Raw genomic sequence first — 144,179 nt, forward strand, 5'->3', positions numbered from 1 at the left:
CTTGTCCTAGGATGGGTGTGTTGACCCAGTCGAAGTGGTGCCCTTCCTTATCTGTACATTCGACTAACTAGAAGCTTGGCATTCCAACCAGAACTTTACCGATAAACACATTGAGTTAGACCCCACCTACGACCCCCTGAGAAAAAGACAGGAAATGACATCACCAACCCAAAGAAACCCAAACATATAAATAGAAAACAGGAATTTTCAGCAGTGCACTCTCTCCATGGCCACAACAACTTTTTTTAAATAATGAGATCAAAACTGTACACTATAAGGGTATTTATATTTATTACTTTCTGGAAATGTAGATCTCTCCAAATGCACATTTAAAAACCTATTGTGTATATGAAGCGGGATTATAATATTAAAAAAACATGAGCTTCCAAATCGATCTTTCCCCATACAACCATAGAATAACACACTACAGAACGGCATCATTCAACCCATCAGGTTTGCACTAATTGACCCTGTGGAATTTTTGTCGTACATGTTTAATAGATTTAAGTGCAGTGGCCCTTTAAATATATTTGACCAACTGTGCATGAGTGATAACTGAGAGGAGCTGAAAATGTGTTGCTGGAAAAGTGCAGGAGGTCAGGCAGCATCCAAGGAACAGGAGAATCGACGTTTTGGGCATCAGCCCTTCTTCAAGATTCCTAAAGAAGGGCTGATGCCCGAAACGTCGATTCTCCTGCTCCTTGGATGCTGCCTGACCTGCTGCGCTTTTCCAGCAACACATTTTCAGCTCTGATCTCCAGCATCTGCAGTCCTCACTTTCTCCTCCTTGATAACTGAGAGGAGCCAACTTGTGCACAGTCTGCACAGGAATGTTTGATTTTGTGGTTTGTTTTGCTTATGGCTGCATGGCTTAGAGGAAATGTTCTTGATCTCCAGTTTCTTCAAAGAGCAGCTGACCTTTAATTGCCCACATCTATGTAACTTCTTCTTCAATTATTTGCCCCATTCACTTTTGAAAGCTTTCGTTCATTCCATTTCCATCATCCTGGCACACAGTACATTTCAGGATCAAACCATTTGTTAAAGAAAGAATGATTTTGTAATAGTCTCTGGCTCATTTGGAAACATACCTTAAATCTATGCTCTCTGGTTATTGATATTTCAGACAATGTAATGAGTTATTTTTCCCAAAACATTTATGATCTTAAAAGAAACTATATGAAATCTCCTCTTGGCCTTATTTGGTCTCAGGAGATGATGTCTACAGTCTCTGTACATAACTGTAATTCCTCATTCCTGGAAAATCTGATAAATCTCTTCTAGACCCTCTCCAAATTTTGCACATCTTTTCTAAACTATGGTGCCTAGAATTGGATATGACATTTAAGCTTATGCCAAATTAATGTATGACATAGGTTTGTCATAACTTCCTGATTTTTCTGTCCAATGTCTCTATTTATAACAAACTGGGTCACTTCTGCTTTATTAGCTGCTTGCTAACCAGACCTGTCCCTATGTGTACAACAACTGCCCCCCCACCCCACCTTTATTTGGCTCTTCGTTTGTGTAGATGATTTGACATTTAACTCATATTCATCCTAAGATTGCACATATCTGTGTTGATGTTTGAAAATTGTGGTGCCAGAATTTGGCATATCTGCATAAACACTTGGACTATCTAGTTCCAACACATTAACACTGCCAAATCCAATCCTGTCCCTGCTCATCTGTTGCATCAGAGGAAACAAAGACAATGTATATTGTCGGTTACCCACCCAATTTCTTCACTCAGTAAATTTGAGGCCACTGAAAACTCTTTTGTTAATGTTCAGTCTTGCACAAAACCCCAATTACCCTCATGCTAACTGCCATATATTGACCCTGCTTAAGTAACAATTGAATTTTAGCACTCTCTTCCAGGTTTTCAGATCATTCCATCGCCTTGCCTCTTGCTAGCTATGTAATTTCCTTTCTACCCACATCTCTTCAAGATTAGATTACTTACAGTGTGGAAACAGGCCCTTTGGCCCAACAAGTCCACACCAACCCACCGAAGAGCAACCCACCCAGACCCAATCCCCTACATTTACCCCTTTGCCTAAGATTACAGGAAATTTAGCATGGCCAATTTACCTGAACTGCACATCTTTGGACTGTGGGAGGAAACCCATGCAGACATGGGGAGAATGTGCAAACTCCACAACAGGCGTTGCCCAAGGCAGGAATTGAATCAGGGTCTCTGGCGCTGTGAGGCAGCAGTGCTAACCACTGTGCTGCCCTTTTTTTTGCAGGAGGGAAGATACCTTAGACAGATTGAAGCAGAAGAGAGATGATTATATAAAATTATGAGAAACATAGACAGGATAGATGGAAAGAAATTCTTCCCCTTGGTGCAGGGATCAATGACCAGGGGCCATCAATCCAAATGAAGCGCCAGGATATTTAGAGGGTTTGAGAAGAAAATAATGTTTACTTAGAGGGTAGTGGGAATCTGGAACTCAATTCCTGTAAGGGTAGTAGGGATAGAAATCCTCTGAACACATAAAAATTATTTAGATGATGTGCACTTGTGATGCTAAGGTTGGATCATTGTTTTTAACCAGTGCAGACTTGATGGACGAAAGGACCATTTTCTGGGCTGTAAACCTCTATGGCTCAATCTTCACTTCTCTAATTCTGACCTCAAGCCCTTATGATTATAATTGCTCAACCATTGTATGGCCATACCATAAACTATGGGAGCTCTAAGTTCCAGAATTCCTTCCCTAAACCTTTCTACCAGTAACTTTTTTGGGGGCCAGTTAACTCAGTTGGTTGCGATTCAGAGTGACGTCAACAGTGTGCATTCAACTCATTCTGACATGTTGCACATTTCAGGTCACGCCGAATTGAACCTGAAGCTAGGGTTCTGAGATCTTCAGGCAAAATGACACCCCTGATGTCAGAAAGTAGAAGCTCCAGCATCTTAGTGAACGCAATATAATAGTGAAACAAGCAACTATGATGTGAGAAATACGATTTTACACAGCCAATAAGTATGGTTTGGAATCCACTGTGGTAGACATGGATTCAATTGATACATTCAAAAGGGTATTGGATGATTATTTGAATAGCCAACTATATGAGAAAAGGGAGGAGTGTCACTTGGTCATAATGCTCATTAGATAGTCTGTGCAGACACAATGGGCCAAATGGTCTTCTGTGCCATAACACTTCTGTGATCTTATGAAATTCGAACAGTTTACGGATATATAGGAATAATCAAATCCATCAATGAATGAGGGGAAAACAGGTGATTTTGCCATCGCTATTAATTTCTGTTCCTTTCATTTGATTTTTTAAAATCAAGAGACATGCATAAGTCTGTAAGACTGTACCATTTTTGCTCCTCACTTGATGAACAGTGCAGTATTCCTTCTGCAAATATATGATCGATACTATTGTGTCCTCTCAAATATTATGAGGAAGAAAACACCAAGAGACTTGCGGTTTCATCTCAATGTGGAAACTACCATTGATGTACTGGCAAAGGTACCAACTTTAAACAATTCAAGTATAGAAGTCTTAAAACTGTGGCACTGACTCATCGGTATGCGGGAATCACCAACAATTTTGCAATGTTTGCACAAATTAATCTGGTCAATGTGGAACTTCATTAACATTTTCATTTCTACCATTTTCATGTTTAAAGTTGCTTTTATGTTGCCTATACTACAACAGTAATGGCAAAATGATCAGAAAAAATAACTCTTCGTTGTTGATAATTGAGAAATACATGTTGGTCGAAGTAACAAGGGAAACTCTCTACTTTTCTTCAAACAATGGTACTTATATAATCATATGAGAATACAGATGGCATATTTGTTCAATTCCTCATTTTAAAATCAACACGATGCAGCAAGGAGTTGGGGAAGGTAATGGCCAGTGGTTTATTGCTGAACTGTTAATCCAGAGACCCATAAAACACTGTGGGAACCTGGGCTTGAATCCCACCATGACAGATGGTGGAATGTGAATTCAATTTTTAAAAGTTCTGGAAATCAAAGTCTAATGGCGACGATGAATCCATTGTTGAATGTTGGAAAGACACATTCGGGAAAGAAACTGCCATCCTTACGTGGTGTGACTGCAGACCCACAACCCAAAGTGGTTGACTTTTAAACTGCCCTCTCTGCCATTAGGGATGGGTGATCATTGGTGGCCTAGCCAGCAAAGCCCTCATCCCGTGATTGAATAAAAGTAAAGATACCCGATTTCTATTTCAATTTTATGTAATGTCAATCTTACAGTTTCCCAAATCAAGAGGAGATTAGCACAAAAGACTTGAATTGTATTAGTCTCTGGTATCTTTGTGTAAGGCAGATGATACAGTTCAAAAGTTAAATTCACATCAGCATAAAGTTTAACAACTTTTAATAGGAAGTCACATTATAATTACAATACATTTCATTATATTTAGCCAATATCTTTTCAGACATGTAAATACCTTTGCAGATGTACGAGCTGCTAGGAATTGAGAATGATGTTGAGGGAGGTGAGAGTGGAGGGAAATGTATATAGTGGTCAGCACTGCAAAGCAGAGAGAATAGTCAAAGTGTCAATGAAAGGTCCTTAGATTTTCTATCCTTCTGGGCACAGATACTAACCTTTGGAGTATGCAGCAGAGATGTAGCTGTGCAAACAGCAGTGTTGCCAGTGTCAGTACCGATTGAAATTGTTGTATTATTAGTTCAATCTGTAATATCTGCATCCTTTTTTGTTGCAAGCTTTGGTTTTATTCTAAGTTTTCTCTTGTTTTTGCTTTCAGATGGCAGCTGAATGCCATTTTGCCATTCACACCTCTTAGAGATACATATCCTTTCTGTTGTTTTCCTCCATTTGACTTGGCTAAAATGATGAGATTTCTAATTTTTCCCATTTCTAATTAAGATCATTTTCAACTGTTACTTCTGCTTTGCTCCATCGGCTTCTGTCTGATTTGACAGTAACAGCAATTAATTTTTTTATTGCAAATAGTTCCCTCTTCTTAAATGAATTACCACCTTTTAATATCACTGTCATTCCCCTGAAGAAACAATCTCCATCTCCCCTTTCCCTGCAAACTACCAACCACCAACCCAATTCTAATGTCCCTTTCTCTACAAAGACCTCAAACATATTGCCACTGCTGCAACTTATATCTATATTTCTATCAATTCTTTATTTGCATCTCTTCAGATGATTGTGCCACAGCACCAATACAGCCCAACTAAAGTTGTGACTCTTTCTCTGACTATGGCCATGGTTTATTTTACCTCCTTGAACTTTCTTCAGCATTTGACATGGTTGATCATAGCATATTTTTGCTATGTCTCTCTATTACCATCCAACACAATGGGACACATCTTCCTATCCTCATAACCAGGGTGTCTCTTCTAAATCCCTCTCTTTCCATTCTTCCTGAATAACCTATGAAGTTTCCAAAGGAGATTCATTAAATTTTCCCCTTCATAACCTATAGTTGCTTTGTAATATTGTTCACAGTCAAAGGGTTAGCTTCCATATGTATGATGCTACCCAGCTTTTATTTTTCCATTATCTTCCTTAACTACTGTATTGACTATTCAAATTGTTTGACCTCTCTAATCATAAATTAAACATTAGAAGGTTGCCCTTGGCGCTTCACAAACATTATCTGTCACAAAGCTGGTCCTTTTTTTTCCCAAAAAGCTGTTCCTTTTCTCAAGGATACTGTGTCCTTGATTTTTTTTCAGAGAGGTCATAAACAGTTCCTAGCTCCAAGGTGAAGAGTTTGGTACAGAGATGAAAAAGAATGTTGACATGTCTTTTGTTTATATATAAATAGATGAGACTTCAGGCCAAAGTACTTTAGAAGTGACCTGTATAATGAAAGGGGAGTGGTCAGCTCTCTAGCTGATACTGCTCCTCAGATGCTGCCTGAACTGCTGTGCTTTTCCAGCACCACTAATCCAGAATCTGGTTTCCAGCATCTGCAGTCCTTGTTTTCTACAATTGCTAAATGAAGGTGGTGTGAGGCTCCAAGTGTTTTCAAATAAACCTGTTTGTCAATAATCTAGTGTTGTGAGATTTTTGACCTTAAATAAAAACCAAAGAACTGCAGATGTAGGAAATCAAACAAAAACAGAAATTGCTGGAAAGGTTCAACATCTGTGGAGAGAAATCAGAGTTAATGTTTTGGGTCCAGTGAACTTTCCCCAGAGCAATCTGTAGTTGCTTCCTGCTTCCAGTAGGTTTATACTTTTCCTACTTTTGCAGAGTAGTCATTTCAGGTGACCATCGCCTACAGTTTTCAGAGCATTTCTGAAATTCACTACCAGCACCGAGTCCTGGTCAAATGCTTCTTCTCTTTTCTTCCATGCTTCAATAAATTACCTGGCATCCTCAGATGACTGTGATTGTGTTTCTTTGACTAGAGGCTGTCTCCCTCCCACATCCAGATGTGATAACCTGCAAAGACAACACAGCTTCTTCTCTTGCTGACCATGTAAAACTGAAGTTTGCCTGATATTCGTTCGTTTGGAAGACAGTCTGTAAATGAATTTCAAACATGGCTTCCTCTGCACTGTTGGGCATTACAACATGAAACACATTATTTTTATCTGGATACAAAGCTACTGATCAGTCATTCTCAACCCCAATGCTTTCATTTCAGAAATAAATGAACAGTATACACCACAATTGTTTACAATTGATACTTTCAACACCATTCAAGAAACTTCAGAGATTCAAAATCTTATGATGATTTGTCAGCAATGTCACCATCGGCTCTCATATTGTTTTGCACCATTAGCCCAGTTCTATACCTGGGTGTGTTGTCAAATGACCATTTTACTTTAAGTTATAGACACTGTGCTGAAATATCATCTTTATAATGGTAACAAAAACTGTGTAACACAACATTTTAATCACAATACCCAGTGTAATGAAAAAATTGCTTGTTCATGCAGTTCCTGCAAAAGACTAACCTTGGATTCTGTTGCTCATTATAAGTCTTCCATATCTTAAAAAAAAACTAGAACTTTTAAGCAACTTGCCATTCATAAGACTTATGATTTAATTAAAGAGAACTGATCAGTGACAAGAAATCAAAGAATGCTTCCATGCTACAATTTACATTTACAATTGCTAACTAGAAGCATATTCTAAGTGGAAATTAATTTCATCACTTTCCTTCCTATTAATTAAGCAACGTAATCTGGCATCATTTAAAATTATGGTTTCAGTTACTTAATATTGGGAAGCAACAAAAAGTGCAAAATGCAAATTAAGGATTTTTTAAAAGCATAATTTACTGCCATTTTGCTAACATTACTAAGATTTTGCTGTGATATGGAAAATATCCAAACAGAATTCCTTGCTGAAGTTTCACTGGAGACAAACAGAAAAACCGTGAAAGTTTTTTTTGGAGGAAGTAAAAAAAATTGTGAAAAGCCACTAACACTTACATAAACAGGTGCCACTGAATAGTGATAAGGAACACGAAACTTGGCTTTTCCTTGTAGATCACATGTAAGCCAAACTGCTATGCTTTACGACCACCAGGATTAAAAATAACACACTTATCATGGACCAGAGATGAACTCTGGCTACATTATTTTAAGATATACTGGAACCTCATAAGGTATTGGGTGAACTATCAAGGGACTAAGCTTGATATTTTTGACAATTTTTAGATGGATAATGAAATTGTTGGTAGGTTATAAAAGGAAAGTGCTACATTTGTAATATTTGCTTTCAGTAGAAGAGATATTGTGTTTTGTAATTTGAGTGCAATGGATTCATCTGTGGAATGGAATGGCTAAGAGTTTGACCAGTGTAGACCATTCTAACAAATAGCTTGGTTCCAAGAAAGCAAATAAATATTAATTCTCTGTTTGACAAATTGAGACTCGTGGGGTGTCACAGGATTCAGGCCTCAGGCCCCAACTATTTTACAATCTACATTAATGACTTGGATGCAGGGATAGTCAAATGTGCAGATGACACTAAAATAGGTGGGAAAATAAATTGCAATGAAGAAAGATGATTGTTATAAACAGATATTAGGTGGTGAGTAGGCCAAAATTCAGCAGATGGAGCTCAATGTGAACAAGTGCAAGGTAACCCATTTTTGGTCATAAACATAAAAAGGCAACTTATTAACTGAATGGGTAGAAACTTCAAAATGCTTCATTATGGAGGTATCTGAATTGCAGAAAGCAGTTTGCAGGTGCAGAAGGTACTGAGAGCACAAATTGAATTTTGACACATTGTCAAAGAAATGGAGTATAAAAGCAGGAATGTGTTGTTGCAATTGTGATATCACTAATGCATTGATCATCAGCAGAACTGAATACAGTTTTGGTTCCTTGTTTGAGTAAGAATGCAATTGTACTGGAGGCTTTTTAGAGAGGGCTCATTAGATTAATTCCAGAGTTCCATCGCTTATAAGGAAAGATTGAGCAGTTTAGATCTAAATTCGAGTGGAGAGAGATGAGAGGAGATTCAGTTGAGATAAATAAGATGATAAAGGAGATTGGCAAAGTAGATTCAGAGCAGATGTTTCCTCTTGTGGGGTAATCTACAACTACAGGTCACACTTTTAGGTTAAAGGGCTGCAGATTTACAACAGAGACAAAGAAGAATTACTTCTCTCGAAGTGCTGTGTTTCTGTAGAATTCACTACCCCAGAGTGCAGTGGATGCTGGGAGACTAAATTTAAGTTGGAGATAACAGATTTTTAATTAGTAATGTTATAAAGGTCGGCAGGAAGGTGGCATTGAGACCATAATGAGTTCAGTTATATTGCATTAAATGGCGGAGCAGGGTCCAGGGTGAACTGCCTACTCTAACTTCTGGTTTGAATGGTATGTTCCGAGTTCCAAAATATTTCAAGTGCCAGTTTTCAGACAAGTTGACTCAATCTGCATAATATTCTGAAATGTCTGAGCATACTGGATACAGCAAAGTCTATGATTCTAACAAACTCCTGGTTACAATACTGAAGATTTAGGCTCTAAAATTTCATAGGCATGTCCTGTCCGAAGAAGGCAGGACAAATTCAATATGATCAATTGCTGTCCCTTCAGTCTTGTCTCAATCATTACCAAAGTGCTGGAAGGTGTCGCTAACATAGCTGTGAGGTGGCAGTTACTTACAAACTCACTGTTAACTCCATTTGAGTTCAGCCAGGGCCACTTCTCCAGAGATGATTACAGCTTTGGTCCAAGCATGAACAATCGAGTCAAACTCAAATTCAACGTGCGCAACAATAGTTTGACATGAAAGCAGTATGTTACTGAATGTAGCATCAATGAGCCCTTTTTAAACTGACATCAGCTAGTGTCAGGAGGCAAATACAAAAAAGTTAACTTTAGAAGAAATGAACAAATTGAAACCCTCACTCATGACAGGTTTAGAGAACATTAACAACGAAATAATGCCACAAAATAATAGCAATTATGAATCACATACATGCCCTTTCACAAATGGAGGGAACATTAAAATCTGAACAGGCTATAGGCTAAGCACCCATCATCTTTGAGGAAATCATTATTTCTGTGCTATGTCCAACAGGCGAGGGGGTAGTATTGTCTCTGATCTTTCAATTTTGTATAGTTCAGAAGTTTGGAAGACCAAGATAAAGATTTATGAAAAATTATAATCCTTGTCTGAACCTTCAATTGACTGGGACATAAGACAGGACAACTTGGGGGCATTGGATGGAGGTGAAGAAAGACAGGGAGCAATCATCTCCACATGCAGATCTACAATCAATCCTATAACAAACAGCCAATTGTAAGTTTTGGTAAAATTGTAAAAGGGATTTTTACAGTTAGAATAAACTGACAAATTTATAAGAGTGAGTCAGATCCTGTTCTTGTAATTCCAGAATCGAACAACTATTGTAAGTAGGAAAGGAATGGAATATCTTAGAGAGGGTGACTCACTACTAACTGCAGTCACATACAACATAACTATCTTCTTTTCTGATTAAAGGAGGTCAATCTTCTCAGCCCCAAGGCCTTACTGCAGGAGTTCTTCAGGTAGTGTCCAAGGCTTGACTATCTTAAGCTGCTTCATAAGTTACCTTCTCTCCATCATAAAGTCAAAAGTGAGTTGTTTGTTGATGGTTGTACAGTGTTCAGTACCACTCAGTATTTCAGATAATGAAGCATTCTGCATCCAAATGTAGCAAGGCCAGTTAAACATTCACATCACTGAATCCCCCACCATCAATATCGCGAGCACTTACAACTGAATAGAAATCTAACTGCATCAGCTTTACCGTGGCTACAAGAATACATCCGAACTTGGGAGTTCTGTGGCAAGTGACTGAACTTCTGCATTTCAAAGCTTTTTCACCAGACCTAAAGAATAAGTCAGGAGTGTTATGATGTGCCTGGATAGCTGCAGGACCAACATTACTTAAGAAACTCAACACAAACCAAGACAAAGCAACCTGCTTAGTAGCACCTCATCCAGCACCTTAAAAATTCAATTCTCCAACCAATTAGAATGGGTATGCAGAATGTGTACTATCAAGATGCAATACAACAACTAACCGAGACTTCTTTGATATTAACTGTCAAATCTGCAATGCCTATCACATAGAAGAACAAGACTAGCAGGCTCAAGGAAATAACATGATCCTTAAGTTTACTTCCAAATCACAAACCATCCTGACGTAGAAATACACAATTTTTTTTTCATTGGCACTAGATGAAAATACTGACAATAGCAATTCATCTAACAGTACTGCAGGACTACTTTCAACACCTTTACAGGCCACATACTTCTCATTTTTTGGAGACTATAAACTGAAGTTTAAATTGGACTGCAATAACGGAAATCAACTCGGAGAAAGTGAGGACGGCAGATGCTGGAGATCAGAGTTAAGAGTGTGGTATTGGAAAAGCACATCAGGTCAGGCAGCAGCTGAGGAGCAGAAGAATCGACGTTTTGGGCATTAGCCCTTCATCAGGAATGAGCTTGACTTGCTGTGCTTTTCCAGCACCACACTGTCAACTGCTATAACTGAAATGCCAAGGAAGTATAGAAAAGAAAATAAAGTGTTGCATATTGTTGACCTGTGCAAAACAATGTTGCTTTTTGGAGTGAGATTGAGAGACTGAACAGCATCAGGAAACTTTCAAATTAAATAAATACTGCCAGACAACAACCCTCTGGTTGGTTGAGCTGCAGTGTTTAAAAAAAAACCCTTAAGTGCAAGAGCAGCAGAATGGAAGAAACATCCAGAGCCAGATGTTCTGGTTCTTTATGTACTATTCACATCCAGGGACATGATTACTGGTGCACGCTTCCAAGTCGTGAATGCACATGAATTGCAATGTTTGAAAAATGGGCAATTTGGATAGGGAGTAAAAGCTGGTCTTGTCAATTATACTTACAACCAGAACTTTATAAAGAAAGCCTGCTCTTATGCATCTTCTCTGTGATCACTTGATGACAATACTTCTCCCCAATAGTGAAAAGGTGCTTAATTTCGAAGGAACTTCTATAAGATAACAAAAATTACAAAAGACAAGAAATATTTTTAAAAATCATTTGTGTCAGAGTCTACTTTTTCAATATGGAGATCTGACCTAACAGAGTATTATAATAATTACTATTACTTCTTCCTTGCTGAGCCAGTTATAATTCCCATATAAGCAGAAGTCACTTCTCCTGAGAGGTTTGATTATGTTTAATTATAATTGCATAACACTGAAAGAGTTATACGGTTGGTTCTGCTATAATGTGGTAGTTCCATTCTTGTACAACCCCGTGTTGTCAGAAAATAGCAGCACCATTCACACCAACGGGGCCGGGATCACACTATAACCAATACACCCTTTAAAAGTTCACGCTATAGAAATAGTGTCCCCAGTTCATCAATCATGTTATCGTGAATTTGCATTAACAAAATGTGCATTATAGCAGAATGACCTATGCTTTTTACCCTTGTGCTAATTGTAGAGAACCTCATGTATAAATAAGTAACAAAAAAAAAGGAACAATCCGATTAATGATTATCGGTTTTGATGACTCAATATGTTCATTGCAAACCAAAGTAAGATGATGGGAAATAATTTGAAATGCAAATTTCCACTCAACGTGTTGGCTCTGTTTTAACTAGAAATTGAACCTGAACAGTTAAGTTCACTGCATTTGTTTGTTGAGGGCAAGCATGTAAATTCTTGAAAAAGTCAATAATTCAAAGGAATTTGCATCCAACCAAATCATCAGGAGCAACAAACACAACAGTGCTTAGTGTTACATTACTAAGGGAGGAAAGTTATGCTGGGTCTGACTGAAATAGTCTGGTTGCCTCAGCATGTTACTCTCCTTTCAACTCAATCCATCTAAGATAAATAAAGCCATGATGTGGAGGTGCCGGTGTTGGACTGGAGTGGACCAAGTTAAACCTGGTGCTGTGTGATTTTAACGAAGACAAATAAAGTCAGAAGTCACATGACACCAGGTTATTGCCCAACAGGTTTATTTATTTTCATCAGGCGAAGGAGCAGTGTTCCAAAAGCCTGCAATTTCAAATAAACCTGTTGGATAACAGCTGCTGTCACGTGACTTCTGATTTTGTCTACCCCAGTCCAACTTACACTGCACATTAAGACAAATAACACACACCGTATTTAAAACATATGCTTTAGATGAAATTAAAGCATAATTGCTTTAATTGTGGGCGGCACGGTGGCACAGTGGTTAGCACTGCTGCCTCACAGCGCCAGAGACCCGGGTTCAATTCCTGCCTCAGGCGACTGACTGTGTGGAATTTGCACGTTCTCCCCGTGTCTGCGTGGGTTTCCTCCCATACTCCAAAGATGTGCAGGTAAGGTGAATTGGCCATGCTAAATTGCCCGTAGTGTTAGGCAAGGGGTAAATGTAGGGGTATGGGTGGGTTGCGCTTCAGCGGGTCGGTGTGGACTTGTTGGGCCGAAGGGCCTGTTTCCACACTGTACTGTAATGTAATGTAATCTAATCTAAAAACTTCAAGGCTGTGTACAAAGACTTGCAAAAGAAATAGGTATCCAGCCAGAGGATAGGTGGTCAAAACTTCAGTCAAATAACTAGGATATAAGTACAGCTTGTTTAAAAAAAAAAGGAAAAGGATAAAAAGTGACTTGCAAAGAAAGTTCCACAGCACTGAGCTTCGGTAGCTGGATGCATCACAATTAATGGAAGGAAAGGCACAAATCCAATCAACAAAGCAGAGATACTTTGGAAGGTTTGGAGGGGGAGGCAGATGCAGGGCTAAGAATATTGTTGAGCTAGGAGAGGTTATAGGGAATGAAAAGGTAGATCCATGAGAAGGTTTGGTGGGGCAAAGAAGAAATTTAAACAAATGAATGAGAATTTAAAATTTGAAGCATTAAGAGATCTCAAGCCAGTGTAGTCAGCAAAGACATAGGTGATACATCATAGAGGAGAGAAATAGGCCCTTCAGCCCACTATATCTATGTCGATGTAAAGAGACCAAACTACACCTGCACTTGTTCTGTAGCCTACTGTGTCCTGGCATTTTAAGTGCTTGCCCTGATGCTTCTTAAATGTTGCGCGAGTACTTGCCTTCACCTCCTTTCAGACAACACCTTCCACCTTCCTGTCTGGGTGAAAATAAATTTCTGCAGAACCCTTTTAAGCAACTTACTCCTTACCTTACACTTGTGCTCCCTGTCATAGGGAAAGGATTCTCACGATTTACCCTGTCTATGCCTTGCATAATTTTGTGTAGAAGCCTTGACACATCATTTGACTGAACAGCAAATTCTGAAAAACTGAGGTTTACAATGGATGCCTGACAAAAGGATGGTCAAGGAATTGTTGAAATAATTGAAGCGAAAACAAAGTTCCAGAGTAACTTAGCAGGTCTGGCAGAAGTGAAGGAAAGGGTTAACATTTCAAGTCCAACATAATTTCTGTTCAGAATGGAAAAGATTTGAAGTCATCAAAACTGCAGATGACAAAGACAAGGGTGAGGATTCCAGCAGCAAGCAGTTTGAGGTGGGGCTGGCCAAGTTCTATGAAGTAGAATTACCTTGTCTTTGTGCTGGAGAAGATGCAAAGGCAGACATTCACCTCAAGGTTACACATTTGATCTATATTGAGATTCCAGTCGATGGCAAACGTAAGAAATTTATGAAAGGAACCGAAGACCATCAGGGTCAAGAACTAGAAGACACAGAGTTAAGGCGAATGATAAAGAAAAAGAGCACATAAGGAAAAAGTTTCTCACAGATATCAGTTAGGATCCGGAATGCAAATGCTTGTGCACAGGAGTGGTGAGCACCAATAACTTCTGTTGCGCTGCGAGACAAAGACCTTTCTTTTACCTTTAACTTTAAAGATAATTATCAAAGCTACCCATTAAATTCTATCAGATCCTGGACATCTACATTCCTTATACCCTGGAGAGTAAGAAAAAAATGCACAAATACATTTTGGGTTACTTCAAATAAAATTCCATATCCCAAATATTCTTGTGCATAATGAAGTGTGTGAATTATAAGGAAATCAAAAGAAAAGCCTCATTACATTGTAAGTGGACAAGATTTAAACTCTGCTTTCCAATTACTGAAGCAAAAATTTTATTTCAGAAGGAAAAACATTTTAATATTTTGCATATCAAATGGAATGTATTTCAACATAAATCAGAGCTTCTTCAAGGCCAAAAGTTTTAATACATTTTTTATTTGAAATAAGGAAATAGAATAATAGACCACCAAAATTAGTTCACAATGACTTTTTTTTTGGATTAGTACTTCCAAAATAAAGGAAAAATAGTACAGCAAAATAAAATCTACATTTTACAAATATTTATTAAAGTGATTCGACATTAACCTCAACCCTTGTTCTGACCCCATGCTGGAAAGAAAGTGCCTTTTGCAGGGACCTATTGCAAACATTAAACTGCTGCAACCAAACGTACTTGAACAGTTACAGATGCAAAATATATATCTCCAAGATTTATCATTTACAAAGTCAGCAAAACAAAGAAACACACCAGATAAAAGTGCACACTGCATTACTGGCTGCTTGCACCTGGTTCTGTGGTTCACAGGCTGATGGGGTATGTTGTATAAAAATGAACATTTCCAGTTTTTTCCCCAAACTCCCATTGTATACATCAGCATCGTTCTGTTGCAACCTTACAAGCCACAGGAAATTCCATTGCTTTCTAGAACAATTAATAGCACTGCCCCTCCAGCCACTCAGCATACAACCTAGAACCTTTCCTGGTAAAGAACCTTTTCATCATTTGAGAATGCCATGACAACATTATTCTCATTTGAAGCTAGAATTTATACCACAGTTAGCTGTAATATATTATCTTGCATTCTGACTTAAGTAAGTCCACTGCTTACTTCTCTCAAGTCTAAAACTAACTCAAAAATACTCACCCATTTTTGAATTTTCTTCCGCCTTTGCGGACTGGATCATGAGTATTGTTTGACAGGTTGTTGCATTTTGTTAATTGGCTATTATTCATGAAAGATCTGTAGTAGGACATGTTTGGAGAACAAGTTCAATTTTATCCACATTCTGCATTGATAAAAGTACATTTCAAAAAGGATTGCTCGATGGGAATCAGGTGTCAGAACCCTGGCTGTTTTTTAACCTCACGAGTCTATGGGTGTGCTGTTTAATGTCTTGCTCATTTCATTGCCTCAGCCATGACTAGCTTACTAATCAAAGCCAGCACCCACCTCTCCTTTTGCTAGTCTGCACTACTCTCCAGCTAACTCAGTGAACTTCTTAATTTTTATTTAGAAATAAAAGATAGAAGGCTTAGAGAGAGCTTTTCTAAAACTGTAACAATAGTTTGTACTTCCACTAAAATTATCAATGGGTACAATAAATATGTGCACTAAAATATTTTACTAATGCACAAAACAAGCAGGCAATACAAATGCTGAGGAAGTAGTACTGCAGTATTATAGTGGTTTACAAACACAAATTCTGACTATAAGATATCACAGTTATTGAGCATTGTGAGTTTGAGACTATTTTCAGGTGACATATTCCCAAGACGTCGGAGATCCATTGAATCAGTTGATCGACAATTCAGCATCTCTGATAAAACAGGAGATTTAATGTTCAGTCTGAGATCTGAAAGAAATGCTTTATGTGATATCCTTTTGCCTTGGTGGCCTGTGAATGTTCCTAATCACACATTTGACCATCCATTCAATTCCATCATTTACACCTTGTCTGGAAGAAGACCGAAATTTGTTTTAGAATAGCATAATCTGAAAATTATCGAATATTCAATCAAGAAAGAACTCAAGAATCAAGACAATAAGGTTGAGAAACTTCTATGTGTAATTAAGTAATTTAAAAACATTACCATCTAATTTAAGGTTTCAAGTACTTGCTATTTTTGGGCACAGGTAAATGGAGGAGAAAAATATACAGTGGATACTTATTTTACCATTAAGTGTCAGATAAACTCAACGTCTGGTCAGTTCTTACTAGGACACTACAACATTAGCATGCTGTAGCAACTGAGAAGCAATAATTACTTTTGTTTTGGCTTGGACCAATAACACAAATGCACAACTATCATGCGCCCCCATCTTAACCTGAATAAATTGGATCAAAGACAAAGGACATACCAAATACAAATTACTCTCTCTTATCCCAGCCACCAGAGAATTATACCACCTGGAAATGAGTAACATGTTGTCCCAAAGCAACTACACATGGGAAGGTAATTTGATTTATCTCAATTTAGACATTTAGAGAGCCCCTTTGCAGTATCCAATTACTTTGTAAATAATTTGAAGGCTATTGTCTGACCTACTCTATCTGGAACTCTATTCTGTGCACTTATCACTCTATTATAAGAACTTTCTCATACCAGTCCCAAACTTATTTTTTCCATCTGCGTTCTCCTCTACACAAGCTTTACAATTCAGTTCAAAGCAACTTGTTGGATTAATCTAATGAGCACCATTTACTATTTATAAAGTTAGCACACCAGGATGAGAAGTGCAACTATTTGGATTTTTGTCAAAAAATCTATTCATTTTGTGATTTGTTGGTTTGGCTGAATCTATTGCCAAGAGTTTATAGACCAAATGCGAAATCAAGCAGGATCTTTCCTCCAGTTATGTACATTGACTGCTGTTTACTAGATTAATTAAAAGTAGTTCTCAAACTTGCTCCTCATTTCAGAATACTCCATAGGACTAATAAAACTGTTTGCCATCCTTTGTTAAAAGCATATTAGCTGTGTCCAAGCTACATGCACTTCTACAGTATTCACTGAATTAAGATGACCATATTCCCAATCAAGTGCATCTTCTCATGTCTGAAATAATATGAGGAGACTTTTATGGAAAATAAAGAACATGAAAGCATGGAAAGGGTTAAAGCATGAAGACCACTGGCAATCTGGAAGGCAGGATGGGATATGAATAGTGGAATGCTCTTACACCAATTAGCAGAGTAAGATTAAGGCTGAAAGGTCACTATGAGATAACACAAGTAATAAAGCAAGTTTTGTGTTAAGTGTTATTATGACAGGATTGATTAGATTAGATTAGATTACTTACAGTGTGGAAACAGGCCCTTCGGCCCAACAAGTCCACACCGCCCCGCCGAAGCGCAACCCACCCATACCCCTACCTTTACCCCTGACCTAACACTACGGGCAATTTAGCATGGCCAATTCACCTGACCTGCACATCTTTGGACTGTGGGAGGAAACCGGAGCACCCGGAGGAAACCCACGCAGACACGGGGAGAACGTGCAAACTCCACACAGTTAGTCGCCTGAGGCGGGAATTGAACCCGGATCTCTGGCGCTGTGAGGCAGCAGTGCTAACCACTGTGCCACCGTGCCGCCCACAATTACTTGGGACATGACAATTACTTGGGACCATAATTACTTGGGACATGACATTATAATATCTAATTAATTGTTAGTAGTCAGCTTGAGACAGGAGACTATTGTAATAGACGGAATAGCTAAATATCTATCATGACAGGGTTAGTCTGGAATAGAAGATCACTGTAGCAGAATTAGCAATAAATATTTAACCGTGACATTAGAATAACATGAAGTAGAATGTACAACTAAAGAGATAATGGGAACTAACATCACTGGTTAATTATGTAGCTAGAGTGAGGTACTTTGATTAATATAGTTGGACATGCTGATAAACTAACAGAAACATGATTTTAAAAAAAAGTATAAAAATCCACGGAGCCTGAGGTTCGGGGGCATTCGAGAATTTGTTTTCTCAGTGTCGTGGTTTTTTGTTTGCAAATAAAAGACCTACTTTTTGAAGAACTCTCTGCATCCTCTGGTGGTTCTATATTTTCTCCACAACAATTTCAGATTCTTTCTTTTATACAATATTACTAATAAAGTTGATAGATGTTCTCCATACCCAGTTAAACAATAATTTGCTGTGTTCTCCCTCTCTGAACCCCTGCTTCCCCTAACCAATTTATCCAACAGAAATCTGCTATGAAGGAAGAGAATCATTACTTACCCAGTAAGCGCTGAGCATGGCTGGACCAAACAGTCTCTCTTTCCTATTTTTGGAGCGCAATCACTAAAAGCTGTTTTAATGTCTCCCACTGAAAGGCAGGTCTATCAGTCATAAGGAAAGAATGAAGCATTAATGTTGGGGTTAATGGGCCCAAACAACCATAAAGTGGAAAAAAAAAAGAGATCATGCCAAATCTCAGAAAGAAATCAATGCATTATCAACATTACCATTAATCCCTCCACCAAAAAAAAATCTCCTTTACAGTTCCCAAGAACAGCAAAGAGGTCAGTTAGCTCAGTTGGCTGGATGGAAGTGCAGAGTGACGCCAACAGCATGGGTTCAATTCCTTTGTCAGTTGAAGTTATCATGAAGGAATTTCCTTCTCAACTTGCCCTTGCCCAAAGCATGGTGACCCTCACTTAAACCATCACTAGTTGAATCTCTGGAATGAGAAAGCAGCCCTATGGTCTGGGTAAGACCATAGTGACTTTACCTTTTGCCCAAAAAAAGTCAGCCTTGGACAGTACTCACACCAGAAGACAAAAGCTCTTGCTTTAACCCCTTCTACTTAATTTAACTGTGACTCTAATTGCCATTCTGGATAATCAAACTTTTTCCCAAGAACTCTTGTACATCTGAATTTAAATTTTCTCAGCTTCAAATAACCACATCAGGGCTTTGTTCAAAACTTCTGGTTTGAGACCATCACTGAACTCCTTAGTCAAAGGTAATCTATTGTTTTATCTTCTTCCTTTCTCAGAAGTAACGTTGTTGTATCTATCTTCATTCAGAACTTCTGCAGAACCTCCCCAATTTAGAAACAGAAACCCTTATTCTCAAACTACAGTGCTGTCCTTCTAAAATGGAGTTTGTTTATCATGTGTGGTTGTAAAACTCTAACAAATAAAAATCCATTAATCTTGAAGTTAACTCACTTTAGCTGTTTTTTTAAAAAAAAAATCAGCATGGCTACAGAAATACCCAAAGTTAATTATTAAACTCTTCAGACGAACAGAAAAACTTATGTCAGAATTTCAGAATTCAAAAGTTTACAGTTAAATGATATACAGGAGACATGCACCCAAAAGGAAGTAATGTTTAAGGAATGCCTTACAGGAAGAAAGTAAGGCAGGGAGGTGCAGAGGTGTGGGAGGATGTGTTAGAGTTATATGTAGGGCCTAAGGAAGGCACGGTCAACAATGGATAAGTGATTCAAATCAATGTTGAAGAAAAGGGTAGAATTACAGGTATGCAAATGTGAATTCAGACACAGACAGCAGCATTTTGGATGACTTAAATGTATTGGTAAAGCTGTATGGATTGTATTGGTAAAGTCACGTTCACAGCTAACAAAAGCAAGAATAAGAGATTCTGCAGATGAGATGAAAAGAGGTAGAGTTAAATGATGTTATAGGAAGTGATCTTAGTGATTTCATGGTCGAGGTCAGAAGTTCATCTGATGGAGCAAAAATGCAAAATAATGCCTTTTCAATATCTAATAAGATTTAGTAATATTTAATTAAGAGTCTGTGTTTATGCATTACAGTCGAGACAGGTGGCTACAGTCTAAAGAGAAGAACAGTAAAACGGTCAGTGTTTCTGTTTCTGATTATTATCCAACAATAATCAATTAGATAGTAATGTGCAAACAGAAGACAAAACAGGTTTTTCTGTCCCTAATGATTCAACATAAAAAGTAAAGTTACCAATACTCAGACCACCATACAGACTACTCTCAGAGAGAGGCGATTGTGGTGGTTTAACCGGAGAATCTCCATGCTGCAGGCGAGTGGACAGGTTGAGGAGAATCCTTCATAACCTCAGGAATTAAACCTATCCTATTGGCAACATTGTATTTCTAACCAACAGTCCAGGCAACTGAGCTAATGCATCCCCTAATGATTTAACAGCCTACTGAGTTTTTGTCAAGATCACAGTTGAAGAATGGCTACTTGGGTAATAGAGCCTTCAGTGCCCTTGGAACAGTACTTCAGCAAAATGAAGTACCTTGATGAAACAAAAGTTGTCATTCTTCATTTTGTCTCCAGTTAAGTCAGCTTCCTTTCACGAAGTAGCTTGTTTCACATGAATAGATAATGGAGGTCTTGGTACCCATGTGCCGACTGTAACTTTAGGACAGAATGACTCTCTGGGATATGCAGCATGGCAATTTCAACTGATATGTATTGTGACTATTAAGTGTAAAGTGCTGTGCTAATCTGAAGTTATATCCATGGTTAAAAAAAAAAATTAAGTGCTATTTACACAGGCTCTTCTAAATGGATTTTTGATCTCTCTCGGAATCGTGGAATATATGAAGCTGGCAGAAAATGGAGTTGAAGTAGAAGAACAGGCACAAAGTGGGTCTACTCCAAGTCCTTTTGCTTATATTCCTCAGAGATCACTGAGAACATAGGTCAGCTATGTTGCATGTTTTAAGATGAACTTTCTGATTAAAGAAAATTTAATTTCATAAAAAATTAATAAGGGAAAAAAGGGACAAACATGACAAAACTAAAAGTACCTCTATATCCTGTTTGTTAGCCAATACCAACAATGGAACCCCTTCAAGCACTTCAGTGGTGATCATTTTTTCTGAGGAGATAAATGGTTTAAGAATGTGATTAAACACCTCAGGCATATTGGTATTTTCTCAAGAATAAACTGGTATTTATACCAAACCTCAACATGAACTAAGGATATTTCAATTATTTCAAATCATTACTGAAACAATAGGAAAAATGATCACAAACCTCCAAAGGAAGGAATTCCTATACATGTGCAGCATTTCCTTGAGCCAGCAGTGAACAGGGAGGTACAACGTATTATCACATAAAGCTATCAATCCAAACACATCAGCTAGAATTCAACCAAAAATGGCAGGATGGAAAAAAATTCCCTTGATGTGTTGCAAACACTTGACAAGATTTATTATAATCAACAGCTTTGCTAGAAAAGCCATATCACACAGATGCTGAGGTTATGGCAGTGTGAGGATTAGGATTAGAATTGGGTTGATTGTCATATGTACACACATGAGTGCAGTGAGATGTTTACCAAGTTGTTACATATGACACCACCTTAGGTACAAAATTACCTAGGTACAGGATCTTGGAAATAAATTAGAACAATAAAGAAATAAAAAGTTCAGCATTATAGTCTTCCAAGCATACCGTGCTGGGCCTCAATTATGCTTGATCTGGTCCATTCTTCTCTTAACCTAAATGCTTAATATTGACACATAGTTCAAAAAGGGATATGTATTCACTCTCAAGCATTGATCTTTCTCACCTTGATAAGTACACAAAAGTATTCTGACCCAAAAATCAAACACAGCAAGTCAGATGGGAGCCAAAATCCCAAATGAGTGACTTTCAAAGAATGTTACACATTACACTCATTCTCAATATGGGCAGAATGCTTATAAACATACACATCATTCGCTCATGAAATAATATAGATGTTCTCTTTGCATAATACATACCAAAAGCTATTTTTGACTCAGACAATCTCTCTTCATCAGTGGAATCAATTACATATATTACTCCATGGGATTCTGCATAATACTAAAATGAAAAAAAAAGTTCATAAACTGTGACAGCATACAAATAGAACATAATTGGCTTTGCAGTCTCTATAACAAATCTTCTGCAGTATCGTTGAACAAAGTTGTATACTGGCAATGTATAATTTCTTGCCAAGGACACATCTTTAGAATGTTTGTATAAATCAACTCCTGTTTTAGAATACAGACTATTTGAGTGTTAGTCATATTTTCAGGCTAATACGCTGTGTGAAAAAATGCTATGCTTGTGTATAACTCAATGCATTTAATCAATAATTAATCATTTTGGCTACAAATGATGTTGTTAATTTTAATCTGATTTTTACATAAACCAAGTAGTACAGAATTTTGATACTTAAGATACTGTTACTTGAAATAAGTCAGAACTAAACTGATGGACTGTTCCAGTTTGATTCCTGGGATTAGAATAGTGAGAAGGTTATTTTGACTAGCACAGATTTGTTGATCCAGAGTGCCTTCTTTCGTACTGCAGACCACCTTTATGATTCCATGGCAGGACTGATGTATGAAGAAAGACTGGATCAGTTATGTTATGAAGATGTGGGTGTACTACATCTTTAACAGCTAGCAGTGACAGCACCAAGTGTTCTCAATAAGATACAATGTAACATGTGCTCCAGCTACTGGGGCAGCTAGTTTCCTGGAAACGACAAAACAGATTTGAATTAGGCCAATCAGTTTGAATTATACCCAGAGAAATACTAAATTCCAATCAAGTTTGAATTGAGTAGACAGACGATCTTAAAAGCCAATGACACAATCCGATGCTTTAGGGTATAGGACTGGGGAAAATTGAACAATTGGGAGGAGAACTGCCAACACACCAACAGCCATAGATTGCTCATCAGAACTCTGAGAGGTACATGTCCAGAGAAGGAGTTTGCACAGAGAAAAACCTCAACACTGACCTGGAGAGCCAATCTACTGACGAAGATAAAGAGAAGATTCAACTGTTGAATGGTTTTAAAATTTCAATTTTTCTGTCGGTTTTAATTGGGAGTTTTATCGGACTAGTATTATAGAAGGGAAGGTAAAAGATAGGTTAGAGGAACTAACAAATAGTTGTTAGTTAATTATTCTCTGTTTCACTTTAAGAAATAAAGTTGTTAATTTTTACTTTAAATAGCTGTTGGCCACTTGAATTAGATTAGATTAGATTACTTACAGTGTGGAAACAGGCCCTTTGGCCCAACAAGTCCACGCCGACCTGCCGAAACGCAACCCACCCAGACCCATTCCCCTACATTTATCCCTTCACCTAACACTACGGGCAATTTAGCATGGCCAATTCACCTAACTTGCACATTTTTGGACTGTGGGAGGAAACCGGACCACCCGGAGGAAACCCACACAGTCAGTCACCTGAGGCGGGAATTGAACCCGGGTCTCTGGCGCTGTGAGGCAGCAGTGCTAACCACTGTGCCACCGTGCCACCCAATTGTTACAGATTGCTGCACGGGATAAATCTTTTCTGTCTTGCTGGTTTTAAATTAAGCAGAAGGGTTTACCCTGTGTCATAACAGTTAGGACTATATTCAGTGAAGTTTAGAAGAATTAGAAGAGATCTCATATAAACCAAAAAAAATCTAGCAGAACTAGACAAGGTAAACACAAAGAATACTCCAATGACTGGCAAGTCCAGAACCAGACACTACAGACTAAAGATACAATGGTTAGAGACGAAAACACGGCAGATGCTAGAATCCAAGGTAATCAAACAGAACACAGCAAACCAGACAGCATCAGGAGGTGGAGGTCAATGCTTTTGGTGCTAAAACGTGGACTTCACCACCTGATGCTGCTTGGCTTGCTGTATTCTTCAAGTCTCTGGCTTGTCTACTAAGTATTCCCTGGCAGAGAACAGTTAGGACTAAAAGGAGGAGCAAGTTCTTCACCAGACTGGGGAACCTGTGGAATTCTCTGCCTCAGAAAAGCTTAAGGCCAAAACATTGAATGTTTCCAACAAGTAGCTGGATTTCATTCTTGGGCTAAAGGTTTCAAAGGTTATGAAGTGAAAGCAGGCACAGGGTACTGAGCTGGATAATCATCCATGATCATATTGAATGGCAGAGCAGGCTTGCAGGGACAAATGGCCTACTCCTGCTCCTATTTTCTATGTTTCTATGGAAGTGGCAACAAGTGTGGAGTTTAAGAATTTTTCACTGGATGCTTATATAAGTTAAAATATAGACAAATACTTCAAATAGTAAAATTTACTCAAATTACACTTCTTTAAGAAATCTTCCTCACTTTCCCTGCCATCTGTGTGACTGGACCACAAATAGTCCTTGAGGACATAGGCAATTCCTCCTCCATCAGTGGAGACATTGGGTGCTTTCAGGTAAGTAAGGAATAGGATCAATAGTGAGTAAAATGAATAGGTAAGTCAGACTGTCACAAAAGAAATGCGATAGACAGATCTGATAAAAACGGGCTTCCATTTTTACCTGAACTCCTCATCAAGTATAGAGTTATGAAAACAATATGTACTGATCAATCCCAAGCCATCCTTTTTCCATTTGGTCATTAAGGATATCTTCTCCATTCTTCACAACATTGCTTAGCTCCTTAATCTTCTCAGCTCCCCAACAACTACTGAGAGATTAATCTATACAATCCTCAGATACTCGAGACGTCCATGCTGAAATGCAGCTGGGCCTGGATAGTATTCAGTCTTGTATTACAAGTGGCGAGTAATATTCATGCTACACAAGTGATGGGCCATTGCCATATCCAACACAAAAGAATCTAACCATCGATGATATGACAATTGACACTCAATTGCATTATCATTCAATCCCCCACTATCAACATCCTGGGGATACAGTGACCAGAACTGACCCAGACTAACCATATAAATATTGTGGCTGCAAGAATGGGTCAGACGCTAGGAATTCTGCAGCATGCAAATCACCTTCTGCCTCCCCAAAGCCTCTCTACCACTTATGAATCACAAGTCAGGAGTGTAATGGAATATTCACCAGTTGCCTGGATAAGTATAGCACCAACACTCAAGATGCTTGGTACCATCCAGAACATATCAGCCTGCTCAATTTATAACCACGTCCACAAACATTTGCTCCTTCATAAACCATCGCACATTAGCAGCAGTGTTTCATTTGGAAGGTGCACTGCAAAAGTTCATCAAATTTTTTAGACAGCATCGTCTAAACCAATATGCACTTCCATCTAGAAGGACAAGGGCAGCAGATACATGGAAACACCACTATATGCAAGCTCCCCTCCAGCCTACTTATCATTCTGAATTGGACAAATATCAACATGCCTTTAATGTTGCTGCATCAAAACACAAACTGTGTTTCACCTTCTCAAGGGCAACTAGGGATGGGTAATAAATATTTGTTCTGCCAGTGACATCACAAGTCATGAATTAATTTTTTAAACTCCGCTGTGAATTAAAACTATATCACCATTCCTTTACTATCACTGGATCAAAATCAGAGAAGTCTGTTTCTAACCACACAGTGAGTGCACACCTGCACCAGAAACATTGTAATAGTTCAAGAAGTTGTTTTATCATGACCATCTCTCAAAGGCAATTAGAAATGTCCTCTTGTCGCTTAAATCCCATCAAAGAATTTAAAAATGGGTTATAATTTTGAACCATTACTTGTCAACATTCAAAATTCACCTCAGACAATAGAACTGCCATTGCCACAAGTACCGAGGCAATTGAAGACTGCCCCATACCTCTTTCCCAGAAGAATTATAGATGAATAATAAATGCAGTAAAACATGTCACATACATCCAATGGAAGAAGAAACAAATACCCAAAGTCTTTCTGAACAAGGCACTCTGGTTCCACACTCCCTATTCCCAGCAAAACCCCACATTTCACAGAATCTATGCAGAAGCGGCCCTTCAGCTCAGAGTCTGCACCAAAACTTGACCTTCAACATGATTCCATTTACCAGCACTTAGCCAATAGCCTTGAAGGTTATGATGTGTCAAGTGCTCGCCTGGGTAATCTTTAAAGGATGTGTGGCAAATTTCAATTATCCTTTACTTTAACCCACTTGGGAAAGTATGTTGATTCTCAAGCTTCATCATGCTCTGATTCACCATAAATATTTAAAGATTAAACTGAAATATGCGAAATCCAAAATTTCCTGTCTGATGCAAATCAAGGCCAACAGGAAACATTGCAAATGTTCTTGTATTTACCAAGAACTACTGTTTATTAAAGATAAGTAAGTTCTAGCTACACATAAAACAAAACTATGAATAATCCTACTGGAATATTAACCCCATTTTTAAAATCCCTACAAACAAACAGAAAAACAAAGAAACACTGATGTTATGTCTGGAGGGGAAAAAATAAACATTGGAGAAAGGCTGCCTAGATGTTTCTCATGTTTCCCATGACCTTACATTCTCTAAATTCTTTAACTTCTTCATAGGATACATGGGCTAGCTGGTACATTAATTGTAAAGTCTCTCAGTAACTGGTTAAAAGGGACAGCTTATAACAATTGGTGGGAGAAAATAACTTTTCTCAGGCTTCATTTACTTGTACTGCAAAGAAATCTAGAAGCTAGCCATTCAGCAGTCTTGAGGCTTCTTCCATTATCATAAACACTCAAAATGCTGCACTTGTCTGGAGCCAACCAGAGATGTCCTCAGATGGATGACTTCCAGTATCCACAACTGTCACAACAGTGTAACCCAATCAGAAAGCTGTTGCTGGACGAATCTCACTCTGCATCCCCACTTCATTAACTTGGTGTTGTATCTCACAATAAGTTCCAGTTGTGCTTTTTTTTTTAAAAAAGTGCAGCAATTCCTTCCACAGTCATTGGTTTCAAAACAGTTCTTTTTCTACTTTAGTCCACAATCAAGAATAATGAAACATAAAAAAATGCAGTCTTTGCACATTATGCTTGCCAGGCTCTTAATTGAAGACTGCCCCATACCTCTTTCTCAGAAGAATTATAGATGAATAATAAATGCAGTAAAACATGTCAATACATCCAATGAAAGAAGAAACAAATACCCAAAGTCTTTCTGAACAAGGCACTCTGGTTCCACACTCCCTATTCCCAGCAAAACCCCACATTTCACAGAATCTATGCAGAAGTGGCCCTTCAGCTCATAGAGTCTGCACCAAAACTTGACCTTAATTCAATGGAGAATTAAGGATGTTCACCTTATCGTCAATGACATATACACAACATACCCCAACAATACTAGCCAGCTTTATTTCCACATTGTCAGAGGAGCAAACCACTGGTCTATTCTTTCTTCTCCATCTTCTTTACTCCAGTGCTGTTCTTTTAATCACACTGTCCTTTACCTTTGAAATTAGTGCAAATTTTCATACTCCTTCTCTACTACTTGAAAACCTAAAAAAAAAGTTTTCTTTAACATTAACCATTCCATCTGCAATCAACTTTGTTCTTTCATCCTACTTTGCTCATTTTTTTTTCTCCTTTCTGTACAGTCCTGTGAAAATTATGTGGGCCAATATACAATAATATCTACTTGCTGTTGAGTTTATTCCAGATGGCACAGTTCTCAACAGGAGATTGAAACTTTGGACCAAAATTAGATATTCTAATCAATAAATCAGGTTTGTATGACTGTCCCTATAAATTAAATTTATGGCATCTGCAGTAGTTGACCCATCACCATAGAATTGAGTTTCAGACAAAGCTACCAGTATGTGAACTGATGGGAAGGATGAACAGGTGGTAGACCTATTAACATTAATCATGATAGATTAATGGTTTAAATAAATTAACCTCTAGCAATATCACTAAACAGATTTGGGTGCTCTTCAATCTACACAAGAGAAAGGAGACCACAGGGTCCCTGGAAAATAAAAAACCCTTTATGGGAAGAGAGTCCAAGAAAACAATTCCATCAGTCAATAACATTAGCAACACAAAGTTAAAGCAAGCAAGCACTGGGGCTTGTTTCTAAAAGGATCAAATTAAAAACCAAAGAAGTTATGTTAAACTTACACACAGCCATGGTTAAACCACATGGCATTTGGTGTGTTCTGGTCTCCATTAATAAAAGATGCAGTAACACTGGAGGAAGTACAGAAAATGAATTAATATGAAAACTGAGCAATTACATCTATTGATAAAGATTGAATAAGCTGTCCTCTTTATTCTATAAATTAGGAGGCTCAAGGGTCACCAGACAGTTTTTAAACACTACTCAAAGAGGACAATGTAGACAAGATCATTCCACATGAGTGTTCCAACTACTTGGAATGCAATACTGTCACAATTTTAAAAAGCAAGGAGTTGCCCATTTAATAAAGAGATAAGGAGGATTTCTTTGCTCTCAGAGTGGTGAATCTGTGGCGTTATTTACCACAGGGGACTGTTGAGGTCGGGTCACTAAATATATTCAAGGTGGAGACAGGCAAATTTCTAATCATTAAGAAAATCAAAGATTACTATTTTAAAAGACAAGAAAGTGCAGTTCAGGATTATCAAATCAGCAATGATCTTCAATGAATGGTGAAAAGGACTCAGTGAGCCAAATGGGCTTCCTTTGCTGATACATCTTACAGTCTTATGTACCAATGTGCTTCCTAGCGTGCTGAAATCATGTGACCTCTATCAAGTAGCAGTGACTGGGAGAATGAATCTCGTAGCCAGTTTCAACAAAGACGTACAGGAAGCATGGTACAGAATTGAATATGCAACAGTTCACAGATGAAAGCAAGTCATTAATAAATGCTGTAAGGAATTCCATAGAAACCTCTTCAATTTTCACTAGTTGTAGCTGAGGCCAACAGTAACCACACAAACAGAAGAGAAAAAGGAATAGAATGGTGGAGAGCGCCAAATTTAGTGGATGGATGAATAATAGCAATGGTTATGAATAATAGCAATAATAATAGTTGGGGTTTAGTGGTCTGTATCTATGCTACACAATCTGCATAATTCATCTGGCTCAAGCAAACACTGATGTATACATGAACCGCTGTAGACTTTCTCTCATGAGCCTATTCCACCACAATTCAATTACGTCATGGCTGATCTAGGAGCTAAGTCAAAAACATCTTTCCTCATACTTCTTATAGCATTGTGTTCGCCATCCATCCGTATTTCCCTTTCTATCTTTTGACCACCCTTTCAGTACGTAATACATTGCCTTTAAAATTGCCCAATCAATTTGTATATTTTGGTCGACTATCACTGGCTCACCTTTGATCTTCCATATGGTCCTTCCTATTTCTCTTCAAGGACAAGTGATGAAAAGTCAAGAGTCTATTTCTTTCCTCCCTTCTTCCCTATTTCTTCAGTTTCTCTCAAAAAGGCTTGGATTTCTTTCAAAATTCAATTTAGATTTTGGTCATCGTGCACAAAATGTGAATTATTTGCAAAATAAACAAACAATGTTGCATTTTGTGATACCTCTAACAATGAAATAGCCCAAGATACAACAATGCATGAAAATACACCCTTCTACTGAACATAACTTATCACTCATTAACTTGTTGCAGTGACACAATGATTCCTAATGTTTAAAATCTCAACTGCATGCAAACCCAACTAGGCTTGTAATGGACCTGATCAAGCCACCTCAAAATATTTTAAGAAAATGGCCAAGATCCCAACTTTTTCTCATTTTTGAAAGCAGGCATAAAGCATGGTGTTCTGGATGCAATTCAATTGGTCAAACTATCAGACTTGAAGCAAAACACATTTTATTCGTATACCATACACCATTAAAATGCAAACAAAAGGAAAAATAACACAACTCTGTTGGAAAACTTAGTGAATAATAGATTATATAACAAATAAACAGCAACTGTTCCAATTTAGTAACACACCATAACCACACCCTTGGCAAAGATAAATTCAGTGTAATTCTAGCAGCAGGAAGAAAACTTCAGCTTTTAGCTGTAACAGAGAAAGTTTCAAGACCCCAGCAACTATTGAAAGTTAGACTAAAATTCTGGTTCTGTGGGAGCTTGACCCTACACCTACATGCTGCTTCTATTGGTCCAATTTTAAAACAGACAGCTTGTGAGGCCTTGGCTTGTTTTACTGGCTTGAAACTAACAGTTCTTCACCTCTGTCTCAATCTCTTTTCACAAAATAAAACAGGGCAAAATGCACCTCTTAAAGCCATAGTATTGTCACAGGTTTGTGCATAAACTCTCAAATGATAGTATGTGGACTGTAAAGCTATATTGGGTGATAATCTACTGCTTCCAATTAGTTCTGCAATACTATGCCACCTATCAATGCAATACCTTTGGAATCTTGAGCTCGCTTACCATTTTTAATAGCCAGATAGGTATATTGGATAAACTTTTTCTCACACTTAAATTTAGAACATAAGAGTGAGGAGCAGGAGTAGGCCATTTGGCCCTTTGAGCCTGCTCCGCCATTCAATAAAATCATGTCTAATCTTTTCGTGGACTCCGATCTACTTAGCCGCCTTCTCACAGTATCCTGTAATGCCTTTATTGTTAAAAAAAATCTTAGCTTTAAAAACATTTACTGAAGTAAAGTCAACTACTTCTCTGGGCAAGGAATTCCAGAGATTTACAACCCTCTGGGTGAAAACTTTCCCTCTCAATTCAGTGCTAAATCTGCTCCCCCTAATTTGGCCTGTTATTTCTGTCCGTGATTATTGTTAGATTATGTCCTCTTGAGCATCATCTGTCCTTCCTACTTACAAAGCTGTTTTTCTTCAAAACAACTGTTTGTATGGACATTGGTTAGTGAATTGGTGATCTATTGCCACTGTAGATCCCAGGTCTATATTTCTCATTCTGTTGACTAGGATGCCTGATACAACCCTTTTGACCATCAGTTTATTCATGGCCAGTCCCTCAGCAATTCAGCTTTAATTACAGGTACAAAAATTAATTGCTCTATAGAAAAGAAGAATCTAACAACTAACCTAGTTTGTTTATATAACTTGTCGCCCTCCAATCTTCTCCAGTATACTCAGGCAAAGTCAAGGGTTCACACAAACACAATCTTGATCCTTCAGCATCTTACAGCCTTCGACCAAATAACTCCGAGACCTACACTTTACTGAAGTATGAAATCTAGCTTGCTGTACATATCTGGGTAACCAAGATGCATTAAATCAGGAATTGCTAGTAAAGGATCATAAAAACAAAGAGCAGGAACATACCACCAGACCATTTAAGCCCATTCTTCCATTTAATGACAGCATGGCTGATCTTCTACTTCAACACAATTTTCTCGCACAATCTCCATACCCCTTGATGTTTTTACATGTTGAAAAATCAATCAAATAATCTCAGTCTTGAATATACTCAACGGCTGAGCTTCCAGATCCTTCTAGGGCAAAGAATTCAAAAGATTCACCATCTTCTGAGTAAAGAAATTCCTCTTCATCTCAGTCCTAAACACCAAGGATATGTCTCCTGGTTCTAGACCATTGGCCGGGGAAACATTCTTCCTTCATTTACCCTATCAGCTCTAATTCTTCTAAAAGTCAAGAAAATATTATCCCTATCTATTTAATATCTCCTGTCACGACAATCCCTCAATCCCAGGAATTAGTTTGATTGAATGTTTGTCCCTGATCAGATTAAAATTTTGGCAGTGAAGGTGAAATGGCTTCTGCACTGGAGATTCCTGAACAGGGGCATCCACAGTTCCATTATCGAAGAGAATTCACATGCAAACCATGGCCCCTTTGCAGCAGTAAGTGGGGGATACCGTTCTGTGATTTAAATGTCTTGCAGCACAGCCAGTCATTTTAAGTTGCTGTAGAAGGTTAAGTGTGTAAGTTAGATAGCAGTTGGTTAGGAGGTTAGAGTGTAAGGTGGATAGGGTGTCAGGTATTTAACAGAGTGCTCAGGCTTGGGTTAAGGCATATATAGGGCAAAGAATCTATGTCTAATCAACCTTTCTCGAAAAGTATACCCTTAATTCTGGTATCATCCTTGCAAATTGATTTTATTCTATCTCCAGTGCTGAGTGTTTAACTCTGATAAGAGGTCTTTTTTAAAAAAAACCTTCCTATAGGGATATTTTTTATTCAAGATGTATCACCTCTCTATATAACACCAAGGCATGGGCTCTGTACTCATGTGAACCCTCTAAAGTGCTTCAATAATATTGCCTTCACAGCATCAAATCAGTTGGCATGACCGCATCATAAGCATTGAGGTTCTGGAAACAGCCAGTACCATCAGTTTTGAGGTTACACTCCAGAAAAGCCAACTGTGCTGCAGGTATGACAAAATCATGACTGGGTAAATGGAGTAGCAGCTCCAGGCACGATCAAGGACTCCCTGAAAAAAAACTTCTCTTGGCATTACTAGCGGAAAGCACAGTGCATAGATCATGATGCCTGGAGATGCCATGTCAGGAGTGCTACAGACACTTCTGAGACTGAGCAAAGAGCTAATGTAATAGAGAAAAGGAGAAGAATAAATCTAATTATCTTAAACAGCAACTACTCTGAAGAATCTGCCAGAGTAGGCTTTACTAGTCACTAGCAGGCCTGCAACCAATAAGTACAACTCTCCTAAACATCTTTGCCTGTAAAGAAATTCTGAAATAATATGAAAACTGCGCACAGTACTTCAAATATGGTTAAATAACATTAACCACAAGTTTAAAAACCTTTTCTTTCAATTCTAAAGATCACAAACCAGGTTATAGTCCAACGGGTGTATTTGGAAGCACCAGCTTTCGAAGCGCTGCTCCTTGATCAGGTGGTTATGGAGCAGATCATCTTGAAGCTTTTTGTCTTACATTCAACAAGACAATTCTCAAGAACACCAATTCAAGGGAAAAACCAATATTTATACTGCTTGAAATATCAGGGAAGACTGATTGCTATTTCAACTCAACATGGCAAACAGTTCAGCCATTCACTGGCTAAGGCATTACCCTGAGCAATCAGAGTCAACATGCTGGTTTAAAATTTGAACATTGCCTGGCAGTTAACTGTGAATCATCAAAGGATACTTGCACCAACATCTCTACCAGAGTCCACCCAGCACCCTTGTGTCGTGCAGTATAAATGTTGGTTATCCCCTTGAAATATTCTTGTGAATTGTCCTGATGTGCGTTAGCCAAAAAGCTTCAACAAACTGGGTTTTTTTTCCAGCAATACTCAAGTTCTGTACTATCAAACAACTATTAAATACTTTTTGGCAGTCTCGAGTTTGAAAGATTCTGGATATCTGAATTGTTTGTTTCTTGAAGAGATAAATAAAGAGACTTTGGAACTATTTTTAAGCAAGGTATTTCTTGGTAGTTGCACGCCTTGTGATAAGTGTTTGTTTATGATATTACATATTTGGATTCAAAATGGTCAGGTTTCAGTTTCTGCGTTGAATATTTATTGGAATATTTGGTGACCAGCTTGCTGAAGGAACTTCCTAGCATGAACCAGTACGAAATCAGACAGTATTTTCTTTAAGAGCATTTGAAAGAATCCTTGATCCCCATTCTGGGGATGCTGCATTTGCAAATACCCCAGAGACAACCACCTATGTTTGATGAATAGCAGACTGACAGCAGAAATGATTTTGCTCTACAACCATCTGATGAAGCAGCAGTGCTTCAAAAGCTAGTGCTTCAAAATAAGCCTTTTGGATGATAAACTGATGCGCAATTTTTAAACTTTGTCCACCCCAGTCCTACCCCAGCACCTCCAAATCATTTCTTTCAATTCTGACCATCTAGAAATAAATCCTAATGCTAAGTTTATTTTTAAAAAAGATTAACAGAAATGGGAAATATTCAAATTCAGAATGGGTGTTTAAGTATGAAACGAAGTGCAACAATTATTCAGAAAACTAATTATACTGATTATAGAATCACAGATTATAGACGCAATAGATTCTTCCATGAATGCTTCCTTCCTCAATGGCTTTGAGACTAAAAGCATCATTGGGTATACTAGATTGTACAAAATATTCATTCCTGACTGAGCAGATCTTAGTGAGGATAGCTGTGCACATTATAATTGTCTTCAATGTAGTGAACGAAAAGAATTCAAATACAATTCCCGTTTATGAGGAGTCTTGCGACATCTGCTGGAACTTGTATGCATCAGCGTGCCAGACCTAATCATCTTGTTGAAGCTTTTTGCCTTACACTCAACAAGACAATTCTCAAGAACACCAATTCAAGGGAAAAAACATCTATAATGCTTGAAAGATCAGTGAAGACTGATTGCCATGTTGAGTTGAAATAGGCACAGTACATGTTCAGCCATTCACTGGTTCACTGGCCAAGGCATTACCCTGAGCAATCAGAGTCAACATGCTGGTTTAAAATTTGAACAATGCCTGGCAGTTAACTGTGAATCAAAGGATACTTGCACTAACATCTCTACCAGAGTCCACCCAGCACCCTTGTGTCGTGCAGTATAAATGTTGGTTATCCCCTTGAAATATTCTTGTGAATTGTCCTGATGTGCGTTAGCCAAAAAGCTTCGACAAACTGGGTTTTTTTTCCAGCAATACTCAAGTCCTGTACTATCAAACAACTATTAAATACTTTTTGCAGTCTCGAGTTTGAAAGCTTGTGTATATCTGAATTGTTTGTTTCTTGAAGAGATAAATAAAAGGACTTTGGAACTATGTTTTAAGCAAGATATTTCTTGGTACTTGCACACCTTGTGATAAGTGTTTGTTTACAATATCAGCTATCTGGATTCAAAACAGTCAGGTTTCAGTTTTTGCACTGGATATTTATTGGAATATTTGGTGACCTGCTTGCTGAAGGAAAGGAACTTCCTAGCGTGAATCAGAATGATATTAGAGAGTGTTTTCTTTAAGAGCATTTGAAAGAATCCTTGATTCCCAGTCTGGGGATGTTGCATTAGCAAATATCCCAGAGACAACCACCTATGTTTGATGAATAGCAATTGACAGCCATTTTGAATGTCTCATTCTAAGACTAACTATCTTAGGCCAAAATGTGTTATTTCCTTCGAGGTGAATCTCTGCAGAGACAGAAGTTCTTCGCCCTCCTTTCCTGGTGCAAATGGATGAGTGTTTGCATTTTTGGTGTGTTTAGATGGTAGATATTTATGCATCCACCTTTCAAACAATGTGTTAACTAGCTTGCAATTTTTGCAAATAAGTTTCACTTTCACAATAACGGAATAATTTTGTTGTTTAATAAAGAAACCTGGTCGATGAATCTCTACTTAAAACTCAACATTGATAAACTAGCTAATTAGTAACTGGGTAAAACATTCTAATTTATGCAGTGATTATTGGAATGGTGGGACTAAAGCAGAAGTATAGAGTAGTGGCAATGCTTTAGTAATCCAGAGCCTCTGGTTAATGTTTCGGGCATATGGGTACGAATCCTATAATGGCAGCTAGTGGAATTTGAATTCAATAAAATGTGGAATTTAAATAAAGCTAGTCTAATGGTCACCATATTTTGAGTCAACTGGCAGAAGAGCCCATTTTCAGGGAAGGAAATCTTTGCTGTCCTGATCTACATATGACTCCAGGCCTACTGATGTGATTGACTCTTAATTGCTCTCTGTCAAATAAATGCTGGCCTAACCAGTGACACCCCACCTCATAAAAAGAATCAAACAAATCAAAACATTGTGCTCCTCCAGCATTATCATAACATAAGTTTTGTTAACCTCCACTGTTGGAATCTGTCAATACTCAACCAGACATTTTTACAAAAAATGGACATTCAGTGAAGTACTGGATGGCTGATAAAAATGACTGTCACTTATAAAATATATGATGTACTACAAATCGTACTTTCAAATTGGCTTATCAATTTTTTGATTCAAGTAGAACATTTATTGACAAAGTCTAAACCAACAATACCTTGTCCCATAATGACTGCAGTTCTTCCTGTCCTCCAAGATCCCAGAACATTAGACGTGCTGATCCAACATCAATGGTGCCAACTTCAAAGTGAACAAAATTAATTGATGGTTCAGAGAATGAGTATGAACCAGTAAGTTCAAAAAGAATGAACAATATTGATGTTGACTATTGTACTTAGCTGCATACAGATTTATAGAAATGAAGTAATTATTAGCTAGAATAACAACACTTCACGGAAGTAAGACTTTCAGCCCATTGAGCCTGTACTGCCATTCATTATTGATTTTTAAATTATTATAGTTGACACAATATATCAGACTACCAAAATATCACAACAGATCAACTTTCACCAGTTTTTGCATTGGTCAACTTACAAATTCCAAACATGAAAGTCAGTTATACCCAGCCCATTTCTAAGCACTATGCTCTCACTGCTTATTATTCCTCCTAGAACCATGACGTGTTCCACTGGTCCTCACTTTCCACACCACAACCTCCATGTTGAAGGAATCATCTTTCAACACAGATAGTGCATATGTCAGACATGGATTCTGAAGGGACCATTCCCTCTGCTACATTCTAGTTCATTTCTACAAGCCTTTCCCTTTGTAAGGTACTTTTGAACATAGGCAGAGGAGATACACTCAGAGTCATACAGCACAGAAACAGACGCTTTGGTCCAACTCATTTACACCAACCACGTTCCCAAACTAAACTGTTACCACCTGCCTGCCTTCGGTCTATATCCCTCCACACCTTGCCTATTCACACACCTATCCAAATGTCTTTTAACAATCGTTACTGTACCTGCATCCACCACTTCCTCTGGCAGTTCACTCCACACACGAACCACTATGTGTAACAAGATTGTCCCTCATGTTCTTTTTAAAACTTTCTCCTCTCACCTTCAAAATTATGCCGCCCTACTCATCTACCCCAAGAAAAAGACCTTTGCTACTCACCTTATCTATGCCATTTGTGATTTTATAAACCTTTATAAGGTCACTCCTAAACCTCCTATGAACAAAGTCCCGGCCTATTTTTATAACTCAAACACTTCATTACTGGCAATATCCTGGTAATTCTTTTCTGAACCCTCTCCAATATAATAACATCTTTTCTATAGCAGGGTGACCAGAATTGCACACAGTACACCACAAGAGGCCTCATCAACATCCTATACAACTTCAATATGACATTTCCACTCCGATACTTAAAGATCTGAGCAATGAAGGCAAGTGTGCTAAATGCCTTCTTAATCACACTGTCTACACATGATGCAACTTTCAAAAGAATTAATATACCTGAACCTCTAGGTCACACTGTTTTACAACCTTGTTGTTTTACCAAAATGCAATGCCTCGCATTTACCTGAACTAAACTCTATCTGCTACTCCTCAGATTATTGGCCCTGCAAACCTCAAATCCCTTCAAGGACAAGCAACAACTTCTGCATGATGTATCTGCTGCTCACAACACAGGCTCCTTTACAGTGGGGAAGCCAAACACAGATTGGTTGACAGTTTTGCACGCCACCTCTGTTCAATTCACAAGCAAGGACTTCTGGTGGCTTGCTATTTTAATTCTCCACCTATTTCTCAAATTGATACTGCTCTCAACATACTGCAGTGACGTTCAACACAAATTAGAAGTACAACATCTCATCTTTTGATTAGCCATGTCACAGTCTTCTAAACTTGACACTGAGATCAACAATTTCAGAGCATAATCTCTGACTCACTATTGCTTTATTCCACTTGCTTGGGTTGGTCTTAACCTTCCTTATCTCGTTTTTGCATCAGATGACAACTCTTCATTAGCTTGCACTTCATCTTCACTCATCTTTTGCTAATATCTTTACCATTCCCTTTTGCCCTACACAACCGACTCTCATTATTTAATAACTCCCATCTTTCACCCCAGCACAGGCCTTCACTTTTGTTCTTTTCCACCCACACAAAAAGCTATGACATTTCAGTCTCTACCCAGTTCTGATAACAATTGAAAAGCATCAACTGTTTCTCTCTCCAGATACTGCCTGACTCGCTGAGTATTTCCAGAATCTTTCTGATTATAATTCAGCTTTATAGCACGTTATTTTTATGCATCTGCATAAACTTATAAATAATTTGACAAACTTGCATTAATAATTCTGAAAACACTTAACAGAACTGTTATCTGATTACATACTAGAAGATCAGGCCGGAGCTAGAGACACTGTTTAATCATCCACCGACATTTCCGCCACTTCCAAAAAGACCCCACCACCAGGGATATATTTCCCTCCCCACCCCTTTCCGCCTTCCGCAAAGACCGTTCCCTCCGTGACTACCTGGTCAGGTCCACACCCCCCTACAACTCACCCTCCCATTCTGGCACTTTCCCCTGTCACCGCAGGAACTGTAAAACCTGTGCCCACACCTCCTCCCTCACCTCTATCCAAGGCCCTAAAGGAGCCTTCCACATCCATCAAAGTTTCACCTGCACATCCACCAATATCATTTATTGTATCCGTTGCTCCCGATGTGGTCTCCTCTACATTGGGGAGACTGGGCGCCTCCTAGCAGAGCGCTTTAGGGAACATCTCCGAGACACCCGCACCAATCAACCAAACCGCCCCGTGGCCCAACATTTCAACTCCCCCTCCCACTCTGCCGAGGACATGGAGGTCCTGGGCCTCCTTCACCGCCGCTCCCTCACCACCAGACGCCTGGAGGAAGAACGCCTCATCTTCCGCCTCGGAACACTTCAACCCCAGGGCATCAATGTGGACTTCAACAGCTTCCTCATTTCCCCTTCCCCCACCTCATCCTAGTTTCAAACTTCCAGCTCAGTAACTGTCTCCTTGACTTGTCTGACCTGCCTATCTTCTTTTCCACCTATCCACTCCACCCTCTCCTCCTTGACCTATCACCTTCATCTCCTCCCCCACTCACCCATTGTACTCTATGCTACTCTCTCCCCACCCCCACCCTCCTCTAGCTTATCTCTCCATGCTTCAGGCTCACTGCCTTTATTCCTGATGAAGGGCTTTTGCCTGAAACGTTGATTTCGCTGCTCGTTGGATGCTGCCTGAACTGCTGTGCTCTTCCAGCACCACTAATCCAGTATTTGATTTTCAGCATCTGCAGTCATTGTTTTTATCACTGTTTAATTAGAGATTGCCCTTTCAAGTCAAATGCGGAAAAATCTTTTTCTCTCAAGGTTCTATAACTGTGAAACTCTCTGCCTCAAAATGTAGTGGAGGCAGAGTCATTGAATACTTTAAGGCAGAGCTTGATAGATTCTTGTTCAGCAGGAGACTGAAGGGTAATTGATAATACGGAGTTTGAAACAGAGCAGCCATGATCTTTTAAGGGTCTACCTCTGTTCTTACTTCATATGATGTATAGGTGCCTGTGTTGGACAAGGCTGGACAAAGTTAAAGATCACACAACACCAGAAAGCTTCCAATAAACCTGTTGGACTATAACCTGGTATGTGATTTTTAACTTACTTGATATGTTCTTATGAAGAAGATAATTTAAATATCTTGTACATGGTTCCCATAGCCATCATTCCTGATATCACTGTGTGCATTTCAGTCATTTAGAGTCAGATTGGAACATGTTAACATAGAACAAAGAAAAGTACAGCACAGAACAGGCCCTTTGGCCCACGATGTTGTGCCATGAATTAAATAACCTAAACCACGCTTCCCTCAATTCACTGCTGTCCATGTGAATGTCCAGCAGTCGCTTAAATGTCCCTCATGACTCTGCTTTCACCACCAACACTGGCATTGCATTCCATGCACTCACAACTCTGCATAAAGAACCTTACTCTAACATCTCCTCCATATCTTGCTCCTAACACCTTAAAACTATGACCCGTTGTAGCAGTCAATCCTACCGTGGGGAAAAGTCTACGGCTATCGACTCTATCCATGCCTCTCATTATCTTGTATACTTCGATCAGGTCACCTCTCTTCCTCCTTCTCTCCAGAGAGAAAAGTCCAAGCTCAGCCAACCTTTCCTCCGTAAGACTCGCCCTCCAGTCCAGGCAACATCCTAGTAAACCTTCTTTGCACCCTCTCCAAAGCCTCCACATCTTTCCTATAATAGGGCAACCAGATCTGGACACAATATTCCAAGGGTGGTGAGACCAGGGTCTTGTAGAGCTACAGCAAAACCTCATGACTCTTAAACCCGATCCCCCTTTAAATGAAAGCCAAAACGCCATATGCTTTCTTAATAACCCTATCCACTTGGGTGGCAACTTTGAGGGATCTATGCACTTGATCACCAAGATCTCGCTGTTCCTCCACACTGCCAAGAATCCTGTCTTTAATCCTACATTCAGCATTCAAGTTCAACCTTCCAAAATGCATTGCTTCGCATTTATCCAGGTTGAACTTTATCTATCATTTCTCAGCTGAAAATGTGTTGCTAGAAAAGCGCAACAGGTCAGGCAGCATCCAAGGAGCAGGAGAATCGACGTTTCAGGCATGAGCTCTTCTTCAGGAATGAGGAAAGTGTGCCAAGCAGGCTAAGATAATGCTTGGCACTTTCCTCATTCCTGAAGAAGGGCTCATGCCCGAAACATCGATTCTCCCGGTCCTTGGATGCTGCCTGACCTGCTGCGCTTTTCCAGCAACACATTTTCAGCTCTGATCTCCAGCATCTGCAGTCCTCACTTTCTCCTATCATTTCTCAGCCCAGCTCTGCATTCTGTCTATGTCGTGTTGCAACCTGCGATAGTCCTCAATACTAGCAATGGCACTTCCAAGTTTTGTGTCATCGGCAAGCTTACTAACCCACCCCTTAACCTCCTCATCCAAGTAATTTATAAAAACTACAAAGGACAGAAACCTAAGAACAGAACCCTGCAAGATGCCATTCACCACGGACCTCCAGGCAGAATACTTTCCATCAGCAACTACTCTCTGCCTTCTGTCAGCCAACCAATTCTGTATCCAAACAGCCAAATCTACCTGTATCCCATACCTCATGAATTTATGAATGAGCCTACCGTTGGGAACCTTATCAAATGCCTTGCTGAAATCCATGTACACCACATCCACTGCTTGACCTTCATCACCCTGTCTTGTCACGTCCTCAAAAAACTCAAAAAGGTTTGTGAGGCATGACCTGCCCCTCACAAAGCCATGCTGACTGCCTTTAATCATGTTATGCTTTTCCAAATAGTCATAAATCCTATCCCTCAGAATTCTTTCCAAACCACAAACAGAAGATTGACTGGTCAGTAATTGCCAGGGATTTCCCAAATCCCTTCTTGAAAAGAGCAACAAAATCCTCCTCCCTCTAATCCTCCAGCACGTGGAGAGCGAGGAAGCAAAGATCTTCACCAGCGGCTTAGCAACCTCCTTTCTCACTTCCCAGAGGAGCCTATGAAAAATGTGATCTGGCCCTGGGGAATTACCAATCTTAATGTTTGCCAAAATTTCCTGCACATCAACTTCATCAATCTCGATCTGTTCAAGCCTGTTTCCCCACTCCTCAAAGTTCTCATTCACTACAAGGTCCCTTTCTTTAGTGAAAACCGAAGCAAAAAATTCATTTAGGCCTTCTCCTATCTGCACAGACTCCACGCGCAAGTTCCCTACACTATCCCTGATCGGCCCTACCGTCTCCCTGATCATTCTCTTCTTCCTCATGTATGAGTAAAATGCCTTGGGTTCGCCCTACTCCTTCCTGCCAAGCTTTTCTCGTGCCCCCTTTTGACTCTCCTCAGTCCATTTCTGAGCTCCTTTCTAGTAAACTTGTAATCCTCTAAAGCCGTGCTAGACCCTTGCTTCCTCCACTTCATGTAAGCTGCTTTCTTCCTTTTGAAGAGAAGCTCCTCTGTTCTCATCATTCAAGGCTCCTTAATCTTACCCCTTTTTGCCTGTCTCAGAGGAACAAATTTATGCATCCCTTGCAACAAGTACTCCTTACATAAACAGTCTCCACATGTCTGTTGTGCCCTTTCCGTGGAACAGTTGCTCCCAATCTATACTTACCAAATCCTGTCTGATAGTGGCATAATTTCCTTCTCCCCAATTAATTATTTTCCCATGGTAACTGCTCCTTTCCCTCTCCATGGCTGTCGTAAATGGGAGGCAGTTGTGGTCACTGTCACCAAAATGTTCTCTCACCACGAGATCTGACACCTGTCCTGGTTCATTGTTGAGCACCAAATCCAAAATGGCCTCGCCCCTCCTCGGCCTGTCTATGTACTGAGCAAGGAAACTCTCCTGAACACACTTGACAAAAACGGCTCCATCCAAATCATCTGCACTAAGGAAGTTCCAATCAATATTGGGAAAGTTGAAGTCACCTATAACAATAACCCTGGTACGTCTGCACATTTCCAAAATCTGCCAGCCTATGAGTTCTTCAATCTCTCTACTGCTACTGGCGGGTTTGTAGAAGACCTCCAATAAGGTGACTGCTCCCTTGCTGTTCCTAACTTCCACCCGTTCTGACTCAGTAGACAAACTTTCCTCAACAACCTTCGTTTTTGTAGCTGTGATGCACTCTCTGATTATCAATGTTACACCCCCGCCTCTATTTCTCCCCCCAGTCCCTGTTCTTTTTAAACGTTCTAACCCCTGGAACATCCAGCAACCATTCCTGCCCCGTGAAACCCACGTCTCCATTATGACCACGACATCATAGCCCCAAGTACTGATCCATGCTCTAAGTTCGACACTCTTATTCCTGACACTCCTTGCATTAAAGCTGACACACTTTAACCGATCCCTTTGTTCCATCAGATGAAAAACTTTCCTGATAAGATGTAGTGAATCTATTACGGCCTCATCTACAACTACTCCCCCTCAGATGTGTAGCTCTGGTTCCCACCCCTCGCCAAACTAGTTTAAACTCTCCCGAACCACTCAAGCAAATCTCCCACACAGGACGTTTGTGCCCCTCTAGATCAGGTGCAACCCATCCCTCATGTACAGGTCCCACCTTTCCTCAGAAGGCATCCCAATGGTCTAAGTATCTGAAGTCCTCCCTCCTGCACTAGCCGCACAGCCACGAGCTAAGCTGCACTCGTTGACTGCTCCTCACCTCACTGTCTCGGGGTACCAGTAGCAAACCTGAGATCACTACTCTACTCGTCCTGATCTTCAGCTTCCAACCTAGCTCTCTGTAGTCACTTTTCAGCTCCTCAATCTCTGTCCTGGCTATATCATTGGTACCAATATGTACCACGATTTCGGGCTGCTCACCCTCCCCCATCAGAATCTTGTAAACCTGATCAGTGACATCCTGGACCTTGGCACCTGGGAGGCAGAACACCACAGTGCCAGGCTCAGTGCCAGAGACCTGACAACTATGGCTTTCCCCTGGTAGTCTGTCCCCACCAGCAGTATCCAAAACAGTATACTTACTGCTGAGGGGAACTGCCACAGGGGATCCCTGCTCTGTCTGTCGGTTCCCTTTCTGCCCCCTGACTGTAACCCAACTGCCCTTATCCTGCCCCTGAGGAGTGACCACCTCTCTGTACATCCTCTCAATTCTCCCCCAGCCTCCCGGAGGATCTGCAGTTCATCCAGCTCCAGCTCCAGTTCCCTAACTCTGTTTTCGTGGAGTTGGAGTTGGGTGCACTTCCTGCAGGTGTGGCTAGCAGAGGCATGTGTCATGTCTCTCACTTGTCACATTCTGCAGGAGGAACACGAAACTGCCCTAACATCCATACCCCACTACTCTGAAAATCCACACAGTACTAAACAAGGAAAAGATAAAAAGAGAAAACCTGAAAAACTTACCGAATCTACAGACTCTTATGAAGGTTAGAGGAGGTTGCTCTAACATTTCCAGATTGCTCTAATCATAGACTTAGAGTCTCTACCTTAACTTGTGCCTCCGAGTAAACATTAAGGAAGAAAGGAGCAACTTTCCTGGATTTGCTGTATACTATGATCATGTGGACTCCTATTCTTACTTCCTTAAACAAACTTCTACCTCCTCGTGCAACTTCATTCGCTGTGTGGTTTGTTGTACCATTCCATCCTGCAGTAGTACATGGATTTTGACAGTAGGTGTCTCACATTTTCCTTGTGATTATAGAATTCCACTCCAGGTTTTTCCTTTCAGTTTCCAAAAGATCTATTTACTCATGTTGGCTACTCACTGTTCAACGTATTTATTATTCAGACTATATCCGTATTTAGTGCTTAAGAATACTCCAGATTGTTGCTTGCAATATCTTCATGTTTTGATTTTTGCATCTAAACTGACCATTGTTAAAAGTTAAAGATTAACTGCTGTACAAGCTGGGTTTGTTATTTTATGATTAACACTTTCAAATATTCTTATTTATTAACTCCTGCAATACTTGATTTTCTTTTGGGGGGAGAAAGACCTATATTTGATGCACAAAGTTTGAGCTTTATGTAGACAAAATTCAATATATTCTCCAAACCTCTACTATATTGTCATAATGGATCAAAACCAACAATACTTACACTCTGGAAAGAAACACAAAACTTAGTCTACAAACTTACTGTTTAAGCCAACTGTAGTAGTGATCTTTGATAAGTTCATTCCTTTGTAGTTATGGTTAAACTTGGTTTTTGTCTGCTCCAAGAAGGTCTACAAAGGTTGGTAAAACAACAAAAAAGTAAATTTAAGATTATGCCACAATGAAATTTGAGTATCACTGAACAAGAACACTACTTTTCCATTATTTGTTCCTTATAACTAAGTAATATGAATAGTTGATGAACTTGAAAATTTGATTAATAGCAGTAATCTGCAGAGCATTTTTAATCGGAGACAGCATTTCATTCTTTTGGATCTAATTTTGTTAACACACATTACAGATGGAAAGGTCCATACAAATTAGAAAAAAACTGCTATTCTCAAACTGTGCCATTTTGCTCTGAGGCACTGAATCCATAAAGATCATACTTTTAACAAAAACAGAAATTGCTGGAAAAAAAGTCAGCAGATTTAAGACCCTGCTTAAGAATGTTCTGAACAAGGGTCACTGGATTTGAAACGTTAACCTGCTTTCTCTTCACAAATGCTATCAGACTTGCTGCATTTTTCCAGCAATTTCTTTAGGATTTCCAGCATCTGCAGTGTTTTTGGGTTTTTAGATAATTCTTTAGCATTTATTGACTGCTTATGTATAAACAATATACACGTCACTCCTCTTAATTAAAAGTCACTTGTTCATTTGAATACCTAATCCAATTTTTAAGCACTACATTTACTTCAATTAACTTGAAATATTGCACAAAACTTGTGATTGCTGGTAAGAAAACAGTTTCTACTTTTTGCCAAATGATACGGTCATCGCTCACATAACACTAAGCTATTGCTTTTTGTTTAGGGTAAACATGGTTAAATACTGACTTGTTGCTTTTTAAATTCGGTTTACAAATACTGGTTAAATTGCAATGTTACAAAAAGCAATATAGCTCAAAATCAAGAATTCAATGGTATGAAATGGAAGGAGGAGGATGAAATCACCGTTTCACCAAAGGCAAGAATGTGCCATTTAAATCAATGCTCTTCTTTCATGGAGGAGTTATAATGGGAGGTAGAGGGCACAGATGAATGTGCATGGGTGATATAATGGAAATGCATGCAGCATGAGAGAGAAAAAGAAATTAGAAAAGTGAGACACATTTATCAGCTATACTGACTAATCACAAAGCCAAACAGTATGTGAAGGCAAGCTAAATGCTATAAATATCATCTCACAGTTTTGCCTGCATTGTCCAATCCCAGGATCAGAATGCAATACTCATCCTTCTGGAACATGTACTTCCACAAGCCAGATAGTAGTGTGTACATCCTGTAAAAATAAAATAGGTCTTTAAAATATTTCCATTAGAAATAAATTGGTCAATGTCATTCCCTCAATATTACAAGGAGATCATAGACAAGGTTGGACTCTGACAGCAGTGATTTTTTGTAAATGAAGTGATTTGAGTGTTTTCTGTGAAAAGTTCCTCTGCTGACATTGCTGATACTACACAATAGCTTTAACAAACTGAGGCAATCATGATAAATCCAATATTACCTTACATTTAGATTATTCCTGCAGTCTAACTTTGCTGTGGAGGGCAATGTAAATTTGGCAGACATGAGTGATATTGCTGACTACAGAGATCTGAACTGCAGCTTATTTACAAGTCCACCCATTTAACTGACACCTAATGCAAATCTTGTGAATGTTTTTCTTTTTTGTTGTGCAATTTGCTACTCTTAAGTGTAAATGTTCTTTCTGTTCCACTCTTACACCATAGAATCCTACTTTTCAAAAAGGATTGACAAGAGCGACTTGAAATACTCACTCACACACCACTGTTTGCAGAAAATGTTGCTTAATTTTTGTCCTCTCCCCCACCTGTTGGCTTTTCTGGTCTCATTCTAGGCCCACTGTTTACCACATTTTCATCTACCTCCACCTCAACCAAGATTTATAGATGCTGGTGTCAGACTGGGGTGTACAAAGTTAAAAATCACACAACATCAGGGTATAGTCCGACAGGTTGAATTGGAAGCACTGGGTTTCAGAGCGCCGCTCCTTCATCAGGTGGTTGTGGAGGACACAATTGTAAGGCACAGAATTTATAGCAAAAGTTTACAGTGTAATGTAACTGAAATTATACATTAAAAAAATACCTTGATTGTTTGTTGAGTCTCTCATCTGTTAGAATGATCATATGTAAATCACAAAACTTTTTTTTAAAAAAGTTACATTCTCAGGTTAATTGTAACAATTGGTGTCAGCCAGAAAAGATGTTAAGATGTTGATGGTGTTAGCCCCCTGTGTTCCCTGTCTGTGCCATAATGTTTAGACCGATTCTAATCTAAAAGGTGAGTTAACAGTCTTACAGGGATTCATGCAGAGTACAATGTAACTCTACAAGTACAAATTCACCCCACAAATGTGTGTGTATAATGGTGGGGGTGGGGGTGGGGGGTCAGGGTTGAATGTGAGAGAGAGTGTATATGTGTGTGGGTGTGTGTAAAGTATTTAAGTCTGTGAGAGGTTACATGTGAGAGTGTGGGAGGGTGTGTATGTGTCTGGGGTAGGGGGTTGTGAGTGTCTGTGAAAGTGTGTGTGTGTGTGTGTGTGTGTGTGTGTGAATGAGAGAGAGAGAGAGAGAGAGAGAGAGAGAGAGAGAGTGTAAAGTGGTCTAAGTCTGTGAGAGGGTGCATGTGAGTGTGTCGGTGTGTGTATGAGTGTGCGTGTGCGTGTGCGTAGAAGTGCCTACAGACACACACACTCCCACACTCTCACTCACTCTCTCACACACACACACACACACATTTCCTTTGTTTAATCTGCCTAGCCTACATTTCCCTGACCTGGAAATAATACCAATTGACAGTGATGTGTTTAAAGTCATACAGCATTGAAACAGTCCCTTTGGTCTAATCAGTTGATGTTGACCATGTCCCAAACTAAACTCGTCCTACCTGCCTTTGCTTGGCCATATACTTCCAAACTTTTCTTTTTCATGCACTTATACAAACATTTTTTAAACATTGTCACTGAACCTGCATCACCACTTTCTCTGGCAATTCATTCTATGGATGAGTCACACAGTACAAAAACAAAAGTGCCCCTCGTGATTTTTAAACTCTTTCACTTCTCATTTTAAAAATATGTCCCTCAGTTTGGACAATGTCCTACACCCAATCCACTTATCCTGCACATCTGGGAGAAATTTCACACGGAGACAGGGAGAATGTGCAAACTCCACGCAGACCATCACACAAGGCTTGAATCGAACCCAGGTCCCTGTGAGGTAGCAGTGCTAACAACTTCACCACCATGCCATCTCACAAAAAGATGTGCTTCTCATACAGGACTTATACAATTAACAGTAGAGCCTTGGGCAGTGTTACAGAACAGAAAAACTGAAGGGTCCAAGTACATAATGCATCGAAATTTGAGTCACACATAGACATTTGGTTAAGAAGGCATTTAGCATGCTTGCCTTCATTGCTCAGAGCTTTGAGTATAGGAGTTGGGACGTCATATTGAGGTTTTGCAGGCTTCTGGGTAGGCCTCTTTTGCAGTATTATGTGCAGTTCTGGTCACCCTGCAGTGAAAGGATGTTATTAAATTGGCAAGAGTTCAGAAAAGATTTGTCAGGATGCTGCCAGGAATGGAGAGCTTGAGTAATAAAAATAGGCTGGAAAGACTAGGACTTCTTTCACTGGAACATAGGAGGTTGTGGGTGACTTTAAACATATGATCACTCCCAAATGGACATACCATAACCCATATGCCATGTATTTAGTTAAGTTACATTATTTTGCTAACATCACAGAAGATCTAATTATTTCCCAGACTCAGGCACCATTTAATCTTGATCAATGCATGAGAAAGAACATAACGACATGTAAGAATGTCATGAAACTTGAAGGGGTTTAGAAAAAGATTTACAAGAATGTTGCCAGGGTTGGAGGGTTAGAACTATAGGGTGGAAACTGAATAGGCTGGGACTGTTTTCCCTGGAGTGTCGGAGGCTGAGGGGTGATCTTATAGAGGTTTATAAAAATCATGAGGGGCTTGGTTAGGGTGGACAAAGACAAGGTCTTGTCCCTGGGGTGGGGAAGCCCAAAAACAGAGGGCATAGGTTTAAGGTGAGAGGGGAAAATTTTAAAAAGAACCTAAGGGGCAACTTTTTCATGTAGAAGGTGGTGCGTATATGGAATGAGCTGCCGGAGGAAGTGGTGGAGCCTGGTACAATTACAGCATTTAAAAGGCATCCGGGTGCATAATGAATGGGAAGGGGTTAGAGGGATAGAGACGCACATGCACGGGCAAGTTGGACCGAAGGGTCTGTATCTGCGCTGCACATCTCTACGAGATATAAAATTTCAAAGCTCCAAATAATGTACCAAACGTTTTTAACAGATACACGATCCTGAGGAAAGAATTAGGACACCTTATAACGTTTAATTATTCGTGTTTAAAAATGTAAGAGAGTCCGACGCTCATAAAATTATCTGTCATACTCTGGATTTAATGACTATAACGAAGTATAAAACTTTTGAACATTCCTCTTGCATGCCCTAGAGTGATGATTCTCAATTTAGGAATCACCTTTTCGCTGCCAATAATGCCTGGTAAATGGATCTCTTACCTTTATACCTTTATATCCATTTAAATCATTCTGATATATGTCAGACTCCAAATTGTGAAAACGACACAAACCGGGAGTTTCCACTGATGAAACCGGATGTACTAGCGCCCCTTGGCCTTCTGGATGATGTAGTTATTCTGTCGCTTTCTTCTGAGTGAAGAAGGAGAATTAAAACTACAATGCCCATAATCCCTTGTGCCCCGGGGCGGGGAGGCTTGGCGATGATGAGGTAGACATGCGCAGAGCAAGCCCTCTGCCATTTTAAATTGTGAAAGGTCACAAATCATAAGTTGAGTGTAGACATTGCTTGACCTGCTGGGTATTTCTGATATTTTATACACGACATAATATTGTAGCATGCATGTATATTGAAAACAACATTTAAAAAATGTAATTCCAATGTAGGACTGATACAGTCCTCGGCAGAGGCCTCACCTTCATCCCCCTACGCTCCTGGATTAACGAGTTCAACACGTGGCGAGACATCGAACGATTAGATTAGATTATATTACTTACAGTGTGGAAACAGGCCCTTCGACCCAACAAGTCCACACTGACCCACCAAAGTGCGACCCACCCAGACCCATTCCCCTACATTTACCCCTTCGTCTAACACTACGGGCAATTTAACTTGGCCAATTCACCTAACCTGCACATTTTTTGGACTGTGGGAGGAAACCGGAGCACCCGGAGGAAAATTCTTCTGCTGCCTTTGCCTCCGCGCCTACTTCTTCAACAAGGATTCGCGCCCACCCTCTGACGACCCCTTCTCCCGCCTCCAACATACGCCATCCACCTGGATACCCCGTGCTGGCCTCTTACCTGCCCTCGATCTTTTCATAACCAACTGCCGCCGTGACATTAACCGCCTCAACCTCTCCACCCCCTCACCCACTCCAACCTCTCAGCCTCACAACACGCAGTCCTCCACTCCCTCCGCTCCACCCCAACCTCACCATCAAACCGGCGGACAAGGGAGGCACGGTAGTAGTTTGGCGCACCGATCTTTACACCGCTGAGGCTAAACATCAGCTCGCGGACACTTCCTCCAACTGCCCCCTTGACCATGACCCCACCTCCCACCACCAAACCATCATCTCCCAGACCATCCATAACCTCATCATCTCAGGGGATTTCCCATCCACCGCCTCCAACCTCATAGTCCCACAATCCCGCACCGCCCATTTCTACCTCCTGCCCAAAATCCACAAACCTGACTACCCCGGCCGACCCATTGTTTCAGCCTGCTCCTGCCCCACCGAACTCATCTCTGCATACCTCGACACGGTCCTGTCCCCCTTAGTCCAAGAACTCCCCACCTACGTTTGGGACACCACACACGCCCTCCACCTCCTCCATGATTTTCGCTTCCCCAGTCCTCAACGCCTTATCTTCACCATGGACATCCAGTCCTTGTACACCTCCATCCCCCACCACAAAGGACTCAAAGCCCTCCGCTTCTTCCTTTCCCACCGTACCAACCAGTACCCTTCCACTGACACCCTCCTTCGACTGACTGAACTGGTCCTCACTCTGAACAACTTCTCTTTCCAATCCTTCCACTTCCTCCAAACCAAAGGAGTAACCATGGGCACCCGCATGGGCCCCAGCTATGCCTGCCTCTTCGTAGGATATGTGGAACAGTCCATCTTCTGCAGCTACACTGGCACCACCCCCCACCTTTTCCTCCGCTACATCGATGACTGTATCAATGCTGCCTCGTGCTCCCACGAGGAGGTTGAACAGTTCATCCACTTTACTAGCACCTTCCACTCCAACCTCAAATTTACCTGGACCGTCTCAGACTCCTCCCTCCCCTTCCTAGACCTCTCCATTTCTATCTCGGGCAACCGAAGCAACACGGACATTTACTATAAACTGACTGACTCCCACAGCTACCTAGACTACACCTCCTCCCCCCCTACCCCCTGTAAAAACGCCATCCCATATTCCCAAATCTTTCGTCTTCGCCGCATCTGCTCCCAGGAGGACCACTTCCAATACCGAACAACCCAGATGGCCTCCTTCAAAGACCACAATTTCCCCCCAGACGTGGTCGACGATGCTCTCCACCGGATCTCCTCCACTTCCCATTCCTCCGCCCTTGAGCCCCGCCACTCCAATCACCACCAGGACAGAACTCCACTGGTCCTCACCTACCACCCCATCAACCTCCAGATACATTGTATCATCCGTCGTCATTTCCGCCACCTCCAAATGGACCCCACCACCAGGGCTATATTTCCCTCCCCTCCCCTCTCAGCATTCTGAAAAGACCACTCCCTCTGTGACTCCCTCGTCAGGTCCACACACCCCACCAACCCAACCTCCACTCCCGGCACCTTCCCCTGCAACCGCAAGAAATGCAAAACTTGCGCCCACACCTCCCCCCTTACTTCCCTCCAAGGCCCCAAGGGATACTTCCATATCCGCCACAAATCCATCTGCACCTCTACACACATCATTTACTGCATCCGCTGCACCCGATGTGGCCTCCTCTATATTGGGGAGACAGGCCGCCTACTTGCGGAACGTTTCAGAGAACACCTCTGGGACACCCGGACCAACCAACCCAACCACCCCGTGGCTCAACACTTCAACTCCCCCTCCCACTCCACCAATGACATGCAGGTCCTTGGCCTCCTCCATCGCCAGACCATAGCAACACGACGGCTGGAGGAAGAGCGCCTCATCTTCCACCTAGGAACCCTCCAACTACAAGGGATGAACTCAGATTTCTCCAGTTTCCTAATTTCCCCTCCCCCCACCTTGTCTCAGTCCCAACCCTCGAACTCAGCACCACCTTCCTAACCTGCAATCTTCTTCCTGACCTCTCCATCCCCACCCCACTCTGGCCTATCACCCTCACCTTAACCTCCTTCCACCTATCGCATTTCCAACGCCCCTCCCCCAGGTCCCTCCTCCCTACCTTTTATCTTAGCCTGCTTGGCACACTCTCCTCATTCCTGAAGAAGGCCTCATGCCCGAAACGTCGATTCTCCTGCTCCTTGGATGCTGCCTGACCTGCTGCACTTTTCCAGCAACACATTTTCAGCTCTGATCTCCAGCCTCTGCAGTCCTCACTTTCTCCTGATATGGATTTATTTCTACATGTAGGAGAGACCTTAACAGGGAATTGTGGAAAAGTCTTACCCCATAGAGCGGTTAGCACATGGAAATACTAATCAAAAAAGGTATTTGAGACAAATGCTGTAAACGCATTACAACAAAGGGTAGATGAGTATTTGAGAGGAAAATTATTAGAAAGTTGTGCTTTTAATGTGCATTGAGGTTGTCCATTAGAGTATAAATTTCAATTGGGCTGAATGGCCTGATTGTGTGCTCTATATTTTATGCAATAATAAACCAAACAAAATAAATCCTTTACATCTATTGAATTTATCTCCCTCAAGTTGCATGGAATTTCCCTGTTACAAGTTTGAATACATTACAGAGGTGGAAATTTTGAAAAAGAAACTTCAAAGTGCCATGGCTCTGACTCTGGAAAATAACGCATTTAACCATAAGACCATAAGACATAGGAGTGGAAGTAAGGCCATTCGGCCCATCGGGTCCACTCCGCCATTCAATCATGGCTGATGGGCACTTCAACTCCACATTTGAAAGGAGACTAGCTTTAGAAGAACAATCAGTTTACATCAGCTGTAATACCAGTAGAACAGCAAGACTGCCAGAGGAACCATGGAACACATTTCATGGATTTAAACTTCTTTACAACTTCACCTCTATCACCCTTTTAACTTGTGTTCTGGATGCTACAGCATGTGCATCTGTAAATAGTGACCACCAGAGATCATTGACACCACCTGAGGATACAAGTGTGGTTTAAAATCTCATCTGAGAAAGAAATGATATTACAATGACTTAGACAAATTTTCAATAATAAAGAAAATAAATAAAAGAGACAATGTGGTTATGATATTAGACTTAAAATCCAGAAAAAAAAACATGAAAAATCCCATCTCACAATGACAATTGATAATTTATTTTTTTAATTTTGTAAATACAAAGCTGGCAAAAGTGAAAAGAATTATTTAATTTGCTTATCTATTTAAAGGACAGAAGTCCTTTATGTTACCCCAGCTGAACATTTATTTCTTGATCAAACAATTTTTGTTCACTTTATTAAAAATATATACCCTTGTAAACAGATTAATTAGTCAGTATTGCTGCAACATTAATTTCCAAATCATCAGCTTATTTGTTCCTTCCATGAATGCTGCACATTTTTCTTTCTGTTTTTCGTTTGGATCATGCATCTTTCAACTCCTGGCTGTTTGCGGTATCTTGCTATGTTGTTGCCTTGAATGCATGTGACTGTATTTGAAGAAAGTAGTCAGTGATTAATATTTAGGGTGTCTTGAAACAGAAAAGATGCTATTTAAGCAAACTTTATTTAATGAAATACGTGGAATTAGAGGGTGACGTCAGGACATGGAATGGAATTAAAACAGAAGATGGGCAGAAATTTAGAAAAAAAAGTAGATGATACCAAAAATTTTGGGTAGAAATGAAAATAAACCATGGAAAGTAGAAGTGCAACATTTTGGAAATTTTTGCAAGGTTTGTAGCTCAGGTTGAGGTTTAGGGTGTAGGTTTGCTGGCTGAGCTGTAGGTTTGATACCCAGACGTTTCATTACCTGGTTAGGTAACATCATCAGTGGTGACCTCCAAGTGAAGCTTCACTTGGAGGTCGCCACTGATGATGTTACCTAACCAGGTAAGGAAACGTCTGGATATGAAACCTACAGCTCAGCCAGCAAACCTACACCCTAAATTTTGGAAATGTAAGAGTAGGGTTTATTGTGATGTTCTCCCTGCTCCTAATTGAAAGCTGAACTATTTCTCCAGGTGCATGGCAATGTGACCTTTTGTTATAAATTCTGTGTCTTATGGTCCTGCTCCATATCCACCTGATAAAGGAGCACCGCTCCGAAAGCTGGTGCTTCCAAATAAACCTATTGGACTATAACCTGGTGTTGTATGATTTTTGAACATTTTTCCCCAGTGTGAGTTCAGCCGCAGGTCAGAGGTTGCTCGCTGCCTTTTCCTTCCGGAGTTATTGTCCCTGTTGAGGGATGGCGGCGGGAGCTGAACAATTTTGATCGCTGTCAGTGTGGCTCTGTAGCGCTGGCCATGGACGAGGCGAGCCTGGAGGCGGCCATCGAGGTGTACAAGGCCCAGCTGCAGCAGGTGGAGGCGGCGCTGGGATCCGGGGCCCAAGCCGATGCTCAGGCCGACCTGCTCCAGCTCCAGGCCGACCTGCAGCAGTTGGTCGCCCTGACCGAGTCCAGCCTCCTATCGGTCCGCAAGAGCCAGCTCCTGGAGCAGCTACAGCGAGGCGCCTCGTCGCCGGAGCCCGAGGCCCAGCCGGGGCTCGACGCCGAATACGCCGCTTTCCAGGCGGCCCTGGGCGAGGCCGAGGGGAGCCGGGAGCCGGGGAGCGGCGATGAGGCCGAGGCCGAGGCCGAGGCTGAGGAGATGAGCGGCGCCAAGGTGCGGGCTCCTTACCGCCCTGCCTGGGGCCCTGTGCAGTATCACAACGCCATGGTGGTGGGTGTGGAGGCTGACCAGCAGCCCGAGCCCACAGTCCGTGTCCTGTGGATCCACCCCACCCAGAGAGCCATGAAACCCTGCCCCTTCTACCTGAGTGGGAGCTGCCGCTTCCTGGACTCATGCAGGTAACTCAGGAAGGGAAGGCTCAACACATGGAAAAACATCATTGGGGGGAGTTCATAGTTAGGGTCGGTCATAATCGCTGGTACAACCCACAAAAACATTCAGGAGCACATTACCAAGACGCTGGAGAAACCCGGCAGATCTGCCAGCATCTATGGAGGAAAAACAGAGTTAACGTTTTGAATCCAGTGACCCTTCCAAACGTTAACTCTGCTCTCTCTCTCTTAGATGTTACCAGACCTGCTGAGTTTCTCCAGCAATTTCTGCTTTCATTTCAGATTTTCAACATCTAAGGTTTAATTTTAGAGTTCGTGATATGTTTACCTCCTACAGGAGTAATTGAGACACATGGTGTTGAGGAGATGTTACTTAAAAAAGGCTAGTGCAATGAATATGAGGTAATGCATGAAGAATGATGAGGTTATGCTCGTATGGAGCACCATAGGCAAGTTGGCCAAATGTTATTGAGCTGAAAGAGTTAGGTTGATCTACCTCAAAGGCTGCAGAACTGTGCATACTGATAAATATGCATTTTACAGTTGTATATCTATTTAAACATGATATAGTCTCAGTTTTGTTAAGAGTGGCCACAAATTCAAAAATAAATTATGGAAATAATCATTCTCATTCTCAGCAGGTTCATAGGCTGTGACTAGAAGGGTGCTGCAAGGATTAGTGCTTGGATCCCAGCTATATATATTGGGCATGAGGACCGAATTTAATATTTCCAAGTTTATTCATGACACCAAACTAGGTGGTAATGTGAGTTGTGAGGATGATGCACAGAGGCTTCAAGGATATTTAGATCGGCTGAAAATGAATGGTACTTGGAATATCATGTGGAAAGTGTGAAGCTATTCATTTTAGTAGGAAAAACAGAAAGGCAAAGTTTTATGTGGTGAGAATGAGAAACGTTGATATTAAAATAGATCTGGGTAACCTGTTGTATATCACTGAAAGTAATGTACAGAGTCAGCAGGCAGTTGGGAAGGCTAATGATATGTTAGTTTTGTTGCAACAGGATTTTGCAGGAGTCATGCTGCAATTATATAGAGCCTTGGTGAGACTGCACCTTGCATATTGTGTGTAGTTTTGTTTCATTTCCTCAGGGATGATACACTTGGCCATTGTGGTATATAAAGCAAATATTCATCAGACTTATTCCTTAGTGGGTAGAATTTAGATTAGGTTAGATTCCTGACCATGTGGAAACAAACCCTTCGGCCCAACAAGACCACACAATGCACCTAACAACTATGGACAGTTTAACATGGCCAATTCACCTTTGGAATGTGGGAGGAAACCGGAGCACCCGGAGGAAACCCACGCAGATACGGTGACAATGTGCTGGAATCAAACCGGGACCCTGGTGCTGTGAGGCAGCAGTGCTAACCACTGAGCCACCGTGCCGCCCATTGTCTTAGGAGGACAGATTGAGGGGACTGGACCTATATTTTAAGAGTTCAGAAGAATGAGATTGATCATATTGAAGCATATAAAATATTTACAAGACTTATCACAGTTGATGCAGGAAGGTGTATCTATAACAAAGGACCAGTCTCAAAATAGGAGGTTGTCCATTTGGGACTAAGATGAGGATGAAGTTTTTCACTTGGTGAATTATTTTTTTAAGAGAGCTGTGGAGGGTCAGTCATTGATCATATTAAAGACAGAAATATTTCTAGATCTAAAATACATCAAGGGATATGTGGATTGTGTGGCAAAATAGTATTGAGGTAGATGGTCAGCCATGATTTGATTGAATGGTGGAACAGGCTTGATGAGCCAAATCAATGCTTAAAATATATAGTGGCAGTGGGTGAATGCATTTTCCATAATCACAAGAAAATATAATAGGGTGGCTGATCAGTGAAAAGTTGCTCTTGTATATAGATTGTAAGGAGTGTCTCTAATCAGAGGCTAGCTGTCTTGTGCATGCTGTTGTTAGGCTCACTTCTATCAATAGTACAGTAGTGAGAAAGCTGCAAAGGGGTGGGGGAGACAAGGGATAGCATAGTCTACAAAGAGGCAGGGGGAAGGTTTGCAAATGGATTGGAGGGCGAAGGCGTTTAGGGCTATGCAAAGGGACTGAGTAGGTGGGAAGCTGGGGACATGGATTTAGGTGGGAAAAGGAGGTTCTGAGGGCAGTCAAAGACCAGAGGCATCTGAAGGGGCAACAAGGGAGGTGGGAGTGGCAGGGAGGAAACTGGTGTTGCGAAGAGAGCAGGCTGCTAACTGGGAAAATCACAAGATAATAAAATACTTGCAAACAAATTTGGAATTCCCTTGTTCAGTGCTGCATATGTTCAGGAGATTTTTGCAAAAATTGCAGCAGATATTATTGTGATGAACATAAGAGCTAGGAGTAGGCCATTGGCCCTTCGAGCCTGCTCCACCATTCAGTAAGCTCATGGCTGATCTTTTGTGGCCACAGCTCCACTTACCCGCCCTCTCACCATAACCCTTAATTCCTTTGCTGTTCGAAAAAATGATCTATTTTTAGCTTTTAAAATATTTACTGAGTGAGCCTCAACTACTTCACTTGGCAGGGAATTCCACAGATTCACAACCCTCTGGGTGAAGAAGTTCCTTCTCAATTCAGTCCTAAATCTGCTCCCCCTAATTTTGAGGCTATGCCCTCTTGTCCCAGTTTCACCCATCAGCGGAAACATCCTCTCTACTTGTATCTTATCTGTTCCCATCATAACTTTATATGTTTCTATATGATCCCCACCCATTCTTCTAAATTCCAAGGAATATAATCACAGTCTACTGAGCCTCTTCTCATAAGCCAACCCCCGCAACTTCTGAATCAATCTAGTGAACCTCCTCTGCACTCCCTCTAGTCCCTGTGCATTCGTTCTCAAGTAGGGGCAATCCAGAACTAGAAGGCATAAGTTTAGGGTGAGAGGGGAAAGATATAAAAGGGACCTAAAGGGCAACCTTTTCACACGGAGGGTGGTGCATGTATGGAATGAACTGCTAGAGGAAGTGGTGGAGGCTAGTACAATTACAGCATTTAAAAGGTATCTGGATGGGTATATGAATAGGAAGGGTTTAGAGGGATATGGGCCAAGTGCTGGCAAATGGGACTCGATTAGTTTAGGGTATCTGGTCGGTATGGATGAGTTGGACTAAAAGGTCTGTTTCCATGCTGTACATCTCTATGACTCTGTGTGGCCTCACCAACAACCGATACAGCTGCAGCATAACTTCCCTGCTTTAAAAACTCAATCCCTTTAGTAATGAAGGACAAAATTCCATTTGCCTTCTTAATTACCTGTTATACCTGCAGACCAACCTTCTGTGATTCATGCACAAGGACAGCCAACTGCATTTGCACAGCAGCATGCTGCAATTTTTTACCATTCAAGTATTAATCCTTTTTACTGTTATTCCTACCAAAATGGATAACTTCACATTTATTAACATTGTACTCCATCTGCCAGCCCTTAACTCACTCACTTAAACTATCTGTGTCCCTCTGCAAACTTTCAAAGTCCTCTGCTAATTTTGTTCTACCACTCATCTTAGTGTCATCCACAAACTCTTGGTTGTTAAATTTAACACTGAGGTGAAGTAAGTAGGGTTAGTCACTGCCTGGTTGAAATATTCCAGCTTTGAATATGCAATTACTACGTATTAGCTATAACTTCGCTTTTCTGGAGGATGTATTTAGGGTGAAAGCTTCTTGTGTATAGAAGTATGTCAGTTATTTTGATGAAAGGAACATTGCTGACTTTTATCATTGTGCAATTTAAATACCGTGTCTATAAAATTAATGATTTGGAGGTGTTGGTGTTGGAATGGGGTGTATAAAGTTAAAAATCATGCAACACCAGGTTTATTTGGAAGCCCTAGCTTTTGGAGCACTGCTCCTTCATCAGGTGGTTGTGGAGTGTAAGATCGTAGGATACAGAATTTATAGCAAATGTTTACAGTGTGATGTAGCTGAAATTATATATTGAAAAAGACCTGGATTGTTTGTTAAGTCTCCTCTTTAGAATGGGCGAATTGGTTTTAGTTCTTTCATATGTAAGTTACATTCTTAATTGAACTTTAACAGTAGGTGCCATGTTGGCCCAGATATTGCATTGAAGATGTGAAGTGCCCTGTGTGAGGTTGCCTGTGCCCCAGTGTTCAGACTAATTCTAATCTAAAAAAGGGATTTACAGAATCTTACATGGATTTATTAAGTTTTTGAGCAAAATACATCATTCTGCAAGTATAAATTCACCCACAAACTTATACATGTGGGTGTATGCGTGCAGAGGAGGGTGGGGGGGTAGTATGTGTGTGAGGGTGTGTGTGAGTGCTTCCAAATAAACCTGTTGGACTGTAGTCTGGAGTTGTGTGGTTTTTAACTGTATAAAATTAATGCTTTCTTTGTCTGTTGTGGCTTTAAGTTTAATGGAAAATTGATAACACTGTAAATATTAATGGATTTTTCTAATTCTGTGAGAGTCCAGTTACTGGGTTGGGGGTTGGGAATGGAGAGAATGGATTCACAGGACAGCCTCTGAAGAGTCATCCCAAGGAATTGATGGCCTAGTGGTATTATCGCTGGACTGTTACTCAAGATGGTTAGATAAAGTTCTGGGGACCATTGTTCAAATCCTGCCATGGCAGATGGTGGAATTTGAATTCAATAAATATCTGGAATAAAAACTTAATGACTGCTATATATATCCATTGCCAATTATTGGGAAAAAGCTATCTGGTTTAGTAATGTCCTTTAGGGAAAGAAAACTGGTTGACTCTCAACTGCCCTCTGGGCAATTAGGGGTGAGCACTAAATGCTGCCTAGCCAGCGATACTCTCATTCCGTGAATGAATAAAAAGAAAAAAAAATTGATAAGGGGGAGTCCTTTGATGTACTGTACTTGGATTTCCAGAAGACATTTGACAAAGTGGCTTGGAAATGTTGTTGAAAGTAGACACTCATGGTGTAGGGAGTGATTTATTTGCAAAGATAGAAGACTGGCTAGCCAGAAAAAAAAAGAGTTTATGTGTAAATTCATTTATTTTTCAACAGATTGGCAAGATGTGACTGTTGGGTCTCCATCTTTTCCAATTTAATTTTAAAGATGGTGAATGGCAGGTGGAGTTTAATTTGGATAAGTGCAAGTATTGCATTTTGGTAAAACAAGTAGTGGTAGGACTTTAGCAATTTAAAATTTGGGCTGTGGGTGGTGTTGTAGAGCAGTGTGACCTTGAGGTTCAGATACATTATTCTTTGAACTTTGTGTCACGTGAAAATGGAGTGGTTAGGATGTTTAGCATGCTTGCCTTCATTGCTCAGATCTTTTGAGTACAGGAGTTGGGATGTCGTGTTGAGGTTGTACAGGACGTTGGTGAAGCTTCTTCTGGAGTACTGTGTTCAGGTCTGATCTCCCTGTTGTAGGAAGGATAGAAAAGATTTACCAGAATGTTGCTGGGATTGGCGGGTTTGAGTTCTAAAAATAGGCTGGGATGTTTTTTTTTACTGAAGTGTAGGAGATTGAGGTTTATAATGTCCTGAGGTACAGTTAACGTGAATGGCAGGTGTCTTTTTCCCAGGATGGAGGATTTCAGAACTAGGGGGCATATTTTTAAGATGAAAAGAGAAGAAGAGCAACTTTTTTCACAGTTTTTTTGTGTGGAAAAGTATTCGATGCAGATATAGTTACAATGTTTAAAAGACATTTGGATAAGTCCATGAATAAGAGAGGTTTGCAGGGATATGGTCCAAACATAGGTAGTTGGGGCTAGTTTAGTTTGGGATTATGGTCGGCGTGGACTTGTTGGACAGAGGGTCTGTTTCGATACTGTACGACTCTAAATGCTGCATAATTCAACACAAACATAGAAAGCAATGATACTACATGCCTGCATTTTCTAATAAAAGGTAGTAAGAATCTGAAAATAGACCTCAAAAATCAGAGTAATGCTCAAGAGTAAAACTCGAAATGAGGGAAATTGGCCTCCTTCTGATCCTGTGATGCGTATATATGAACAATGTATTAGCATACAAGTCAGCAGCGAGAGAAAGTCACTTGAAACACAATCTTCTAGATATCCTATCAAGATGTTGTTGTGGTTCTGTTCGCCGAGCTGGGAATTTGTCTTGCAAACGTTTCGTCCCCTGTTTAGGTGACATCCTCAGTGCTTGGGAGCCTCCTGTGAAGCTTCACAGGAGGCTCCCAAGCACTGAGGATGTCACCTAGACAGGGGACGAAATGTTTGCAAGACAAATTCCCAGCTCGGCGAACAGAACCACAACAACGAGCACCCGAGCTACAAATCTTCTACCAAACTTTGAATCCTATCAAGATGAAAGACAAAACTGAAACCATGCATTTGAGTTATCAGTAATATTACCTCAGTGTTTGTGGCTGTGTCAGCTGCTGCTTCCTACCCTTTCCTAAAAACGTGTTTACCTTTGCCCTAGTCTTTTATTGCTCCAGCTTCACCCCCTCACACCAATCATAATCAACTAATTTCTGCTGTACTTGTTTCTTCATCCAACTATCTTGACCCAGTACTAACTAACTAACTTATTAAAGTTCCTTTACAAAGGCAACATTTTCCTTACCTTCAAAACTGTCATCATTAGTTGCTTCCTCAAAGAATGTTACAAATCCCATTGCCCACAAAATCAACACCTCTCTTTCTTTTCTTTAAATAATTTGAATATATTGTCACCAAAATTCCTTGTTCACCTTTTCCATGACTGTTTAGATGCTGTCAAATTACCTTCCCCTTGTAGTACATTACTGAGATTTTTCTGGATATCCTTTGCAAATTACAGCTTTGACTTGGTAGAGCTCCATAACTTATTCCGAGTGTTTGACACGATCAACCATTCCAAACACTACTTCCATGAGCTCCATCTTTGTTCAAGTGTCCATGCATAGTTCCCCTTTCCTCCAGTGTGGACTGGGCATCTTTAATATTGGCTTTTCCTATTATCTTCAGAATGCCACGCAATTCATTTTTTCGGTCTTTTAATTAATGTTTGTGTTTAGCAACATTCAGTTTCTTTGGCATTGATGATACTGTATGGTGGCCTCACCACTATCTCACTTGATTTCATGATCATCTCATTACTGGGTTAAGTGTCAAAAAGTGTGGTGCTGGAAAAGAGAGTTGATGGAGTATAAACTCTTCATCAGAAAAGCCAATATTCTGAAGAAGAGCTTATGCTCAAAACATTGATTCTCCAGCTCCTTGGATTCTGCCTGACCGGCTGTGCTTTTCCAGCACCACACTTTTTGACTCTGATCTCCAGCATCTGCAGTCTTCTCATTCTCCTTATTATCTGGCTTACTCAGTATAAATATGTTAGAGCATTGGGGTACTGAATGTGTCCTGCTATTCCTCTATCTATTCTCTCTAATAGAGATGAAAGGGAGGCACGGTGGCTCAGTGGTTAGCACTGCTGCCTCGCAGCACCAGGGTCCCAGATTCAATTCCAGTCTCGGGCGACTGTCTGTGTGGAGTTTGCACATTCTCCCCGTGTCTGCGTGGGTTTCCTCTGGGTGCTCCGGTTTCCTCTGTCAGTACAAAGATGTGCAGGTCAGGTGAATTGGCCATGCTAAATTGCCCATAGTGTTAGGTGCATTAGTTGGAGGGGGATGGGTTGCTCTTCGGAGGGTCGGTGTGAATTTGTTGGGCCAATGAGCCTGTTTCTACACTGTCGGTAATCTAATCTATCACCTCTGCATTATTGCCCTTGCCTCAAACTCACTGTCATTGAGACCCTTGTTCAGACATTATCTCCACATATTTCTTGTTTAAAGTCTTTCTTGTTGACTTTCTGGTTTCTTTAGATGCAAACTCGGTCATATAAAACTCTAGATTAAAATATTTTCCTTTAATTGAATGTTCCTGCAATGAAATAGGAATGTAAAGCATCATACATGTACCACTGTTTTTCTTGACAAGAACCACCGCATCTAATTCCATACTTCAGCTTATACTTTCATACTTCTCCATCCTTCTTTGGTGTCATATTTTTCAAAGTATTATGCAAAACACTATTGGAAAAAAATTGCGAAATCTGCTCCAAACATTAATTTGCAGTAAAGCAAAGCAGTTTGTAGCAACTTTTTATACAAAGACATTTTCTAATCTTGTTTAATTTTTTCTTTATTCACATTAACATGCTGACTACTTCTTCATCAAAATGTTCACAATTTTGAAGACATTAATTTGTGGGAAATGGTGGCATGCTGGTAATGTTATTGGATTAGTATCCACAAGCCCAGCCTAACTGTCATGATTTCAAATGCTATCATAGTAGCAGGTGAAATGTAAATGCAATTAATAGTCATGGAACAAACCTAAAGGTTAATCTCAGCAATAGTGACTGTGAAACTATTATCAATTTTTGTAAAAAAAACTATCTAGTTCATAAATATCCTTCATGGAAGGAAATTTGCCATGCTTTCCTGATCTGGCCAATGTGTGACACCGTGCAAAACAGTGCAAAACAAATGCACTGAAAAATGAGCAATAAATGATGGCCTTCCACTGGCTTTCATATCCCATGAAAGAGTAAAGAAAAACTCAATTCTCTTATTCACTATACCAGATTGTAGAAAACCAAGCTAATGTCTGAATCCTTGCTTCACAAATTAAGCCAGATAATATTGCTGAATGTCTTACATTGTTTTTATATCTTTCCTTTTTAACTGAATGTCCAAAATTTCAGAAACAAAAACATAAATTGCTGTAAAACCTCAGCAGGTCTTGCAGCATCTGTAGAGAGAAGACAGGGTTAACGTAACATAAAAGGTGACCCTTTTTCAAAATGTTACTCTGCTTTCTCTCCTCAGATGCTGCCAAACCTAATGAGTTTTTTCAACAATTTCTGTTTTTATTTCTGATTTCCAGTATCCATGGTTCTTTGTTTTTTTTAATGCAGATACAGGTTGTTCTGCTATAACGCGATTGATGAATTGGGGGCAGTGTTTCTAAAAAGCATACCTTTTAAAACGTGTATTGGCTGTGACACTATTACATTGCCAAGACTTTAAGTGGTGTTTCTAAAGTGCAATTTTTCTATAATATGGAGTTGCACAAGAACGCAATCATCACGTTATAGAACTATCTGTAGGCTGTGTTAAACATTTGCAGTACTAAGTGATCAATTGAATTGGTCTATGGGTATATTTCATGCTGTCATTGAGGCTGTCATTAAATAAATACAAGATGTCCTGGACTAACATGCTAATTAAAATGACTCCTATTTCCTGCATTACTTCTTTGTTTTGTATTCTGAGTACAGAACAAAGGATTTCATTTTCCTTTAGTTTTGTGTTTATCGACAAATGTTATTGCTTTGAATAGTGTATGTTCCTGCACACCAAAATTGCACTTTTCTACCTATTTAGAATGTCGAGTCGCTCTCGCTCATTTGTGATGCCTGCTGTCCCCTTCAGCACATCCAAAATGCACTTGCTCTTTTCCAGATCACTCTGTAGTCCCAATATATTTTTCACCAGTCCTCCAATACCAGGCTTTTCTGCATTATTACTACCTCACTCTCTGTTATGCCCAAAGTTCTCAAGTTCGCTTCCTGACAATCTTTAATATAGTCCTCAAAATTCTTAAACTGTCCTTTTGATCATTTGTCCTAAAATAATTTCCTTCTGTTTTGTGTAAATTTTAGTCTTGAATATGTACCTGTGAAACACCCATGTCCAACATTTGCTCTTTTACAGCTCCCTCTCTAGCCCCAATATATTTTGTACCGTATATTTCACCAGTGTTCTAATACTAGGCTTTTCTGCATTGCTACCTCACTGTGTTGTACCTAGGACAATGGAATTTTCCATCCCATCAGGAGTTTGAGTTTACTGATTCCATTTGCCCCATCCAAGTTCCCACTCAGAAGCAGATTTGGATATTTTATTTGTTTGGAACCTTTAATTCCAACTGCATTCTCTCCAACACAAAGAACTCGTAATTGCATATCGCTCATCTCTGCCCAAACTGCACTAAGATTCCTGTCCCTGCTTTCTTAACTGCAGAATAAACTATCCCTTCACCTTTTGGTTTCCTGCCATCTTCTCTCTCTTAATAAACTTATCAAAATTCTGTTGCTTACATCAAAGCCTTCCCAAGTCCCGTTCACTTACTTATGCCCTCTGATTGCTATTGATTCCCAGCCTCCCAACGATTTTTTTCACAATCTTGTGTTAAGATTCATCCATGTCCCAGAAATTTGGCATTCCTGTAACTGCCACCTCTTATGCATTCTGTGCTACTTTCCTTTTCCCTACTCGGTATCGCTAGCAGCAGTGCCTTTGACCACTTATACCCAAAGATCTAGAGTTCGCTTCCTGACCCAGTCTTTAAAATAATCTCCAAAATTTTCAAACTGTCCTTTTGAACCCTAGTCCTAAAATAATTTCTTTCTGTTTTGTGTACATCTTTAGTCTTGAATAAATACCTGTGAAACACCCTAGCATATTTACTATGTAAATATAACTTGTCATTGCCTCAGCCCTACTCTCCCTAAGTCCAAATTTTTGTTCATCCTTCTGCTTGCCAGTTCATAGAGTCATAGAGATGTACAGCATGGAAACAAACCCTTCGGTCCAACCCATCCATGCGGACCAGATATCCTAACCCAATCTAGTCCCACTTGCCAGCACCCGGCCCATATTCCTCCAACCCTTCCTATTCATATACCCATCCAAATGCCTTTTTAATGTTGCAATTCTACCAGCCTCCACCGCTTCCTCTGGCAGCTCATTCCATACATGTACCACCCTCTGTGTGAAACAGTTGCCCCTTAGGTCTCTTTTATATCTTTCCTCTCTCACCCTAAACCTATGCCCTCTAGCTCTAGACTCCCCGACCCCAGGGAAAAGACTTTGTCTATTTACCCTATCCATGCCCTTCATAATTTTGTAAACCTCTATAAGGTCACCCCTCAGCCTGCAATGCTCCAGGGAAAACAGCCCCAGCCTATTCAGCCTCTCCCTATGGATCAAATCCTCCAACACTGGCAACATCCTTGTAAATCTTTTCTGTACCCTTTCAAGTTTCACAACATCTTTCTGATAGGAAGGAGACCAGAATTGCACACAATTTTCCAACAGTGGCCTAACCAATGTCCTGTACAGCCACAACATGACCTCCCAATTCTTGTACTCAATACTCTGACCAATAAAGGAAAGCATACCAAACGCTGCCTTCACTATCCTATCTACCTGTGACTCCACTTTCAAGGAGCTATGAACCTGCACTCCAAGGTCTTTGTTCAGCAACACTCCCTAGGACCTTACCATTAAATGTATAAGTCCTGCTAAGAATTGCTTTCCCAAAATGCTATTTCTCTTCTGCAAATATATGGGGACTTAACTTATAAAAATCCCATTTATTATGTCTAATTTAGTAGCAATCCTGGCTGTTGTATATAAAATTAATATATATAGATTTTCATTTCAAGGCTTTGTTATACTTTATCCTATACTGCTAAAGTTTTGAGGAGAAAAGCATTTGACTTACTGAAAATTAGGCCTTTCCTTTGTACATGTTTATCAGTACTTTTTCATATCTTAATGTGTGTTGCAGTTGCACTTACTTCTGATTAGCTTCAATATTAATTTTCAATCACAAGATCTCCAAAGTATTTACTTACTCTTGCAAGCTGAGGAAGTTGTTACTGCAAAATGCAGTCTTTATTCTTTACATATGCCTGAGAAGCTCTGCAATTTGTGATAATGAGCATTCGAGCTGCTGGTCGTGTCAGATTTCAGCCCTGACTGATCTCCGTTTTTAAGCAAACTTTGTTTTTATAACTTAATGTCAGGTAGGTGACCAGATGCCCTGATAGTAGGGACAGTCACAGATTTTCATTAAATATTCCAGTGTCCTAACAGATTCCAAAAAGTCGCTTGTGTTGTGGTTTTAATCTTTTCCGTCTTTGTCAAATATAAACTGAGTTGGTCGCGGGGTAGTAGGATATGAGATTTTGTCCTTCTTATAGAATAAATAGACTTTGTCAATTTATCCTATCCATGCCCCTCATAAGCACCTATCACGTATTGTACTCTATTCCCTCTACCCCTCCAATGTCGCCATAAGGGTTGTCCCTACCATTTTGTCAATGACAGCACCATTGTTAATGACTCCTTATTTAGGTGATGTATTGAGTAAGTTTGCTAACCCTCACTGGACACTCTCCAAGAGATTTCATAACATGATCGACCATCTTCAACTGACCCATTTCTGTGTTCCTTCCATTCATCACCGATTATCTTAATAATTTTGGAGCTCCACCTCACAGTAGCTTTTCAAGATGTGTACATTTTGACTTTTTTGAAAATATAGTCACCCTAATGCAGTTAATCTCATAGTATAAACTCCCTTTCGAGATTAAAAATGCATCGTATGTTAAACTTAGCCATATAGACTAGGAAGGTCTGTGTATGGATTCCCAGATTGTGTTGATAATATGGTCTGACTAGCAGTAAGAAGTGCTGAGTTAACTTTAAAATAACCCTTAAGTTGCCCTTTTGTATTCAGTGGGCCCTGATGGGACTGTGTGTGTATATATTAAAAACATTGGTTTTGATACCCTGTGCAAAGATATAAATTAGGAGCAAGATTAAGCCACTCAGTCTCTCAAGATAAGCCACTCAGTCTCTCGCGACTGACTGCCACCATTCAGTAAGCTGATGGCTGCTCTAATTACTGCATGTTCCCACCTACTTTGATTAACATAACAATCCCTGCGTTGCAAAGTACATATCTACCTCTGCCTTAAAATAGTGAAATACACTTCTTGCGCCACCCTTTGAGAAAGAGAGTTGAAAGGCAATCAACCTTCTGTGAGAAAAATATTCTCCCTATCTATGTCTTAAATGAGTGATGACTTAATAGAGTCAAAGAGATGTACAGCACGGAAACAGACCCTTTGGTCCAACCTGTCCATGCCGACCAGATATCCCAACCCAATCTAGTCCCACCTGCCAGCACCCGGCCATATCCCTCCAAACCCTTCCTATTCCTATACCCATCCAAATGCCTCTTAAATGTTGCAATTGTACCAGCCTCCACCACTTCCTCTGGCAGCTCATTCCATACACGTACCACCCTCTGTGTGAAACAGTTGCCCCTTAGATCTCTTTTATATCTTTCCCCTCTCACCCTAAACCTATGCCCTCTAGTTCTGGACTCCCCGACCCAAGGGAAAAGACTTCCTATTTATCCTATCCATGCCCCTCATAATTTTGTAAACCTCTATAAAGTCACCCCTCAGCCTCCGACGCTCCAGGGAAAACAGCCCCAGCCTGTTGAGCCTCTCCCTATACCTCAAATCCTCCAACCCTGGCAACATCCTTGTAAATCTGTTCTGAACCCTTTCAAGTTTCACAACATCTTTCTGATAGGAAGGAGACCAGAATTGCACGCAATATTCCAACAGTGGCCTAACCAATGTCCTTTACAGCTGCAACATGACCTCCCAACTCCTGTAGTCAATACCCTAACCAATAATAGAAAGAAATTTTAAACAGTGTCTCCTCGTTCTAGATTCTTCCACGAGAGGAAACATCCTCTTCCACTGCATCCGTCCAGAAGCTCGCGTGATCTTGAATGTTTCACTCAAGTTGTCTTTTATTCTTCTGAACTCCACTGTTTAAAGGTATCGCCTGTCCAGCCTTTCCTCATAAGACAACCCATCCACTTCATTTATTAGCCTAACATCCGAGAAACTGGATTAGCAATATAAATACTATGGCTGCAAAGGCAGGTCTGAGGGTGCAAGTTTTGCTGCAGCAAATTTCAGTCTGACTCCCCAGAGTCTGTTCACGTCTATAAGACATAAGTCAGGAGTGTGCTGAAATGCTTTCTACTTCCTTTGATAGCTGTGACTGCAACTGCTTATCAGAATTCACTCCCTTTATCACTGGTGCACTTTGACAGCAGTGTACACAATGCACTGCAGTAAATCACCAAGGCTCTTGAGATAACACTGTCTAAACCCACGACCTATAGCACTTAAAAGAGCAGCTCATGTATAGGAATACTACCATCTCTAAGTTGTCTCCAAGCCATGCACTGTCCTGACATAAAACTATACTGGGTCAAAATCTTGGAGTTGCTTCTTTCCCAGCATTACAGCCTAAGGACAATAGCAGTTCAAGAAGGCAGATCATCACCACCTTCTCAAGGCCAACGAGGGATGGGTAATAATTGCCGGGTCACTAACCATGACCCATGATTGAAATTTTTTTGTAAAACCTTTATGCTGACTATATGGAAATTCCATCCTTGTGCTGCCTATATTGTTGGCATCTACATGGACCATGATAACTGTATCATCCTGCTACCACTGTAAGTTCTTCAGCATTGAGCAGATGCCCCAAACTATAGCCCTGGGCAGGCAACATGACCTTCTGGACTCTGTCTTTTTGCTGCTGGGAACAGCGTAAATCTCACAAGCTATACTGTCCCCTTCTACCACTACTGTTCTTTTTGCTTACTCCACATGAATAGCTTCCTGTTTCAATGCCCCATGGTCAGTTAGCTCATCAACCCTGTAGCACCCCACTCTTATCCTGATAAGCTGAAAGAATCTGAAATCTGTTGGGCAATTGTAAAGCCGAATCTCCTACTGTTCAGCCCTTGGACCCCTTGCCTACCTCATTTGGAGTTACTCTCTCCTTTTTCAAACACCAGTGGTAAGAGTTGCCATTTTCTCAGAGGGCCATAGGGCTGCTCTTCCATTAGTGGGTGACGATCTGTGGTGGTTGAATTTCATTATTGCTTTAGGCGAGGGGTGAGGTTGAGAGGACCTTCATGTTGGCCTCAGTCAGTACAGAAATTGTAGGCATCACTGCATTACAAACCAGTTATCCAGACAACTGAGCAATGCAGATGCGAAGCATTTATTCACCAACCACTCAACTTCACAACTTTCTCATGTTGTCAGTTTTTTTCAATGCCATGTTCCCCTAAAGCTGCAACAGACAGATGTCTCATGCTCATTTGTCTGCAAGGAAAGGGATGGCCTTGATGCTGGCCCTTCAGTAATTTTCTCTCCTAGGTTTATTGGTTCCCTTTCATATCCCTCTGTGCCTCCTAACTATCTGTTCTGTCTGCAAGGTAAATGAAAGCCCCAAGTTGGGGCCTCAATTTATTATCTTTCCCTTATTTTAATGATTCCATTCCTTAGCATCCTTCTTCCTGAAAAGTCATGTGGTTGATTGGCTTGCTATCACTCACTGCCTGTGGTCTCACGTGAAATGTAACTGTTTGCATGAGGTATAGACATGGCTGGTGCATGCGGAAGAGAAAAGGAGGAGGTAAAATTTTACTAAAAACATATAATGAAAGACTTTTTAGAAATATGGATTTTAGAGGAGACTTTACAGTGCTGGAACTAATTGTGTCTGACTAGGTACTCCCATGGAGAGGTGGTAGCTGTGTCTGAACTACGTGAATTTGAAGAACTGGACCTAAGTCCACTTGAGGTGGGGTCAGCCTGTTTAGCGAAATATGAAGATGAGATTTGGTACCCAGCGAAAATCCTAGGTAAGTACAACGTATTTACATTTCCTGACTGATTTCATCTAATGTAATTTACCTGCTGGGAAAACAAAAAATAATATGCTTGTGTTATTAAACAATTCACCATAACATACATGCATGTTCACACATCCACATGTATATTATACCTCCATGCAGATTTGATATTGAACTACTGTATTTCACAAGTCATAATGAAAGTATTCCTGGATTGAAAGTAAAGATTTCTTGAATGAGTTAGTTTTCAATAAAACACTTCTGTTTAAAAGTTTCGTCTTTTCAAACTGTCCATGTTTATTCTCTGGAGGCCTCTTCCTTTTTTTTGATTGCTCCACAGCATGGAGGAAAATTGCTGATTAGCGCCCCCCCCCCCCGGCAACAAAAAAATCTCCTTCACCTGAGACAGTCACCCCATGAATTATGCCTTGCCTTAAAACATAGATTACTATTCAGCCCACTTTTACCTCCAAGCTTCAACTTTATTGTATGCAATTTGTTTTTTAAATGGCCAGACAGAGGTTAGGTGAGAGATGAAAATGTGGCAATAGAGATTATCCAAATCGCAAAGATAGAATGAGGCGAGGAGTCGTCATGAGCAACCCATGTAATTTTAGAAATTTTTGAGAAATTCATACTTAAAAACTTGTTTAATCGTGGAAATGGTTTCTGTCTTTCAGATATTGACAATGGTTATTTTACAGTAAAATTTGATTCCTTACTTCAAAAGGAGATTGTAGTGGAGGGAGATGGGATCATGCCAATACCTCAGGCTGATGAGTCTTCCTCATCTAGCTCTGAGGATGAAGGAGAGCTTGGTTATGCAAAAGGTAAGTACTTTTGTTTTTGATAGAATCCCCACAGTGTGGAAACAGGCCATTCAGCCCAATGAGTCCATACCAATCCTCTGAAGAGCATTCCACCCAGAACTATCCCCCTACCTTATTCTCTAACCTTGCTAACGCACCTAACCAACACATCCCTGAACACTATATGGATAATGTAGCTTGGCCAACCCACCTGAAGTGCACATCTTTGGCTAGGAAACCTGTGAAATGGGTTTCAGTTTTCTTTAGAAAATCTAGTCTTTTGTGGATTTTGCAATGGAGGATGTTACAGGGAGCTGTGCCATGTAGCAGGTTAAGTCAATTTGTTAGCTAACAAAGCGATTACTGGGGTAAACTTGTTCTTTGGTCAGGGAGAGGGAACTAGCAAGAATTTAAGGACTGTGAAAGATTCAACATGGCTGTGGGAAGGAATCATTGGAGTGAGCCTTGATACTGAAGATCTATTTTGGGTCTTTCTAAGACTGTGGGAAAGGAACTTTAGATATGGGTATTACAGTTCTTGAAACAGGAGGACATGAATCTGTCGGAACCTGACAGTGACAGATATTCTATAAAGTCCTGTGGAAAGTGTGTTGTGAAGTATAAATGTGGCATTGGATTTTGGGGAGTGGTACAATGTGTTTGATCCCTTTGCTGAGATACAAAATTAACATTGGTGATCACTTAAGCAATTTTTGTATTCTGTGCAGTAGTCCCAAATTTACTTTAATAGTTCCTTTATTCCCGTCTTTGCATATAGACGTAGTCCAGAGAACAAGAAAAACATTGTTAGTAAAGAAATCATTAACTTTTTCCATAAAACAAATATTATTTATACTTCTTATTCAAATAATGACCTTAACTGGTAAATTTTTAAAAAAATATTCTTTGATGTAGTCATGTTAAAGATGGTTATCTTTTCTGTAGTTTCAAGTTATGGTTGCCTACTTAGTAATGTTTAGTCTGTATGTTTCTTTTAGTTTATTTGCACCAAAAGTATTTAGAATTGAAACTTTTCATGAGTTTCCTTTAAGTTGGCCATTGGGAAGTCAGATAGCTTTTTAAACGTCGATAATTGTAACAAGGTTCTGCTACTGTATAAGGAAGTACACTGGCAGCAGACCGCTACATTAGTACATTTAGGTTTATCAAGCAGCTGAGCAAACTAAGCCCTTTGTATTCAACTAAATGCACATTTATTGCTGAGTAACTACACCGGCTTGTGAGTTACCTTGTTGGCCACTTACTTTCAAAGTAATAATGTTTGGATCCTGTTGATCCACTATCCATTATAGTTACTAGGTTTATAAGAAAAGGGTCTGCTAACAGTATTATTTTATTTGTGTTTAAATTATTAGGAGGAGTCATGAATGAATCTCTTGACTAGAAATAATTTTCATTGATTAGTGGTTTGATGTTAACATATATTGACATGCAACCTATTGCAATTATGTACTAAATTAAATCTGAGGAGATGAGTTAGAAAACTAATTTATATATATATGATAGTGGGGTCAATTTTCATGTTCACTGAATGACAATATGGCAGAATTTATCCGTTCTTGATAGAACTAATTTCAGTGAAATCCTGTTGATTCTATGATTTCTGTTTAAAGAATGAACGATAAAACTAATCTTACAAAATGCATAAAAGCAGGTTTTATAAATGTCAGAAGATGTTAGATGATGTTACCTTGTATGGTGATGAACTGTCTGAAAACAAACTTACCAGGTCAGCGAGCAAACCTGCATCCAGAACGTTAACCTGAGCTACAAATCTTCTCCAAACTCGCTAACACCTATGGGCGCAACACACTAAAACTGGCCCGAACATGGGAAACCAATGCCATCCGACAGAGTGCCACCGCGCACAGCTCACTGATATGTTACCTAGTATGGTGACAAAATGTCTGAAAACAAACCTTCCACTCAGTGAGCAAACTTGCATACAGATTCCTGTCAAAAGTAGACAATCAGAAGGCTGGAAGAACAGAGCAAGCCAGGCAGCATCAGGAGATGGAGAAATCTAGGCAGTGAATGCAAGATTAACTCTCACATCACTATTTAAATCTCTAAATTTTGTCATTTATTGCAACCAAATACTGAATTATTTTTGGTAAATTGATTTTCATGAAGAAAGACTTTACCTATATGTGTCAATCAATGTCCCTGCAGATTTGACTAAGCGTTTTGCAAAACAAAATTTATCCTAAATATAACCATAATGGTAGATTTTAAGAATAATTAACAATGTTGTCTTCCAACATTTTGATTTTAAAATTTGAATTGAAATTTCTCCAGAGCCTCTTCTGGCCCCATCTCTGCATAATTCTTCAGCCTAAAATCTTAGTTTTTGTTTTGCTGTTTCAGTCCCATTGCTTCCCTTTCTTGCCTGTATTTCACAGCATTTTTGCAGAAAATCAGAATTGTCACAGTGCAGAAGGTGGCCTTTTTTTAAAAATAAATTTCATCCTCCAAGATTTATTGTAAACATATCACTTCAGCTGTGGTTTCATTCACTTCTGCTATTTTGTTGCAAATTTCCTGTTTGCTGCATGCACTTCTTCCTGTGGAATTACTGGTAGTATATTGCTATTTATATCAATATATGTTATCTTGATTAAATATCTTAAGGTCACAAAAATAATTTAAAGTTGTAATGAAACCACTCCTATTTTATAATTTGATTTCACAGTTTTGGATGAAAAGTCTGTGTCATGGGGAAATTGGAGTCCAGCTTGCAGCTCTTCATTTGCTGGTTGGGAAGCTCATACTCGGGGAATAGGATCTAAATTAATGGTTAAACTGGGTTACGAATTTGGAAAAGGTAAGAATTTATTAATTTGCCTTACTGCGTTGCTCTCAAATGGTGATTTTCTGTTTGAGAACTGCCATGCGTTTGATACCTTTGTTGAGATACAAAATGAACACTGGTGATTACAACTTAAGCAATTTTCTATTATGTGTAACAGTCCCAAATTTATCTTACTATTTCCTGTACTCCAGTCTTTGGATATTGGCGTAGTCTTGAAAACGGGGAAGATGTTGTTAGTAAAGAAATCATTAAATTTTTTGAAAAGCAAATATTGATATTTATCGTTAAAAAGTTATCACTTTTGTTATGGACCAGGCCAGACCCCTCAAAACATTTCAAGAAGGTAGCCCAGACCCTAACTTTTCTAGTTGTTTTAAGCAGGTGTAGAGTGAATATTCCAGGAGTGATGCAGCTGGTCAAACCACTCTGTTTTAGCAAAACAATTTATTTACAGGTTATCAAATGAAACCTGAATGAAAGAGAACATAATATAGGATAACTTAACCTATCTGAAAACTCAACAGACGCTATTGCAACTTAATGATGCTGCTCCAGTTTCCTGTAATGTCCCCATAAATATACCTCGTGGCAAAAAAGTAAATTTAACCACAGGTTCTCACAAAGAGAGATGTCCAAGAGAGAATCAGCATAAAGCCTCTTTCAGTGTAACTGTTTCTGTGGGTCCCCAGCGCTTTCTAACTGCTAAACTAAACCAAACTAGAAAAAGTGGCCTAACCCAGTGGCCTAACCCAGGCAAATAGGAACCTCTGCCTTTTACAACCCCCCTTGGAGAAAAAAAGGGACAACGTAACCTTGTTAAAGGAGCAGCACATAAACTGGTAACATTTTTAAAGTTTTTTCTTTGAGGGTATGTAGGTGAATTAGCAATTCTTGCCTGTCCCTAATTACGTTTCAAAACCTGGTGATGACCCATTTTTGAACCACTGGAATCCCTATGACGTAGCTTTTCACAGTGCATTTGGGAAGGAAGATCCAGGATATTGACACAATGGTAGTGAAGGAACAGTGACATTGTTCCAAGTCAGCCTAGTGTATGCCCATGAGGAAAACTTACAGTTGATGGTCCCTCTGCATATACTGCTGTTGTCCTTCTAGGCCATAGAGATTTCAGGTTTGGAAGCGGCTTTTGAAGGAGCCTTGATGGGTTGCTGCATAGGATCTTGTAGGTAGTACACATTGCTGCCTCTGTGTGTTACTGATGGATATCGTGCATGTTTGAACTGATTTGGAGGGCATGCTCTCTTTTAGGTTTGGGGAAGAATGCTGATGGTCGAGTGGAGCCTGTACAAGCAGTGGTTTTACCTCCAGGAAAATCCCTGGATCAATGTGCTGAAATCCTGCAAAAAAAGCGGGAAGGAAAACTGAACCATCTGCACAAAAAGAAGCACAAGAGAAAAAGTGAAGGAGGCTCCCATATTGTTAAAGAAAGAAAACCTTGTCAGACTGTATTTGACTTTTTGAATGACAAACTTCAAAGTACTGGACAGACTAGCAGTTCAACAGTTCCGACTGGATTCCCCATGAGAGAAAAAAGTAGCAAAGAACGTTATAGGGGTACTAAAAGCACAAAGAAAGCTCTAAATATCCATCTTTTTCAAATAACAGAGAAGATTGAACATACAGAAAAGGACATTGCAAAAATTATGGAGGCACTTGCAAGAAATGTTGGAAGGTATCTTATGTACTGCTTTGTTTACAGTTTTGGGCTTAATTCAGTTCCTGGGCCTGATTTGATTAGTTGCAGTATTATTTATAATAATAGATGGTTACCCATAAATCCCATTTAAAGTACATCTACACCTCCACTCCACCTTCCATTTCCATTCCATAGTCATCTGCTCACTGTGTAACATAGGGAGTAAGTTTCATACATGCTACTTCGATAGTAACCCAACAAGAATGGTTCATCATTGTAAGAACTCTCATAACTTTTCTCCATTAAAAATGCGAACTAGTCCCTAAGAGGAGATAGTGAGAATTACCCCCTTGCTGTTTTGTTCTTGGCTGAGCTTCAAATTCTAAATGAGTATTTTGCATCAGTATTTACTGTGGAAAAGGATATGGAAGATGTAGAATGTAGGGAAATAGATGGTGACACCTTGAAAAATATCCATATTACAGAGGAGGAAGTGCTGGATGTCTTGAAACGCAAAAGGTGGATAACCCCTCAGGACCTGATCAGGTGTACCTGAGAACTCTGTGGAAAGCTAGAGAAGTGATTGCTGGAACTCTTGCTGAGATATTTGTATCCTCAATAGTCACAGGAGGTTGGCTAACGTGGTACCACTGTTTAAGAAGAGTGGTAAGAACAGGCCAGTGAACTACAAACCAGTGAGCCTGACGTCGGTGGTGGGCAAGTTGTTGGAGGGAATCCTGAGGGACCGGACGTACATGTATTTGGAAAGGCAAGGACTGATTAGGGATAGTCATCATGGCTTTGTGTGTGGGAAATCATATCTCACAAACTTGATTGAGCTTTTTGAAGAAGTAACAAAGAGGATTGATGAGGGCAGAGCAATAGATGTGATCTATATGGACTTCAGTAAGGCATTCGACAAGGTTCTCAATGGGAGACTGGTTAGCAAGATTAGACCCCATGGGATATAGGGAGGACTAGCCATTTGGATACAGAATTGGCTCAAAGGTAGAAGACAGAGGGTAGTGATGGAGGGTTGTTTTTCAGCTTGGAGGCCTGTGACCAGTGGAGTGCCACAAGGATCGGTGCTGGGCCCTCTACTTTTTGTCATTTATATAAATGATTTGGATGCGAGCATAAGAGGTATAGTTAGCAAGTTTGCAGATGACACCAAAATTGGAGATGTGGTGGACAGTGAAAAAGGTTACCTTAGATTACTACAGGATCTTGATCACATGGGGCAATGGGCTGAGAAGTGGCAGATGGAGTTTAATTCAGATAAATGGGAGGTGCTGCATTTTGGGAAAGCAAATCTTAGCAGGACATATATACTTAATGGTGAGGTCCTAGGGAGTGTTGCTAAACAAAGAGATCTTGGAGTGCAGGTTCATAGCTTTTTGACAGTGGAGTCACAGATAGATAGGATAGTGAAGAAGGCATTTGGTATGCTTTCTTTTATTGGTCAGAGTATTGAGTAAAGGAGTTGGGAGGTCATATTGTGGCTGTACAGATCATTGGTTAGGCCACTGTTGGAATATTGCGTGCAATTCTGGTCTCCTTCCTATCAGAAAGATGTTGTGAAACTTGAAAGGGTTCAGAAAAGATTTATAAGAATGTTGCCAAGGTTTGAGGATTTGACTACAGGGAGAGGCTGAACAGGCTGGGGCTGTTTTCCCTGGAATGTCGGAGGCTGAGGGGTGACCTTATAGAGTTTTACAAAATTGAGGGGCATGGATAGGGTAAAAAGACAAAGTCTTTTCCCTGGGGTGGGGAGTCCAGAACTAGAGGGCATAGGTTTAGGGTTAGAGAGGAAAGATATAAAAGAGACCTAAGGGGCAACTTTTTCAGAGGGTGGTACGTGTATGGAATGAGCAGCCAGAGGAAGTGGTGGAGGCTGGTACAATTGCAACATTAAAAAGGCATTTGGATGGGTATATGAATAGGAAGGGTTTGGAGGGATATGGGCCGGGTGCTTTCAGGTGGGACTAGATTGGGTTGGGATATCTGGTCGGCATGGACAGGTTGGACCGAAGGGTCTGTTTCCATGCTGTACACCTCTATGACTCTATTTGGCTGCAATCTTCTGCTCTAATCATCTGTTGCTTGCCCATCCCCACCTGTGCCTGACTTGGATGGCCATTCAGATCTTTTGCCACAACTTTGTTCAGTCCTGGGCTCTGCTTTTTTAAAACCTTCAATTCCACTTTTCAGCCTGTTAACATGTCATTCCCATCTACATTACCTATGGTAGCTTTCTATTCCTCAGAGTACTGATTCTCCAATCCTCCTCTTCTCACTGCCATATTTCTGTATACTACTCATAGTCTTTCCCACCCACTCACTGCCTGTTCTCCTAAATTTGGATTTACTGCAATTCTCCTTCACCACCCTGACTTTTATAGCAGTTAACATCATCACCTTGCCATCTACAGATCCCTTCGAAACTCATCCTCCTTGCTGTGTGACTTCAAGATCTGCCTCGTTCACATGCCTTTGAGCTAAATATTTGAACTGTCTTTGAAACCTTGCCCACAAACCCAGGTTTTTATTGGTGCACAATCCCTGCTATCCACAGGGAATCTCCACTTGGCTACCAAAGAGAGCAAATAAATGCAAGTTGCATCTTCTTGTATGTTGGTAATCTCTCAGTACACATCGAAAGCTGAATCATATATTGGGCTTTGCAGATGGTCTCAACAAAGACTTTCTAAAATTACTGCAGATAATTTAATCCTATATCAGAGTTTGATTCATTGTGTAGAATCCTTATTTGTCCATTGGTGTACAAGTAAAGTTAGATTCTGTGTTTTGCTGAGCAAGGATCAAGATTCACCTCCACTATTAAGAAATTTCAGTCGGTATTGTCTCCACAACATCACTTGGTAATCCAGTTCAATTTTCTTTACTTTTTTTTAAATCGCAGAGACAAAGCAGTAACCACCCATCTGGAAGAGAAGTTATCTAATGCAAAGAAGCAATTGTCCTATCTAAAATCTCAAGAATCAGGGGCCCAACAAGAACAAAGGAAAGCAGACACACACAAGAAAATGACCAAATTCTGATTTAGTAATTCATTGTTCTTTGGTATATTTTAAAAATGGACAATGTGCACAGCATTTTTTGCTGTAAAGTGTATCTGTTTTAATTAATGTAAAATGGTTCTTGTGGTTTGTGTTATTTTGTATTTGTCTTTTTGAACGTTTTGCAATTCAGCGCTAAGACTAATGATAAAAATCATTTGTGTTGTTAGACAAGGTTGCAGCACCATCCTGATCACAACTGCTTTGGTAACCCTTTAAAAGCTGATATCATTTAAATTGATATTGTAAATTTATTCCATTGGCAATATAACCTTGCTGCCTTCAATGCCTTTTCTTCTATACTTAAAACAACCATCTATTGAACTTAAGCCAGATTTGAATTGTTCTGATAGTACTTGGGAAATAACAGGCTGTAATACAAAACTTTCCTTTTTGAAGTGGCAGTGTTTCTGCCGCCATGTCAATATCTTTGAAAATTCATTTGCACGTGCGAAATACCACGTTAATTGAAAATGTAATTTAAGGTTTTAGGCATTGCCTCATTCCCAAGTGGACATGTAATATATTGATATTGTACTGGAAACTTATAGCTGTTTGATATTACACAATAGATATTATTTAATTTTGACTTTGTGTGATAAAGTACTCAATAAGAACATGGAAGGGTCATCCACAAATGATAAAGTAGAGAGAGAGATCCAAAATTAATAGCAGTCAGGGTGAGACACAAGGGATGTTGCAGAGGTAGAGTGAGTTAATTTTGAACATGGATTTTCTATGAAGAAAATAATGTTTTTTTTAAAGTAATGAGGTAGGTGAGAATATGGAGTTATCAGATCAGCTATGATTAATTGGATGGCCAAGTGGACTGAGGGGGCTGAGTGGTCTACTTCTGCTCTTAATTTGTGTGTTGATGCTATTGTTCAGGGACTAAAATGGAGGTGTGCATGTGCAGGCAGTAGATGATTAGGTTGTGAGTGGACTTTTTTTTATTTAAGGAGGAAGTCGATGAGCACATTTTAGAAATCTGGAGGCAGCAGTAATATAAATGAATCATCATTTTTTCGTGCCTCAAGATGTCTTCCACTGAACAGGTTTTGGTGTTTTAGAGATTAACTGACAGATTTCAAGCACTAGATGGAAAATGATTTCAGGAATCTTTTATGATATTTAGTCAACAATGGCAAATGTCAATGAAAAGTTATAAAATTTAATAAACACGTTTAGGAAGAAAAACAGTAGAGAAAGCAGATTTTTCTCATGCCCATTTTAGCTGAAATCTGCTTGTACCTTTTCATGGGAAGCTGTATTTCCACATTTAGTCATCTGTACATTTTGAAATGATGACTTCTGTTCCAAGTCATTAATTATTTTCCACTATTCTTGCTTTCTATCTGAAGCAATTTCATATTTAAGATGCCATTACCTTTAATCATAAGTACTTCAGTTTTGCTTATAAGTCTCTTGCATGGCATTTAGGAAATCCAACACCATACCAGTGAACAAAAAAAAACCAATTTCTCGTGCAAATCTGAATTAACACCAGAAAATGTTTGACGTGTAGCACATCTATTAACATCTAACTAATAAAATCCTTTCATTGAGTTGCTACCTATTGCTTGACTTAAACAGCAATGTATTTATTTTTATTTTCAAATGATGACAGACCAACTTCTCTGTGGATTCCTTCCAGTGCCTTATATGAAGAAGAAACTCATGCTCTGAGAATCTGCAAGATCCAAAGTTACCTGGAGACATGACTAACTTAATGGGGAGGAGCTCTTGAAGCCACTGCACTGTCTACCCTCCCCACCTACACCGGTAATAAAATAGTAAAGTTAAATACTTCAGGACTAAGTTTTTAATTATTGTAAAACATCGATAGGAGAAACTGGGAGTTTGAGATTAGGTTGGGAAAGAGTGAAGCTGTGGAGGACACATCACTATGGTCTGAGTCATGATGGCGTTTTATGTGATTAGCATAGGCTACTCAACATTCAGATGCTGACCATAATTTGCCACCCTCAACATTGCAGAATAATGTTTTTAATTGATGTGGGAATTCATCCAGTTTCTTAGAGCTGCCTATGATCAACTAGAGGCAGAATGGAATCCACCAGAGATGTTCAGCATCACTGTGAAACAGGGAGCAATAGGAATATTCTCTTAAATCTACACTCAGGTAAATATTTGTTTCACAAGCTTCGCTTTTTGGTGGTAGCTTCTAGCAATTCCTTTGAAAACCATGGGCCACCCTGCAAGTAAACTTTTTTCCTGAACACAATTGGGCCTGGTAGCAGCTGCATTGAAGACAAAAGGAACATCAACAGGCAGTAAGCCCATATCCGATAAAATAATGACTCTTTGCACATAAAACTGGTATTTATCAACAAGTTTCTCGTTCAGTAATTCTGTTGAGAGCAAGACAAAGACATAACATGAGTTATACCAAGCATTTTACAACCTTGTGTCACAAAGTTCTTTGCAGCCAATGATATACTTTTGAATTGTCGTCCCTGTTGTAACGTAAGAAGCATGGCAGCTGGCCACATTACCCAATATTGGTCATGGCTTCAAAAAGCAATATAGGTATATTCAGGCCAGATAATCCTAAGATACACCCAGCTCAGTCACACCGACAATGTCGTTCTCACTAAAATGTGGGAATATCTGCCTGAGATAGTCAATTTTACAGAATCATGCCCTTCAGCAAACTTTGAACATTTCATTGTCAGCATTCCTAAGTATATCTAATCTTGCCAATAGAAAAAGTCCATGAGCTGTGTTGATAATAATCAGGAAGACATAGCCTGGAAATTCATAGCACTGTCTCGGAATCTTTTAAAGTCTTATGGCATCAGATTAAATATGGGCTAGGAAACCTGCTAGTTACTACCTATCACCCTCTGTCAGCTAATGATAAATCAGTACTTCTTCCTACTTAATTTTTTTTTAATAATGAACTTGCTGTTTTGATGGCTATAGCAAATTGTTCATTGAGTGAAGCAGGACCCATGCCATTTCCCATCTGATTCTAAAACAAGCATATTACCCTTTTATTAGTCTATCTTACTGGGTGACTGAAAATTGTCCATAGTCGGAATGACATGAGGTATTTTCAGACATCTTAAAAGCACAGGAACCAGCCTGTGAAATTTGTCATGTTTGTATCCTTGGATTCTCCTGCTCCTCAGTTGCTGCCTGAATGGTTGTGCTTTTCCAGCACCACACACGTTGACTCATGTTTATATCCATGCAACCCATAAGAAATACTCCCGTAATTTTATCCTCCTCATTATTGGAAGTACTTGCTTTGTTATTCCTGTTGATGCATAAAGCTGAGGTCATTATTTACATTTTCATTTTTATTAATCTTGTTAGGATATTTATACTTCAGATACAGGAATAAGACTGAAGTGAATTTTTGTCTGTTACCTGTCTGGAAAATGGGTGCCACAACAACTGCTTTTTACCCCTCCGACTACTTAAGCGAGATAAAATGTATTGAAGACATCGTGAGGAAATGTGTGAAAAACACTATCTCTTGTCAATGTGGTGTTCATTTTTGGAGTTACTTGTTCTGTCTTCACCAATTGTATTGACACAATTATTACATACATAGTTCCCCATGTTTACAGCTTACAGTTGCACTGTTATTATAGTAGTGCCTGGATTTTTATTACATTTGTTCTTTGTACTTCTGGCAAGATGCAGAGTTTTGATCAAAGAATAAAACAACTGGACACACACAGGTGTAAATTTAGTGTGATAATCATTGATTTCACAAGCATGCAGTCCTTTTCATAATAGACACTTCAACTAATTATCTGTAATAATATAATTTCTCCAGGCAGTGTTAGGCAATGGAATGTATTTCCAGTTTTGCTACTCATCGTCACCATGAAACAGACCTCCATTAAATACAGATTGAGTGTAATTAAGATTTCTTTTGCTGTTGCCCAGCAATGTGTCTTGATCCCACCTTTAATGCACTTGTGTGACTTTTCTTTTGGCATTAAAACTAAATGAGTGCAGAATTGCTGCCAGCTCTATTGACTGATTTCTAAAAAGAAAGAGACTACTTATATTTCTTTTGTTCGAATGCCTTTGGGTGCTGGGCAGAGATTTGATTAAAAACCCAATTTGCAGATGGGAAATGTTAATCCATTTACACCATCATCTTATCACCATTGACTGAAGTGGCTGCATATGGCAATGCTGTAAAATCTTAGGATATTAAAAAGCCTTTAAAATGAAATTGCGTTTGATATTTGTCTGCACTCAGCAAGGAAGAATGAAACATTCAATATTTACTGACAGTGCATTTGATGCAAAGATTTCGATTTATGGCAAAACATTTGATACATTAAAATTAGAATTGCATTTGCAATATTTTGTACTAATATGACAGCCATTCTGCAACTGTATTTGTTTAAAAAGTTAAGTTTTGAATGATTTGAAGTCAAACAGATGACACGAAATTGATTTGTATGTGGTTGAACAGAGTCTGGAGTAGTGTATACATATTTCCACATTTAATGCACAGAAAATCCTACAGGATCACCTTGCCTCTATACCCAAGTTCCCAATAAGCACTATTAACATCCAAAAATTCACACATGCATGACCACTGACAACACTCAGTAACACACATTTGTCACCTCTTTCATTTTTTTCTTGTTTAAACTTTTCTTCTTTCTTGTTTTTGCCTTATTTATTTTATGTTCAGTGCAGGATTTTCTTGGCCATTACTCTGTACATACCATCAATGAGATTGCAGATTTCCAGTGATAAGGCAGATTTAAATTTGATGAATTTGATTATTCTTATGTTTATTCTCCCTGCAAAGACGTCTAGGCTTTCACAAAGTATAAACTGAAAATTGTTTCTATGGTATTAGCAACAAAAATGTGGATTTGTGAGAGAGAATCAGATATTCAGTATGTTTTGCATAAAACCTGAAAGGAATCTTTTATAAATTCATGCTCCCAACTTGGAGCTTTGTTTCAACTCAAAATGTTATCTTTCTACACTGTTTTATCTTTCTGTAGTTTTGATTATAGACTAAAATGAGAAAAAGGGCTTCTAAAAAAAAATCTCCGATTGTGAAAGGATTGGTGCACTTATTAAAAGGAAGCTACTGAAATTTGTATGTGGTGTTTACATGTAGTAAAGGGGGGTATGTAGTAGGGAGGGTGGGTGAGCTGGTTGCAGATGAGCTGGCAGTAGTGGGTGTGTCTAACGTGGGATTTGGCCAGCAGCACGTGGCTCATTGGTTTGTGGAGTTGTGACCAGTTGTGGATGACAAAGGCCATCTGCCTGCCAGCAAATACATGGTTGGCTTCTGGGCAGCTGAAAAGATTATAGGTGTGAACAATATTGCCAGAAGCCTTCAAAATTCTAGAAGGGGAGATGGTGTCTCTCCCTGTGGTAGAAAATACCTGAAACCTGAAGAAGGCCAGTTTATCTTCAACCTCATCACTACTGTAAGCTTTTGCTTTTAATCAGTAAGACAGTTTTGTGCCTCCTGTCAGGACATGAAAAGAACCTGCAGAATGATTGAAGTTGATCGTGCCCTGACAAGCAAAAGGATCATGTCCATGAACCCTATGAAACAGAGCCATTGAACTAACTTCCCAGTGATCTTTTCCTCTACCCATAACACCAATGCTCTTGTCTGTTTATCTGTCTGTCAATATGTGTTTGTGGGAGGAGTTTTATTGGAGAGTTGTAGAGTTTTAACTGATAGAATAATATTTTGATGTTCATAATTGTTATTTATTGGTAATAAACAGTAAATCTCATTAAGTACGGAACCCTAGTCTGTGTTTTCTGTCAACTTGGATCTAGAATAACAGGTAAATGGGAGAATTTTTGTGTACTTTGATAAAATCACTCTTGTGATAGATCTGGCAATAGTGGGAATTGATTTCCAGTGCACTACCCCAGTGAGGTGTTACAGGTTATTGTAACAAATGAGGAAGTTGGCATTAGTTTGGGGGAAATGCTAGGAAATGCAATATTCTTAAAATGAAAGTCTTTATGTTCTCCTCCTCTCAAACCTCCTCAAGGTCATCCTGTTGTGATATCCACCTACTTTATCCTTGATCCACTTTCTACTAAACAACTGAATCTCTTCACTTCCTGTCCTCTTTACCACATTGTGTTGCTATGTCTTTCATCTGACAAGGAAACCTGATAAGGGGTTGACTTGTTTATCTAACCATTGGAGAGCTCCCTGAGAGACTGCATAGAAAGAAAGATGTGTACCAAAACAGATCGTTTTGGACAGGTTAAAGTGGTGCATCCCATAGAACATAGAAAAGTACAGCACAGAACAGGCCCTTTGGCCCACGACGTTGTGCCGAGATTTAATCCTAATGTAAAATAAAGTAACAACCTACGCACCCCCAACTCACTATTATCCATGGGCATGTCCAGCAGTTGCTTAAATGTCCCCAATGCCTCTGCTTCCACCACCACAGCTGGCAACGTATTCCATGCAATCACAACTCTCTGCGTAAAGAACCTATCTTTGACGTCTTCTTTATACCTTCCTCCTAATATCTTCAAACTATGACTTCTTGTCAGTCCTGCCCTGGGGAAAAGTCTCTGGCTATTGACTCAAACTATTCCTCTCATTATTTTGTACACCTCGACCAGGTCTCTTCTCTTCCTCCTTCTCTCCAGGGAGAAAAGTGAGCTTATTCAACCTCTCTTCATAAGGCAAGCGTCTAGTCCAGGCAGCATCCTGGTAAACCTTCTTTGCACCCTCTCCAAAGCCTCTGTATCTTTCCTATAGTTGGGAAACCAGAACTGGACACAATATTCCAAGTGTGGTCTCACCAGGGACTTGTAGAGCTGCAGAAAAACCTCGCAGTTCTTAAACTCGATCCCCCTGTTAATGAAAGAATCCTGTCTTTCATCCTATATTCAGCAATCGGGTTTGACCTTCCAAAATGCATCACTTCGCATTTATCCAGGGTGACCTCCACTGCCATTTCTCAGCCCAGCTCTGCATCCTGTCTATATCATGCTGCAGCATCCCTCTATACTATCGATGACACCTCCAACCTTTGTGTCTTCTCCAAATTTACTGACTCACCCCTCAACCTCCTCATCCAAGTCATGATCTGGGACTTGGGGCCACAGTCATACTTTGGGTAATTCCTTATCTTCCGATTGTGGAACAGATTGCATCATCTGTGCTCTGTATTTGGCTATTGATGTATTTGAAGGAACCTGAAGCCATGGACCTTTGCTGTTGTGTTGGTGGGGTTATTTTACTACTGCATGTAGATAATGTTTACCTGCATTTGGATAGTGAGTTGTTAGCAGCTACATTCCCTCCAATTTTCTCTGGTATTATATGGATTTGTGAGGTCCATGTGCAGCGGTAGTAGCTTCTAGAATTGGACGTCAATGTGTCAACATGCTGTTCAGCAAGCACAAACCCTCCAAGCTGCCATGTGGCAACACAGCCCTCTTTCAATCTTTCTGTCCCTGCAAACAACATCGCCAATCTCTCTGAACTCTTCAACACCTTCAGCACTTTACAAAAACATGCCTATCAATCTTTCAATTCTGTTTGATACTTTTCAATGCCAATTTTTCCCACAGTGTTGAGGTATCCCTAATTAAAGTCATAAATGACATCCTCTGACAGTGATCATAATGCATTAGTTTTCCTTTATCTTTATGTGGCCTTTCATATTGTCAATCACACCATCGTCCTCTAATGTCTTTTAGTGGGAGCAAGCGAGAGAGAGCTTGGACATATCTGATCTAGTCAAAGAATCAGCATAAATTTATGGATGAAATTGCATGTTGAATTAATCTAGTTGAATTGAGTGTTAAGCAAGACACTGAATCCAACTGATCCAAAACTGGCTTAGTGACAGGAGATACGGTGGTGGTGACAGACTGTGTGACTGGAGCCCGATGTGCAGTGGACTACCCACAGGGATCAGCACTAGGTACTCTTTATTTGTAAAATTCATAAATAATGTAGATAAATTAAGTTTACGGATGATGCAAAGATTGGCTGGGTGGTTGACAAGAGAAAGGTAGTAGTTTACAGCAGGATGATAAATAGATTTGTCAGATGGGCAGATTAGTGGCAGATGGAATTTAGCTTTGATAAATGCAAAGTGATGCACTTTGGAAGAAGGAACGAGACAAGAGAATATTTGATGAATGGCAAGATACTAGGGAATGCAAAGGGACAGATTGATCATGACCTTGTCCCTAAAAATGGCAGGACAGACTCATATGGTAGTTATGACATATGGGGCACTTTCCTTTCTCAGTCTTGGCATAGATTATAAGAGCAGGAAGGTTATGTTGGAGCTGTGGAGAACTTTGGTTAGGCCAGAGCTGGAGGACTCTGCAGTTCTGAGCAGCAAGTATAGGAAGGATGTGAATGTAGCTGGGGAGGTGCGAAGGAAATTCTTCAGCACATTGCCCAGAATGGAGCATTTCAGCTAAAAGGAGAGGCTGGATAGGCTGAGACTGCTTTCTGTGAAGCAGAAAGGATGAGGAGTGACCTGTTAGAGGTGTACAAGATTATAAGGGGCATGGACAGGGTGAATAGAAAACAGCTGTTCCTCTTAGTGGAAGGATCAATAACAAAGGAGTGTAAATTTAAAGTGAAAGGTAAAAGATTCAGAGGGGTTTTGAGAAAAAAACCATTTAAATGGTGCTGAGATGCACTATGTTGGAGAATAGTTGAGGCAGGGAACTTTAAAATGTTCTTGGATGAGCCCTTGCAATGTCATAATATTCAGTGCTGTGGGCCTAGCAAGAGAGTGGGACAGTGTGTAGTTTTAGTGGAGCAGACTCAAAGGGCCAAAGGGCCTTTACTGAATTATTCTATGACTGTGCACAGATTTGTACTAGTAATATTTAAGCGTTACCCTATTTTAACTAAAACTGTACAGGAGTTTAACTATTTGGCAGTACTGACGGTAACAGTATCAGATTAGTAAGTAGCCTTATCACTCCATTTAACACTGGCAGTGAAGTTGGTTGCATTTTGAAATGAAGCCAATTGCCAAGTGGTCTCAGACATATTATGCCCTTTACTGAAAAGCCTTTTTAACTCTGCATACTCTGATCAGTTCCACTGGTAATGAAACAGAAGAGTGATGCCTGATTTATTTTTGGCGACCCCAGAGAAGCAGAAAAACTATTCGGTGTATTCATTGGCTCTTAGCCGAACATGCTATAATGAGCAACTTGATTCGCGTTCAAAGCATAGGCTGCAACGATCAATTAATAGCTTTGATTGACAGCAATTTCTGAGATCATTGGGAAGAGTAAAAAGAATTCTTGGCTGGAATGCTGTATCTGATAGGTTGATAGAGATTTTGTAAACAATTTTGATTGGTTAAATCATTAAAATGTCAAACCCAATCCCAGCTATATCTACTTCTGCTGTGACCTTGACTAGTTTGAAATCATTCAATAAAAGTAGTGGGTTGGTGTTTCTAATATTAAAATGAAGGCTCCATCCTTAGATTGGGGATGATTTTGAAATTAATAGCTGGGGTCCAGGTTTCTCAGGGCTCAAAATATACAGCAGTTATGGGGAGGAAGGAGCTGTCTGTGGTCTTTCGCTTTCTCCTTCCTGCTGCGCACACTGCTCCTCTCAGATGAATCCTGATCTTGACAGCCAGCCTTGATCTGTGTCTTTTGTTTTTAAAAAAATTGACCCATTTGAACATGTTCTGGCACACTTGCAGGGCAGGAAGTAATCGCGCATAGACATTCTGGCCTAGAAGTAGTACATTGCAGTGAGCCGGTTACCTTGGTTGGATGGCTAGCTTGCAATGCAGCGTGATGCCAACATTGTGGTTTCAATTCCTGCACTGTCTGAGGTTACCAGTAAGGATTTTTCTTCTCAACCCATTCCCTGGCCTAAAGCACATGGTGGTCCTCGGCTCAAAGAATCACCAGTTGTTTCTCTCTCAATCTGCGTGGATGTTGGTTTGGAAATTGTGCTAACGATGCTAATGATATCCTGCCATTAAATTTAGTAGTGGCTCCACATTGCTAGATTTTTTCACATTTTCTGACCTTGAATGAACCCCTCCATGTAAACATTATTGAATTGAATTTATTGTCACGTGTGCGGAGTCACAGTGAAAAGCTTTGCCTTGTGAGCAATACAGTAAATACAGTAAAAAGTTAAGTAGCATAGATAAGTAAATAATAGGTAAACAGTAGCAAAAACCAAAACAGGAAGGTGTTGATCTCACACATTTATTGCCAGCGCACAGTGTACAGTTAATTTGAGAAAACTGTATTTTCATATGTAGTTTGCAGGCAAAAACATAATGTTTTTAAGTTGGAATTGACCTGGCCAGGGAAGCAGACTAGTGTGAGTTTATATTAACGGTATTTATCTGAAGGTTCAATTTTTAAAGCAAGTTTCATCTTTTTATTAAGAACTTACAGCTCTTGTTCGTTTGTCTTTTTTTGGAACTAAAACTATTGGTTCAAATTCTGTGTAACCTTGATAAAACTGTCAATCCAGTTCAGTGTTGAATAAAAACATTTTAATTTATCTAGCATTATTCATGACTATGGGATGTTCCAAAACAATGCGTTACCAATAACGTTTTTAAGTATCACTGTTGTTGTCATATAGGAATAATGGGCACTGGCTTTTGCAAATATCTCACAAATCATAATGATTAACTAATAAACGGATTGTGATATTAGTTGAAGGATAAATAATAGCAGGAACTAGTGAGAAATCCTGTTCTGCTCTTTAAAAAGATACTATAAGTTCATTCACGCCCACTCAAGTGTTAACAGAGCTTTGAATTGATGCCTTAACCAAAGGATTGAACCTCTGACACTTCAGAGCTCCCTCAGTATTGCACTGCAACATTAACTCTGGTCCTCTCTCCAGAGATGCTACCAGACCAGCTGAGTTTCTCTATCATATTAGGTTTTAAATTCTGATTTTCAGTATCCCTAGTATTTTCCTTTAATTTACTGGAATTATTTATTCTGCTTTGAGTGTCTGAGTTACTTAATGGAGCACACAAGTACCGGGTTTACTTTGTTAGTTCTATCAAATTGTATCTTGTATGCAACCATATCACAGAAAGAACAGATGGGCGGCACGGTGGCACAGTGGTTAGCATTGCTGCCTCACAGCGCCAGAGACTCAGGTTCATTTCCCACCTCAGGTGACTGTGTGGAGTTTGCACATTCTCCCCATGTTTGCGTGGGTTTCCTCCGGGTGCTCCAGTTTCCTCCCACAGTCCAAATATGTGCAGGTTAGGTGAATTGGCCATGCTAAATTGCCCGTAGTGTTAGTGAAGGGGTAAATGTAGGGGACTGGGTCTGGGTGGGTTGTGCTTCGGTGGGTCAGTGTGGACTTGTTGGGCCGAAGGGACTGTTTCCACACTGCAAGTAATCTAATCGAATCTAATCTAAAAACAGGTTAGACATATTTGAGTGAAGTTTCTCAGTAGAGGGAGAGATCACATCTTGGAAACAATTGCTGTGTGCACTACATTTATGTGGTTCAGATCACTTTGCAGAAGAGCATTCTGACACATCACTGGTACAAATGCTGATGGCAAATACTAATGCTAATACTCTAGTTGAGAAAATGATTACAAGAAAGTTTTCAAGCAGAGGGTGGTTAGTGTATGAAACAAGTTGCCAGAGGAAGTGGTAGAAGAAGGGCTTATGCTAAAATGTCGATTCTCCTGTTCCTTTGATGCTGCCTGACATGCTGCGCTTTTCCCACAACACATTTTTAAGCTCTGACCTCCAGCATCTGCAGTCCTCACTTTCTCCTAGAGGAAGTGGTAGAGGTGGGTACAATTACAACATTTAAAAATCATCTAGATGGGTATATGAATAGGAAGGGTTTAGATGGATGTGGATCAAGTGCTTGCAAATGTGACTAGATCAGTTTAGGATATCTGGTCAGCATATGGGCATCTTGTCATTACATGGAAGGAGATATATTTTGCACACTAATTATGCACAGTAAACAGAACCATTGTCTGGAGCACAGTGATATTTCTTGAAACTTCTTTGCAAATCTATAAGATGCTATACAAAAATATAAACAATCCACTTTAGAACATTTTATGAGCTTATTCTGTTGTTTCAATTATATGGATGAATTCTCACTGCAGCAATCAGTCTGTGATTAGAGGCTGTTTTTCAAGCTCCAGCTGGGAAAAAAAAACTTCCTTCATATTGCCAGTTATGAAAGAGGATACATGGAGATGAAGAACTCCCTGAAGAGGATCAAGCAGGGAATAAATTAATGTGAAATGGATTCAAAAGCATCCAGTATTTGTAATGCAAATGTTGACAATCTTGAAATTATTCAGACCTATCTGTATTCACCCCTGTGCCAAGTTTCTTTTTGATTTGGGGTCTGGTATTCCTAGCAAAGCCAGTTCTTATTTCCGATCTGGAATTGCCCTTGAGAACATCATAGTGAGTCATTTTGAATTGCTGCAGTTCATATGATGTAGATACATCTTAACAGCCTGTTAGGAAGTGTGTTATAGGACTTTGACTCAGTAACAATGATGCATTTCCAATTCAAGATGCTGTACAGATAGGAGCAGCTAAGAGGGGAATCCAGTGGTGTTAGTGTTCCACTGCGTTTGGTGCTATTATTCTATTCGATAGTAGAGGGTGCAGGTTTGAAGGAGTCATGGTGAGTTGCTGCAGTACATCTTGTATATAGTACAGACTGCCACTGCTGCCAGTATGCTGATGGTGGATGGAATACCAGATGGAATAGTTGGATAGTTTTCGGGAGGCAAGAAGTGAGTTACTTGGCGTATAATTTCCAGTCTCTGACTTGCTCTTGTGATCACAATTTTCATTTGCCAATCCACTTCAGTTTATGGAATTTTTTGATGGGGGAATGATATGATGGCAATACTTTTGAATATCAAAGGGATATAGTTTTTCTCTTGTTTGAGGTTGGAATATAAGAATTACAGAAGGATTTGGCCTGTTGGATCTCACTATCTCATTTAATAAGATCATGCTGATCTGATTGTGGTCTCACCTCTACCCTCCTGTGTGGATCCCATATCCTTTGACCCCATTATGTATCAAAATGTATCTAATGCATCATTGAATAAATCTGAAGACCAAGACTCCACTCTCTGTTGGAAATACGAACTCCACACTCTTTGTAATGATTCTCTAACAGAAAAAAAAATCTCATGTCTTCAAAGGGAAACACCTTTTGTTTTAAGAATTTAATACAACCCCTAGAGTGTGGAATCAGGCCTCTCGGCCCAACAAATCCACACTGACTCTCTGAAGAATAACCCACCCAGGCCCATTGCCCAAACCTATTATTCTACATTTATTGTTCTTAAATAATTTCTCCTAGTTCAAGTCATACCCACAGGGAAGACATCTCCAGGTATCCACCTCGACCAGTCCACTCAAGGTCTTATGTGTTTTCATTAAGATCATGTCTCATTTGTCTAAAATGTCTAAGATGTTCAAACATGACGTAACATGTTAAATCTTTCTTTGCAAGATAGCCCGCTAATCCAAAGAATGAGTTGAGAGAACCTTCCAAACAGTACTCCAGATGTGGTCTCACTAACTTCCTGTACAGTTGTAGTAAAACTTACCAACTTTTATAATCCATTATCCTTGAAATGATTTACAATATTCCATTTGTTTTCTTAATCACTTGCTGCACCTGCATACTAACTTTGTGACTGATATATTAGTAGATCTTGATTCCTCTGCACCACAGAGTTGTACAATCTCTGACCATTTCAATAGTATGCTATCTTTCTGTTCTTACTGCCAAAGAGTACAAATTCATATTTATCCACGTTATCATACATTTGTTCAATTTTTGTTGGCATAGTTGAGACTCTACTTGTCCTGACAACTTCCCACATATATTAATGTCATTAGCAAATTTAGCCATCATATATGTTATCATTTCTCCTCTGCCCCGCCTTCCAAATTATTGGTATAGTTTGGAAATTATTGAGGAACTTGCACTGATCTCTGCCGCACTCCAATAGTTACAGCTTGTTACACTAGGAAAGACCCATTAATCCCTATACTCTGAATTCTGTTAGTTAACCAATCCATTTTTCACACCCCCACCCCCAACAGCCAACACATCCATCACCGCCTCCACACTGTGTTCTTGTGCAGCAACCTTTCATGTAGACCTAACCATATACCTTTTGGAAATCTAAGTATACCACATCTATTAGTTATCTTCTATCCACCATGGATGTTCCTTCATGAGCAGACTCAATTAGATTTATTAAATATTATTTCCCTTTCAAATTAGATGTTAGTCTCCTTAATAATGGATTCTAGCAACTTTGCTCCAACAGATGTTGGATGATTGGATTGCAGCTATTCACTTTTGGCCTCCCTTCTTTCTTGAATGTGTTAGATTTGCTGTTTTCTAATCCACTGGAATCATTCCAGAATCTACGGTGTTTTGGAAGAATTAGTACTTGTGCAGTACCAACGTCAGTTGTCACTTCAGTGATGAAGCTGCTCCTTTAACAAGGTTATCACATCCTTGTCCTTTTTTTCCAGAGAGGTCATAAACAACACAGACTCTGAAAAGTTTGGGGGTTGAAGGGTTTTAGGGCTGATATGATAATCGGGATGGGACCATTCGCCACAGCAGTTTCGCTGCCGTCGATTAGCCACTGCCCTTTCACCGCCGAGGACACTTAAGCCACCGCCCATTGGCTACTGAAGACGATTCACCATCATAAGTATTTGTATCTCATTTTTATATATAAATCAATAAAATGATATTTATTTTACCTCTTTTTATCAATACGTAGTATGTAGTTGTATAAATAAAGGGGACTGAGAAGTATGAAAGAACAGGCGGGAGGGAAAACAATCAGTACATATATATGTTTTCCGGTGGCAAAGAGTCTCCAGAGGTCAAACGTCCCCAGTGGAGAAACACTGGTGGCGAACCGGCAGTGGCTAATCAGCGGCAACGAATGTGCCGTGATGAATCATCACCAACCCTTGATAATAGCTAGCAGATACTGCCTCAATCAGAGGCTTTCAAGTTTAAAAGAAAATGTACAATGAAAGGGGTATGACCAGTTCTCCCAGCTCATCTTTTCTCTATATTTTTTAACATTAATGTGGAAAAGCTGCTGGACCCATAGAAGCAGTTCCAGGCTCATACTCTCTCTCTGACCTCTGACTTCTATCTTGTAAGAACCTGTGTTTGATTTTACCTTTTGTGCCAAGGGGTGTTTATGGGGATTGTTGCAAATATTTGGAACAGAATCATTAAATTGGGATGATCTGATGGGTTTTTACAGAGGTTAAGTTATTCGGTATTCTGTTTTCTGTTGTTTGTGTTTCATTCGGTAATCTTGTAAATAAATTGTTTTGTTTAAACCAAGTGGTTTGACCAGCTGATTCTCTCCTGAAATATCCACTTACACCTGCTTAAAACAACTAGCAAAGTTAGAGTCTAGGCTCCCTTCTTGAAATGTTTTGAGGGGCCTGGCCTGGTCGAATAAACTTATCCATTTAAATGTTGTGTCGATCTTACAGCATCTAAACATTAAATGCTTCCTTATGGTTTAATGCTAAACATTGTGCAATTACCAGAGGAAACATACAACACCATCAACAATATCCCGACAGGGATAAAAATCACAAAAGAGGAGGTGAATGACAACAGACTCTCATTCCTGGACGTGACAGTTAACGGAGAGCTTCAAATGGGACAGTATAGTTAATGGAGAGCTTCAAATCAATGTCTACAGCAAAAGAACAAACACTTAACTTCAGAAGCAATTGTCCCAACACCCACAAACGGACCTGCATCAAGATGTTATTTCAACGAGCTACATCACACTGCAGCACCCAAGGACTACAAACAGCAGAAGAAAAATATCAATACAATGTTTTCAAGAAAAACAGATACCCAATAAACATAATCCATCGATTCCTCAGAAACAACCCCAAACAAGCAGACACAACGCAACCAAAAACTGTAGCCACATTACCTTATATCAAAGACATAGGAGAAATTACTTCCAGACCACTCAAACCCCTTGGCATTATGGTAGCCCATAAATCTACCAACACACTTAAATAGTGACAAATGAACCTAAAGGATCCATAAGATAGAATCAGCAAAACTAATGTCATTTACAAAATACCATGCAAGAACTGTAAAAAGCGCTACATCGGACAAACAAGCAGGAAACTTGCCATGAACACCAATTAGCCACCAAAAGACATGACCCACTATCACTAGTTTCCATACATACAGACAAAGAAGGACACCACTTTGACTGGGACAACACATACATCCTAGGACAGGCGAAACAAAGACATGCACAAGAATTCTTAGCGGCATGGTATTCTAACCAGATCTCTATCAATAAACACATTGATTTAGATCCTATCTACCTTCCTTGAAAAAAATCTGGAAATGACATCACCCACTTTAACAAATGAAGACCTATAAATAGAGAGGCAGGACATACCACCAGTGCTTCACTGGAGACTCTCACTGATGATGTTACCTAGTCATGGAGATGAAACATCTGAAAACAAACCTCCCAGCTCAGTTAGCTAACTTACATACTTATCAGAGAATATTGACACCACTGCCCTAATAGGGTAGAGTCATGGCTGAACGAAATTAAGGTGGTTTGGCCTGAGGTACCTTTGAAACTGACTACTAATTTCAATACAACATATTGTAGCTGACAAGAGGTGTTTGTTTATACTCTGAGTATATACCAGAAATGATGGAAAGGGGGGGGGGGGGGAGGGGGTGATTTGAGAAACAGTTATGGTATGATTTATAAAATAGAAACAAGGAAAATAGAAGCAGGAGGAGGCCATTCAACCTCTTCAGCCTGTTCCACCATTCAGTCTGATCATGGCTGATCATTGAGCACAAAACCTGAATCCTGCCCTCCTTTCCTTCTCCCTTGATTCCTTGAGGCAAAAGAGCTATATGTTTTGGCCTCAACCACTTTCTATGGTAGTGAATTTCACAGGGTCACTGTGTCTGGGTGAAGAAACTTCTCCTCAGTCCTAAAAGCATTATCTTTTCCTTTAACTCTGACTCCTGTTTCTGGAATTTCCCACAATCAGGGACATCCTTCCCGTATCTAACCTGTTTAATCCTGTTAGAATTTGAAAAGTTTATATAAGGTAACCCTCATTCTTCTAAATTCTAGTGAATACTATTAAAACGGACTCAACTCTCCTCATACATCAGTCCTGCCATCTGTGAAATCAACCTTCACCACACTCTCTCTGTAACAAGAACATTCTTCCTCAGATGAGGAGACTAAAACTGCACACAATATTCTAGATGTAGCCTCACCAATGCCCGGTGTCATTGCAGCAAGTCATCTTTGTTCCTGTATTGGAACCTTGTCGCTGTGAAGGCCAACATACAGTTTAACCCCTTTACTGCTTGCTGCACTTGTAATCTCAGCGAATGGTGCACGAGGATAAAGAAAGAAAGCCAAACCTTTTCGATAACCTTTTCTGTGGACTACAGAGACCAGTGCAAGACTGTGGGTCACTTTTGTTCTCATCAAGTGTTATTCTAATTTCATTAGAATTACAAACTGTAAACCTCAGATAGGCAAGCAACAAGTAATCTTTTTTTATCATAGTCAAAAATATTTGGAAAATGCTTAATTCACTTTTTAAAAGGCATCTGATGCTACAAGTGAACATAATGGATAAGTTTAATCTTTAGTGGTTACCAGAACCCGTCTCAGTTGATGCAGGAAGTGAAATATCAAACATTTTATCTTCAAAACATTCACCCACTGGCTGGCTGGGTAATGTCTTTGCTGTGTAAACAGTAACAATTCATTTTCATTTTTTAAGAAAGATACAGTGAATAAAAAGTCTCCAACTAATACTGGAGTATTTTCTAGTTTGTGAACAATTAGCAACAGCAATCAACTCACACACTGTTCAACAGTATTAAAGGTCATTCCTGATGGAAGAGGTTATGCCCAAAACATTGTCTCTCCTGCTCCTCGGATTCTGCCTCACCTGCTGTGCTTCTCCAGCACCACATTTTTTGACTTTGATCTCTAGTATCTGCAGTCCTCACTTTCTCCTAGTCTGACAAGACACGGTATAATTAACGAGCTCTGCTCAAATGTGGCGGCAAGTAGTAAATTGTGCTGCAACAAAAGTTGAACTGAGAAATGTGAGGTGCTGCATTTTGGAAAAGCAAATCAGAGCAGGACTTATACATTTAATGATAAGGTCCGAGGGAGTGTTGCTGAACAAACAGACCTTGGAGTGCAGGTTCATAGCTTCTTGAAAGTAGAGTCGCAAGCAGATGGGACTCTATGAATCTGATTGGAATGTTAAGAAAAAAGGTCTAATTACACTGAGATAGCTTCTTTGGAAACAAAATCAGAAATTGCTGGGAAAAATACTCAGCAGGTATGGCAGTATCTATGGAGAAAAATCCAAGTTAATGGTTCGGGTCCAGTGACCCTTTTTCATAGAGTCATAGAGATGTACAACAAGGAAACAGACCCTTTGGTCCAACTCATCCATGCCAACCACTTATCCTAACCTAATCTAGTCCCATTTTCCAGACTTGGCCTATATCTTTCTAAATCCTTCCTATTCAAATACCCATTCAGATGCCTTTTAAATGCTGTAATTGTACCAGACTCCACCATTTCCTCTGGCAGCTCATACCGCCATCTGCGTGAAAAGGTTGCCCCTTAGGTCCCTTTTACATCTTGCCCCTTTCATCCCAAACTTATGCCTCTAGTTCTGGACTATCCCATCTCAGCAAAAAAGACTGTGTATTTATCCCATCTATGCCCCTCATGATTTTATAAACCTCTATAAGGTCACTCCAGAGAAAACAGCCTAGCCTATTCAGCCTCTCCCGATAGCTGGTATTATTTCTGATTTCCAGCATCTGCAATTCTTTAGGATTTTGTTTTGGCCCATTTATTAAATTTGTGTTGGTCTTGCTGGAAATGGATGCTGAAACCTCTGCGATTCTTTTTAGCAGCTATTTTCTCCTTTAAAGGAAAAGCTTATATGAGAAAGAGGAAATCTGCCCGTTCCCCGTTCAGTTGTTAATACTTCAAACATGCACCGAAAACAATGCATAGGCTTTTTAAAAGAGTTTATGTAGCTCGGTTAAACAGGATCAGTAACGTACGTGATAAAATACCTTTTGGTATATTTCTGAACATTTGGTAGTATGCGATGAGGTGCTTTAATACTTAAAGGTTATTAAGTAAGTTCTTTTCGGATTGAGCTAGCTGGAGGGCAGGTGTTGAGGACAATGAACGCGCAGCTTTCCCGAGCTTTTCCACTCGTAACTTCATATCGTCTCCAGCCAGAACATAAACAAGTGGGTTAAAGACGCTGTTCAAACTGGCCAGGGCTCTGGCCACTTGGTAACCCAGGTAAATGTTTTTGAAGGTTTGGATGCACTGGCCCTGGAGTTGGAAGTGCCTCGAGATCAGGTTGGCGTTCCTCAGGACGTGATAAGGAGCGAAGCAAAGGGAAAACAAGGCGGTGACGATCAGCACCAGTTTCAGGCAGCGCTCCCGCAAGCCTTGCTCCACGTTCTTGTTGCGGATCAGAACCAGAACAACGTGGCTGTAACAGCCAACAATGATGAGGAAAGGGAGGACGAAAGCCATCACGGTCAAGGCGAGATTGTACTTCGTGTACTCCCGCAGCTCCTTTATCGTGGCACTGTCCTGGCATTTGGTGCCATTGAGGTTGGTCTTGGTGAAACGGAGATCGGCCGAGGTTTGGGCTAGAACCAGCCCCCAGACCAAGAGGCTGATGAGCAGCGAGCGGCGGCGGTTCCACCTGCCCAGCACCTTCAAGGGGTGCACTATGCCCAGGTATCGCTGCACACTGATACAAGTGAGGAATCCGATGCTGCCGTACAGGTTCAGGTGGAAGAGGAGCCTCGTCATTTTGCAAAACGCTTTCCCGAACGTCCAGCGGTGCCCGTTGGCATAATACACCACCAGGAAGGGCAAAGTGATGACATACAGGAGGTCAGCCAGGCCCAGGTTAAACAAGAACACGGTGATGCTGGTGAATTTCCTCCGGCTCAAGCACATGGCTCCCAGCACCCAGCAATTCCCCAGGAAGCCCAGTACAAACACGATGCTGTAGACGGTGGGCAGGAACTTCGATGTGAAGCCTTTATTAACTTTACAGTAGGTGCTGTTGCCTGGTCCGAGGGATGTGAATGATACAGAGGGAAGGGTAGTGCTGGGCTCCGCCATGCTCCGGCCAACTCACAAGTTCCCCACTCTTAAACTGGATCCAGTGGCAGATCCGATTTTACCGTTTCGCAGCAGGAGAAATAAAGCCAGGCTGCCCGATGTAACCAGCGAGGGCTCTAATTCCCGCGGCTGCAATGCTGCCAAGTGACTGAGTGAATCCCACAGTGTGTTGAATGCAGATTGCTGGGTGTTCAGCGCCGCTCAGGAGTGACACGCCACGCACTGCGTCTCTTGTACATGAGGGAGAGTAAGCACAGACCCGATAACCTTGCCCATGTTCTCTCTGCCAAAAAAAAATACACACTCTGCGCCTTCTGTTGTCTGCCTCTTCAATTCACCACCATATCCCCAGGACAATATTTAACTGAGGTTTGGTGCAGTGCCCCAGCCAAGGTCAGCACAAGCTGGAACAACAGCAAAACATGTTCCCCTTGGCCTTCACCAATCGGTATCGAGTTCAATAATTTTAGGGCTTGAGCACATTCTTCTAAGACCTTTACCCACATCCACCCCCAGGTTATGTCATCACATGGGCTGCTTTCACAACAGCCTACTCATTTCCATTGATGTGGAGGTGCCAGTGTTGGACTGGGGTGGACAAAGTAAAAAATCACACAACACCAGGTTATAGTCCAACAGGTTTAATTGGAAGCACACTAGCTTTCGGAGTGATGCTCCTTCATCAGGTGTGCTCCTTCATCAGATGGATTGTGTACAACCACCTGATGAAGGAGCAGCGCTGTGAAAGCTAGTGCTTCCAAAGAAACCTGTTGGACTATAACCTGGTGTTGGATTAGTGGTGCTGGAAGAGCACAGCAGTTCAGGCAGCATCCAACGAGCAGCGAAATCGACGTTTCGGGCAAAAGCCCTTCATCAGGAATGATGAAGGGCTTTTGCCCGAAACGTCGATTTCGCTGCTCGTTGGATGCTGCCTGAACTGCTGTGCTCTTCCAGCACCACTAATCCAGTATTTGGTTTTCAGCATCTGCAGTCATTGTTTTTACCTCATTGATTATAACCTGGTGTTGTGTGATCTTTAGCTTTATCCACCCAATGATAGTCTCCATTAACAGGTGTTTTTTTTTCTCTCTCTGGCTCACCCATTATCCATCCCTTTGTTTGCCCAACTGCTGTTTTCTTCCTGTGGATTCAGTTTCCACCTTCTGTTTAATCTTTTCAATCTGCCTCACTCCCACAACATAGTATATAGTACTACTTTTGCCCAGCTACAATCAGTCTGATCAAGGGTCACTGGAAGCACATGTTGATTTTACTTTCTTTCCACAGATGCTGCTCTGTCTGCTTTGATTCTCTAGTTTTTTTCTGTTTTTATTCCACAATTTTAAATGCTGCCCAATTGAGAGAAAAAAAAGATTTGATAGTTAATAACCTGATTAGTATTTTAAGTCTTAGGCAGACAACCATAGGGCTCAATTCATAAAAACTTTGCAGAACAAATGCAGGTAGATGACACTGTTTTTGAGGTACTGATTTTGAGGTAAAAATACTGCAGAAATCAGGAAGTCGCTGTTGATTTAACCTGCTCCTTCAGAAACGTCAGCTATTTAGAGTCATAGAGATGTACAGCATGGAAACAGACCCTTCGGTCCAACCCGTCCATACCGACCAGATATCCCAACCCAATCTAGTCAAACCTACCAGCACCCGGCCCATATCCCTCCAAACCCTTCCTATTCATATATCCATCCAAATGCCTCTTAAATGTTGCAATTGTATAAGCCTCCACCACATCCTCTGGCAGCTCATTCCATACACGTACCACCCTCTGCGTGAAAAAGTTGCCTCTTAGATCTCTTTTATATCTTTCCCCTCTCACCCTAAACCTATGCCCTCTGGTTCTGGACTCCCCCACCCCAGGGAAAAGACTTTGTCTATTTATCCTATCCATAGAACATAGAACATAGGACAATACAGCACAGAACAGGCCCTTCAGCCCACAATGTTGTGCTGAACATTTGTCCTAGCTTAAGCACCCATCCATGTACTTATCCAATTGCCGCTTAAAGGTCACCAATGATTCTGACTCTGCCACTCCCACAGGCAGCGCATTCCATGCCCCCATCACTCTCTGGGTAAAGAACCTACCCCTGACATCCCCCCTATACCTTCCACCCTTCACCTTAAATTTATGTCCCCTTGTAACACTCTGTTGTACCCGGGGAAAAAGTTTCTGACTGTCTACTCTATCTATTCCTCTGATTATCTTATAAACCTCTATCAAATCACCCCTCATCCTTCGCCGTTCCAATGAGAAAAGGCCTAGCACTCTCAACATATCCTTGTACGACCTATTCTCCATTCCAGGCAACATCCTGGTAAATCTTCTCTGCACCCTCTCCAAAGCTTCCACATCTTTCCTAAAATGAGGCGACCAGAACTGCACACAGTACTCCAAATGTGGCCTAACCAAGGTCCTATACAGCTACAACATCACTTCGTGACTCTTGAATTCAATCCCTCTGCTAATGAACGCTAATACACCATAGGCCTTCTTACAAGCTCTATCCACCTGAGTGGCAACTTTCAAAGATCTATGAACATAGACCCCAAGATCCCTCTGCTCCTCCACCTTCCTAAGAACCCTACCGTTAACCCTGTATTCCGGATTCTTATTTGTCCTTCCAAAATGAACAACCTCACATTTGACAGGGTTGAACTCCATCTGCCACTCCTCAGCCCAGCTCTGCATCACATCTAAGTCTCTTTGCAGCCAACAACAGCCCTCCTCACTATCCACAACTCCACCAATCTTCGTATCATCTGCAAATTTACTGACCCACCCTTCGGCTCCCTCTTCCAAGTCATTAATAAAAATTACAAACAGCAGAGGACCCAGAACTGATCCCTGCGGAACTCCACTTATAACTGGGCTCCAGGCTGAATATTTACCATCTACCACCACTCTCTGGCTTCGACCGGTTAGCCAGTTTTCTATCCAACTGGCCAAATTTCCCTCTATCCCATGCCTCCTGACTTTCCGCATAAGCCTACCATGGGGAAACTTATCAAATGCCTTACTAAAATCCATGTACACTACATCCACTGCTCTACCCTCATCCACATGCTTGGTCACCTCCTCAACGAATTCAATAAGACTTGTAAGGCAAGACCTACCCTTCACAAATCCGTGCTGGCTGTCCCTAATCAAGCAGTGTCTTTCCAGATACTCATAAATCCTATCCCTCAGTACCCTTTCCATTACTTTGCCTACCACCGAAGTAAGACTAACTGGCCTGTAATTCCCGGGGTTATCCCTATTCCCTTTTTTGAACAGGGGCACAACATTCGCCACTCTCCAGTCCCCTGGTACCACCCCTGTTGACAGTGAAGACGAAAAGATCATCGCCAAGGGCTCTGCAATTTCCCCTCTTGCTTCCCACATAATCCTAGGATATATCCCGTCAGGCCTGGGGAACTTGTCTATCCTCAAGTTGTTCAAAATGCCCAACACATCTTTCTTCCTAACAAGTATCTCTTCTAGCTTACCAGTCCATTTCACACTCTCCTCTTCAACAATACGGTCCCTCTCGTTTGTAAATACTGAAGAAAAGTACTCATTCAAGACCTCTCCTATCTCTTCTGACTCAATACACAGTCTCCCACTACTGTCCTTGATCAGACCTATCCTCGTTCTTGTCATTCTCATGTTTCTCACATACGCATAAAATGCCTTGGGGTTATCCTTGATCCTATCCACCAAAGATTTTTCATGCCCTCTCTTAGCTCTCCTAATCCCTTTCTTCAGCTCCCTTCTGGCTATCCTGTATCCCTCCAACGCTCTGTGTGAACCTTGTTTCCTCAACCTTATGTAAGCCGCCTTCTTCCTCTTTACAAGACATTCAACCTCCCTTGTCAACCAAGGTTCCTTCACACGACCATCTCTTTCCTGCCTGACAGGTACATACATATCAAGGACACGTCATATCTGTTCCTTGAAAAAGTTCCACATTTCAACGACATCCTTCCCTGACAGCCTATGCTCCCAACTTATGCTCCTCAGATCCTGTCTTGCAGCATCGTATTTACCCTTCCCCCAATTGTAAAACCTACCCTGTTGCATGCACCTATCTCTCTCCATAACCAAGGTGAAAGTCACAGAATTGTGATCACCATCACCAAAATGTTCATCCACTAACAAGCCCATCACTTGTGCCGGTTCGTTACCAAGTACCAAATCCAATATGGCCTCCCCTCTGGTCGGACAATCTACTTAATGAGTTAGAAAAGCTTCCTGGACACACTGCACAAACACCGCCCCATCCAATCTACTCGATCTAAAGAGCTTCCAATCAATATTTGGGAAGTTGAAATCGCCCATGACTACTACCCTGTGGCTTCTGCACCTTTCCAAAATTTGTTTCCCAATCTGTTTCTCCACATCTCTGCTGCTATTGGGGGGCCTACAGTAAACACCCAACAAGGTGACTGCTCCTTTCCTATTTCTGACCAGCCCATACTACGTCCAAAGGCAGATCCCCCTCGAACTGCCTTTCTGCAGCCGTTATACCGTGCCCCTCATAATTTTGTAAACCTCTATAAGGTCACCCCTCAGCCTCCGACGCTCCAGGGAAAACAGTCCCAACCTGTTCGGCCTCTCCCTGTAGCTCAGATCCTCCAACCGTGGCACCATCCTTGTAAATCTTTTCTGAATCCTTTCAAGTTTCACAACATCTTTCCGATAGGAAGGAGACCAGAATTGCATGCAATATGCCAACAGTGGCCTAACCAATGTCCTGTACAGCCGCAACATGACCTCCCAACTCCTGTACTCAATACTCTAACCAATAAAGGAAAGCATACCAAATGCCTTTTTCACTCTCCTATCTACCTGTGACTCCACTTTCAAGGAGCTATAAACCTGCACTCCAAGGTCTGTTTATTCAGCAACACTCCCTAGGACCTTACCATTAAGTGTATAAATCCTGCTAAGATTTATTATGTTTTTTTTTATCTCTAGCAGAACTTAAACTTTGCTGAAAAGAGCTACAAAGTCAAAATTTATTATCTTGCATTGACCAGGACATGTCACAAGAAAACCAAAAGAGTAAAGAGTGAGAAAATAAATTTTGACATTAAATTGATAAGTACTATCAAAACTGACAGCAGGGAAACCAGGAAATGGCAGAAGTGTTGAACAAATACTTTGCATCAGTCTTCACAATGGAGGGCACTAATTGTATTTTAAATAATAAATAACCAAGGGCATCCGGGAACGGAAATAAATATAATAGCTATCACTAGAGGATAAGTGCTAAGCAAACGAAGGAAGCTGAAGGCAAATAAGTCCACTGGCTCTCAAGGATTGCATCCTAAGATATTAAAGGATGTAGCTACCAACATACCGGATGCAATAATAGTAATCTTCCAGGATTCCTTAGATTCTGGAAAAAAATCCAGGGGCTTTTGGACTACTGCATTCAGTTGTGGTCTTCTAGTTATACAAAAGAGGTTGTGAAACTTGAAAGGGTTCAGAAAAGGTTTACAAGAATGTTTTGGAGGTGCCAGTGTTGAACTGGGGTGTGCAAAGTTAAAAATCACACAACACCAAGTTATAGTCCAACAGATTTATTTGGAAACCCTAGCTTTCGGAGTGCTGCTCCTTTATCAGGCCATTGTGGAACATTTGATGGTAAGACACAGAATTTATGTAACTGAAATTATATATTGAAAAAGACTTGGATTGTTTGTTAAGTCTCTCATCTTTTAGAATGGGCATATTGATTTCATATGTAAATTCCAGAACTTTCTTAAAGTTACATTCTCAATTGAACTGTAACAATAGGTGCCATGTTGGCCCAGATATTGCACTGAAGGTGTGAGCTGCCCTGTGTGAGACTGTCCGTGCCCCAATGTTCAGACTGATTCTAATCTAAAAAAGGGATTTACAGAACCTAACATGGATTCATGCAGTTTCTGAGCAAAATAAAATGTAATTCTGCAAGTGCAAATTCACCCCACAAATGTACCTGTGATGTGTATGCATGTGGGTGTGTGTGAATGTAAAGGTGTGTAAGTCTATGAGAGAGTGCATGTGGGAGTGTATGTGTGAGCATATGAGAGAGAGCTTGTGTATGAGAGTTTAAGGAGTGTGTGTGTGTGTGTGTGTGTAGTGCTGTGGGATCACCTGTAGTGTGATATGAACCCAAGGTCCTGGTTGAAGCCATCCCCATGGGTACCAAACTTGGCTATCAGTCTCCGCTCGGCCACTTTGTGTTGTTGCCTGTCCTGAAGTCTGCCTTGAAAGATGGTCACCTGAAGGTCTGAAGTCGAATGTCCTGGACTGCTGAAGTGTTCTCCGACTGGGAGGGAACATTCCTGTCTGGTAATTGTTGTACAGTGTCCATTCATCCGTGGCTGTAGCCTCTGCTCGGTCTCACCAATGTACCATGCCTCAGGGCATCCTTGCCCACAGCGTATGAGATAGACAACATTGGCTGAGTCACATGAATACCTGCCACGTACATGGTGGGAGGTGTCCCCACGTGTAATGGTGGTATTCGTGTGGATGCTTTGACACGTCTTGCAGCATCTACTGTGACAAGGTTGTATGGTGTTGTCCTGAAAGCTGGGCAGATTGCTACAAACAATGATCTGTTTGGTGTTTGGTGGTTGTTTAAAGGCAAAAAGTGGAGGTGTGGGGAAGGTCTTGGCAAAGTGCTCATCCACATCGATAATATGTTGTCAGTTACAATGACAGGGTATCTTTCATTGTCCAGTATTTCCCAGGAGCCAAAAAACTACACCATGTTCTTCGCAGCCTGCAAAACATTATCAATGAGGATGAGCACCTCGCCAAGATCTTCCCCACACTTTCACATCTCGCCTTTAAACAACCACCAAACATCAAGCAGATCATTGTTTGTAGCAATCTGCCCAGCTTTCAGGACAACACCATACAACCTTGTCACAGTAGATGCTGCAAGACGTGTCAGAGTATCCACACGAATACCACCATTACACGTGGGGACACCTCCCACCATGTACGTGGCAGGTATTCATGTGACTCGGCCAATGTTGTCTATCTCATACGCTGTGGGCAAGGATGCCCTGAGGCATGGTACATTGGTGAGACCGATCAGAGGCTATGGCAACGGATAAATGGGCATCGCACAACAATCAACAGACAGGAGTGTTCCCTCCCAGTCAGAGAACACTTTAAGTGGTCTGGGATATTTGACCTTGAACCTTCGGGTGGACATTCTCTATAGCAGATTTCGGGACAGGTAACAATGCAGAGTGGCCGCACAGAGGCTGATAGCCAAGTTTGGTACCCATGGGGAGGCCCTCAATCGGGACCTTGGGTACATGTCACACTACAGGTGACGCCACTACACTACACACGCATACTCACAGTTAGACAGACAGACAGACAGACAGACACACCTACAGACCCATACACTCACACAGACCCTCTCTCAAACACAAGCTCTCTCACACTCACACATGTACCGTTGCACAGACTTATGCACCTTTACACTCACATTCTCTCACATACACATACACATACTCTCACTGGCACTCATACCTCCCTGCACACACACACCCACATGCACATCCACATATATGTTTGTGGGGTGAGTTTGTACTTGCTGAATTACATTTTATTTTGCTCAAAAAATGCATGAATCTATATAAGATTCTGTAAGTCCCTTTTTTAGATTAGAATCCTTCTGAACATGGGGCACAGACAACCTCACACAGGACACCTCACACCTTCAGTGCAATATCTGGGCCAACATGGCACCTATTGTTGAAGTTCATTGAGAATGTAACTTTAAGAAAATTCTGGAATTTACATATGAAAGAACTGACACTAGCATGCCCATTCTAAAAGATGAGAGACTTAACAAACAATCCAGGTCTTTTTCAATATATAATTTCAGTTATATCACACTGTAAACTTTTGCTATAAACTCTGTGTCGTACCATCTTATGCTTCACAACCACCTGATGAAGGAGCAAAGCTCCAAAAACTAGGGCTTCCAAATAAAGCTGTTTGGACTATAACCTGGTGTTGTGTGATTTTTAACTTTGTACAAAGAATGCTGCTAGGGTTTAAGGGTTTGAGCGATAAGGAGAGGCTAAGTAGACTGTGGCTATTTTCTCTGGAGTATCCGAGGCTAAGGGATGACCTTTCTAGAGGTCTATAAAATCATGAGGGGCATGGACAGAATGAATGGCCCAAGTCTTTTTTCTAGGTAGGGAGTCTAAAACTAGATGCATAGGTTTAAGTTGAGAGGAGAAAGATATAAAAAGGGACCTGAGGGGAAATTTTTTTCCGCAGAGGATGGTGCATGTGTGGAATGAGTTGCCAGAGGAAGTGTTGAGCACTAGTACAATTACAACATTTAAAAGACATCTGGATGGGTATATGAATAGGAAGGAATTTAGAGGGATATGCGTCAAATACTGGTAAATGGGACAGATTGATTTAGAATATCTGGTTGGCCAAACAGGTTGGACCGAAGGTTGTGTTTCTGTGCTGTATGTTTCTATGACTCTATGATTGGGAAATTGCCAGTGTACCTTTATTTGAAAAGGAAAGGAGACAAAAATAGGAAACTGTGGGCCAATTAGCTTAACATATGTCATCGAGAAAATGTTGAAAGATTTATAACAGAGCATTTAGAAACAAATAACATAATCAAGCTGAGGCAGTATAGCTTCATGAAGGAGAAGTTATGTTTGACAAATTTATTCAGATTCTTTGAGGAGATAACAACTCACAAAAATCAAGGGTAACTAGTAAATGGAATGTATTTGAATTTCCAAACATTGTCTGTTAAGATACTGTGATGTTTCCTAATAGTGGTAAGAGCTCATTTTGTTGAGAGTAGTATGTCAGTATGGATAATAGATTGTTAACTAAAAGAAGAAAAAGAGTTGGACTAAAGGGTGCATTTTCAGGATGGCAATCTGTACCTAGTGGAATGCTACAGGGCCCAGAGCTGGGGCCACAAATTACTTGTATAAATTCATGACTTGGATGACAGAAGTGAATGCTTTATTGCCATATTTGTGGATGAATAAATGGGTAAGCAAGGATGACACAAAGAGTCTACAGAGGAATTTAGCTGAAAATGTGTTGCTGGAAAAGCACAGCAGGTCAGGCAGCATCCAAGGAACAGGAGAATCGACGTTTCGGGCATCAGCCCTTCTACAGAGGAATTTAGACAGGTTAGGTGAGTGGGCAATATCTTGACAGATGGTAAATAATGCAGGAAAATATGAGGTTTTACAGTTTGGCTGGAAGAGAATAGGAGCTGAGTATGACTTAGTTGATGAAGTACGACACATAGCTGCAACAGAAGGGGATTTGTGGAGCTTCCTGCCTAAATCATAAATATCTAGCATACAATTTCAGCAGGTAATAAAATGACAAATGAAGTGTTTGCTTTATATTCCGTCAAAATATACTGGAGTATAAAAATGGAAAGATCTTGCTAAAACTATACAAGGTATTAGACATACCCCACATGGAATGGTGTGAACAGGTTTGGGCCCCCTATCTAAGGAAAAATATACTGGCATTGGAGGCAGTTCAGGGAATGTACACGAAGTTGATTCTGGGTATGGAGGTATGAGGAGAGGTTGAGACCATTGGGCTTTTACTCATTGGTGTTTAGAAGAATGAGAGGCAACCTTATTAAAATGCAAAGATTCTTACAAGGCCTGACAGAGTAAATGTAAAGAGATTGTTTCCCTTACTGAAAGAGCCTAGGACCAGAGAGCATAATCTTAGAATAATGGATCATCCATTTAAGGGTAGAGATTTCTTCTCCCAGAGAGTAGTGAACTTGTAGAACTATTTACTTCTGAGGGCTGTTAAGGCTGGGTTTTTGAAATATATTCAAGAGTAGGATAGACAGATTTTAAATCAGTGAGGGATCAAGGGTTATGGGGAAAAGACAGGAAAATGGATTTGAAGATTAACCGATCATCTATGATCTCATTGAGCAGTAGTACAGACTCAATGGGCTGAATGGCCTACTTCTGCTACTACATTTTATGATTTTATGATCGAACAGTTCAAGCAGCATGAGAAGAGGGTGTTGATTGTTTGGGCCATGGCTGGTATGGAGATGCAACAGAGACTGTTAACTGTCAATCTCAACTGATTTTACTCAAACCAGGTGGTAGACTCTCATTGGCCACTGTACCGTGGAATGCAGCATGGCCTGGCTGTCTCCATGGCCTCTCTCTGATTGAAAAAGATGCAGTGTATGGAGACATTCCTTTTGTCTCAGTGGAACAGGTCTTACATGTGAATGTATGGAACTTAGAGTGCTCAGAAATGAATCATATTGCAAGCCCAACCGAAAATTATTTTCTGGTGTAGTTCTTTGCACAATAACAGGGTCAAATTTAATATTGGGCATGATGTTCTGAGCTTTGCGAGCAAATGCTTCTTAAGCACAGGCAGCAAGCTGACCGTTGTGGGAATTCACAGTGACAATTGCTTCATAAAGTTTGCAAGTTGTTGGTGTCTACTCTATGGCCTTATAAGACCAATATGGTAATATATAACATTAATAATTTGTGTCATAGGCAAAATGGCTTTGGGGTTACATGGTGATCAGATGACTAGGTCTTTACTTACAAGGTTACAAATAAACTTGGTCGTATACAAGGTGGATCTGTAGGAGTCCAAACTCACCTATTGACAAAGTGAATGTCGCCTTTCAGCAGTTAGTAATAAAAAACACATTGGCATTTTTTCAACTAATGTGTTGAAAAAAGGATTGCTTCATTTCAACAGTAAAGCTGAGTGTAGTATGGAGTCAAGAGTGTGGTGCTGGAAAGGCACAGCAGGTCAGGCAGCATCCAAGAAGCAGGAGAATCGACATTTCGGACATAAGCCCTTCATCAGAAATCAGTATGGTGGTTGGAGGTTGGAGGTTATTAATCTGTTCAAACTGCATCCCCAAGCAGCCAGCGAATCAGCGATCTCATTTTATTACTGTTTTACACAGATTGGCCAGTTTATGCAGTTATAGCACATTAAAGCTTACATGAGAGGACTAGTGGTTGGAGTCCTCAATAACAAACTCCCTGATTTTTGCAATCTAAAGAAGACTTAATGGTACAATAAGCAATCACACATATTTGAAGCAAAACCAGAGTATGATTTGGCATAATTCTAAGGGTCATTCCAAGCCCATCAGTTGGCTGGGCCCAAATCTATCACACCACCTAAAATGAAACCTATCCTTTACCCAGGACCTGGTAGGATATCAAGGCTGAGGATCTGGAAGGCTGGGCCATGGGCCTGGTCTTGGACACTCCTCTCTTCTTTGGCATCTCTGGATGGCGAAAACCGAGGTAAGTTGCTCTCTAAGTTCCCTGGGAATCCACAAACTTTCCAGAGGAAGCATCATTTGGAAATGCCAGCATTTTTCAGTGGAAGCTGGCAAAACCAGCAAGGAGACACCCAGTGCATTCACTGTGGCAGAATCCATCATTTGAATCAATGTTGTAATTTACCTACTAAAGGTAAATCAAATAGACCAGCCCTTGGATGCCAGAGAATGCACCAAACTGAAGAAGGTAAAGAATAGTGAAATGCTCAAGAAGGTTCAGTGGACCTGACACCACCAAATCTGCTGAACTTTTCTAGCAATTTCTGTTTTTGTTTCTGATTTCCAGCTTCCACGGTTCTTTGCTTTTAATTTCTGCATCAGTTATGAAAGCTTTTGTGTATTTACCTTCCTCGGCTAAATCAGAAAGTGGAAGTTAAAATAATCCAAGCACAGGGGGATCCAAGATGCGGGCAATCTGGAAAGATCACAAATGGGACAAAGCCCTGACCCACCCTACCTGGACCACTGTGATATCCTGGGACTCTGGAAAGTTTGTGGAGTCCCGGGAAACATAGAGAGCAACTTACCATAGTTTTCGCCATCCAGGGATGCCAAAGAAGGGAGGAGGAGTGTCCGTAGCCTGTGGCCCAGATCCTTGGACTTGATATCCTACCAGGTCCTGGTAAAGGAGCTCGTGAAATCTAGTGAGATGTTGGGGAAGCCGATAGAGGAGAAGTTGGCCTCGATCTCTATCATACTGCAGAAGCATGAACAGCAGCTGGGAGACCTCAAGAAAGGGACAGATGAGGTAGAATGCAGAGTCATAATGGTGGAAGCTGATATCAATTCCTCCAAGGATAGAATCCAGGCCCTGGAGATGCAGGACCATAATTTGCTTGTCCAGGTTGATGACCTTGAGAATAGGGGCAGGAGAAAAAATATTTGGATCATCGGTCTGCTGGAGGGTAAGGAAGGTGAGCGACCAATGGAATTTGTTGAGGACTGGTTGCTGAAATTCCTTAACTTGGAGGCTGGAATGGGAAACTTGAAGATTGAGAAGGCTCACTGGCTCACAGTGCGGAGGTCAGGTCTGGATCAATGTCCTCATCCTACGTTGGTATTGGTTACTAAGAGGCTTATGAAGGTGCTAGTTCTTGAGAGTGAATCTCGATTCCCATTTAAGTGGTCACAGGGGGAATTTATACATTTGGGCATATTCATCACTCCAGTTCTTGATTGGTTGTTTCAAGTTAATTTTGTTCGCTTATTCAACAAATCAAACAAGACCTTTAAACATGAAAGGCGCTTCCAGTCTCATGGTTAGATCAGATAGCACTTATTTAGATGAATATTCTCCCCACTTTGTTGTATCCCAGTATGACTGCTCCCCCTGATTTTCGATAAACAAACGTTCAGGAGACTGAACGGCTGGTTCAGCTCTTTTATTTAGCATCGTAAACGGCACCTTATTAAATTAGTTAAACTGCAATTGCCTAACAGAATAGGGGGAGTGGATCTCCCAGACATGAAAAATTATCAACTGAGCTCACTTTTAACTTCCGTGAGTGATTGGGCTTGTGGGGGCCCTCTTTCAATATGGTTAGATATTGGAACCTCTCAGGCAAAGTGCCCCCTTACTAGCTTGCTGTTTTTGGATAAAATGAGAACAGTTAAGGAATATTGCCATAACCCAATAATCATCAATACTCTTAAAGCATGGAGGGCAATTCGGCAGATGGAAGGCAATATTGATAAGATATTTTTTCTTACAACTATAGTGGGTATGCTAGGGTTTCCACCAGGAATGATCAATTCAGAGTTCAAACATTGGGCAGCTAGGGGTGTGGCTTGCATGGGTGATTTATTTGACGGAGACATAGTGATGTTTTTTGATCAGTTAGCATGGAAATACGAGCTATCTAGCAGGGACCTCTTTCATTTTTTTCAAGTTAGGGAATTCATTCAAAAATAACTACACTTTTGACTGATCCCTACAAACTCCGACAGAGAGAGGAGGATGCTCAGGGCTAAGAGTATACTTTCTGTCAACACTTTATATTATCAACTGGGGAGCGGCCCCTTAGATGTGTCCAATCGGCTTTGCAGGGTTTGGCAGAGAGAGCTGGGTGTTGAGGTCTCCTTAGAGGCATGGGAAGATATTTGGGAAAACACAAGAAAGATATAAATTTGCAGTAGGACCCATGCTTTACAGTTGAAGTTTCTCTACAGGATCCACTTGGCTCTGGATCATTTGTCAAAATTTAAAGCGGGAGTATCTTCAGCATGCTCCAAATGTAAAGTTAGTATGGGCATTCTTACCCATTGTCTCTGGTCCTGTGGCAGGCTTCAAACACACTAGAGCGCTGTGGTAGGTGCAATGGAGGGGATTTTGGGCGTAAGGCTGGAGAAAGACCTGATCTCTCTTCTTCTTGGCCTGCCCATTGTATTCCCTGGGGATGCGCATGAGAAAAAAACATTTCAACATCCTCACTTGCTGTGCAAGAAAGAATATCTTGTTAGGTTGGGTGTCTGAAAATCCCTCGGGCCTGTTGGGTTGGTGTAAGATTGTTATGGAGCATATCCCTTGGATTTTCTTACAAGTGTGGTACACCACAAAACCAAGAATTCCTATAAGACATGATGGCCCTTTTTGGGCTACCTGGACACAGATTTGCCTGCCACACTAATAAGGAGTTTTATATAGCCATAACGATTGTGCTTTATGAGTCCAGTATCCAGAGAGGGGGACCTGCGAACGTATGAATATGTGAACATTAATGCTCTTGATACTTGAGAGTTAGTATTTCATTTTGCTGAGCTGTATTATTTCTATTTATTAGTTTGTTTTTAGTTGTTATTTATTTATTAAGTAGTTAGTTGGGCTTTTTTGAAAATATACTTTTATATATATTTATAAATTTGTACATGAGGGTGGTTTGGGTTTTTAAATATTTTGTGTTCTTTCTTTGTATTGTTTTGCTTTGTATTTGTTGTAATATTTAAAAATCTATTTTTCAGTAAAAATGTATTTTTAAAAAATTCCAACTACAATTTGTAAAGCAAAAGAGCGGCGAAGAAAGATGAAATTGGTAGAAAAACATTAAAAAAGCAGAAGGAAAATAAACAATTTTCCTTTTAGAAAATTTCAACATTAGTTAAAATCTTAAGAGATGTAGTTCCATATTTATAAAGATGGATTTTCAGTAGCAACACAGTGGCTTAATATTAAATATGACCAAGGTTGGAGGGCAACTCATACCACTCCCATTCTTTCACTGGTCATAATAAAGCTTTATAATTCTAGAGATATTATCAATTACATAGGTATCAGATTGTATTTAGAGCAGTATCAGAAACAAATTAGCCATGTTTCTAGGCCTTCAGATTGTTTATTTGACATGGAATGGATTCTGTAAATACTAAAACTTTTTCAATCGTAGGATTCTAGGTCATCCAAGATGGAGGACGGGAAAAAGTTATGGCTGTAAGAGCTCCTTTTTTGAGGTTTTTTAGGTTTTGGAGGTGATTGCCTAGAATTTCAGGAGCAGTAATTTCTGTGTTATATACTGTTGCATTGTTTTGGAAATTTGCAGAAAAAAGATCAAAACAACAGCACTTTAAAAAGGGTAAAGACAGACAAAGGTAGTGACCACGTGTTCAGAGAAAGAAACCTATACTGCTGTCTGACACAGCAGTGAATCTGTACAGCTGCTGCCTTTGCTCTTTGAGTTCAAGTATCTCTGGACACCGAAGTGCATCTCAGAAAAATGAACCAACAGCGAAATTTATAGCTGACCTTGGAGGCACCTGTGTGGGAAAGCTCACAGCACAGGAACAAATAAATGCATAGTTTTTAAATGCATAGTATCCCTGCTGGAAATCTACAATAGTGAGCAGAGGGGGTTCCTCCTTGATTATATGTTTTATTGCAATCTGTCTCAGTAAAATTTTAAAAATATAAGCCATAAGTATTAAGTTATCCTGGAGCAGTGTTTTTACAGCAATAAGACAGTGCTATTTTCTGGGTTTGCAGATTGTGAAGGAGCAAAGATGGCCACTAGTACAGTGATGTGCTCTTCCTGTCGGATGTGTGTGTTTACAGAGAGTTTCCATGTTACTAATGATTATATTTGCAGCAAGTGTTTTTGGTTTCAAATCCTATCAGATCACATGGATCAGTTGGAGAAGTAGTTAGATGCAATGAGGAATTTACAGGAACCAGGGCGTGTGATGGATGGCAGTTATAGGAAGGGAGCAAAGTTGCAGATACAGTCAGATTGATGGATTAACTCCAGGAAATGTAGGAGAGGGAGACTGGTAGTGCAGGACTTTCCTGCAGCTATCCCCATCTCAAACATGTATGCTGTTTTGGAAAATGTAGGGGGTGATGGACTCTCAGGGGAATGTCAAATGAACAGCCAAGTTTCTGATACTGAGAATAGTTCTAATGTAATGAGGGGTTGATCGGGTTCCAAGTGATTGATTGTGATAGGGGACTGTCTTGATGAGGCACAGACTGTAGATTAATTTAGAATGTCCAATTTTGGTCAGTTGACCATAGTCCTTCTGTTGATCGCTTGAGATGAAAATGTGATCAGACATAGACCATACAGGTACGTAAGAAGTCTCAGCCAACTGTTATGAAGATGTGGGTATACTGTACCTTTAGGACTTGCTTTAATTTTGTTTTGGCACAAATGCTCCATTGGGGATATCTGTTGCCACTCTCTGACACTCATGGGGCTCTCATCTGCAGCTCAAATTGTCGGCTAAGAATGTGGCTGCAATGTCATAACCCTGTAATATTAGGGTCCAGTACACAACACGGTTTGTCTGACTGCACCATTCTTTAATCCTGCCATCCAGCAAAACTTGTTTGGGTCTGGTCTGTCTATTACTATCTCACCCTCGATAATGATCACAATGATGTTTGTGTTTGATGAGTGCACTCTTGTGATCTGTGAGAACTCTGTATGGGTGTTGTCTGTTGGAGCAGAATTTTCACAGGTTTGAGTCCATTTTACCCTGTTTTGCGGTGTCAGCACAATCTGATCTTAGTTACTGAAGATTCCTGTGAACTGTATCCACAGATGATGGGAAATACATTTGGGTTCTTTCCCTTTCGCTGTCTATACTTATTCAATCCCTCCACAGGGTCTCCCCTTTTTAATCCTACAGCGTTGTGATAGCCTGCAGCTCCCCTTCTCCCACATTCTGAGGATTGGGCAAGGCAGAATGGAGTGCAGGGCTTATTTACCTTAACATTATTTTTACTTGCTTGATATTATTGAGTCCCTTTGTGGGCAGGTGCTTTTGAAAAACATATAGGAGGTCAGCTGTGAGCTCAAATACCGGGATCTTTTTTGTTATCTCTGCCAATTGTGTGAGTAGCCAGGATTATTGCTTTGGCTGTCCAGATGGGTTGTCATCAGTGGCTTTATTGGGGTAGGATAAAATCCTAGGGTTACTGAAAGATGTCCTTCCTCTAGAAAGGGAGGTGGGGCAGCCCTCAGTCTTTACTGCTTGTGGCTTATCTAGAGGCTTGGTCTTCCATTTCCTTCCTGTCTTTCCTGTAATTGCTGTCCCCATTTGATTAATTGTCACAATTGTGCATCTCATTTTCTCTTGCACGGAAAGTATGGACTTTAATTTTTCTATCTCATGCTGTTTTTTTGAATAATCTTTGCTGCAGGCCCTGTTTTCATTATATGGAGGTGCCAGTGTTGGATTGGGGTGAACAAACTTAAAAATCACACAACACCAGGTTATAGTACAGCAGGTTTATTTGGAAGCACTAGCTTTCGGAGTCAATCTTGAGTCAAACCGGTTCAATTTAAAAAAGTAGGAATTTATAAAATGTTACATGGATTGACTGCCTGCAATTGACTGCCTGCAGACTGTGTGCTTTTTGAACAAAATAGAATGTATCCGCAATGGCGATTCTGCAAGTGCAAATTCACCCCATAGACTTGTACGTCTGTGTGCGTGCATGTGAGGGAGACAGAGAGAGAGTGTGTTTGCACATGTGTATGTGTGGGTGTGGGATGGGGGAGCGGTGTGAAGTGTGTGTGCATGTGAGAGTGTGTGTTTGCGTGTGTTCACCTTTTGAGTGGTGTATGTGTGTATTGTAGTGAGGTCACCTGTAGTGTGACATGAACCGAATGTCCCAGTTAAGGCCATCCTCATGGGTACCGAACTTGGCTATCAGCCTCTGCTCGACTACTCTTTGTTGTTGCTTATCCATTCAGGTGTAAGCTACAACAGACCCCCCACCCCCCACCCCTCCCACCACCACCAGAGATATATTTCCCTCCCCACCCCTATCTGCATTTCAGAGGGATCATTCTCTCCGTGAGTCCCTAGTCAGGTTCCTGGCCCCCCTACAAAACCACCCCCGGCACCTTCCCCTGCCATCACGAGAAGTGCAAAACCTGCATCCACATCTCCCCCCTCACCTCTGTCCAAGGCCCCAAAGGATTGTTCCACATCCAACAGAAATTTCCTATACTTACACAAATATCATCTACTGTATCCGTTGCACCCGATGTGGTCTCCTCTATGCTGGGATGACAGGACACCAATTTGTGGATTGTTTTGGAGAATTTCTCTGGGATATCCACACTGACCAACACCACTTTACTGTGGCTGAACACTTTAATCCCCCTCTCACTCCACCAAGGACATGCAGATCCTGGACCTCCTCCATCACCAAACCCTAACTACCTGATGCCTGGGGGAAGAACACCTCATCTTCTGACTTGGGACCCTTCAACCACACAGGATCAATGTGGATTTCACCAGTTTCCCCATTTCCCCTATCCCCACTTTTTTTTAAATACATATTTTTATTAGAAATTTAACATTTTTACAAGTTTACAAAAATAAACAAAACTCTCAAGTACAAACATTGATATACAATTAAATCTTAAATATATAATAACCAAAATTTAACAAAAGAAAAATACCAAGAAAAATAAACAAAACTCAACTAACTACTAATCTAACCTACAACTAACCAGAGTGTATATTTAAGTCTCTTACATTATTCAAATAAGAGAAAGAGGAAAAAAAAGTGGATAACATAGAAATTGGGTTGTGAGATACATGCTCAGAATGTGTTAACATCAAATGTAACAAAACCCGTATTCGTGCGGGATTCCTCTCCCAAGGGGCCCCGGACTAGCCAGGTTCGTAATCTCAATTAAATAAAAGCCCTTGTTAGGATAGCCGAATTATTTGTATTCATATAATTCAAGAAGGGCTGCCATATTTTATAAAATAATTTGGTCTTTCGGTGCACCATATTTGTAAGGAAGTCAAGGGGAATACATTCCATAATTAATCAGTGCCAATTTGAAAGTCCGGGGGGACCTCAGCCACCCAGTTTACCAAAATATTTTTCCTTGCACAGAAAGAGAGAAGAGAAAATAATCTCTTCCCGTGCATATCAAGGGAGGGTAAGTTCGAAAAGCCCAAAAGGAGAGATACGGGGTCCACTTTAATTTCCATTCCTAAAATTTCTGTCAGGGCACTTGCTACTTTAGTCCAGTATCTACGGATCTTATGACAGGCCCATAGACAATGTACAAGAGTGCCCACCTCTATTTAACATTTGGGACACATTGGAGATGCCCCTGCCTTAAATTTTGCCAATCGATCCGGTGCTATATGGGCTCTATGAAGTATCTTCAGCTGGATAGCCTGAGTTCTGTTACAGATGGTGATTCTTCTGGCGTTTTCCCAAATGTCGTTCCACGTTTCTATAGAGATTTCTAGTCCCGATTCCTGATCCCATGTTTTAAGCAGATTGTCCATATCTCCCGATACTTCATCATGTAGTAAATGATAAATAGTACTGATGGAGGATACTCCCATTGGTCGTAGTACTCTACATTCTCTATCTGATTTATAAAGACTATCTAATAACGTAGTCTTCTTCTGTATATATTCTCGAATTTGGAAGTATCGATAGAGGTCTCCATTAGGTAATCCGAATTTCTGACACAGCTGTTCAAAAGACATCAAGACCCCATCTTTAAATAGGTCCCCTAAACATGAGATACCCCTGGATCTCCAGAGTTTAAAAGTGGCGCCTGTAAACCCCGGTTGGAATCCCCATGCTCCCACTATCGGCGCATAGGGGGATGTTTTATGTGAGTTGCCCTCATTTTGCCGCATTATATTCCAAGCTTTAATTGTATTTAGTATTATAGGGTTTTTACAGTGATCCGTAATGATTTTCCTCTTGTCTGAAAATAAAAGAATAATAAGTGGGCATTTTACTTGAGAAGCCTCGATGTCCAGCCAGATTGATTGTGGATCAAACAAGACCCAATCAGCTATGTAACTTAATAAGGAATTTAACTGATATTTCCTAAAATCTGGGAAGTCCAATCCTCCCCTTGCCTGTGGAAGCTGTAGCTTCTTCAGCTTAATGAGGGGCCGTCTATGATTCCAGATAAAGGAACCCAACCAGCCATATAATTTACGTAGAGCCAGCCTCGGCAGCATCATCGGAAGCATTCTCATAGGGTATAGGAGACGGGGCAGGACATTCATTTTAATTAGTGCTATTCTACCCAGCCAGGAAATTGGAAGGTCTCCCTATCGCTGGAGGTCCTGCCTTATCCTCTCCAGTAAATGCACAAAGTTAGCCTTATACAACTGACCAAATACTGGAGTAATAAAAATGCCTAAATATAACAAACCCTCCAGGGACCAACGAAAGGGAAAATGGGATCCGTCCACTAAGTGGGGTATCATAGCAAGGCCACCCATTGGCATAGCCTCTGATTTTGAGAAATTAATTTTATAGCCTGAGAATGCGCTAAATGTATTAATAACTTGGATTAAGCGAGGTACGGATATCAGAGGATTACTGAGGAATAGAAGAACATCATCTGAATACAGGATAATTTTATGTTTACCTGTACCAATCCTTGGGGCCGTTATACTAGGATCAGCCCGTATAGCTTCTGCTAGTGGTTCAATTATTAGCGTAAATAACAATGGCGAGAGAGGACATCCCTGACAGCAGCCCCTACCCACACTGAAGCTATCCGAACCTAATCCATTGGTAACCACAACTGCTTTGGGATCACTATACAATGTTGAGACCCATTTGGTAAACACCTTTCCAATGCCAAACCTTTCCAATGTGTAAAACAAATATGACCATTCAACCCTATCAAATGCCTTTTCCGCGTCTAATGAAACTACTACTCCTGGTATCTTTCCCTGATGGCAGGCTTGAATCATATTCAAAACCCTTCTAATATTATTGGATGATCCACAGCCCTTAATAAACCCCATCTGATCCTCCTTTATGATATGTGGCAGTACCCTTTCTAGTCTCAATGCTAACGTTTTAGAAAGGATTTTAAAATTCTACATTTAGCAAGGATATTGGTCTGTATGACGTACAATCTTCTGGGTCCTTTCCTTTTTTAAGGATATGAGAGATATTTGCCTCTTTCAGCGAAGGCGGGAGACAGCCCTGACTATATGCATAGTTATACATGTCCATAAGTGGACCAGCCAATATTTCTGTAAATTACTTTTAGAATTCAGCTTGAAAACCATCTGGGCCCGGTGCCTTACCGCTCTGAAGTTGCCTGATTGCGTCAAGTATTTCTTGGACTGTTAGGGGAGCATTTAAGACCGATACATGTTCTGGAGTTAGGCCCGGAACGGTCAAATTTTTAAAAACTGATTGCATCCTCCTAGTCCTGTCATCACAATCCTGCGATTTATATAAATCAGAATAAAATTTTCTAAAGATTGCATTAATCTTTTTATGATCATGAGTCAACATACCCGTACTTTCCTTGATAGACGTGATAGTTTGAGGGGCCTTTTTTTTCTTTGCAAGAAATGCTAAGTATCTAACCGGTTTGTCGCTAAATTCATATAACCTTTGTTTTGCAAATAATATTTCCCTCTTAGCCGTTTGAGTAAGCATGGTGTTTAGAGCTGTCCTAAGAGCCGTAATCCTTTGCAATTTAATAATAAAAGGTCGATCAGCGTATGCAGTTTCAGCTGCTTTTAAGCGAGCTTCGAGCAGACGCCATTGTTCTCCCTTTAATTTTTTCTGGGTTGCTGAGTAGGAGATGATCAAACCTCACGCATAAGCTTTGATGGTCTCCCACATCATTGATGGGTTGCTAGCCGTACCTAAATTAATTTCTAAAGAAGTTTTAAATTCTTGAGAAAAGTACTTTACAAATTTACTGTCTTTCATTAGGAAGGGGTCCATACTCCAATGCCGAGAGGATGTCCCATTGTTCCTCACCTTGGTTTCCATATATACAGCAGCGTGGTCGGAAATTGCTATACTACCTATTTTACAGGATGATATGAAATTTAAAAAAATCAAGGGGGCAAAAAACATATCAATTCTGGTATGGCATTTATGTGGATTGGAGTAAAAAGAAAAATCTCTGCCCTGTGGATGAAGACATCTCCATACATCTACTAATCCTAATTCTTTGTTCAGATCCACCAATTGTCTAGATCTGGGAGATACTCCTGCAGTACTCTTGGGAATCCTATCTATTTCTGGATCCATAATACAATTAAAGTCTCCCCCTATAATTGTATGACGGGCACCAAGAGCCATCAATTTTGAGAAGGCTTCCGTTATAAATTTAAAGGGGTGTGCCGGGGGGGCAGTACAAATTTAAAATCCCATATTCCTCTCCATTTATAAGGGCTTTGATCAGAATATATTGTCCAGATTCGTCTTTTATATGATTTAGGATTTTGAAAGGGAAATTCTTCCGAATAAGAATAACAACTCCCCTACTTTTTGAGCTAAAAGAAGAAAAAAGGCCTGATCAAATCCACCCTGTCGTAATTTCAAGTGTTCTTTATCCAACAGGTGTGTCTCCTGTAGGAGAGCTATATCAACTCTTTCTTTCTTAAGATTTGATAATATTTTCTTCCTTTTGACTGGTGAATTATTCCCCTTGACATTCCAGGTGCACCACTTAATCGACTGATCAACCATAATCATCCGGGCAAATTTGAGACCCCTCGGGAGGGGAAACCCTATCCAAAACATCCCGAGAGTAGAGCAGATAAAATTCACAAAAATAAAGGCTCTCTAATACACTCACTACAGTATAATAAAAAAACTATTTCTAAATAATAAAAAAAATAAAACATATTTAAATGGAGATTTTCCCCCTTGTTCCCAGGGGGTGTCACTTCCTTTCCAAAGGTCCATCGTATCCTCTCCCAACCAATGCCCCACCCTTGACCCAGGCGCTCCTCAATAGGACAAGGAGAATCCAGATATAATACAAAGCTAGTGTTAACAGTGAGCACCCTACCCCCACCTCCCCCCCCCCCCCCACCCACACCTGGATATATTTGGTAATGTTAATACCATGTATAAACATATATAACTATAAAATTACAACCTCAGCAAATAATAATTAAATATAATAATACAAAATAGCAAGGGAAAACAACCCCGCTCCTAGAGACAAAGTAAAATAGAATAAGGTAACCACCTCCCCCCACCAACATTAACTAAACCCCCCGGCTTATATATATACATATACACATATATACACACACACACACATATATATATATATATATATAATATACATGCACACATACATACATAGAATAATAAAAAAAACAACCCCGAGGGGGGGAGAAAATCGTTAAATAGAGAACAAATAAATAAATCCCTCTCCCCACCCCCCAAGATAATATTAAACAGTAAGGTAAGAAAAAAGAAAAAGGGGGAGGATATAAACTGGAGTGGGGGGAAGGTAAACCAACATCAATTATCTCTTACAATTTATCTCAGAGAGTCCAAAAATTCTTTAGCCTTTTCCGGCGATCCGAAGTTATACATGGATCCTTCATGGTTAAAGCGTAGCGTCGCTGGGTAGCGGAAGGAGTACTGAATATTTAAGTCCCTTAAACACTTCTTCGCCTCATCGAATGCCTTCCTCTTTCAGACCAGAGCTGGGGAAAAGTCCTGGAATAACATGATCTTGGATCCTTTATAGATCATGGCTTGGGAATCTTTTCCAAGATTTCTAGAGGCTTCTAGGAGTATCTGCCCCTCCCTATAGCTCTGCAGCCGGAACAGGACCGGGCGTGGGCGCTGGTTCGAGCCAGGCCTGGGTATTGCAACCCGGTAGGCCCATTCTACCCTTACCTGGCCTGATCCAGCTTCCAGATTTAACAGCTGTGGAATCCACTGTTCGAGAAACGCCGTAAGCTGGCCTTCCTCTTCCCGTTCGGGAAGGCCCAGCAAACGTATATTTTTTCGATGACCTCGATTCTTGAGGTCGTCAATGTGGTTCTCTAAGGTCCGAACTCGCTGTTCGAGAGTCCGCATCCGATCCACTGCCGATTGCGCTGTAGTTTCGGAGGTCGCGGCCTTTAGCTCCGCCCCTCCGACTCGGCGCTCGATTTCTTTAATGTCTCGGTCGTGCTTTTGCTGCGCGGCCGAGAGTGAGTCCCATTGACTTCGGGATTCTTCAATGAAAGCGTCGATCTTCGCATTCAGTTTGGAGATGATTTCCACAAGACTCGCCACCGTAGGTAAGTCCCCCGGGGCAGCTGTGGACGCCTCTGCTGCAGCTGGAGAGGGTGGGGGAGGGGGTCCTGCTTGCTGAGAGCTGCGGGCTCCCTTCCCTTTAGTCATTTTTACTGAAGATTAAATTGTTTAAATTCAACACTAAGCAACTAATTAAATTAAACAGCTATTTTAAATGATTTGGTGAGTGTGGTGGGGGTGGGTGGCCCACTTTGCCCAAGTCTTGGGAGGAGCACTGTAGACTCAGGCTTGCTGGGTCGCCGCCATCTTGGATTTCCCCTCCCCTACCCCCACTTTATCCCAGTCCCAACCTTCCAACTCGGCCCAGCCCTCTTGAACAGTTCAACCTGTCCATCTTGCTTCCCATCTATCTGCTCCACCCTCCTCTCCAACCTATCACTTTCACCTCCATCTTCATTTACCTATTGGATTCCCAGCTACCTTCCCCCAGCCCCACATTCCTCCCATTTATCTCTCTACTTTCTTGGCCCACAAGCCTTATTCCCGATGAAGGGCTTATGCCTGAAATGTCGATTCTCCTGCTCCTTGGATGCTGTCTGACTGGCTGTGTTTTTCCAGTATCACATTCTTCAACTCTGATCTTCAGCATCTGAAGTCCTTATTTTCTCCTAGTTGATTAACTATCTTGAAGTAACAACATTCCATTAACCTTCCTGATTACCTGCTGCACCTTTGTGGTAGCTTTCTGTGTTTCAAGTACAAGTACCTACAAGTCCCTTTGTGTTGCAACTTCCTGCAGATTATTTCCACTTAAATAATAATCTGTTCTTTTGTTCTCCCTTCAAAGTTGAATCACTTCACATTTTCCTATTTTATAATCCATCTGCCAACTTTTTGTCCACTTACTTAAAGTGTTAATTTCTCTGTAAACTGCTGTATCCCTCTCACAGCCCGTCTTTTCATCTATTTCAGTGGCATCTACAAATTTGGCTACAGTACATTAATTCCTTGAAATCATTCACTCCCATTGCAAACTGTAATGGTCCCAGTATCAATTCCTTTGGAAGCCCACTGCTCATAGTCACCAACCTGATAAAGAACCACTGATCCTTTGCTTTCTACCCAGTAGCCAATTCTCTATCCATGTTGGGAGAAAGTGAGGACTGCAGATGCTGGAGATCAAAGATGAGAGTATGGTGCTGGAAAAGCACAGCAGGTCAGGGAGCATTCGAGGAGCAGGAGAATTGACATTTCGGGCATAAGCGCTTCCTGATGCTGCCTGACCTGCTGTGCTTTTCAATCACCACTCTTGATTCTATCCATGCCAGTATACCACTTCAAACACCATGGGGTCTTATTACTTTTTCTTTCATGTGGTACTTTGTTGAACATCTTCTGGATGTCCAAATACAACACATCTGCTGGCTTCCCTTTATTGATTCTGCTTGAGACTGCGTTGAATACACTAATAAATTAGCCAGACAAAATCTTCTTTTCATAAAGCCATGCTGACTTTGCTTGATTAAAGTATGATTTTCCAAATGTTTTACTGTTGCTTCCTTAACAATTGATTCCAATACCTTTCTAACAATAGAAACTGAACTAATTGGTCTATATTTACCTACCTTTTAGCTCCCTTCTTTTTTGAAGAGGGGTGTCACACTTACATTTTCCCAGTACACTGGTACTTCTCCAGAATCCAGAATTTATTTGGAACATTACAACCAATGCATCCACTATCTCCATTAGGCTCCTACTCTGCCTTCAAGTTTGTATAATACTACTTCTTTAGTGATGGTGATGGTAATGGCACTTAATCCTTCCCCCTTATTCATTTGAAATATTTGAAAGTATTTGAAATATTTTCTGCCATGAAAACTGATGTTCTCCTCCTCTGGTGAGAGCAGTGTTCGAGTTTAATAACAACGGTGATATGCAAATTACACAGGTATCAAGATCATATTTAGTTCACCATCAGAAACTGGTCAGCAAGCTTAGTTAACAAATAATAACCAGTTTATTACAAAGAAAATGTACTTAAGCAAAGATGCAAAGATTATTAAGAAAACATTGAGAATGTTCATATATATATATATATAAAAATACTTAAAACAACCCTTCTTGAAAACTAACACATAAGTCTGAAAAAAATGTATAAAACTTTTTAAAATGTCTTCTCAGAGGTAATTGGCCAATTGACAGTTAAACTCAGGAGAAAAGAATTATTATGGATTGTCCCAAATGTTAATCTGCAGTCAAAGTCACTTTGAACATACAAACACTAAGCACCTTCCAGGATTGGTCGTCACTTGCTGTAAGCTTTTTTTTGGAGACAGTAAGCTGAATTCTGAAATCTTTCTGAACCCACCATGAATATTGATGAGGCTTTCCAACAGATTTTCAACCCATGCTTTGATGAGAAGAGTTTCAAAGAAACATAGAGAATGCAAATTTGACTGTCTATTTTCATAACTTCAGGAGCTTTATTGCATCCAGAAAATGGGCTGTTTAACTGTCCTCTAAAAGTATGATACTGCAGATGTTTCCATCCAATCATAATGTTCCTTGTAAATACAGCATTATATTTTTTTAGTAGGCAGGACATCAGATGCATGGAGAGATCAATACCCATAAAATTTCATTCCAAGCAACACACCATCCTGATTTAGAATAATATCACGATTCTTTTGCTATCATTAGGTCAGCACCTTCAAACTCATTCACTCATGGCACTGTGTGTGTATCCACCATTCCCTCCCCCATCCCACCAACCACACCTCCCCCCCCCCCTTCCCCCCCACCCCACCAGTATTGTAACCATACAAAAAGGCAGCTTACCATCCTCAAGCTCACAACACTTGAACGAAAAAGATGTAATTTACACTATCATTATGATAATACCTCAATACCTCAGCAGAATCTGAGCTTTAATACAACATTCACGATTAATCAAATAATTATAAAGCTATGATAAAAAAATTCCTAAACTTAGTTTATCCATTTGTAGCAAAAATTGTTCTAAGTGTTGGGTTTCTGTGGTTATGTTTAAACTTGTGTCATAAATGCAACTTTGACAATGCATTGGAACTATTTCAGTTTAGTACATACAATGTCATTAGCAAGTGAATTTCTGTTAATTTGTTTTATGGCGGGATAATAATATGGAATATTGACATAAAAATGAATAATAAGATATATTAGATAAATGCCTCAGAAAAAAAATGACCATTTAAAAAAAGAACTTACAAACAAAAGAATTCTGGTGGGCTCATACCACAGTATAGTGACACCAAAGATGTAGGGTTTTGGTACAGATCTTTCTTTCGTGGACTGGTGTCTGCAATTGGCTTATTCAAAAAGATGTTCTTTCAATTAAAAGAGAGCTGTATCCAATTGTGCTAGTGTGTATTTTCCATTTTAAAAATCACTACATGGAAAGAAAATGTCATCAGCTTACTTACCCACTATTAAGAGAGTGAGTAACTAGGGAAAAATAGAAAAAAATAACTTTAGAACTTGTGGCTATAGAGATGGACCTGATATGATGAAATATTGATGAGAGTTTATTTTTTCCATATCAGTGTGAACAATGTGAATGGATTTCCCTCATTATGCTGTTGAAACCTAACCTAGCACTATATCAATGCAGGTTGTTATTTTGTAAACACCGATAGAAACTTTGGTCCTAAAGTCTCACTGAAAATGTATAGGGTTGTTTGTTCAACTTCAGCTCTAATAAAGAGTTAACAGGGATAAATTGTACAGTGTAATGATATTAGAAAACTAATTTCATCAGAGCTAAGTACTCTAAGAATACATAAATTTTCATATTACATTGTTCCCCATGTGTTAATGTACAACAGTAGTGTACATCATTATAGAAGTTATGCCAGTGAGGCAAACACTTTAGTGTACACTATCACAACAATGTATAAGTATGTCATGCTTCCAAATCAGAAACAGCCCATAGTATCTTACAGATCCGAAAATGAAAGAACTGTCAAATGGAAGAGAAAACATGATACGTGGCGTTAGGAAAAGGAACATTTGAAAACAAATATCTTCAGTTTCCTGTTGAAAATGGAGAAAGAAGAGATGAAGAGAAGGAAATTTAGGGAAGAGTTTCAAAGTCAAGGTGACAGTGGCTGAAAGAATGACTGGAAAAGTTGGAAGAAGGAGGAAGGAGAATGAGAAGTGTACTGATCCAGGTAAGTCTGCAATATTACATTTCGCTAAGCAAAATAAAAAGGCCATGTATTACTTGGAAAGGGAATCTAAATGGGCTGATCAAAGGAATCTGAAATGCATAATCACTAATATGCTAGTAAAGTGGTACAAAAGCAATCACAGTCTTCATGCCCATTTATTGAAGAATATAATTTGTAAGTAGAAAATTTATGTTTAAATGGTAATGAACCTCAGTTGGACTATATTGTGTATAGCTCAGGTTGTTGTATTAAATAAAAGCGAGCTACAGAGGCAAGTATGCAACAAAGATGGTATTCAAACTAGAAATTTAACCTTATCCATTAGAAAGTATGAATAGGCTGGATCTTTTTGTCTTTTGAAAGGATTGACAGGTCAACAATTGATAGCTTTAAGGTGATGAACGATTTTCTTGTAGAGGGAAGTATAAAACTAATGGTTATCTGTGTAAGATAGTCACCAAGAAATCAGAGAGTAAATTCTTAAGAAACTTTGATATGAACAAGTCTGAAAGGGTAAGTAAGTTCCTCTCTTACCCTCCTGGTTTTGATAAGACAGAGTTTGAGTTTTTAAAAAAAGGTGTGTTATTTTTCAATTTTTCCAGCAATACCTGTAGTCAAATGGCCTTGTCTCCAAAGGCATGTGAAGGTTTCAGTCTATATATTCCAGGTAATGAGTTTCAATGTCTAGGTTTGAATTGACCTGTCTGTGTGTGGAGGTCAGTTCCAGACATTTTCACTCCTTTGTATATTTCTATTAATCTGGTGACTTTCTAGCCTGGTGGTTTTGACAACAATGTTTAAAATTGACCGGAAGATTCTAAGATAAACCCTCCAAAAAAAAACTCACTACAGAATGGTTAACATTATTACATTATTCAATCAATCGTAAGCGTGCTTTTAACTGTGCTGTAAGTCATACTGCCAAACATACTCTCTGGCACTGAAAATTACCTTTTACAAGAATAGCGTCTCATTTATTGACACTTAGAAAAGGATCCTTCCTTCAAGTCTTTTTAAATTCCATCTTTTTTCTCTAACTTTTTGTATTTGATCTGACCTTATACAAATCTAACTGCAGCTCTGCCTCAGTTTCTATGCTGTTTATTAACAAATGCTGCAGAATGATTCACACAATGTCCTGTTCACAGAAGTCTCAGATCTTATGTAAAGGCAGAGTGCTCATTCGGCTCTGCGCTCATTATGAGGTTCAATGCAACATTTCGTGGAAGTTCTGTGGCCGTCAGTAACTGAAGGAACTATCCTGTCTGTTGCTCCAAATATGAAACCAAATTGCTTTGTATCAACATGACCTTTGGATTCAACAGAAATGTTGGGTAAACATACCAATTGTCAATTAGTTTACACAGCTGTCTCCTTACGAATGACCATTTCGTCTGTGTTTAAAATCATTTGAGGAATTTTACAATTATTTGATTTAGACGAAGTGAGTGGCAGATGTAGTCTGTTCTTGAATGTTTTCACTTTAGTTAGCATGTCACCTCTGGCTACAAGGTAAACCAACGGGTCAATGCAGCTGTTTAAACTGGCCATACCTCGAGCAATCTGGTAAAGCAAGTAAACGGTGTTGGTATTCCGTGCGCACAGACCTTTCAATTGAAAATGTCTGAAATTTAAGTTAAGATACCGCAAAACATGATAAGGTGTAAAGCAAATGGAAAATACAACCATTACAACGATCGCGAGGTTCCTGGATCGTTCCTTCAAAGTACTATTCAGATCGTTTTTCCTGCTGAGAACTACAGCGATCTGACAGTAAGATGCTATAATAGTGAGGAGAGGGATGGCGAATCCAGTGACAGTAATAACCTGCACGTACAACAGGTAGTCTGTGAGTTCCTCGTTTACGGTGGTGTCATGGCATTTGGTGCCATTGAGGTTGGTCTTGGTGAAACGGAGATCGGCCGAGGTTTGGGCTAGAACCAGCCCCCAGACCAAGAGGCTGATGAGCAGCGAGCGGCGGCGGTTCCACCTGCCCAGCACCTTCATGGGGTGCACTATGCCCAGGTATCGCTGCACACTGATACAAGTGAGGAATCCGATGCTGCCGTACAGGTTCAGGTGGAAGAGGAGCCTCGTCATTTTGCAAAACGCTTTCCCGAACGTCCAGCGGCGTTCCATGGCGTAGTACACCACCAGGAAGGGCAAAGTGATGACATACAGGAGGTCAGCCAGGCCCAGGTTAAACAAGAACATGTCCAAGCTGGTCCATTTTCTCAATTTCAAGGACAAAGAGACCAGCACCAAACAATTCGCGGAGAAACCCACCGCGAACACAGTGACGTAAATTACTGGGAGAAACGTATTCTGAAAGTCCTTGTGGATTTCACAGAAGGCAGTTTTGTTCAGTTGTCTGGAGTCTGATATTGACAACACGCCAAACAAAGCGCTCGCTTCCGACATTGTGATCAGAATACACTGTTGCACGACTGGATCTTAAAAAAAAATCCCACGACTTTGATACTTGCAGGTTTTGCTCAATTGCCCCATTAAATCCAAACTCAGGTAGTGTCCACAGGAACAATCGGACATAGCTAAGCTCCCGAAATCAATTCTGGTGTGCATTCGATAAGACCAGCCATTGAACGCGAATATTGATTGGCTTCGACATCCGAAGACCAAACCACGCCCTCATGAAGCAATGATTCCAAAATCAGCCAATGTAAATCTGGCTCTGGTCATATACAATTTGTGAATGGCAAGTTCACAACTCTTATTCTCAACTGCGACGCTGTATTTATCCAACGAGTCTTCTATAGTAACATAGTGAATTAATATCAGCTAAAAAGGCAGACCAACAAATATATTTCGCGTTTTTAAGGTTACAAAACGCCATAAAGCGTTACCCAGGAGAATTAAAAAACAAAATTAGACACCTAGCAACATAATTCCTTTTAGGCAGGTCGCCAAATACCTTTCCAAAGAAGCAGGTTTTAAGGAGTGTCCTAGAGGAAAAACGAGATGTCAAAAGGCGGAGCAGTTTAAAAGGAATTCCAAGGTTTCGCAGCACAATCATCAATGAGTCGAAAAAGAACTAGATGAGTGCCGATATTTTAGAGGCCTGTGTGGTGACCGGAGATTACAGAGGAAGTGGAATCCAGGAAGGCATTTGAGTGTAATAGTGAGAATATTAAAATCAAGGAATTGCTCGACAATGAACTAACACAAGTCAATCAGCACAGGGACTTGCTGTGAGTAAGAATATAGGCAACAAGGCTAAGGATGACATGAACAATATAGAGTGCTGATTTGGATATGCCGGTGTTGGACTGGGGTGTTCAAAGTTAAAAATTACCCAACACCAGGCCTGATGAAGGAGCAGCGGTCTAAAAGCTAGTGCTTCCAATTAAACCTGTTGGACTATAAACTGGTGTTGTGTGATTTTTAAGTATGGAGTGCAGAATGTCAGAAGCAGCCAGGAATGTGTTGGAAGAGTCAATGTGTAGGTGTTACACCTTCTGCAATTGCCATTTCTGCCACCTCCAACAAGATGTCACCAGCAGACACACATCCCCTTCCCCTCCCTTGTCAGCCTTTCACAGGGACTGTTACCTCTGGGGCAAGGTGGTCCATTCCTTCTCCACTCCTAAACACTTCCCCACATCCTCACGGCACATTCTTGTAAAAAGTTGCAATACCTGCCCATTTACTTCCTCCTTCCTCACTCTCCAAGGCTCCAGGCACACTTTTAAGGTGAAGCATGGATTTACCTGCCTTTCACTCAATCTCATGTTCACTGTTTGCAATGTGGTCTCTATATTGGTCAACCACTTTGCAGAACACTGTCTGTAAAAGTTACCCTGATCGTCTCGTTGCCTGCCACTTCACTATATCACTGTGTGGCCTGGCCAACTTCTCTGTTCTGGGCTTGTTGCAATGCTTCAGCAAAGCTCAGCACAAACCGGAATAACAGCATCTCTTTCTGCTTAGAACTCTGCAGTCTTCAGGATGCAATATCAAGTTCAATAAGTTTTAGGACCTGAGGACTTTCTTCCACATCCTTTCCCAATCAAACACACACCGGGCCTTGTCATCACATGGGCTGCTAGCACATCCATCCCATTGTCAGCTAATGGTCCCCATTAGCAGCTATTCAGTCTGCCAGGTTGATCATTACCCATTTTTTTGTCTGCCCATCTGCAATTCTTTCTCTCTCTCTGGGCTCCATCTCCACCTATCATTTGCTCCCTCCACCTACATCCCACCCTATCTTCAGCATATATGCCAATCTTTTCCAAGCTACAACCAATTAGAAGGAGGGTCACTGGAACCAAAGCATTAACTCTGATTTCTCTCCACAGATGCTGCTGACCTGCTGAGTTTCTGTTTCAGATATCCAACATCTGCAGTTCCTTTCTTTTTTGACCACTTGCTGAACCTGCCTACTTCACTCTGAAGACTCTTTATGTCATCTTCCTCACTTGCCTCCTACGTTTTTTTTGGTCATCTGCAAAGTTGGCAATAGTACATTCACTTTGCTCATCCTCATCATTAATGTATATTGTAAATAATTGTGGAATCCCTGTGGGATTCCATTAGTTACAGGTTGTCATCATGAAATGCCGCCCCCCCCCCCCCCCCAACCCAACTTTCTGTCTTCAATTACTTAGTCAATCCTCTATCCATGCTAATATACTACATGTAACACCACGAGCTCTTATCTTATTAAGGACCCTAATGTATGTTACTATATCAGATGCCTTCTGAAAATCCAAATTATTATTTTCACTGCTTCTACTTTAGAATAATAAAATGATGGAAGGTCATTGGACCTGAAGCATTAATTCTACTTTCTCTTTACAGATGCTGCCAGACCTGCTGAGTTTCTCCAGCAATTTGTTTTTGTTTCCCCTTTATATCCTGCATGGTACTTTCTCAAACAATTCTGGGAAACTTTTCAGACATGATTTCTCCTTCATAAAGCATACCATCTCTGCTTGATCACATTATGTATTTTTAAATTCCCTGCTATTACGTTCTTTATACTTCCTCCTTTCCTTTTTAAATAAAGATGTTACTTTGGCAGCTTTCTAATTCTCTGGGATTTTTCCAGGATCTAAGCATTCCTAGAGGATTACTATCAGTGCATCCATATATTAATAGCTACTTCATTTAATATTCTAGGATGCATTCCATCAGGTCCAGAATACTTTTCAGCATTTAGCCCCATTAGTTTCCCTCACACTTTTTCTCTGATGATACTTATTGTATTTATTTCCTCACCTCCTTTTGCCCCTTGATTATTTAGTAATTTTGGAACACTATTTGTGTTTTCTGTGTGAAGACTGATGAAAAGTATATATTCAGCTCCTCTGCCATTTCTTGGTTTCCCCATTACTATTTTGCAGCCTCGTTCTCTATGGAGTTTATGTTCACTTTGGCTTTTCTCTTCCATTTTGCATATTTAAAGGAAGTCTTGCTGTCCATTTTGATATTACGCAGCTGACCTTCGAAGTTTATTTCCTTCCTTTTTATTATTTTTTATTGCATGTTGTTGGTTTTTAATACTTGCCCAATCATCTGGTTTACCACTAATCTTTGCCACATTGTATGGCTTTTTTTCTTTAATTTTGATGCTCGCCTTAACCATGGTTCACCATATTTGGCTTATTCTCTCCCTAGAATCCTTCTTCCTCAACTGGATTATATCACTGCTGTGAGCCATGAACTATTTTCTTAAACATCTGCCATTATTCCTCCACAGCCTTTATTGCTAAACTCCTTTCCCAGTCCACTCCAGTGAGCTCTATTGGATAAGCAGTTTGATCATTCAACAAGAGTGAACTAATCCAGAGCAGTGGTGAGACAATGTTGGGTGTTATCAGCACATATGTGAAGTGTAATGTTAAGTGTTTGAATTTCTGTCACTGGATGGAGCCTGTTGATGAAAATTAGAAGAGGGCCAAGGATAGATCCTTAGGAAAACACCGAATGAGTTGCTGAGATTTTGGGAAGAGCTGCCATTGTGATTATTACCCTAGCTATGAGCAGATAGGTAAGGAATGAGCCAAGTAAATATGGTTCCACCCAGTCAGATGCCATTGGAGAGGCAATGGAGGAAGATATGTAGTCATGAGAGATGATGTGGATAGTTTGCACCATCATTGAAATAGTAGAAATGTGTATCACATCAAGAGATTATTTGGCATTTTGTACTTTTCTTTGGTTTTCTTCCTAGTGTCATTGTCCCCACTGTGGTCCTACCATCCTCATATGCTTTTATAGACTGAAAAATGGTTGAATAAGTTTTCTGACCATTGATGTGTACTTCACTTTATTTATATTGCATCAGTAGATCTATATTGCAGCATTCAGACCTATTGTTTTCATGTCCTCAAACTTTTGTGTTCAAACCATGGATCATTTCATCAATAGAAAAAATGAAAAAATTGCCAACAAAAGTTGAAAAAAAAACTACAAGAGTTGGATGAACATAAAATGAAGCTGGCAGAACAGGAAGCTAAATTGATACAGAAAAGGGAAGAATTAACAAAACCTCACAGAGCAAAAGAAGGGTAATGTGCAGATGCAGATGGCATTCTGACTTGAGGGGGAAAGGGAACAGAGAGAGAAAAACTGAGGAACAGGGTAAAATACATCAAAGAAATTTGATGGTGGGCAGGAGAGGTTGAATATATTAAAAGCCAGTATGTAGAGGCATGCAAAATCTTTGGATAAATCAAATGAGGATCTCAATTGGGAATGTCGATAATTGGAACAAAAGGCAGCATTTTGAGTGCTCCAGAGAGAGAGAGAAATGATTAGATCAGACAGTTTGCAAGTAGGAGTTGGCTTCGGTAAACACTAAACTTCAGCAACAGTTTGGGATGGTCTGCACACAATGAATATATGATCCCTGTATTGGGTCATTGTGAACCTCTGTGGATGCTGAAAGGCAAATATGTCATATGACAGAGAGAGACCAGTAAAAATAACATTTACCAACCACCTGTTGCTGGTTCACCATAAGAGTAACAGTAATGTTGGATCAGGTAACGTATTGTCCCATATGCTTGAGAGGATTTGCAGAGCATCGCAAGGAACATTAAGAAATTAGAAAGAGTGCAAAAGTCTTACGACACTTTCTGAAAATTTACCAACTTGCACGGTTACAAATATTTGATGACAATGCAGAGAGCAAATTGTTTCTATTTACTTTAGCTCCAAGAGATAACTGGACTTTAGCTGGAGAAGCAAAAATAGGAGTGGTAACATCGAAAGACATGAGAAATCAAGTAGTAAAAGCTATGGATTTAACAAGGGCAAATGCCTTCAGATTCTAGAACAAACTCAGATGACAGTCTGTATTTGCAGATAAATGTGGACAGCTTATACCAGAACAAATATAGAACTTAGTCCAAATCAAGACGTCTTACAGAGATCGGCACTTAATTGCTGGCTCTAGGTCTTAATTCAACATGCTCCACCTTATGTAAAGGAAAAATGTGAGGACTTTGACCTTGGACATCAGCTTACAACTGATCAGGCAATGGTATGGAAAATAACCCCTCGATTTGAGAAATGATTGCGAGAGAAAATGGTAAGTAGTTACGTGGAGAGAGGTAAGGAGAAAGACCGGTAGGACCCCCAAAAAGCATATGACAGCATGAGATGTTTCAGCACTTGCAGGACACTTTTAAAAAGGTGCTAAACAACCGTTAAGAAAGGGAAATGCAAAGACTTGTCATAAAAAGGAAAGTTGGGGTCAGAGGGTAAAGGTCAGGACCTGGAAAAAATTTTGCAGCAACAGCTGAGTCTGGTCTGTAGGTAAGGAAGAGATATTGTAACATCTTTCACTCTGTATCCCTAGCCTTCCTTGCTACCTCCACCTCATCCCACTTGTCAATACTGGACCACTCCTGGCTCAGATAATTGTGCCCTTTCACGTTTGATTCAAATTGGCATTGTGTGCCTGTCAAGGTCAAGTTAGAGGGCAGGAACTATTTAGTGGATGCAGGAACGTCTCACTTTTTTTTGTGAAATGGTTTAACAATCCTCAGCTGTTGAGAGCCTTAGCCCTTGAAGGGAATCACTGGAGATGGTTTAAAAAAGAAAGTGAGTCTGGAGTTGAAGGTAGGACCACTACAGCCTTACTGGGGAGTGTAAATTAACTAAACCATCATAAATTGGTGTCAGCACATTGGGATTGGATTGGATGAAGGCCCACAAAGTTGTAGTAGATCTTTGCAATCACTATTTGGGGATAAGGGTACAAGGGGAAAAAGTAATCTTGGTAATTCCCCAAGTAAAACAGATCCAGAAAGGACAGATAGCTGGTTTGTAATTTGTTAACTCAGCTGGCTGGGTGGCTGGATTGGAATGTAGGATAATGGGTGGGTTCAATTTCTGTGCTGGTTGAGGTGACCATGAAGCCCCTGCCTTCTCAACCTCTACCCTTCCTAGTGATCCTCAGCTTAAACTGTCACCAGTTGTCACTCCCTTATAGGAGAGCAGCCATAAGGGACAATGATGACCTTACAATTAGTTTATCGTCAGTTTCAAGATTTAGTAGTGCTGAATGAAACAGCTTTTGCCCATCAACAAAATGATTGTGGTCACATTGCAGGGATGGTAGTTAAAATTAACAGAGACTCCATGTCATGACCTCAAAGAAAGCACAATTACCTATGGGCAGCAGAAGCATGGAGTGTAGTTTATACTTTGTAAAGCTAAAATGACCATTGTTCTACCATATCATAGCCCCCTTATTATAAAATGTTTGTTGGTGGTTTACCCTAAGTGTCATCATGCCTCAGACAAGGAGAAAGATTGCAAAGGAGAGGCCTTCCTGATGACTTTAGTCAGTGCAGAAATTGAACCACATTGTTTCCATTACTTTGCATCAGAAACCAGCCATTGAGCCACATGATCTAACCACATTGACCCTGATAACTCTTGAATTACATGCCAGGACTGTGAATAGGTTACATGGGGTGGTCAAGGATAATGGATAGTACACATTCACAGATGGATAGTATACATTTGAGAGCATTGGCAAGGGTGGGTCAACAAAATTAGTCATGTGAACTATGCAAATTTTGGCTAGTTGGTGAGAGATAATAATTCATGGTTTGTCGTGATATTTTGTTTTGAGAAGCTCTATATCGAAGACTTAAAAGATTTATATGGAGCTCAAAATTCAGCTTAAAGGCAAACTGCTTGTAGAAATTGCTTTTGCAATCCATGTTCTACCACTGAAAACTATAGAAGGAAGAGTCTTTGACAGCATGACTACTGGAGGTCCACCCGTATGTAAACCTATTCAGAGACTGGGTATTGTATGCACCAAAGATTGTTTTCTAAGGTTTGTTGTGGACCAACCAATTAAAGGTCACTTGATCCATTTTGGATTGTGGGCAGAACAATTTGGGATTAAAGTTTGTGTATAATAGAATTGCATTTTTCCTTCTAAAATAGTAAACACAATGTGCTTTCTTTTCATTCAATACAATTATTTTATCACTTAGAGCATCATTATAGTTGCTTCATAATCATTGTGTTATTTTCAGAATAATATTCTATAAAATATAGTTTTAGCGTATTCCTAGCTATTGCCACTCAGTTTTATTACTCTCCAAACTTAAAAGAGACAATTTAACATTTGTGAAGTTTTCTTTTATCTGGGTCATGTATTATTATGACCATTTGGAACAAAGTTTAATTGCAACTTGAGCTTTTTAAGACGGTTGATGTGTCAAAATGATTATGGATGTGAATTGAAAGACTGTCTTGACAGAAAGAGAGCCTGGAATGTCACACCTGACAGACATCAAGAAAACTTCAAAGGCGTGGATATAAAAGTTAGTGATGCGCTACACATTGAACTCTGAAACTCCTTGGAGTTATCTTAGACTTTGAATATAATAAAAGAACATAATGAGAGAGAAAAATATGCCAGTCTGAGCAGCAAACACGTTTTCTGTTTTCCTCTTTCAAGAATATATAAGAACTGTGGTCTTTGTTAATGGATGAAGGTTGCTCATGTATGCCAGTAGGCTGAGGTACTTGTGTGTACTAGCTAGGGTTCAAAGAATCACCTATATGAACTCTGCATTGAAGGAAAAGGATTCTATCGCTCACAGTATAGAAGCCAGTTAGTGAATAAGCTAGTTCAAAGGAAACCAAATAACTGACCTGCAGAGTCAAAAATCCTGAAGTTGACTGTTTAACTGTCAACATTCCATCACCACCTCTTATGAGTGACACATAGACACTGATCCTTACATCTTTTAACTTTTACCTTTGTTTGGGCTCTCAGAATTTTTTAATATGTATGTATGTGTATCATATTCTTACTTCTTTTCAGGTTTAGTAACTAATAAAATTTTGTTAACTCAAGAAAGCCTGACTAAATTGCTTACCTTAAAAAATAAACTTTATTGATTTTATGGCAGAGGTATCCACAACAGAGGATTCCTTTGTAAATTAACCTTGTTGAGACCAAGGACATGAGTGAATAAAGAAGGGGAGTCAGTTCATCTGTCCTCACCTGGGGGCTTGACAAGTTAGGGCATCCTGTGTGGAACTATAATAACTCGGGGAATCTCACCAGGGTCTGGCCTTAAAAATAAAATTGTGGAGTAGATTTACATCCAAATGTTTACTCATACTGCGATGCAGATATAAACCATCTTCATTCTGTGTAACACTGTAATAGCAAGTTATTGAATAAGATTTTTAATGTTCTTTTTAATCAAATATAAGTGTGGACTGGTTTATTCTAAATTCAGTTTCCTGTACATCTAATTTTTTAATAAAAAGTTGTAGGTCTGTGAATCTTAAATAGCTTATAACTGTAAAGTCTCTGATAAGACTATAAGATATAGGAGCGGAAGTAAGGCCATTCGGCCCATCGAGTCTACTCTGCCATTCAATCATGGCTGCTGGGCATTTCAACTCCACTTACCCGCATTCTCCCCGTAGTTTGTATTATTGTTTGAAATCTACATTGCCATTTGTGATAAATACAGTCATTGGAAATCTTTTCAGATGTTTATATGATCAATAAATATAAGTAAGAAAACAATCTATTGTGCTTTCAAGCAAATCACAAGTTGAACTATTGGATTAGAATGTCAGTAATCTGATTTGCTTCCCTTTCCTTGCGGCTTTCGTTGGGGTTTGTTTATCTGATCTTTCTTTGAACCATTGCTTACATGATAACATGTACAAACTTGCAAATAACATAATGGTTAGGGTTTTGCCTGAGAACAGCATCTTGCTGTACATTCCTGATTGGTATTTAGGTATTATTTTTCACTCTGAAGTTGCTTGAAGTACAAGCAGAATCAATCTGCCCAGGACAACAGGGCCTCTTGGACATCTGGCTAAATAATTTACATTTGCAATCAATACATGAATTGAACAATAAAACAAAAAAAGGTGAAAATTACAGTGTCAGGTAGAATGAGTGATTGAAAGTCAAATTATGCAATATAGCTAATGAATTTCTATCACTACTGCCATTGGTAATCTAAAGGGTATGCTTTGCAAAACCTCAAGTCATTTCATGAGAAAGAAAAATCTTCACAAGTATGATTATACTTCTGTAACTAAAACAATTAAATAATCATAAAACAAATATCATAGCAAGGAGGTTCTCACAATATTGTTAACATTTTGAATCCAGATTTAAAATCTGCTGAAAGCCATGAGAAACAGCTTGAGGCATGAGAACAATGGGTGCCAAGATAGCCATTTTTCTACATTACAAATGTGACTCAGATCATTATTTTGAGTTGCATGATGACATGTTTGCTTCTTTGATTGCCATTGTAATTCTGTAATGAAAAATGCACCATTCAGTAAATATTCAAAGATCAATTTAGGAGATTTTTTTTAGATGGCTGCACGGACAACAAATATAAAACTCTATATCAGGTAGCTGAAAATTCCAGTCATAGTGCAATTTCATAAGCTTCAAAGAAGAACTGTTTCCAATAGCTGATATTACAAAGAATATCAATTTTAGATTCAAGGTTTTGGGGAACAAAATGCAGGGAATGTGAAGAAAAACTTCGTAAAACAGTGACTTGGAATTCACTGCTTATGAGAGTGGTAGAAGCAGAGTGATTAATGATTTCCGAAGGAAATTGGATGGGCACTTGAAATGGAAAATCTTACAGGGCAATGCAGTTAGAGTAAGGAAGAGAATTGACTGGATTGCTCCACAGACAGCTTGTTTGATGGACTGACTGCCTTAGATTTTCTCAAAGTCATGGGTTTCAAAGGTGCTGTTTAAAGAACCTTAGTATGTTTCTGCAGTGCATCTTGTAGATGGTACACACTGTTGCACAAAACGTAAGTGGTGAGCTGAGTGAATGCTTGTGAATGTAGTGCCATTCAAGTGGGCTGCTTTGTTCTGGATGGTGTCAAGCTTCTTGAATATTGTTAGAACTGTACTCATCCAGGCAAGTTGGGACTATTCCAGTGCACTCCTGGTGAGTTACCTGTTGGAGGATTCTTAACTTCTGACCTACTGTTGAAGCTACAGTATTTATATGGCACTTGTGTGGTATGAATGTTACTTACCAGTTAAATTCAAATATGCATACATTTCCAAATATTTAGATGATCAATAAATATGAAGAAGAAATCAATCAATAGTGGTCTAAAGCATATCACAAATTGAACTATTGATTTAGAATTGTATTTAGTAACTCTATTTGTGTTCCTTTCTCTGTGGCTTTCATTGAGGTTTGTTTATCTGATCTTTCCTCGAAGCATTTCTTACAGGATCGCAAGTACAAACTTGCAAATAATTTGATGACTAAGGTTTTGCTGGAGTGCAACATCTTGCTGTGTGCATTTCTGATAAGATTTTTTGGTGCTTAACTGCAAATTAATTTCTTTTCACTCTGTAGTTGCTTGAAGTGCCAGCTGAATCAATCAGCCAAAGACAGCATGGTCTCTGGGACCTCAGGCAGAAATAGTTTACAGTTGCAATGAGCAACAAACAAAAAAAAGGTAAGAAATAAAGATAAGATAGAGTGAGTGATTGAAAGTGAAATTAGGCAATATAGCTAATGAATTACTGTCAATGGTACCACTGTTAATCTAAAGGATAGGTTTTGCAAAATCTCATCATTTCTATGGGAAAGAAAAATCTTCCCAATTATGATTATATTTATAAACTTCATGATTATAATTCTGTAATTAAAACAATGACATTTTCATAAAACAAATATCATAGTAAATAGGTTCCCACAATATTGTTAACATTCTGAAACCAGCTTTAAAATCTGCTGAAAGACCTGAGAAAGAGCTTGAGTCATGAGAACAATGGGTGCCACGATAGCCATTTTTGTACATTACAAATATGACTCGGATTACTCGTTTGCGTTGTATGATGGCATACTTTTCTTCTTTGACTTCCATTGTAATTCTGTAATTGAACATGCGCCATTCAGTAAATATTCAGAGATCAATTCAGGAGATTGTTTGAGATGGCTGCATGCTTGTGGTTGCTGGACAACAAATATAAACTGTACACGAGGTAGCTGAAAATTCCAGTCATAGTGCAATTTTATGAGCTTCAAAGAACCATTCCCATTAGGTGATGTTACAAGGAATGGCAACCATAGGTTTTGTGGGAGAAAATAAAGGGAATGTGAGGAAGAACTTCTTTAATCAGTCTGTGGTAATGACTTGGAATTCACTGCTAATGAAATAAAAGTGGCAGAAGCAGGGTGATTAATGATTTCCAAAGGAAACTGGATGGCCACTTGAAATGAATAATCTTCCAGGGCAATGCAATTAGAATAAGGAAGAGAATTGACTGAATTGCTCCACAGACAGCTTGTTTGATGGACTGACTGCCCTAGATTTTCTCAAAGGGCATGGTCATGAGTTTCAAAGGTGCTGTTTATGGAATCTTAATAAGTTTCTGCAGTGCATCTTGTAGGTGGTACACACTGTTGCACTGAGCATAAGTGGTGAGCTGAGTGAATGCTTGTGAATGTAGTGCCATTCAAATGGGCTGCTTTGTTCTGGACAGTGTCAAGATTCTTAAATATTGTCAGAACTGTACTCATCCAGGCAAGTGTGAGATATTGTATTATAGGCCAACTTTATTAACTCACTCACCAGCTTGCTATATTCATTCATATGGGATTCCTGCTCATTCATTCATAACCCTTTACTAACCTGTTAATTACAATAACAAGGTTTCATCTATCCCTTCATAAAACCGTGGTTCTGTAGTATCCAAATTTAAACCATTAATGCATTCATCATACCATCCCATCAAGTCTCCACAAAACATTATAACATTAAGTAGAAGTACCTATTAAAATACTTTTAAGAAACTAACTGACTGAACAGTGCTTGCATGAAATCACATGAATGAATGAATGAAACTCGTACCTGCAAATTGTAAATAGATCTCACCAGACAGCTGCAGTAATCAGTTGCATATCCTTTATTCTTTTATTATGATAAAGTAGGAGAAAGTGAGGACTGCAGATGCTGGGGATCAAAGCTGAAAATGTGTTGCTGGAAAAGCACAGCAGGTCACGCAGCATCAAAGGAGGAGGAGAATCGAAGGTCTTATGCCCGAAACGTCGATTCTCCTTCTCTTTTGATTAGATTAGATTAGATTACTTACAGTGTGGAAACAGGCCCTTCGGCCCAACAAGTCCACACTGCCCCGCCGAAGCGCAACCCACCCATACCCCTACATTTACCCCTTACCTAACACTACGGGCAATTTAGCATGGCCAATTCACCTGACCTGCACATCTTTGGACTGTGGGAGGAAACATGCTGCCTGACCTGCTGCGCTTTTCCAGCAACACATTTTTAGGGTCTTTTATTATGATGTCTAACTTATTTAGGGAAAAAGGCCTAGTAATTTTACTAACATTTACTAATTTAAAAGACAAATGAACTAACACCTCAAATTATGCAAGCAGACCGGACAGACATCCTATCAGAAATAGCAGCCAGCCATGAGTACATTTTAAACCCATCTCCTGTCTCCCAGGACACAAGACCTGCAAACCTTTGTGTACTATGGTTGAAATATGTAACACTATCGTAATGATATGTAAGAACTGTATATAAAGGGGCTCAGGTAAAAACTGTATTTCGGGATTCTATTGCCACCTCTAACGTGTGCTGTGACTGCTGAATAAAGAGGCTAATTTTGTCATTCACCCATTTCGGTCATTATTTGAACACAATCCCACAACTGGGAATATTCCAGTGCACTCCTGACTTGTGATTTGTAGTTGGTGAACAAACTTTGGCAAGTCAGTCGGTGAGTTGCCTGTTGAAGAATTCTTAACTTCTGACCTGCTCTTGTAGCTGTAGTATTTATATGGCACTTGTGTGGTGTGAATGTTACTTACCAGTTAAATCCAAAGGTACATGCACTTCCAGATATTTAGATGATCAGTAAATATGAAGAAATCAATCAATGGTGCTTTAAAGCATATCACAAATTGAACTATTGATTTAGAACTTCAGTAATTGGGCGGCACGGTGGCTCAGTGGTTAGCACTGCTGCCTCACAGCGCCAGGAACCCGGGTTGGATTCCAGCCTCGGGCGACTGTGTGGAGTTTGCACATTCTCCCCGTGTCTGCATGGGTTTCCTCCCACAGTCCAAAGATGTGCAGGTTAGGTGAATTGGTCATGCTAAATTGCCCATATAGTTAGGAGGAATGGATCTGGGTGAGTTACTCTTCGGAGGATCGGTGTGGACTAGTTGGGCCAAAGGGCCTGTTTCCACACTGCAGGGAATCTAATCTAATTCTATGTGCATTGCTTTTTCTGTGGCTTTCATTGAGGTTTGTTTATTTGATCTTTCTTCGAAATATTTCTTACAGGATCGCAAGTACAAACTTGCAAATAATTTGATGATCAAGGTTTTGCTGGAGTGCAACATCTTGCCATGTGCATTCCTGATAAGATTTTTTGGTGCATAATTGCAAATGAATTTCTTTTCACTCTGAAGTTGCTTGAAGTGCCAGCTGAATCAATCATCCAAAGACAGCATGGCCTCTGGGACCTCAGGCAGAAATAGTTTACAGTTGCAATGAGCAACAAACAAAGGTAAGAAATAGAGGTAAGGTAGAGTGAGTGATTGAAAGTCAAATTAGGCAATATAGCTAATGAATTACTGTCAATAGTACCACTGTTAATCTAAAGGATAAGCTTTGCAAAACCTCATAATTTCTTATTACATTATAACCTTTATGATTACAATTCTGTAACAAAAACAATGAAGTAGTCATAAATCAATTTTCATAGCACGCAGGTTCTCACAATATTTTTAACATTCTGAAACCAGTTTTAATAGTTGATGAAGGACTTTAAAAAGAGCTTGAGTCATGAAAATGATGGGTGCCAGGATAGCCATTTTTCTACATTACAAACGTGACTCAGATCATTCTTTTGAGATGCATGATGAGATGTTTTTCTTCTTTGACTTCCATTATAATTCTTTAATGAAACTTGCACCTTTCAGTAAATATTCAGAGATCAGTTTAGGAGTGTGTTCCAAATGGCTGCATGCCTGTGGTTACTGGACAACAAATATAAAACACTACATAAGGTAACTGAAGATTCTAGTCATTGTATAATTTCTTGAATTCAATGAAGTACTGTTCCCATTAGCTGATGTTAGAAGGAATAGCAACTATAGAATCAAGGTTTTGGTCACAAGATGCAAGGAATGTGAGGGAGAACTTTAAACAGTCTGTGATAATGACTTGGAAGTCACTGCTTATCAAGGTTGTAGAAGGATGGGTGATTAATGATTTCCAAAGAAAATTGGATGGGCACTTGAATGAATAATTGTACAGAGCAATGGGGTTAGAACAAGGAACAGAACTAATTGGATTGCTCACAGACAGCTTGTTTGATGGAATGATTGACCTAGATTTTATCGATGGTAGTGGTCATGGATTTCAAAGTCGCAGTTTAAAGAACCTTAGTAAGTTCCTGTAGTGCATCTTGAAGATGGTACACACTTTTGCACTGAACATAAGTGGTGTTCTGAGTGAATGCTTGTGAGTGTAGTGCCATTCAAGTAGGCTGCTTTGTTCGGTGACAAGTTTCTTGAATAGTGTTGGAATTGTATTCATCCAGGCAAGTGGGGAATATTCCATTGCACTCCTGACTTGTGTCTTGTAGTTTGTGGACAAGCTTTGGGAAGGCAGGTGGTGAGTTACTCCCTGGAAGATTCTGAATCTCTATCCTGCTCATGTGGCTATAGTTTTTACATGGTGCGAATGTCACTTATCA

General features: G+C 40.2%; 4 protein-coding genes and 1 long non-coding RNA gene across 6 annotated transcripts; 1 reads left to right on the forward strand and 4 right to left on the reverse strand.

Annotated features, from left to right (window-relative positions):
• Nucleotides 1–14,650: 14,650 nt before the first annotated feature.
• arfrp1 (ADP-ribosylation factor related protein 1) lies at nucleotides 14,651–49,088 on the reverse strand. Of its 2 annotated transcripts, none has more exons than XM_072556590.1 (8): nucleotides 48,985–49,088; nucleotides 45,578–45,671; nucleotides 44,371–44,458; nucleotides 35,871–35,953; nucleotides 21,967–22,048; nucleotides 21,007–21,077; nucleotides 18,483–18,583; nucleotides 14,651–16,053 (listed from the first exon to the last, which is right to left on the reverse strand). In XM_072556590.1, the coding sequence occupies exons 2-8, from the start codon at nucleotides 45,668–45,670 to the stop codon at nucleotides 16,029–16,031; spliced, it is 543 nt and encodes a 180-aa protein (XP_072412691.1). In that variant the 5' UTR covers nucleotide 45,671; nucleotides 48,985–49,088; the 3' UTR covers nucleotides 14,651–16,028. The 2 variants fall into 2 exon arrangements, with proteins under 2 accessions (XP_072412691.1, XP_072412689.1); XM_072556588.1 differs by having other exon boundaries at nucleotides 14,651–16,191.
• Nucleotides 49,089–52,968: 3,880 nt separating this feature from the next.
• On the reverse strand, nucleotides 52,969–54,631 carry LOC140463001 (uncharacterized). Its single transcript, XR_011954570.1, has 2 exons — nucleotides 54,517–54,631; nucleotides 52,969–53,322 (listed from the first exon to the last, which is right to left on the reverse strand). It is a non-coding gene; the product is annotated as an uncharacterized lncRNA (long non-coding RNA).
• On the forward strand, nucleotides 54,035–84,365 carry zgpat (zinc finger, CCCH-type with G patch domain). Its single transcript, XM_072556591.1, has 6 exons — nucleotides 54,035–54,686; nucleotides 70,085–70,218; nucleotides 70,890–71,039; nucleotides 73,732–73,863; nucleotides 75,121–75,544; nucleotides 78,432–84,365. Exons 1-6 carry the CDS (start codon nucleotides 54,142–54,144, stop codon nucleotides 78,568–78,570), a joined length of 1,524 nt encoding a protein of 507 aa, XP_072412692.1. The 5' UTR covers nucleotides 54,035–54,141; the 3' UTR covers nucleotides 78,571–84,365.
• A 12,996-nt stretch (nucleotides 84,366–97,361) lies between these two features.
• LOC140463224 (P2Y purinoceptor 1) lies at nucleotides 97,362–98,986 on the reverse strand. Its single transcript, XM_072557014.1, has one exon. The coding sequence runs from the start codon at nucleotides 98,856–98,858 to the stop codon at nucleotides 97,830–97,832; it is 1,029 nt and encodes a 342-aa protein (XP_072413115.1). The 5' UTR covers nucleotides 98,859–98,986; the 3' UTR covers nucleotides 97,362–97,829.
• A 26,547-nt stretch (nucleotides 98,987–125,533) lies between these two features.
• Nucleotides 125,534–129,746, reverse strand: LOC140463002 (P2Y purinoceptor 1-like). Its single transcript, XM_072556592.1, has one exon. It carries the CDS (start codon nucleotides 129,332–129,334, stop codon nucleotides 128,273–128,275), a length of 1,062 nt encoding a protein of 353 aa, XP_072412693.1. The 5' UTR covers nucleotides 129,335–129,746; the 3' UTR covers nucleotides 125,534–128,272.
• Between the last annotated feature and the right edge of the window lie 14,433 nt (nucleotides 129,747–144,179).

Source organism: Chiloscyllium punctatum, chromosome 37 (assembly GCF_047496795.1).
Source record: "Chiloscyllium punctatum isolate Juve2018m chromosome 37, sChiPun1.3, whole genome shotgun sequence".
Classification (NCBI taxonomy): domain Eukaryota; kingdom Metazoa; phylum Chordata; class Chondrichthyes; order Orectolobiformes; family Hemiscylliidae; genus Chiloscyllium; species Chiloscyllium punctatum.

Bases quoted from the DNA above. Each gene is read 5' to 3' on its own strand.
- arfrp1 (XM_072556588.1), bottom strand. From the start codon at position 45,670: ATGTACACACTACTATCTGGCTTGTGGAAGTACATGTTCCAGAAGGAT. The intron at 22,049-35,870 runs GTATTGTTGGTT...TTTTCATTTTAG, and splicing joins TGCAGTCATTATGGGACAAG to TATTATGCAGAATCCCATGG. The intron at 16,192-18,482 runs GTAAGTAATGAT...GTCTTCTTCCAG, and splicing joins CCATGCTCAGCGCTTACTGG to ACAAGGTGTAAATGATGGAA.
- zgpat (XM_072556591.1), top strand. From the start codon at position 54,142: ATGGACGAGGCGAGCCTGGAGGCGGCCATCGAGGTGTACAAGGCCCAG. The intron at 70,219-70,889 runs GTAAGTACAACG...TCTGTCTTTCAG, and splicing joins GTACCCAGCGAAAATCCTAG to ATATTGACAATGGTTATTTT. The intron at 75,545-78,431 runs GTATCTTATGTA...TTTAAATCGCAG, and splicing joins CTTGCAAGAAATGTTGGAAG to AGACAAAGCAGTAACCACCC.
- LOC140463224 (XM_072557014.1), bottom strand. From the start codon at position 98,858: ATGGCGGAGCCCAGCACTACCCTTCCCTCTGTATCATTCACATCCCTC.
- LOC140463002 (XM_072556592.1), bottom strand. From the start codon at position 129,334: ATGTCGGAAGCGAGCGCTTTGTTTGGCGTGTTGTCAATATCAGACTCC.